The following is a 144,179-nucleotide window of genomic DNA, read 5'->3' as shown; positions in this document are numbered from 1 at the left end:
CTATCATTTTTAGTATATGTTTATAATCGTATATTTCTTATTTAAGTTTAAATTAGCTTTTGTATTACATGAATTGCTAATTTTTGAATTTAATTTTCATTCTAGTCTTCGACTAATTAAAATTATTCTAAATTATTATGCTCTGTAAATTATTTCTCTAGACTCATTTTGAGATGAATAATAAAATAAATAAAGTAAATAAAACTTGATTTCCTGAAATTATCATTTTTAATTTAGAAAATGAAACTTGGTTTGCATAGACTTAATGAATTTTTTATTCTGCTGTAAAAATTGCCGAATATGGTATGTAATTAATAAAAGATTTGGGATAAATTTTGCATCGTATATTACAAGACCCAAAAATTTTCCTTCATCAATATATTAAGTTGAAGGATTTTAAATTAAGATTGATGCTACCTAGTCTGGATATTTCAAAATTCTATTATATTGAACAACATGACCAAACATTGAACAATACTATTTGATTAAAAAACAAAGTGAATATTTACTTATACTTATTTAAGTGCAGATGACATTCCTTTAATCGTTTCACTGAAATAAGTTTTCTTCATATTCTTCATTTGAACTTCCATGAATGATTATGTCATCAATTTGATAATCGTGACAAAATTTGATCAATAACACGGTCAAATTGTAGTGGTATTAATTTTTTATATTGCACAATATTGTATGTTTTGGGCTGTGATCGTTTGTATTGTACCACATTGTAGTGTAACTCGTAAATGTAAGTAAATATGCTTTATACATATATGTTATACTCCTTTTCAACCTACAGCCTGTTGAAAAAAAAGGTACCGGACTCTTCATGAATAACATATATGTAAATAAATGCTTATAACTTCTGAACCATACAACGGAGAGCTATCATTAGAGCTTGTTTTACAGGCGGTTGATTGTTGTTTTCGAGATACAGCTTTTCAAAGTCAGAATTTTTGTTTTTTTTTTTACAAAACTAGAAATTTTTCGAAAATTTTTATTATTTTTTTTTTTTTTCATATAACATTTTCCTCTATCTCTCATAGTTTTGACAGTAATTCCCAACCTTTCGTAATTTATTCTTGATTTATCAATATACAATAATCAATATACATATGTACAATGATACGCTATAATATCAAAATATAACAATACTACATTTTGATATTATAACCTGTGTAGATATGACGCGCTGCTTAAGAAGTTAAGAAATTTTTGGATTTTCCTTTAGGTTTTAATCGGTATAAAATTGTTTTAATTTGATCTATTGTGTAGGAGAAATATGGGTATATTTTATGACAGCTTGTTAGGTGTTAAAACTAATTGCACATTATTCATCAATTGCAAATTTTCCTTGACCGGTGTTGAGTGTGGTTACTGCTAAGCCGCTGCTACCCAATATTTGCATATCTCCAAAACAGCTTCCAGTAACTCCAAAAGCAAAATTAAGGTCTTAACATGTACCCTTCGTCATAAAAACTTCGCTACAATGGTGCAGTTTTTTCTTATACCACTTCTTTTTATAATCTTATTTCTTATATTACAGTTTGCATGTAATGCAATGCTCCACAATGCTGTCTCTTTTTGTGTTCTTTTTTGAGAAGTAAAGCTTTTGTAGCAGTTGTAATTTGTTTCCCGTGCAGTACTACGATGTGCTTTAAGAATTTTTTTCGTTCTATTTAATTGTGTCATTTACATCCTAGTTTTAAATAACATGTAACAGCTATATTTGTTGCATCTGTTCCATTATTTCAGCTGCATTAAAATGTCATAATTCTTGTAAAGGATTTTGAATGTTTTCTGGTCAACATTCATAAACGTCTTCCTAGATTTTGGTGATATTGGCCTTTGACACCAGTTTTTTCGGCGTTGCAAAATTGGGTTGTAATTAGTTTTACACGGGACATAAATTAATTGAGGGCTGTATTGTAAAGTACAGCCCATTTTCCTTCTCTGAGGGTTACTGACTCCAAGTTTTGATAATAGATTATTAACAAGCATCTTCTGATCTGATCATAACAGATCCCTGTTGATTCTGTGCATAACTTGTTTCTAGTTCTGATTTTTGGATAGGGGAAAGGTATGCAAAGCTTGCGAAAAATCGATTGGTTCTTATATCCTTAACAAATTCCATAGCCGCCTCTTAGATCTCCGATAAATGTATTTATTTGGAAGTTGCTTTACAATCGTAAGACTTAAATGAAGCACCTGTCTGTAATTTTCTTGCGTGTTAGACGTAGATTCCATTATAACTCGAACAGTTAAAACAAGACATAAAGGATATCAGACAAGAAATGTGGACACCATATTCCAATGAATAATATGACCGTACATTCGAATATCCTGTCCAATTTTTTTTCCAGGAAAGAAAAATGCAGACAAATCTCCCAGGATCTTTACTTTGTTTGGGATTTTGTTTAGTTCTGATAAGTAATTTTACATTCCTCTAAAATTACCTGAATAGCTGGAAGCGAATAATTACGAATGCTGACTTTCAAAGGAATGATGCACGATTTATATTATTAAAGGTGTTAAGTTTGCGGAGCTTGATGTAATAGTACTCACTGATTCAGAGTTTACATTAATGATTTTTTTACTTGCCATTGTTATTTTAAATAATATGAAGGAAAACTATTTCTTTCATATTATTTAGATATTTACTAAATTTAGAGGAATGCAAAATCGTAACCTCCACGTGGTGCACTCTGGTAACGCCGGATTGCAAAAAGGTAAAGGACATGGGAGGCGGCGGGGCTTAGGTCTGTCTGTGACCATGTCTCTTGGGTCTGCTCGTTCCTGAGTGTTTCAGCTTGATGTTTGAAGCCGGCGAACGACAACTCAAATACGCCACTTTTAAGGTTAAATTAAAATTTCTTGTTTTTAAATATGAACAATGTAGAACATACGGATATACATGTGGGCGCTAAAAACTGACACACTCTGATTTTAATTCACTATACATTTTTTTCATTTTTTATTATGTTTATTGCATTTCATATTTTTTTTATTTTATTATTTTGATAACTTTCTTGTTCTATACAAACAATTAGACATTAAATTTGGAGTCTTTGTACATCATATTGAATTGGCTCTCAAATAATTTTGAAACAGTTAGAATATGTGTAGAAATTTTTATGAAGAAATTATTTAAAGAAGAAATGATTTAGCTTTTTCTTTCTGAACGTGGACGTAGAGCAAAACACGTCAATTTCAACTTTTATTGTCGTGAGCGAATCAATATTAACTTTAATTTTGTTTAATTCTTTTCATGAAGTTAAAGTAAAGAATAAATATTAGTATATGTAGCTAATAATAGCATTATAACCATAAATAATATTGGTTATAAAAATAAAATATATATTAAACATTGTACTGTTAAAGTAATTTTTTTTATTTTTGTAAAATCAAAAATTTCTAAATCCCACATACATATGTATATATAGAATGTTACATACATGTAAAAATGTATTGCATAAAAGTATAATAATAATAAATGTTTATCAATTTATTTGATAAAATCAAATTTGATTGATGCATCATTATGAACGGAAGCACAACGAAAGCCGCTGAAATTGTGGATAAGTAATTTCATCTTTTTGTAAAAAAACTATTTTCTTTGCTTTTTTTGTTTCTTTTATTTTAGGTGTTTTAGATTTTTAAAATAAAATTCTGAAAAATTCCGCGAATAAAATTGCTCAGCAACAATTACTTTTTCTCTAATTAAAATAAATTTGGTAAAAAATTTTAAGGTAAAAAAAATCTATTTGCCTCTGCTTTAACAGTTAACATATAACGTGCCAAAAAGAGTTTTTTGGTTTTTTTTAAATTTATTTTTAGTATTCTGGTTTTAGTATATAAAAAATAATTTCTTTCATTTCTTTTTATTAATTTGAATATAATTAATGAGAGCAAAAGGTTTTTAATTATTGATTTTTATAAGAATAACAAATGCAAATTTCTTCCTACAACGGCAGATGAATGACGTAATCAAAGGGATTTCACATTGCTTAATCATGTAGATTACAGTGTAAAGCCATATGAAGAACAAAGGTTAGAATACCAGACTCCTCGTTAAAAGAAACAATGGTTTAGTAACGTTTCATTAGATGTAAGTGGTGATTAAAAAAAAGAGAAAAATTGCACTTATATATCCCGAAAACTTAAAAAGCTTTTAACACCAGTGAGATTTAAGTTTGATTGAGATTTAAGTTTTTAAAAGTGAATCATGAGCATTAAAATGAGTACACTTAAGAGAAGGGAAATACATATATGACGTTTCCTGAGTTATCAGTAAAAATTAAATTTAATAAAAATAAAAATTCCCACATTTTCAGAAATTCAAACTGTGAGGTCTCCAAAAAAAATATACAAAATAAAATGGGAATCATAAAGATTACTCAAAAATTTCATATTTCGCATATTTCGAAAACATAAAACATTAACAATTATTGTTTTGTAATTTTTTTTCGAATCAAAATAATTTCAGCTTGGTGGCCTGATATATGTAACATTAGTTGAAATTATTCATATGATTTGATTTTCCACATTTTCCCAAAAGAACACAGTTTTTTTTTTATTACTAAAAATACTGACTGCGTTATTATGTACACATTTTGTCATAGTATGTGTCGACACTCACACGTTAAAATTTGTTTTTTATGAACAAAATAAATTTTTTACAAATCGAAGATATTTCTTATTAAAAGTAGATAATAAAATTAATAAACTTGTTTAAAACTTTAAATGGTTTGTAAAGTAGCAATTTTCCAAGTGAGAATACTGGTTTTAAAAAAGGAAGTGTTAGCACATTGCTCGAATTCAAGGTTTTCGAATTACGTCATTAATGGTTAGTTTTCATTCATAGAAATTTGAAATAGCTTGCAGCTTGGGAAATATGTGTCACCAAAATGAAATTACAAACTTAAAAAGGCAAAATCTTGCCTTTTTAAGTTTGCGAGGGGGTGAAGTTGGAAAAAAATTTTTGTTATCTAAAAGCTGGAAAAGCTTCAGACTTCTAAACAACCTATTTTACAGACGAAAGCTGATATCAAAAACTTGAAAAAGAACGGGCTTTAGGTAACGGTTAATTTCTGCAGAAATTTCTTTTTAATATTCAGTTATGCTTTGCCGCTGTAAGAAATGCCATCCGCAACTCTTTTCATTTAAATGTTTATGGTTTCTTTAAAATGACTCTTTAAGAGGTTATAAGTTTTGGAGGGAAGGGAGAGATAGCTAATAAAATAGAAATAAATGAAAGACTAAATTATCAACATCATTAACATGAAATTCATCATCACCATTTTTAAAACTTATTAAATCCTCAAAATATTGAAATTCCGATTTTTTTTATTTTTTTTTACGTTTAGTTTTTATGTTTATTTTGTGCCCAAAAGAAAAAATCCCTTTTAAATCTTTAGTTTTTGAAATATTTATTTCGGGGTACGTAGCGACATCTAGCCAAAATATTTTTTAATTCAGCGTCTCTTACCCAGCATTTATACGTACAAGTTACTTGCAAGAAAGTTGCAATACATACAAAAATTTCACTAACACATTGAAATATTTCTACTTGCTTGTTTACTTGCAGTTCAACTTGCAAGAAAATTTTGCTGCCAGTAATTTGAGCAAGTAATTTGACATATTGAGAAATTCACAAAAAAAAATTTGTTGTTTTGATTTTTTTTTTTTTTTAATTTAAAATTTTTGAATTTTGTTTTGAAAAAATTAAACTTAGCAAACTTATGGTTTCTAAAATTTATAAACAATTATATATATTGCTAGTTGTTTTCTTCTCAAAGACATTTTCAAAAATTAACTTGCTAAACGCCTACGTCATAATAGCAAGTAATTTGACATTTTGAAAAACTAATTGACAATTAATACTATACAAACTTGCATGCAAGTAACTTGTATGTGTAAATGCTGGGTTACTAATTTATGATTTAATACTTGCAATACACTAAGTCATCGAGATACGACATTATGAGTTGCGGCACGATATAAATTTGAACCATTTCTATTCGGCTTGCGACATTAATCCCTGATATGAAACTAAAAATTTTTCAATTTTATTTTTGACAGATTTGAATAAAAATCTATACCTAATTTAGTTATAAGGAAAGTGTAAAGCACATACTTTAATAATGAACTCTTTCCAATTAAAAATACTAGTCAGCAGTTAAAAATACGAATTGAATTGATCTATACATATATTAACTTAATCAGATTTTATTTTATTTATTATACCCTGCACTTCGTGAAGGGTATATTAACTTTGGTATGGAGTTTCTAACTACTTGAAGGAGTCATCTGCGGTATGGACATATATATATATTCTTGCTCAGCGTAAAATTCTGCGTTGATTTAGACACTTCCGTCCGTCCGAACGTCCGTCCGATCGCACGATAACTCAAAAACGAATAATGCAATCGACACCAAACTTTCACAAGTTGCTTCTTTTGTGCCTAGGACGAACCCTATTGTTATTGGACCGATTCGGACAACGGGTTCGGGTAGCTGCCATACAACTCAAAGAGTTTATTTTAATCATTTAAAAAACTAATAAAGGTACAAATATAAAATTTTGTATACATGTGTCCAATTACATTCTACATATGCTCTAAAAGTTTTAATGAGATAGCTGGACCGGTTCGGGTGGCTGCCATACAACTCTAAAAGCAAATTTTTTATATTCGGCAAAATAATAAAGTCAGATTCATGAAACTTGGCAGTCGTGTGTCCAATTATAGGTCAAAGATATTTCTGAAGTTTTGGTGGAATTGCTTGACTGGTCCGAGTGGCTCCCATACAAGTCCAAAAGCTTATTTTAAATATATGGAAAAATAATAAAGACAGATTCTTGAAACTTGGCAGTTGTGTGTCCAATTACAGGTCAAACATATTTCTGAAGTTTTGGTGGAATTGCTTGACAGGTTCGGGTACCTGCCATACAACTCCAAAAGCTAATTTTAAATATTTGGAAAAATAATAAAGTCAAATTCATGAAACTTGGCAGTTGTGTGTCCAATTATAGATCAGATATATTTCTGAAGTTTTGGTGGAATTGCTTGACAGGTTCGAGTGGCTCCCATACAAGTCCAAAAGCTTACTTTAAATATTTGAAAAAATTAAAAAGTTAGATTCATGAAACCTGGCAGTTGTGTGTCCAATTATAGATCAGATATACCTGCGAAGTTTTAGTGGAATTGCTTGGCAGGTTCGAATACCTGCCATACAACTCCAAAAGCTAATTTTAAATATATGGAAAAATAATAAAGACAGATTCATGAAACTTGGCAGTTGTGTGTCCAATTACAGGTCAAACATATTTCTGAAGTTTTGGTAGAATTGCTTGACAGGTTCGAGTAGCTCCCATACAAGTCCAAAAGCTTACTTTAAATATTTGAAAAAATTAAAAAGTTAGATTCATGAAACCTGGCAGTTGTGTGTCCAATTATAGATCAGGTATACCTGCGAAGTTTTAGTGGAATTGCTTGGCAGGTTCGAGTACCTGCCATACAACTCCAAAAGCTAATTTTAAATATTTGGAAAAATAATAAAGACAGATTCTTGAAACTTGGCAGTTGTGTGCCAATTACAGGTCAAACATATTTCTGAAGTTTTGGTGGAATTGCTTGACAGGTTCGAGTGACTCCCATACAAGTCCAAAAGCTTATTTTAAATATTTGGAAAAGTAATAAAGTTAGATTCATGAAACTTGGCAGTTGTGTGTTCAATTTAAGATCAGATATATTAGCGAAGGTTTAGTGGAATTGCTTGGCAGGTTCGGGTACCTGCCATACAACTCCAAAAGCTAACTTTAAATATTTGGAAAATAGTAAAGTCAGATTCACGAAACTTGGTAGTTGTGTGTTCAGTTATAGGTCAGACATATCCGTGAAGTTTCTATAGAACAGGTTTGAGTAATTGCTATACAACAATGAAAGGTGCAGGGTATAATTCAATCGGTTCATACCGACTGAAACGTTTTTACTTGTTTTTGTTTTAAATTTGAATTTTTTTGGCTTCGTTATTATTTTGTTGTTCTTTTTTTATAATTTTGTTAAATTTTTTTTAATTATTTTGTAAATTGAAATTCATTCAAAATTTTGTAAATGAATTCAAGTAGTATTCTGCACAAATAGCATAAAATTAGATAATTTTCACTTGGGGAAGAAATTTTTGCCAACAAAGATAAGAAAAGAGAAAACAAACTTTCATTTTGAAAAAATAAAATACACCAGATTTCAAGTTAATTTTCGCAATTTTATATTTTTGAAATTTTTTGACAGTTTTATGATTTTAAACCCAAATCGATTTCAAGTAATTTTATTTCAACCTCTGCAGTATATACACAGACTGAAGTCACAAGTCAAGTATTAGATTCACCATATAAGTCAAGGATTCAGTGACTTTAAAAAGCAGGAATCAGTTTCCGGGTTATAAAATTTACAACTCGAACCACTCTGGAAATATAGCGAAAGGCGGAACGGCGATAATAATAGAAGAAAATATAATGCATTGCGATCTGCACCAGATGCAAGCCGAGGGAATGCAAATGACGGCGGTTCAGATCACTTCGACTAAGCAAAAATTTGGAGTGGCTGCATTGTATTGTCACCCCAAATTTAAAATAACGACAGAAATGTTTCAGAACGTTCTGGGTGACCTAGGCGACAGAATTACATTGGGGGGGGGGGGGGATTTAACGCTAAGCACATTGATTGGGGTTTGATGCATACTTCAACTAGAGGAAGAAAACTGAGGACAGCAATTGGCGGCTCGGGGTGCGTTTTTCACTCTATTGCGAAGGCAACGTATTGGTCAACCGATGTTAATAAGTGTGCAGATTTAATAGATTTCTTCATAACAAAGCGGATTGCGAAAACTTCATTGAGATATGTGATAACTATGATCTAAATTCCGATCATTCGGTGCTTATTCTTAAACTTAACGAAAATATTGTAATGGAAAGAGCGAAACTCTGCTGGCAAATGGAACTACAGATTGGTCAAGATTTCGTTTAGATGTCGTTTAATCTCTATAATGAATATAAGGAGAAGCATAAGAACAACCCAATAATTAGATGAGGAGGCCGAAAATTTTACTAAAATTATACAAAGAGGATTCGGTTGCGAATTATGTTCAAAATTTGACTCTCGCTCCTATTAAAAACAAAGATGGAACGTGGTCAAAAACTGACAAAGACAAGGCAAATGCGTTTGTGGATCGTTTGGTCGATATATTTTGTCCATATGACAGCCAAGTTTTGCATGAAAATGAGGAATCTGATTTTGTTAGAGATAGGGTGACTATTCCAATTGTCAAGGAAAGAGATGTTATAGAGGAAATTAGGACTCTTAAATCTAAAAAGACCTAATAATGACCGATATTTTGAAAAAATTATCCAAAAGGGGTATAACGATGGTTACGCGCCTATTAAATGCGTGTATAAGGTTTAATTACTTGCCTGATATTTGGAAAGTTGCAGAGATAATTATGCTGCGCAAACCTGGCAAACCTGTAGACGAGGCGACTTTTTATAGACCAATCTCATTGCTGCAGATAATTTCAAAACTGCTACAGAAACTTTTATTGCGAAGGCTTCAGCCAATAATTGAAAGTGGAAAGTTAATCCCGAATCATCAATTTGGTTTTCGAAAAAATCACTCAACCTGTGATCAGATTTATAGAATAACTGACCTAATAGAAAATTCCCTGGAAGAAAAATCAATATGTGCTATCATATTTTTGGACGTAGCCCAGGCCTTTGATACGGTTTGGCGTTGAGGATTAATGAAAAAACTTAGACAATTACTACTAAGGCAGTATGTTAACGTGCTCGAATCAGGAAAAGGAGTACTCTTCGATAATAGAACACTTATATTTGCTGATAATAGAACACTTATCGCAATAGAACGAAATGAAAATGAATCTACACAAAAATTACAAAAGGCCAGTGATGAGATCTCAAAATAGATTAGAAAGTGGAATATAAAACTTAAAAAGGTGAAATCAATACACGTGAATTTCACTAATAGGAAAATTGACAATTCATTTACGGTTCGGATAAAATGCGTCTTAATTCCGTTCGCAAAAACGGCGCAGTATTTGGGAATGACATTGGACGCAAAGCTCAGGTGAAAGGAGTACATAAAGAAAAAGAGAGCTCAACTCGAGGAAGAATACAGAAAGTTTAAATGGCTTTTGGAAAGGCGTTCCTTGTTCTCAATATACAACAAAGTTTTGATATATAATCAAATATTTAAACCTGTCTGGGTTTATGGTATTCAATTATGGGGCTACGCAGACTCATATTCAATCTATTCAAAGACTTCAAAATGAGGTATTACGAGACATTGTAAACGTCCCCTGGCATGTCCGTAATGCCGATATACACAGGGATCTCACGATCCTAAGTGTCACAGACGAAATTAAAAAGCAAGCAGCCAATCATAAAATGCGTTTATCCAATCATGTCAATATCGCGGCGGCTCGGTTGGTTGACAATCAAAACTTTGTTAGGAGACTTAAACGTACGAGACCTCTCGAGTTAGTTTAAAGTTTTTTATCTGGAACAATGAGTACTTAGTACGCTATTGTGCCAGATCAAAAACTAGTAAATAATCAAAAAAGTTAGACCAAAATTAATGGTTAGTCGTTTACCACTAGTTTTATAATTTATTTTAAGCAGGCTGTTTCTTAGTGGATTAAAGTTCCACACTACTGCTTTTCGTCTGCCAGTATCTTTCGAGATCTTTCACCCTTCCTCCTGGTAAACAAAAAAAAAAATAAGTGAAGTAAATATCTTGTTGATTCTTTAATCGATTTATAATTGGTTTTTGAATTTAAATCGTACTAAAATCTACAGCGATATGTAGCTAATCAAAAGGGCTTAATAAATCTTAATAATGGTAAAAACGAAATGCTTTCTTATATAATATATATTTTTACTATTGTTTTAGGTTTAATAAATCTTTTTCATTAGCTACATATCGATGACGATTTCAGTACAATGTAAATTCAAAATCAATCATAAATCGATTCCACTTTAGAATAGAATATTATACATTATTTTCGTTTTACAAGGTTGTCTTTCGAGATCTTTCACCCTTCCTCCTGGTAAACAAAAAAAAAAATATAAGTGAAGTAAATATCTTGTTGATTCTTGAATCGATTTATAATTGGTTTTTAAATTTATATCGTACTAAAATCTACACCGATATGTAGCTAATCAAAAGGGCTTAATAGATCTTAATAATGGTAAAAACTAAATGCTTTCTTATATAATATATATTTTTACTATTGTTTTAGGTTTAATAAATCTTTTTCACTAGCTACATATCGATGACGATTTCAGTACAATGTAAATTCAAAATCAATCATAAATCGATTCCACTTTAGAATAGAATATTATACATTATTTTCGTTTTACAAGTTTGTCAATTTGTGCTATTAAGTTGGAAATTCTGTTTATTTTATAAGAATTTTCATGTCATTTAAGTTGAAAACGGAACAAGACCAATTTTCCGCGACGAAATGTCAGAATACGTAGGATTTAGAATACACATATTTAAATGGGATACCGCTGCAAATTTAGAGAGACATATCTAACGGTTTACGTTCTTATCGTAAATATTATGTGAAAACTTAAATTCAAAATTATTTCTTTCAGCTCTAGATGTATACAGATCTCGGATCACATACGCAAGCAAACTCTTTATATAAATATAGAGATTTACTTAATATACATACAGAGAATGCTTAACCTAAGCATTCTAAGTCCGGTATTACGTTTAATGCCGGCGGGAACCGGTTTGAACTCGTCAACTGTTATTGATCACGTTTGAACTGATCTTTTATGTTATGATTACGCAGTTTTTAAAAATCAAAATTCTATAAGTGATCATAATATTTTATTATTACAAGTTACAAATTTTAAAATACTGAAAAAAATAAACTTAAAACTATTATTAATAAAAAGTCTATATTTAATAAATATAGTTTTGGAATGTATAATTCAAATTACTCTAATTTTATTAGAGCTTTTCTTTTTTCTATTATAATTTGCGAGAAACTACTTTTCTTAAATGGTACAAATTTCTACGGTTATAGGATACATAAAGTCTGTAAAAACTAATATGATGAAATTTTTGACAATTGAAATTCTTATACGTGTGTCCGATGGGGCTCCATGCATGCCCGGGCCAACTCTTGAGTCCGTTTTGGACCTATCAGTGTGTCAAACAAAAGAACCAGTTTCAAAAACTGGGCCACCCTGTCCCCACCTGCGTCGATAAGGAAACACTACTCTGTATCCCCTATCGAAATTGTACCCCGAGAAAGAGACGTCTGAGATGACAACCTCGAGAATTGGGTCGCTTCAAGTGTGGCCTGTGTAGCCAGCCTTTGAAGCCTTCCCCACTTGAATCTACACAAACAACTGTTCCACGTTATGACACAATACCCCAGAGGCGTAATGATGATCGGCCTATCAAGAGCCTTACATAGCCACAGAGCTACCCTAAGGCTAATGCCCCGAGTCTTACCAAAAAAATTCCTACATGTTCATAAGGTCCCCGTTTCTCATTCGATCACCCTGTCTATATGAGTATTCCAGGAGAGACGATCATCCAAGGTTATACCCAAATACTTGGACTCCCTAAAGTACGCGATCATCAGGTCATCAGCTATAGCAAACTTGATAGTCCTATCGTGTGGTATACGCTCAATCCACCCACGCGTTGTCGAATCGACACCACATCGGCGCAGTGAGTCGTAGATGACATCATATGGGGTGTTGTTAAAGTCCCCCTCGATGTAAAAGTAACATCCAATTGCCGACTCCCTTGAATCCAGCGGATTCTTAATGGTCCCTACCAGACTCTGTAGAACGTATATAGTGGACTTTCCGGCTAATGCGCATATTGGGACTCATGCAAAGGGTTAACCCCCAGTTCATCATCTCGAATATGTCTGTCAACCACATTTTCCATCGTCTTCAATAGAAAAGAAGTAAGACCAATTGGACGAAAAGACCTGGGGTCCTTGCTTCGTGGCTTCCCTGCCTTCGGAATGTACTTAACTTTCGCTATCCTCCACAATAGTGGAAAGTAACCCCACGCATAGCTGGCATGAAAGATCTCCAATAATGCTTTAGCGATATGCTGAAAGCCATTCTGCAGCTGCGCGGCAAATACGTCGTCTTCACCTGGTGATTTGAAAGGCTTGAAAGAAAAGACGGCCTATACAATCCAGCCCAATGTGAAGACGGAACGAGAGCACTCCCAGTCATCTCTCTTAGGACAAGGAGCCCTTGGATCAATGATAAAATAAGTAAGGGCTTCCAGTTGTATACATCTAATGGGTGTCCAAATATTCACGCAAGATTTGAATTTTACGCTATTTGTACGTTAAATTATTGCTAACAAAAAAACTGACAGCTGACAGTTGAGGGTTATTAAAAATAAAGCGCTACACAAAAGAACAACGCATTTTTATTGTTGAGAAATATTTATAAAAATAATGAAAGTTTGGCAGCAACACTTCACACAAAATCATTTTAAGCGATGAGGTTCCTTTTCATCTTAATGGGTTTGTTCATCGACGAAATTTTAGCATACGGGGTTGAGAAAATCAAACAAACTTTGTTGAGAAACAAATGCATCCACAACGTATCGCTGTTTGGTGTGGATTTTGGATTGGAGGCATTAAGATGGCACTCCGACTATTTTTCTTTGAAAAAGCAACTAAAAATGTAAGATATGGATTTGGACGGCATGTGGTTTCAACAAGACGGTGCCACATGCAGTGCAGCCCGAGAAACAATTTAATTCCTGCATGAGTCATTTCGCTGTATAAAAAATGTGCGTATGTGCCAGCAAAGTCGTGGAGGCCATTTACACGATATGCTATTCTATATGTAACCCTATATTGTATACTATGTAAATCAATAAAAAATTTACAATTTTCAATTATAAATCTGTGTTTTATTTCAAAATTACATTTTACGTGAATTTTAGAAACGCGAAACTCAAATAACTAGCAGTTATCGAACTAAAATACATATCACACATATAGTAATGAAATGGTTTAAGTTTTGGTATTTCTTTGGTATTTCGGTAGAAATTTTTGTTACCAATTTAAATACAAATTAAAAAAAAAATATATCACAAAAAGATAATGCAAAGGTGTTTTCTAAAAACCTAACATGTTAAACTTTATAATATGATTTTGAGCCACTAGTAATCGTTGTATGCTATTAAAATACCCAACAAACGATGCCGTAACGAAATCGAATTTTAAAAATCGTGCAGAATCTGAAACTCCATATTAAATCAAATATGTAATTATATTATTATATTAGTTAATACTAATAAAACTTATTAGTATTAACACTCCATTAAATTTGAATATAAACAATGAAAAGCTGAAACAAGAATTTCTTAAAATAAAGAAAAAGGTATACTTAACTATAAGTAAATAGAGGCTTTTTCATCGTGTCTTTTTTCAGTGAAAAATCAAGTTTGTGTTTATGTTTGTTGCATAAACGCAGCATTCTGCTGAAAGGTTCATGTTTCCCATAATTGGTCTTATGAAAAAGAACCATGAAAAGATCAGGGGAACGAAAGCTAAAGTTAGAGTTAATCACAATTTTATTTAATACGTCGTGAGAGATTAAATCTTTCATAAGCTGAAAAATGAATAAGAAATCCACAACACCAAGTCTATTGCCCAGTGTGGGTACGTCAATTAATTTGAGTCTGTGCTCATAAGGTAGCAGAATTATGAGGTTTTCCCAAGGAAGAAAACGCAGTGCGAACCGGACAAGGGCGGACAAAGCATGTGTAGAGCGATTTCAAGACATAAGGATAATTAAACTCCTTTGACCAGCGTTTAATGAAACCTAACATCGAGCTTAATCTGCATATGATATGATTGTAATGGTTTATAAATAATAATTTCTTATCGAAACAAACACCCAGGTCCATTATTGAATCAACTCAACTAAGAGCTTGGCCATTCAGAGTATAGTTTGTAAAGAGTGGTTATTTATGCCTAGAGTAGCACATTTGTGCACATTTACTTACGTTGATTTTTAAGTTATTACTTGAAGACCATCCGTAGAAGCGGTTAAGATCTTTCTGAAGGTACATCGCATCATTTACAGAACTTACTTTTTTAAAAATTTTCATGTCATTAGCATATATTAATACCTCACTGTGTGTTAACATGGAAACGACATCATTAATTGAAATTATGAACAGCAGTGGGCGTAAGTGACTACCATGGGGTACACCAGAATTAGACGAAAGGGGCAAGGAAATTGCTGAACGAAAGAGGACTCTGGAAGTCCTACCAGAGTGATATGACTTTATCCAGGCTAAGAAGTTGTTAGGGAATCCTAAGAGTTTCAATTTTAAAATAATAACGTCATGTGGTAGGATGGCTTTGCTAAAGTCTGTGTAAATTACGTCCGTCTGATTCCCATTTTCCATATTGTTTGAGAAAACTGTCGTGGCGTCCACTAAGTTAGTCACCGTGGATTTCTTTTCAAGTAGCCATGCTGACGCCCACTAATGAATGGTATACAATGGAAATAAATGTTGTCATATATACCATCAACTCAAAAGCCTTAGGAATTGCCATCAGTTTAGCTACAGGACGGTAGTTAAGCACGCTATTTTTATTGTTTTCCTTGGATTATTATGGATTGGCCTAATGAAAGCTTCCTTTCACACGGAAGGAAAAATACCCGACGAATAAAACTTATTAAAAATTACGGTTAAGATGAGCGCCAGGGAAGAACAGTACCCAAGTAACAATTTCCAAAAATTTTAATGCCAGCAACTTTTTGATTTATAATCATGACAAAAAAATTATTTTAATTTCCCATATTTATAATTTTATGATATTAAGTTTTTGAATACAAATATTTATTGATTACATATCATATACCTAAACATATGTATATTTTGTTTCGTTTTTGTTAAAAAAATAATTATTAAAAGCGAAATAGATATATTTTCTATAAAGTTCGAAGTAAGACCGATATATTTATTCTATAATGTAGTGCTTTCTATTTCTAGTAACACTAATATAACTCTAAGTGTACCAAAACCAGTATGAGAGTTATATGCTTTAAAAACCTTTTTAATGGGAGCTTAACTCTCATAACAAGAATTAATAACTCTAGTAATTGCGCTCTTTTATTCTTATAAAGATCTCATTAGGGTCTTTTATTGTTCTACAAGACTGAAATTATAAGAGTAATATTCTTAAAGAATTCTTAATATAGCTCTACAAGAGTCTTATGAGATAAAAATTGTTACTTGGGATAGTTGTCAATGTGCCAAAAGTCGTCAACATCTAATTGAAAAGATGAAAAAGAGTAAGATTCGGCGAAAAAGTTACAAAAAAATTTGGAAATAGTTTGGGAATTATTACTTGTATTCCCGCCGAATTTCAAGAAGGTTGGATAACTATAACTTTTACTCTAATGGTTTATGAACTTCCAAAATACTCTTGGATTACGTTATCCGAAGTTTTATAGATATAGCAGTCGTAACGTTCTTTTTCAGCTAATTTAAATCGATCGTACGACAATTGGAAATTATCATAGTCCCTGTCGCCTTTAGCGCCACAGCTTATTCGTTTTGTTGCGATGTACCCTCAACTCTTATGAAAACCATGGAGGGCCAGAGCCAGTATTTTTAGTTTTCAACTTTGGAATAAAAAATTCAAATGCAGCAACACTGATTTCATAAAACTTACCCGTCATAGACTCAATATCAGTAAAGTTAAATACTGAAGAGAAGTCGTAAGTAGAAAAGAAATCACTTAGCAACGCGAAATTCCCTCTTTTAAAATCAAAACGATAGAAAAGGGGCTCGTCAATAGATGATTGATCGTCAATGCAATAAAAGAAAGATATCGAAGGATGATAGATATCAACGTTAACCAACGGATTCGGGACAGTTATAGGTAAACAGTCATACCAATTGGAAGTAAAGACTAGATCCAGTTGCTTCGATTGATTATTTGTTAATGAATTTGCTGCATATTACTTAGATGAAAGGTATCTATAAAAGAAAACTCCAACTCACTAGAAGAGTAAATTGAAATCAAAAATGGTTCCTCATCATGAGTCATCCACCTAAATTTGGGGAGATTAAAATCAACGAAAACAAAAACCTCACCCTCTGGGTTAGGAGAATTGCATACATAATCAATTGATTAAGAAATCAATTGATTTTGGAATTCACCTCAATTTTAACTGCAATGATTTCAAGATCATCGGAGTCTTAAATGTCAATAATACTAGCTGATAATGAGTTTTTAACGGCGATTGATAGTCCACATCTCTTTGCCGGTCCTTTCTAAAAACAGAAAATGGAGAGTTGAATAATTCAAGATTATTTATGGAGGGGGACAACCACGTTTCCGTTAGAGCATAAATATGACAGTCAAGAAGAGAAGAGTTCCATTGTCAATATTTTTGTTCTTGTTATTATTTTGTATTGTGGCTATGGTTAAGCTATGGTTAATTAAATTAAGCATTATTATTATTATTGCTATTGCTATCGAGATTTATGTCAGTATTACTATCATTATCATTATTATTATTACTATTATTATTACTATTATTATCATTATTGTTATTATTATTATTATTATTACTATTATTATTATTATTATCATGATTATTATTGTTACAATTGTTTTTATTTTCGTTGTTACTATTATTATAATTATAACCGTTATTTTCTTATTTTTATTGTTACAATAAGTATTAGTACTGTTATTATTATTCTTATTATCTTTATTTTTTTTTATTATTATTATTATTATTATTATTATTATCATTGTAACTGTTATTATCAATATTATTACTATTATTACTATTTTTTATCACTGTTACCGTGACTTCAATAATGCGCTTACGACGTAAATTTCACAAAGTATCAAATTCCAAAAAGTTTTGTAAAAGTTTGCTTTTGTACACTTTTCCTAAATGTGTTTTATACGTAATGGAGACGTAAAATAAAAGTAAATCGGGTATTGAAAAATTCGAGCCCGCTTTTCTTATACCTTGTCATATAAATGTTGCCAGAAATAACCGATAAAATAAACTAACATATATTTTCAGCAATAAAGTGCTAGTAATCAAGTTTCTTTCCTAAAATGCAGCATAAAAATGTTATGTTTTTAATGATGTGGTAACGTTTCAAAATTAACATTTTCACAGAACTTTAAATTGAAATTTTCAAACAAACGTCAAAGTTGTATTGATATGGTAAAAATTGTATCCAAAATGTACCAAAAGCTTTAGTAGTTTCTTTTACAATATAAAGGTATTGAAAGCTCTGAGACGGTGCTACAACCGTACTAATACCGTACTTAATGTCTTTATATCTAACAAGTCCCAATACTAAATTTTTTTTACGAAATATTACGAATTTTTGGCTTCGTTGCTGGTTTTTTCTTTAAATGCCACTGATCGTGTCATATTTTTTATTATTTTTTTTTTTTTTTTAAGTGAAAAAGAGTTTAATATTTTAAAAAATCTCAGGATATTATACACATTTTTTAAAAAGCTTCCCATTTAAATTCTATTGCACGAAAAAGAAAGAAAGGTAGAAGGGAAGAAAAAATTAAAAAAAATTTCAAATTCATATTTCAGTATGGTTTCAAATGTTAATGAGGAAGGATATATGATTTTCTATGCTTCCCATTTAAATTTGTAAATTGATTTTGTATTTCCCAATAAGGTAAGTTGAGTAGTTTCGGCTAACAAAAATGTTATTAAAAATAATATAGGTTGACACATTTCAACAATTTGAATTATCTCATTTCGGTTATTTATAAGTTACTTATAAAATTGTTTGAAATAATTTCAGTTAGTTTTTAAGTTATTAAAAATAAATATGTATGTACCTACTTCCAATAATTTTTTTTTTAAATAATTATTTTAAAACTATTTAAAACATGTTATATTGAGTGCTTAAAAAATTTTTCTGTTCTCTTTTTTCATATTTTATTAGCAGGTAAACAAGAGCAATCTATTTATGAAATGTCCCTGCATGTGTATGTATGACCTATTTTAATTCTAAACGGAAAGAATATTACATAAAGAACAAAAATTTTAAAATACCTGTTATTTTACAGTCGGAATTTTTGAGTAATTTGGTAAAATACCATTTATTTCAAAAATAAAAAAATATTCGAATCCGGTCATAAAAATATATGAATGTTTTTTCCAAACATTTTAAATATTTTTTTTCTTAGGTAATTGATATAAATGATAGTAAGTTTTTAATATTTTTTCAAATAAAAATAGAGGTAAAATTTAGAAGTGTATATAAAATTTGTATTTAACAAATAATATTTGATTGTAGTTTAGATATTATTTTCTAATTTTCTCTTCAAATTTTTTCTTTACTACGTATTTATATCAATATTTAATAATTATCTTTCATTAATTATATTTTCAACTTGACACCACAGTTATTCCCCATATCTTGAGTTAACTTACCCTATGAGAAAAAAAAAGCTGTTCACTTAAAAATAATGAAATGCTTTCAGTAACATATAAAACGTTGAAGGCGAAGGATGTGCTTGTTCTTTTTCCGCTTTTTTTATAATTTTAAAATAATTATCAATGAAAATATTAATACATTTTTTTGATTTTTCAAATATATTTTCTAAATTTTACCTGCTTTATAATAAGTGCAAATTTATTTTAATATTTCTTCTCAAAAAATAGCCACTTCGATTTAAAAAAACCCATATAAAATAAGGTCGTGCTTTCGAGTTTCTCTCTGAGCATTGGGCTTGTTAGATATAAAAACATTATTTTTTTCCTGTTTTTACTTAAAAAAGAGTTTAATATTTTAAAAAATTTCAGGATATTATACACATTTTTTAAAAAGCTTCCCATTTGAATTCTATTGCACGAAAAAGAAAGGTAGGAGGAAAGAAAAAATGAAAATAAATTTCAAATTCATATTTCAGTATGGTTTCAAATGTTAATGAGGAAGGATGTATGATTTTTCATGCACATTTTGTATTTCCCAATAAGGTAAGTTGAGTAGTGTCGGCTAACAAAAATGTTAATAAAAGTAATATAGGTTGACACATTTCAACAATTTGAATTATCTCATTTCGGTTATTTATACGTTACTTATAGAATTGTTTAAAAAAAATTCAGTAAGTTCTTAAGTTATTAAAAAAAAATATGATCAATTTTTTTTATATAATTATTTTAAAACTATTTCAAACATGTTATATTTAGTGCTTCAAAAATTTTGCTGTGCTCTTTTTTCATATTTTATTAGCAGGTAAACAAGAGCAATCTATTTATAAAATGTCCCTGCATGTGTATGTATGACCTATCTTAATTCTAAACGGAAAGAATATTACATAAAGAACAAAAATTTTAAAACACCTGTTATTTTACAGTCGGAAATTTTGAGTCATTTGGTAAAATACCATTTATTTTAAAAATAAAAAAATATTCAAATCCGGTCATAAAAATATATGATTTTTTTTCCAAACATTTTAAATATTTTTTTTTCTTAGGTAATTGATATAAATGATAGTAAGTTTTTAATATTTTTTCACATAAAAATAGAGGTAAAATTTAGAAATGTATATAAAATTTGTATTTAAAAAATAATATTTGATTGTACTTTAAATATTATTTTCTAATTCCCTCTTCAAATTTTTTCTTTACTACGTATTTATATCAATATTTAATAATTATCTTTCATTAATTATATTTTCAACTTGACACCACAGTTACTCTCCATATCTTGAGTTAACTTACCCCATGAGAAAAAAAAGCTGTTTACTTAAAAATAATACGGCAGGCTAGTCTACGGCAGGCTAGTCACCTACCTAGTTAAACTCTATGACGCTATGAAACTATTGCATGAGAAATCATGCACTAGCCCTATGCTCCTTCTAGGAGTGAACAAAGAAAAAAAAAAAAACTTAAAAATAATGAAATGCTTTCAGTAACATATAAAACGTTGAAAGCAAAGGTTGTGCTTGTTGTTTTTCCGCCGTTTCAAGAATTTTAAAATAATTATGAATGAAAATATTAATATATTTTTTTGATTTTTCAAATATATATTCTAAATTTTACCTGCTTCATAATAAGTGTGAATTTATTTTAATATTTCTTCTCAAAAAATAGCCACTTCGATTTAAAAAAACCCATATAAAATAAGGTCGTGCTTTCAAGTTTCTCTCTGAGCATTGGGACTTGTTAGATATAAAGACATTAATACTGCATTCTGCGTAGTAGATTATATGATTTTCGAAAATACTTTACAAATAGAACAAAAGACGTACCCCTAGACTTTTTACAATTCATAATTTTCAGTTTGTTTAAGTAATTTTTAAATTAGTGATGTAATATTAAGTTTTATTCAATTAATTAAATTTAAAATATATATAGTCATGTCACCCTCTTCTTCAGCATACATGTTGGACACACTTTCATAAATTTTAGCCATAAAATTTGTACTTTATTTCCCAAATTCCTTATTGTTTTTTTTTTAGAATTTTTATTTCATTGTCGCCAATGAAATAAAAATTCTAGTAATGCGTGATACAAGAATGCTACATTTGTTTTCTCTACTATTAAAAACGCAGAATAAGCGAAATAATCATTTCAAGTCTTATTTTTAGTATGCATAACTTTTATGTACCGTATATTGTGAAATACAAAAAGAAGCACACGTTAGAATATTTTCGACTTCCTTTTGAAAAAATCGTTCTCCAATCATATTTGGGAGGTCATAGAATAAAGGTTAAATTTGTGTTTTCATTAAAGCTTATAATCTTAATAAATAACCTTAATATTATAATCAAAAGTTGTTTAATAAATTGAAGATTAAATTTGTGTTTACATTGAAATTTTTCTTAACTTTAAGAAATTTATAAAAATTATTTGGGGTTTATATAAAAATCCAGTTGAAGGATATGCCCCTAAAATTCATTAATGATTTGGGTGCAGTGAAAAAGAAGGTGACCCAAAATTTCATAAAGAAGTAACGCCAATTATCATCAAAACCTTAACAAATACTTTACTTTGTAATATTAAAATATAAATTGACTCTATAGAATTTAACTCAAACAAAAAAATAGAAATTCTCGAAGTGGATTTCCATGACCGGTTTGATGGTATTGTTGGTAATAACATACTATTTCCCTTTCAAAATAAAATAAATTTAAAAAAAAATGTTAAAATTAATATGGGGAATGAAATTCGTATGTACTTTGGCGAAAAAGCTCCTGAATGCGGAGCATTTCCTCCTGAAAACTTCCATGAACTCGGGTTATGAACTCGGTGTTGGTGGATTATATCGGAAAAAAGTGCTACGTCTTTTTCGACAAGATAATAATTTTCAATACAAGCAAAGGAGAACATTTTGACACTTTAACCAATATATTATATTAAAAAAGTTAAGGGAGGCTTACATAAAAATACAACTTGACAAATGTGAATTCATAAAGCAGGAGACTGACTTTTTAGGTCATGTCATTACGATAGGTGGTATCTAGCCTGAACCAAAAAAAATAGAAACCGTAAATAGGTTTTCGATTCCAGAAACTGCGAAAAAAATAAAATCATTCTTAGGTCTTGTGGGATATTATGGCAAATTCATCAGGGACTTTGCAAAAATTGCTATGCCGATGATAAATTGCCTTGAAAAGGGGAAACTATTAACATTAATCATTTTGAGTATAAAGAATCTTTTAAAAAGTTGTTATGGACTAGGTCGTTTTTTCCAAACATTTTAAATATTTTTTTTTCTTAGGTAATTGATATAAATGATAGTAAGTTTTTAATATTTTTTCAAATAAAAATAGAGGTGAAATTTTGAAGTTTATATAAAATTTGTATTTAACAAATAATATTTGATTGTATTTTAGATATTATTTTCTAATTTTCATTTCAAATTTTTTCCTTACTTTGTATTTATATCAATATTTAAGAATTATCTTTCATTAATTATATTTTCAACTTGACACCACAGCTACTCCCCATATCTTGAGTTAACTTACCCTATGAGAAAAAAAAGCAGTTCACTTAAAAATAATGAAATGCTTTCAGTAACATATAAAACGTTGAAGGCGAAGGATGTGCTTGTTGTTTTTCCGCTTTTTTTTTAAATTTTAAAATAATTATCAATGAAAATATTAATATATTTTTTTGATTTTTCAAATATATTTTCTTAATTTTTCCTGCTTTATAATAAGTGTGAATTTATTTTAATATTTCTTCTCAAAAAATAGCCACTTCGATTTAAAGAAACCCATATCAAATAAAGTCGTGCTTTCAAGTTTCTCTCTGAGCATTGGGACTTGTTAGATATAAAGACATTAATACAACATATAATAGTGGTCAGATTCTTTACCTCTTTTTCTTGTACGAATTGTATTTTTTTATTTGTAATAAGTTATATTGGTACCACCTGAAAAAGAATAAAATTTAGAAGAGTAGAATAATAGGAAAAAAATAAGAGAAAAAAAAGAAAGCAAAAATATATGGTTTGAAAATAAATTACCTACTTACTTACATGTTATTGTAAATTTGATATGAAATTCTGATATATACATATATCCATGCAAAAGTTTGAATAGAAAATTACAAAAAAATAAGAAACAGAAAATAATTTGAAAAAATACATAATATTAAAATAGATTATAATTTAATTACATGTTTAAGATTGTGAAATATAAAAATATTGCAAGTACAAGAAAGAAAAGAAAAAGAGAAAAATTATTTTTTTGTAATGTAATTTATTTTCTTTTTGGTTTAAAAATTTCTTTATAATTGTTACAAGATGAATAATTGATATTTAGATTCATAATTCAAAAGTTTGCCCCGAATATATAACTAATTTCGAAATTTCTGATGATAAATTATTATATAATTAATTTTTTCTTGTAATTCTTTTCTTACCTTTTTTTTGCACATGTGCGTCAATAAAATGTTGATGGAATTCTAGTTCCATTCCCCCCTGTGGTGTCCAAAATTTAGGGGTTTTTCGAGCAAAGATTGGGAGTCTCAACACCACCAGAGACTCATAGAAGGATAGGGCTAGGGACAGTGTTGATTCGTCACCCTGTCAGCAAAGTGATATATCGTGTTTGATTATTCATAGAATATAAAAAAAATAAATTTAAAAATAACAAATAACAAGCTAAATATTCAAAAGATACTCCAGTTTCTGTTTTTCTAATATACAATTTGCAGTTTTTCACCCAAATATAGTTTACATTTATTATTTGCTTTTAAATTTTTGCCTCAGCCAGTAACATCCTATTATGCTTAGTTAAACACTCATTTATGTAAATATAATTATTACCATATCACCAAAATTATTGCCATTTAACTTTAATTTTTTACTTCGAACAGCATTTAAAATATTTTGTTTGATAGCAATAGAATAAAATGTAACTTTGACGATGTTTGTATTTACAGTTTTTTGAGTTTTAGTTTTAAACGCAACACATGATTTTATTTCAGAAATCTTAGATTATTTGAGGTGTTACTTAAGAAATTATCATCAAGTCATGTAGATGACATAACTATGTATGTAAATGATTTGAAATTCTATACATTTTTTATCATTATGAAAGTAGTCACAGTGCAGCAAAGTTGAAGATTTAAAATTTAATATTAACAAGTTTAGATTTCAATATACATACATATAAATTGAATTTGATTAAAAATCTTAAATAAACCAAATTGTTAATATTTGAGTGAATAAAAATGGTCTTCATGCCGTAAATTCATCAGAAGCCATATTGGTGAACCCTACTGATCACTATGTTAAAAGTTTTTATTAAAACTAAAATTTTTATATACATATATGTATACATGTTTTATTAGCCGTTCAAAAAGAGTTACAATAAAATTTTATAATTAAAATAATAGAATAATGTGATACATACGCAATACATTTTTGACAGTCTTTATATCTAACAAGTCCCAATACTCAATTTTTTTTACGAAATTTACGAATTTTTGGCTTCGTTCCTGTTTTTTTCTTTAAATGCCACTAATCGTGTCATATTTTTTATTATGTTTTTCTTTTTTTTTACGTAAAAAAGAGATTAATATTTTAAAAAATCTCAGGATATTATACACATTTTTTAAAAAGCTTCCCATTTAAATTCTATTGCACGAAAAAGAAAGAAAGGTAGGAGGGAAGAAAAAATTAAAAAAAATTTCAAATTCATATTTCAGTATAGTTTCAAATGTTAATGAGGAAGGATATATGATTTTCTATGCTTCCCATTTAAATTTGTAAATTGATTTTGTATTTCCCAATAAGGTAAGTTGAGTAGTTTCGGCTAACAAAAATGTTATTAAAAATAATATAGGTTGAGACATTTCAACAATTTGAATTATCTCATTTCGGTTATTTATAAGTTACTTATAAAATTGTTTGAAATAATTTCAGTTAGTTTTTAAGTTATTAAAAATAAATATGTATGTATCTACTTCCAATAAATTTTTTTTTAAATAATTATTTTAAAACTATTTTAAACATGTTATATTGAGTGCTTCAAAAATTTTGCTGTGCTCTTTTTTCATATTTTATTAGCAGGTAAACAAGAGCAACCTATTTATAAAATGTCCCTGCATGTGTATGTATGACCTATCTTAATTCTAAACGGAAAGAATATTACATAAAGAACAAAAATTTTAAAATACCTGTTATTTTACAGTCGGAATTTTTGAGTCATTTGGTAAAATACCATTTATTTCAAAAATAAAAAAATATTCGAATCCGGTCATAAAAATATATGAATGTTTTTTCCAAGCATTTTAAATATTTTTTTTCTTAGGTAATTGATATAAATGATAGTAAGTTTTTAATATTTTTTCAAATAAAAATAGAGGTAAAATTTAGAAGTGTATATAAAATTTGTATTTAAAAAATGATATTTGATTGTATTTTAGATATTATTTTCTAATTCCCTCTTCAAATTTTTTCTTTACTATGTATTTATATCAATATTTAAGAATTATCTTTCATTAATTATATTTTCAACTTGACACCACAGTTATTCCCCATATCTTGAGTTAACTTACCCTATGAGAAAAAAAAAGCTGTTCACTTAAAAATAATGAAATGCTTTCAGTAACATATAAAACGTTGAAGGCGAAGGATGTGCTTGTTCTTTTTCCGCTTTTTTTATAATTTTAAAATAATTATCAATGAAAATATTAATACATTTTTTTGATTTTTCAAATATATTTTCTAAATTTTACCTGCTTTATAATAAGTGTAAATTTATTTTAATATTTCTTCTCCAAAAATAGCTACTTCGATTTAAAAAAGCCCATATAAAATAAGGTCGTGCTTTCAAGTTTCTCTCTGAGCATTGGGACTTGTTAGATATAAAGACATTACCGTACTTACATACATCTTTTTTAAAGCATTATTGAAGTCACGGTTATTGTTCCCTTTAAATTCATTGTTATAAACATATGTATATTTTGTTTCGTTTTTGCTAAAAAATAATTATTAAAAGCGAAATAGATATATTTTCTATAAAGTTCGAAGTAAGACCGATATATTTATTCTATAATGTAGTGCTTTCTATTTCTAGTAACACTAATATAACTCTAAGTGTACCAAAACCAGTATGAGAGTTATATGCTTTAAAAACCTTTTTAATGGGAGCTTAACTCTCATAACAAGAATTAATAACTCTAGTAATTGCGCTCTTTTATTCTTATAAAGATCTCATTAGGGTCTTTTATTGTTCTACAAGACTGAAATTATAAGAGTAATATTCTTAAAGAATTCTTAATATAGCTCTACAAGAGTCTTATGAGATAAAAATTGTTACTTGGGATAGTTGTCAATGTGCCAAAAGTCGTCAACATCTAATTGAAAAGATGAAAAAGAGTAAGATTCGGCGAAAAAGTTACAAAAAAATTTGGAAATAGTTTGGGAATTATTACTTGTATTCCCGCCGAATTTCAAGAAGGTTGGATAACTATAACTTTTACTCTAATGGTTTATGAACTTCCAAAATACTCTTGGATTACGTTATCCGAAGTTTTATAGATATAGCAGTCGTAACGTTCTTTTTCAGCTAATTTAAATCGATCGTACGACAATTGGAAATTATCATAGTCCCTGTCGCCTTTAGCGCCACAGCTTATTCGTTTTGTTGCGATGTACCCTCAACTCATATGAAAACCATGGAGGGCCAGAGCCAGTATTTTTAGTTTTCAACTTTGGAATAAAAAATTCAAATGCAGCAACACTGATTTCATAAAACTTACCCGTCATAGACTCAATATCAGTAAAGTTAAATACTGAAGAGAAGTCGTAAGTAGAAAAGAAATCACTTAGCAACGCGAAATTCCCTCTTTTAAAATCAAAACGATAGAAAAGGGGCTCGTCAATAGATGATTGATCGTCAATGCAATAAAAGAAAGATATCGAAGGATGATAGATATCAACGTTAACCAACGGATTCGGGACAGTTATAGGTAAACAGTCATACCAATTGGAAGTAAAGACTAGATCCAGTTGCTTCGATTGATTATTTGTTAATGAATTTGCTGCATATTACTTAGATGAAAGGTATCTATAAAAGAAAACTCCAACTCACTAGAAGAGTAAATTGAAATCAAAAATGGTTCATCATCATGAGTCATCCACCTAAATTTGGGGAGATTAAAATCAACGAAAACAAAAACCTCACCCTCTGGGTTAGGAGAATTGCATACATAATCAATTGATTAAGAAATCAATTGATTTTGGAATTCACCTCAATTTTAACTGCAATGATTTCAAGATCATCGGAGTCTTAAATGTCAATAATACTAGCTGATAATGAGTTTTTAACGGCGATTGATAGTCCACATCTCTTTGCCGGTCCTTTCTAAAAACAGAAAATGGAGAGTTGAATAATTCAAGATTATTTATGGAGGGGGACAACCAAGTTTCCGTTAGAGCATAAATATGACAGTCAAGAAGAGAAGAGTTAAACAGAATGGTGTTAGTTTTAGTCCACGAACATTTTGATAGTACAAAGAAAGTTGTTGGTTATAGATATAGAAAATTGGGTGTTAGCTGTGAATGTTCTACCCTGAATAAAATTTGGGTATTTGGTTCCATTGTCAATATTTTTGTTCTTGTTATTATTTTGTATTGTGGCTATGGTTAAGCTATGGTTAATTAAATTAAGCATTATTATTATTATTATTGCTATTGCTATCGAGATTTATGTCAGTATTACTATCATTATCATTATTATTATTACTATTATTATTATTACTATTATTATTATTATTGTTATTATTATTATTATTATTATTATAATTGTTATTATTATTATTATTATTATTATTATTATTATTATTATTATCATTGTAACTGTTATTATCAATATTATTACTATTATTACTATTTTTTATCACTGTTACCGTGACTTCAATAATGCGCTTACGACGTAAATTTCACAAAGTATCAAATTCCAAAAAGTTTTGTAAAAGTTTGCTATTGTACACTTTTCCTAAATGTGTTTTATACGTAATGGAGACGTAAAATAAAAGTAAATCGGGTATTGAAAAATTCGAGCCCACTTTTCTTATACCTTGTCATATAAATGTTGCCAGAAATAACCGATAAAATAAACTAACATATATTTTCAGCAATAAAGTGCTAGTTATCAAGTTTCTTTCCTAAAATGCAGCATAAAAATGTTATGTTTTTAATGATGTGGTAACGTTTCAAAATTAACATTTTCATAGAACTTTAAATTGAAATTTTCAAACAAACGTCAAAGTTGTATTGATATGGTAAAAATGGTATCCAAAATGTACCAAAAGCTTTAGTAGTTTCTTTTACAATATAAAGGTATTGAAAGCTCTGAGACGGTGCTACAACCGTATTAATACCGTACTTAATGTCTTTATATCTAACAAGTCCCAATACTCAATTTTTTTTACGAAATATTACGAATTTTTGGCTTCGTTGCTGGTTTTTTCTTTAAATGCCACTGATCGTGTCATATTTTTTATTATTTTTTTCTTTTTTTTTAAGTGAAAAAGAGTTTAATATTTTAAAAAATCTCAGGATATTATACACATTTTTTAAAAAGCTTCCCATTTAAATTCTATTGCACGAAAAAGAAAGAAAGGTAGGAGGAAAGAAAAAATGAAAATAAATTTCAAATTCATATTTCAGTATGGTTTCAAATGTTAATGGGGAAGGATGTAATATTTTTTATGCACATTTTGTATTTCAACTTACCTTGAGTAGTGTCGGCTAACAAAAATGTTATTAAAAGTAATATAGGTTGACACATTTCGACAATTTGAATTATCTCATTTCGGTTATTTATACGTTACTTATAAAATTGTTTCAAATAATTTCAGTTAGTTTTTAAGTTATTAAAAATAAATATGTATGTACCTACTTCCAATAATTTTTTTTTTAAATAATTATTTTAAAACTATTTAAAACATGTTATATTGAGTGCTTAAAAAATTTTTCTGTTCTCTTTTTTCATATTTTATCAGCAGGTAAACAAGAACAATCTATTTATAAAATGTCCCTGCATGTGTATGTATGACCTATCTTAATTCTAAATGGAAAGAATATTACATAAAGAACAAAAATTTTAATACCTGTTATTTTACAGTCGGAATTTTTGAGTCATTTGGTAAAATACCATTTATTTAAAAAATAAAAAAATATTCAAATCCGGTGATAAAAATATATGAATGTTTTTTCCAAACATTTTAAATATTTTTTTTTCTTAGGTAATTGATATAAATGATAGTAAGTTTTTAATATTTTTTCAAATAAAAATAGAGGTAAAATTTAGAAGTGTATATAAAATTTGTATTTAAAAAATGATATTTGATTGTATTATAGATATTATTTTCTAATTTCCTCTTCAAATTTTTTCTTTACTATGTATTTATATCAATATTTAAGAATTATCTTTCGTTAATTATATTTTCAACTTGACACCACAGTTATTCCCCATATCTTGAGTTAACTTACCCTATGAGAAAAAAAAAGCTGTTCACTTAAAAATAATGAAATGCTTTCAGTAACATATAAAACGTTGAAGGCGAAGGATGTGCTTGTTCTTTTTCCGCTTTTTTTATAATTTTAAAATAATTATCAATGAAAATATTAATACATTTTTTTGATTTTTCAAATATATTTTCTAAATTTTACCTGCTTTATAATAAGTGTAAATTTATTTTAATATTTCTTCTCCAAAAATAGCTACTTCGATTTAAAAAAGCCCATATAAAATAAGGTCGTGCTTTCAAGTTTCCCTCTGAGCATTGGGACTTGTTAGATATAAAGACATTACCGTACTTACATATATCTTTTTTAAAGCATTATTGAAGTCACGGTTATTGTTCCCTTTAAATTCATTGTTACGGGAAAAACTTGTCTAGTATGCTTGCCTTTGCGAAAAGAATCAGTGCGTGGGGTGTTATCCATATTGTTAGTATTTTGGAAACGAACCTTTTCCCTGTTCCTCTTATTATTAAGTGAGTTAGTAAGTATGGATTTAAGTTTAGAGTGCATTAAAATTATGTCATATGACCAAAACTTATGACCAATTATTTCATCAGCTATGGAAGAAGGTACAGTAACTTTCAAATACTTATATTTTGGCTTGTATTTTAAGTTATTTGAAGTGGTATTAGCTATGGTTACTTTATCGCACTTGAATTTACTTATTAATAAAAACTTAAGGTTAGTATAATAATTAATAATTCTTTAATTATAAAAATTCCTGCGGTTGTCACTGGGAATCTTGAAAAAATAGATTCGAACATCGAGGCGAAGAGTTGAAGGTAGATCTAGTGGCTCTTTGCTTAAAAAGTCTGATGCAATTAGTGCAAGATTTTTTATTTGAGCAATTAGTCTCAGCAGCGACGGACATGTTGGAGCTTGCAGGAGGCTCAGAACAGGTCAATTCATCCAGCAAAGATGCATCTTTGCCAACTGTTGGCTTGAAAATAGCAGGCCACGGTGTAACTGTCATTATACTGAAAAGGTTCAACACGTTCAATTTGGCAGCAAGGTTTATCAGGAAGGAGGTTGATATTTAAAGGAGCAATCCACGAAATTAATAGGTGAAATCAACAGGTAAACACTGCGAAGATCTTAAAGCAGTGTTACTGCCAATTTGATAAAAAATAATCATGAAAACCGCTCACGTGAGTACCATAACCAATTTCACAACATTAACTTGACATTACGAAATTTCATATTACTTTTATTATTTTTTCTAAGGATTGAGCGGTTGCTAACAAATATTTTAAAAATTTTTCTGAAAAACTTTTGTATGGAATGATATGTGAAATTCTTTTTTGCTTTCAAATTTGCTTTGGTTTTTTTGGTCTCTAAACATCGAGAAACTGTTGAAATAAAATTTAACGTTTGTGTTTTACATATAAAATTTTAATATTCCCGTAAATTAGCACGCGTCGAACAATTATTTGCTCTATTAGGCATTCTAATGTTAATTGGAAATCAGATTCTATCATTCACCAGTTTTAAACAAACATAACATTGCATCACTTACGCATCGCAATAAAGTATTGCAGAGCAATCGTTGCTTATAATATTTTGATTATTAATCACTAAAGTGTACAATATATTACCGAAGTATACCATTAATTAATTGATTTTTAATTTTGAAACATTTTGTGGTGCGTTTTCGTATATTTCTAAAGCATTTTTGAAGACAGCTTATTATGCCTATTATTTATATTGTGGTTCGAGAAGCGAATGTTATTGTTCTCGAATTCGCCTAAATGATGTTATGATAGAAATGTGAAAACTAGGCAGATAAAATTTGTACGTGTGTGACTAGAAGTTATTTTCAAAACTTGGTTGTGATTTTCAATTGATAGTTTATATTATTTTAAGACTTAATGATGGACGTTATTATGAAGAAAACGTAAATCAATAGTAGTAAAATATATTTTAATTTTAAAATATCTATAATAAGGTAAATGTAATTAAAAACTTTAAACTTTAACAAATAATATCTATGTAACATTATTACATGTAATAAAAATATTTATTTTTTTAAGAACTAATGGAAGGTAATCCGAGGTAGCTAGCTCGTGATGGAGTAAATTCGGACCCAATAAAAGTATATTGAAGGAAGTGTGGGCGAACTTTCCTTCAATAAAATCAATTATACTCACTCAGTTTCTGTCAACTCCAATGGATTTGATTTTAGCATCTTACTGTTTTTTACTGCTGTATCACAAGAGAATAAATAGGCACTCGATTTAAGCATATTTTCATTTTTATAAAGTAAAAATGTTAAGATACCCTGGCTTCCATATTGTAAAAGAAACGTTTTCGCAGCAATGTTTCATGTTCTATATTGTATTTCAAAGCTTTCGACGATGTAGTAACTTAATTGTTTTTAAATCGTTTTCAATACACAGAAAAAAGGAGAGAAGACCTCGAAAAATTTCTCTTTTATAAATTTTGTTAAGTCTAATGCCACTGAATGTAAAATTTTTCTATTTGTTAAATAATTTAGCGCATTGTCCTAAATGTTAGTTTTATATACCGCATCAAATTGGATTGTTAGGTTAAATTTGAAGTAAAGCTGACAATACTGATTGGGTGTCAAATTGGTGTTAAAAGTTAGGTTTATAGATAAGAGCAGTTGTTAATGATAAAAAAAATGACAAATCGTGAATAAACAATACATACAATATCATAACGTAACAAATTACGTTCCGTATTGTTTTTTGAAACTATGCGTTATTTTGGCAATTTGGTAAATAAGCTTATATGCTCAAGTTTAAAGGCGGTTTAAAAAACGGTTTAAAAACTGTTTTTTTCCACAATGTGGAAGTCAACCATATTAATTAAATATAAATTTTGAAAAATGTTTTTATTTTTATACCTACATTGTTCATTTCGTTTACTTTTTTAATACCTTCAAATGTCATTTTTTCGAAATCTCGATAGCAACAATTTTTTCTATTGAATGTCTATTAAATCTATTGAATTTAACGGCTCTTGAACCACAATATCATTTCGGTGAATATTGGAGTAGGTAATGGGTTTGGTGAACCATGATAACTAGGGCTGTCATTTGATTTTTTGGATGGAGATTCAAAGAAGGGAGTTATTTTCAAAAAAATACGAATATATTTATTATAATTTATAATAAGTTCTATTATAGAACTAGAAACTTATTTCTTCCCCTTTGAAAGCTATAACCTCTTAAACGATTTAAAAATGCCATTTTTTAACTATTTACTACAGCGAAGCCATAAGCATTTTTCAAATTTCGCAAAGGCAGAAAAATAGTGACTTGCTTCGTCTACCGTATACCATGCTTGAACTTTGAAAAAAAAAATAGCTGTTAAAATTTACCATTACCTAAAATCCGTTCTTTCCAAATTTTTGATATAGTTTTTCTTCTATATTGTAAGTTTACGAATCTGAAATTTTGGCAGCTTTTAGGCACTAATAACATGTTCATTTCAATAGAAGAAAATTTTTTTTCACTTCCTCTCAAATTATCGAATTTCGGAATTTGTGGCACCTTATATTTCCGAAACTGTAAGCTTTTGCGAATTTTTATAAGCGCAGAAAGTTAACGGTAAATGCCACACCATTAAAAAAAATATAATTATTTTTCTTATCTCACGCAATTAACCAACCCTTAAATTCGAATATTATTTTGACGCCTTTTGCTGCTTCAAAATTTTTTTTGCGTTTATTGCAATGTATTCAACATTACTTATCCTAAAGGTAATTTTTGAAATACAAGTATGTCCGTATATGAAAGAAAGCAGTATTTTCACTTGTTCTAGGGAAAAGTGCTAAATTATAAACTATTTGTTTGACCCAATTTTATTTAAAGTTTGTAAAGGCTCTAGTTATGATGATCAAAAAATACCTTTTAATTACCTTTTCAGCTGCCGCACTGCAATGCGCTAAACGGGGGGGTCTTTGCATAAATTTTTCAAGTTTTCAAAAATGTACTCGATCGACTTGAATTAAAATGGCAAAATTGTAATATTATCGCCCAATGAAAAGGCTCTATAGAAACAGATTTCATCTGCAGAAGTCTACGAAATTGCTTTAGTTTAGTTATTTGACAATTAACTAATTGATTAACTTTACTACAAAAAGATAGACGGCGGCTCTTGAATCAGCAGAAAAAGGTATATGTGCATAATTTCTAAATAAAGTTTTTTTTTTATTTAGAAATTGAAAAATTTTTCCAAGAATAATTATCAATTTTTTTTTGGGGCTGACTGATGAAAAAGCGAAATCGGAACCAAAATGCAAAAAGAGTCGGGGACACAAATTTTGAAATCGGAGCCAAACGGCAGCCCTGATAATAATCCTATTACTGTGTTAGCTGTCCAAAAAATGGATAGAAAATAAGACAAGATTATATTTTTGTCATACGAAATTTTGTTTGATTTGTAAACGCTGCCGATCAGTTGGAAATGTGAGCAAAATCGATTCAGAGTATTTATTTTGAATATAAATACAGCGCAGTTTTCTTCACTGGTCTCCACAAATCGACAAGATTTTGCATTAAGTAAGCATTAATAACTAGAGCAATTAAAAAAACAGCAAATCATTTTAAAATAAACTAAAATTCCATTTTTTATACCACATGAATTCTATATTTATTTTGAATAAAGTAAAATTATAAATTCTTACTTTTAATGACTTTTTGCTGGATTTTGCATGTGAATATTTTCTTTCAAATTAATTATTTTAGAGATATAAGGTAAAATTAATTATTTTAGAACTAGGATATTATGCCATAATATATTGTAGAAGACTAGAATAAATTGTACATATTATATCGAAAATAGAAAAATAACTGGATAACTGGATTCTAACTTTGACTATGTGGCTATTTAATTAACATAAATAAACAAATTAACTTACAAATTTCGTACAAAAGGTAATCCAAATTCACTCATATTTCTTCATTTAAAAAATAATCTAAAACAAATCGAAAACCCGGAGAAAGTATATGTACATATATTGAAAAAAAAATGTTTTAAAAATAAATACACCAACTTTACTATCAATGAAGACTTTACAAACTTATAAAGTACATATGTGTATGTATATACGCTTTCATGAATAAAATTGTCACAATTGAATTATAAACTAAGAAAAATTTTTAACAAGCACAAAAAAAGTTTAAATACTTTTTTTTGAATAATTTGTTTTTTTGTAACATCTTATATATTGTAGTATTTTGGTTAATCTCTGTGGCTGTTCTCAAATGAATATTGCAATATCTTCAATCTACAGCCAACCACCCTTACGCCCAAAGAAAAGCGAACTGATTGATCCAACGAAAGATTGCGTTACAGACTGTTGCTGTGAAATTTCAAACTCATATGTGTCAACGGAATTAGCATTTGATTTATTTTGACTGATAGATGGCTTCTTGTTATATAAACAACTCTTTTCACATTCATCTTTCCCATTACATAATTCTACTTTTCCTAAATCAGAACGAATTCGTCCTCCTACTGTACCAAGATCTGGACGTTGACCATTTTTTAAATTTCGACGAGATTTTTGCCTCTGCATTTGTTTACATCGCGAATCTGAAGACACGTTTAAAAATATAACTGAGTTTTGTGTCGTTGATTGCATATTCATTTCGTTATTACAACTCTGTATTGCATTAGACGATGATGGTAGGGACACTAAAGAAGGCCGTTCTGTAGACAATACATATTGTGATTCATCTTCGCAAACAATATTTGATTTCTCAGGATTTAAGTTTTTACCGGTATTGTTGGGGCTATACGTTAAGCTTTTTAAACTTTCATTTGATAAACCTTTATGAAGTACTGCTCGAATTTGATTACGGTCAAATTGTAGATCATCAACCACTCCGTTACTTACAGTTTGAAGGTTTTTCAGACTTGTTAGTTGTGCCATTGGACTCGCTGATCGACTTGCAATGCCACATGCTAATTGACTCATTGCACTAGGTTGCGTGGCTATAATATTTTCTAAACCAATGCTTTCAACTTTTTCAAGAAGACGCAAAGAACGTAACGCGCGCTTCTCTAGTCGTGACAACATTATCGTTTGTTGCTTTGATTGAATATTATTCCTATGAAGTGGGTGTTGATTTGGACGATCGTAATCACCAATTAATTTGCGACGTATTAAATCCGCGCCAGAGGAAAGTAAACTGAGTAGTGGCTCCGGAGACGTAGATCGCGTTGGGGATCCCTCTGTAAAAAATTATATTACTTTTACTATATTTATTTTTATTTAAACTTTTCTCAATTGGTTTGTTTATTACCGGGACTATTGCACGGTGTAACAGTTGGTGAAAAATTAGGCCCAGCCGGTGTATTTAATGCACTTGGAGTCACAGCCTTGATACCCCTTTCATTTAACATTGAGGCTAGCCCCATATTTACGGAAAAGGTTGAACATGAATTCCTTCGTGATGCTCCAGTTTTTGGGGTTTGCGGGCAACTAAAATGAAATTTTATTTTATATTAAGGAAAGACAGAGATTTATTTAAATATAACAAAAGTTTTAATTTTTGATTAATTGGTTTCTATATAAACATAAACGAAAAAATTTGATGATCAAACGCATGTTTATTTTCGTACTTTCGATGACGTCTTGTGTATTTCCGAAATAGTATATATTGTAATACATCTGTTTCACAAGATTTTCTTCAAACACTGGATCCAAATTCTAAGAAAACTTATAACTTGCACTATATAGTGGTTTACTTTAAAACCTGAAAAATTTTTTTCATAAATTTCTTTTAAAGGTAGTGAAATCGGTCTCCAGAAAAAGTTTTGTGCCCGCATCATGAATGCACTGGAAAATTTATTATTTCATTGTTCTAATAACCGTGGTTAAAATATTCAATTTCATAGATGGGCAAAAATATAAATCGGTCTGTAATAAAGATCTAAAAATCACCATCTACGATGAAGCATCGTGGCGGCAACAATTTTTTTATGAAATTATTTAAAAAAAACAAAAAAAATTTTCGTTTCAACCCCCCGTAAAAAAAAAGAATCTTTTTCTGCACATTTGTTATATTATTTTTGGTTACACTCAATAACCTTTATAAATAGAGTACCTGAATAACTTTGTATAATCTTCCTATTTACCTTGGTTGTCTTGAGGTTGAAGTTGAAGCTATTCTTGAACTTAGCTGTGATCCAGATAAAAATGAAAGATCATTAACAAGCCCATCATCGGGATGTAGTACGTTACTGATAGTATATGTATAAGTATATCCCGAGTTTTGGAATTGCTTTCCTGGAGTAATTTCTTCAAAATCTTCTTCTACATCAGATAAGGAATAGAGTTGTAAACCCAAGTCATCAAGACCTCTTCCACATCTAATTGTCACTCCAGGTCTTTCATCTAAAAGACCACTAAACGTGGGCGTAGCTAACCTTGACCAATGTCCTAAAGTTTGTGAACCTTCTATGGGTTTAACAATTTGCAATTTTTCCGGAAGGCGCCAATGAGGACTACTTCGGTTTGTGCTGTGTTCGGTTATGTTCAAATCAGACATGTTCGATAAGCGTGAGGAACCTGTGGACATAATGCTATCTGGAGTTCTTAAGCCTAATGGCACATTGTCTAATTTGATAGATGGCTCATCGTAGTTATAAGTTCCAGCTGGAGCATGTGAAAGCATTGCTCGCCGAGCTAATACTTCAGCCGGTGTTAAACGTTTTAAGGCTGCCTCTAGATCTTTGGCTCCTGGTACACCCGGGACTCCACTTGGTTGTTGGGGGTAGCCATCATCAGATTGTGATGCTAGGCTTTCACATGAAATTGTTTTAACGCCACGTAATAAACTGTTATAACCCTGACAATTTGATGTTAAACATATCGACGAAGGTTTATCATAAGACCCTGCTGGATTGCTGTTGTATCTGCTGCAAAGAGAAGTCGACATTCGCGGTCCGTTACTAGAACAAAGCGACATTGTACTTAGATGTAACATGCTGCTTGAATAGTTTCCACCTTTTGATGCGCACTGAACTGTTTCAAAAACTTTTTTATATACTGGCATCAACATTCCACTTTCTGTGCAAGATGGTACATTTAAGTGGTTATTTATATCTAAATTTGCTAGCCTGCTGTCAACGCCAATTCCAGAGTCTAAGCTGTTTTCCGAATACATAGAGAATTCCATTAACTCAGACTGCAACGAATCTGGATGAGGAATTCCACTAAAAGGAGGTACCAGAGAGTTCCTTGCATTGGGCTGACACTTTTTATGATTTTTGCGCATATGTTCTTGAGCCTCCTGCAATAATGATAACACTTCTTGATAACGTTGTTTGAATTCAACTAGTTCCGCAGCTAATAAATTTTGATTTTCCTTGGTTATATTCAAAAGTGTTATTTGTTCATTATTTTCGATGGTAAGTTGATGCAGTCGCACTTCTGCTTCTGCTAACCGAGCAGTTAAGTGTGTTATCTGCTCATGTTGCAATCGATTTTCTTCTTTCTGACGTTCTAATTCTAGACTTATACCCTCATAGTTGGAATTAGCAGAATTTAATTGCAAAGTAATATCCTCCATTAGTTTTCTTTCTTGCTCTTCAACCTCATCAGTTTGTTTAACTAATTGTAGTGCTTCCAACTTCAGTATTTTATTTTCGTCTTGCAAAGACGTAATTTTCCTTTTTAATAAATCTAAAGTAACAGATTTTGTTACAGTTGCAGTTTCTGGAATATATATAAAAAAAAAATTACTAATTTTCTAATTACCAAATAGAAGCAGAACTTGTATTTAACGAGATGTCATATTTCTATTTAAATAAAAAAAAATAAAAGGGATGATGTTTAATTTGATTGAAACATATGGTGATTGACTTTCGTAGAAGTTTGAAGCAAGGGCGACTAATATTCTAGACGCTTAAAAAGAGGACTTACGCATGGACACTTTTTAGTACATATAGGCTTTTCTTATGCAATGGAGCTAAACAGTAAACTAATAACATGTATACAAACTTAACAACTTGTTATGCGACCAAACAACTACCTATGTGAGGTCTGTCGCATCGTTAATTTAATCCCTTTTTGGAAGTTGTTAAAAATACTATGCTTATGCAAGGAATCTCAACCTTATTATAAAAATCCTGAGCTGGTTCATAAGTTGACCAAGATATTCAGATCCAGCAATGCCACAATTGACCTAACTGGTCTAAGCGTACCTTATAAAAACTGCGTTAGTCTAATTTAACATAACTCATTCTATGGATGATGCAATGGACCTAACTGGTCTAAGCGTACCTTATAAAAGCTATAATTTAACATAACTCATTCTATCTCATTTAGAATCTTTTGAAAGTATTCAAATATAATGAATTAGCAAAATAAACAAAATAACTATAATACATATACGAGTATGTGCATACATATGTAGATGGATATAGCCTAAATTGCAATTTTAACAAAACGTATGAATAATTTTGATAAAATGCAATTTTAGTAGCGTAACACATTCAATTTTTTGTACGTATAGATTTCATGGTACAAATAGGAAGTGCTTAATGTTTCAAAATAATTTTGATGTATTACTAATTGAATGAAGTAAAACAAAAAAATTTAGTTATAATTGGATATATCAATATTGATATAATGAAAGGGTCGCAATTGAAAATAATTATATGCTTATCATCTTATGGTTTCAAATCCCTTATTGACTCTTCTACTTACTTGTCTTAATCATATTTTTTAATATCAACTCCCTACTCAAAACTGTAATTTAGATAAGGTATCATAATATAAATTGAAAAAACCTTTAGTTTTGAAATATATTCTGAACAAAATAATATATTCTTTTTATATTTATATTTTATTGAAGTCATGTTGACCTATCAAGCAATTCTCTTTCATCATCCGCTTAAGTGTGGGGGGAATCGCCCATTGATAGCAACCCCGAAGATCGCATCCTTACTCAACCCAAGTGCAGATCAGTAGGTCTTTTTCTCTTGAGTCGCTTGGGAGCTTCGTTGACCATTATTTGTCTCGTCTCAGTATTCTATTTACAAGCTCAGTATTCTATTTACATTGTACTCTATTTACATGCTTGATGGAGTATCTACTTATTTCTTCTTCGACCGTGTTAATGTTGAGATCTCTATGAATGGTGGAATGTCTTACGTACCAAGGTGCTTTTACTATATTTCGTAGTACTCTATTCTGGATGACTTGAATTGTTTGCTGATTCGTTCTCTTTGCACACCCCAAAGTTGTATACCGTATGTCCAAATTGGTTTAATAACCTGTTTGTATATTAATAATTTATTATGAACACTCACTTCTGAGTATCTGCTCAATAACCAATTCAATTTAGAGATTGTGATGTTTAACTCTTGCTTTTCTTTTTTACGTGTTCTTTCTAGCGTAATTTTGCATCTAACGTCATCCTTAGATATTTTGCGTCATTGGCATAGGGTACAATTTTATTATTTAATAGTAGTATTAGTAATGGTTGTTATTTATTCGCTTGTAAGTAAAGTTAACATGAACCGATTTGTCCTGATTAATTGTAATTCACCATTTTTTCATCAATAACATAATTTCATCTAATGATTTTTGTAGTTTTTCTCCGTGCTTTTTTAGATGGTGTTACCATGTGCTAAAATTGCGGTGTCATCTGCAAAAGTTGCAGATATAGCACAGGACGCAAAAAAGACCAGAGTATTCATCATACTTCTAAGACTAGAAGTATTCATCACCTTGTCCACTCTAAACTTACTACTGCCCAGATATGGCTCTAGCACTCCACATATTTTTGACGGAAAAACCTGTAGCTTGAAGATCAGGGCTTCATGCCACACCTTGTCAAACGCCTTGGCGATGTCTAGAAACACAGCTGAGCATATTTCCTTTTTGTCTAACTAGTTTTCAATTACGTTCGTGATTCTGTGGACTTGATCAATAGTTGAATGGTTACATCTAAATCCAAATTGATGATCTGGTATTAGATGCCTTCCTTCTATTATTGGAATCATTAGTTTTAACAGTAGCTTTTCCAAAATCTTAGATATAATTGGAAGAAGTGATATTGGTCTGTAGGATTTCATTTCATCTTGTGGTTTACCTGGTTTTGGAACCATTCGGACTATAGCAACCTTTATTTCAGGAAAATATTGCAGCCTTATTACAGCGCTATAAAGTTATTAGTCTCTTTATCTAATTGGTTTGGCGTTTTTAACGGTGTTTGCGAAATGATGCGATGTTGCAATTCATCATGGAATCCGGGCCAGTTAGTAGTTCTGTTAGATAGTTTCAATGAACATAACTTTTTAAGGATAATTGACTCGCTTACAGTTAAAATACCACCAATGTGATCGGAACATTTATATTAAAATTTTCGTTGACATGAGTACAACTAATAGCTAATCCCTTTATAATGAAGAAATTGATGAGATCTGGTGTTCGATTTGGATCCGCTGGCGAATGTGTACAGGGCTCCACCTTTGGGCGTATCAATTTTTGAGAAGTATTTTTGGCATTGAAGTCTCCCACAATTATGAAGTTATCACCTAGGCTCATAATTAATGTTTTATATTCATCAACTTTTAGGTTATGTTTAGGTGGACAGTAAATAGCCGACTTTGTTTATATATTATTATAGTGGAAATTTTATATTCTTTGTTATTCATTTTTATTTTAACAGATGAAACTTGCACAATATCCTTCTCAAGTTTTGGTTCCAGGTAGTGTTTTATATTGTTTTTGACTATTTTGAGTTTTGATTGATTGACGCATCCATCTTAAGCTTTGTTTTTAGGGTGTATGGAGTGATATTCCTGTGAGCACATGTAACCTCTTAAATTTGTAAAGCCGTCATTGGTAAAATGGGTTTCCGATATCAGCGCTATGTCAATTTTCTCATTGTACTTTTACACAATTTCAAAATTCTAATTTCAAAATGCGGCTTGATAGTCCATTTGCATTCAAATTTAAGATTCTAATCATGTTAAACATTTGTCCTACATCCATGGTTAGTTTGTTTTCAATACTGTCTTTTCTATCACAGATGAGATTTTAAGCTATTTTTTGCTCGCCAAGTTTTTTAATTATTAGATGTTAAGTTCTTTCTATACTATAGCACTATTCTATGAGACTAGGGTGATTGTCACGTACTGCTCGTGCATATGAGATTCCACTCGTTACTTTATTAGAGATTTGATTACTTTGTCTTACATTTACTAGGTTTGTAGTTCTAGATGGTATATTTGAGTTTCTTTTCGCTGACAGATACTGCATTCGCAAATCTCTTCTTTCCTGCAGCTCTCTAGCAATTTGACACCCGCGATAATTTGCCGGATGATTGTCACAGTTGGCGCACTTTGCAGTAGTGTTTCTCGAAATTGCGCAGCTTGTTGGAGGCGATTTCACCACACTTAACAGATTTCGGTGTCTTCTTACAGAACCCTTTGGTATGATTATAGTCTTGACATCTCTAGCACTATGGAATTACTTTTTAATACGAGGATTTGCTATTTGATAAGATATAAGATTTGATAAGATTTGCTCTGGTTGATCAATTTTGTCTTATGTTTTTTTTTATCGTACCCCCTATTCATCAGTAATTTGAAAAGCGAGGTTCTAGAGCTGCGGACTGAGAATGAGAAGCTAAAGAAAGAGAAACATGGGCAAATTACAAACAATAAGTCTAATTTTCTTTTTTTACTAGGTGAAAAAAATAGACGAAGAAGGACGGCGCTACCTGCCTGTTTCCTACAACAGTGGGGAAGCGCGAATATCTTACAAAATCACCTAAAGTAACGGATAAAACTGGTCCTACAGACCAACTACTACCTCCGCGCTTGGAGTGGTTTTTCCATACAGGAATTAAATAAGGAAATTGGTATTTTGTGTTAAATCGAAAGGTCTTGTTCGTTTAAGTCTTTCATATTTACATGCCCTATGCTTTGTAGCACAACTCCTAATTTCATCTACAACCAAAGGAACCCTAAGTCCCTGCGGATGTCACCCTTACGTTTATACCATGGCGCATTTACCATGCCCCGTAGAACTTTATTCTGGAAGGTTTGAATATTGTTTATATATTTTCTTGGCACATCCCCACAATTGAGTGCCATATAGCCATATTGGTTTAATGATTTGGTTATAAATCTATATTTCGTTCTCAATTGTCAAATTGGATTTACGACCTAGCAGCCAATAATTTTCTCTATATTTATTTTCTAATTCTATGTGTTTCTTCTTTATATGCTCTTTCCACCTTAGTTGGATATCTAAAGTCATTCCTAGGTATTTTGCTGAGTTTATGTGAACTGATTTTGCTTCATTCAACTTCATTCTCCAATCCTTAGTCCACTGGCTTTTTTTTGTTACTTGCCTTCTGTCATTTTTTTTTTGGATCGTCAATGTTCGATCCTCCTGCTAATGTTGCAGTATCGTCAGCAAAAGTGGCTACCGTAGCATTTTCTATTTGTGATAGATCACTCGTGTAAAGCAAGTACAATGTGGGGCCCAATATACTGCCTTGCGGCACACCTGCTCTTATTTCTCTTAGCGTGAAGTATTCAGTGTCTTGTTTAATTCTAAATAATCTTTTAGCTAAGTAAGATTCCAAAATTGCTACAAACGGGATGACATATATGTCCTAACTTATAAGGCCTTTGTGTCTTACCATGTCGAATGCCTGTGCTACGTCTAAAAATATAGAAGAGCAGATTTCTTTATTTTCCAAGCTTTTTTCTATAATATTCGTTTTTCTATGGACCTGGTTTATTGTATGGTTTCTTCTAAAATCAAATTGATGGTTTGGCAAGAGGCCCTTATTTTCTATTTTTGGCTTCAATCTGCTTAATAGCAGCTTTTCAAAAAGTTGGTAACAATGAAATGGGCCATTAAGACTTGGTTTCCTTCAAGAATTTCCCGGGTTTGACCACCATAATTACCTCCGCGACTTTCCAAGCACAAGGAACATACCCAAAATTCATAGCTGCGTTCATGATTTTCATCAAAAGTACCAACGCCTCGTCTGGTAGCTCTCTCAGTACTTCCGCAATTTCTACTTGATATCTCCTCCGCAATTTCTACTTGAGTAAGTGAAGCTATGCTGCATGATTCATTTTCCATAGATTCTACTAAACTCACGTCTGATGTTATTCCGTTTGGTGTGAATATGATTTCTAAGTGATCAGCAAATAATTCGGCTTTCTCTATATTCTCTATATTGTTCCTCGCCCAACTGCCATTTACTTTTATCAGTGGCGGAGCTGGCTTAATCTGTCTCGTTTTGTTCTTTTCCGCCTTCCATAAGGAATAATTCGTTTCCTTCGTTGATGGCAAACTCTTTATATAATTTTAATATGTTGCCGATTTAAATTCTTGGATTTTTCTTTTAAGCACCTGGGAAAGTCTGTTTAAAACAGTTTTATCATCAGGGTGACGTGAACGTTGCCATCTTCTTACTACGTCTGGCCCTTCTCTTTTTGCCTATTAAATCGATTATTCCTTAAGAATAGCTATTTCCTCTCAGTTTGTACTTTGACATTTTTGTATTGTTCCATGCTGCTTTCAATAAATTCTTCTTACTCAAGATCTTATTGTTTGCTTGGTTGTTTATTATTTCGTATTTAAAGTTTGCACAATCTGTAGCGATATAGCAGTCATAGCCTTTTATTTTAAGGCCCATATAATATGTCAAATGAGCCTTCGACAGCAAACAAATATCTAATTTCTCGTTTTGAGAAAAATCTCTAATTCTTGTTTCTTATTAAGAACACCATTAGTACTCCACGTACTATACGTATTTCATTTACGTACATCATTTTTTATTTTCTTTGGTTTCCCCGTATACACCTCAGTGTATCCATTTTCAATAATCTTTTAGAGAACTCGTCAATTCTAGTCAACATACTATACATCATTTGCATAATGTCTACGCCAGTTCTTTTCTTTTGTGAGGTTTTGTTCTCAGGTTCCTTATTATTCTTACATCCTGTATTGTTTTGAAGCGTCTGTGAATATGATACTCCCTATAAAACTTTGCCATCTAGCAAACAATCTCGACAGCCAGCATCGTGCGCCTCATTGCAGTTTCCACATTTAGGATGAAAATTATCCTTCTTGTTGCACTCTGCTGTCATATGGTTACCAGCACATTTTGGGCATCTAGCCTCTCTTTGGCAAAACTTTTGTGTGTGTCCAAATCTCTGGCATCTTTTGCATTGCGGATTGGACTTGCTGTTTTTAAGAGCTTCAATTTTTACTCTCATGTGCTGTAAGTATTCTATTTTATAGATTTTCCACTTTCTTTTTTCCTTCTGGTTTTATTTACAATATCTAGATATTTAAAGCCTTTGCTAATGAGCTCCTTTTTCATATCCTTGAAGGATGGAGATTTCTGGTCACAACTTTAACTGGCCTTGTTAGTTTATTCTCTTACGTGTGCCACTCCAGTCTAGCTTTGTTTGTAGCTTTTGTTAACAATCTATACTCATTCTCATTTTCCACGTTTATTTTTAATTGGTCATTATTCATCATATTGACCCTAACGTTTATCCTTTCTTCTTTTAATATCTTAACTATGTGGGAGTAGTTTTTAATGTTGCTCAATATAACCGGACGAGGCTTGTGCTTCTTTGGATTTTCAGCCTTCATTTTAGGGCTGATTTCGCTATTTTTTAACTGTCTTCTCTGAATTTATTTCAGGAGATTTTTACATTTTTCGCTTCTTTGCATTATTCTTTTTTAAGATGCAGTCAGTTTTTCTAGCCAGGTCCTTCCCGTCGGTTTCATATACAATAACTTTCGCATCTTTGTTCTTCTTTTCTGTTGATGCAGATTTTATTTGGTTTTTTAAATTTACATCCTCTGCCTGTAATTTGCAGATCTCTTTTTGTAGCACCTTACAAGGACTCCCTAACTCGGTTATTCTTGAGTCCTGAGTATCCAATTTACTCTCCTGTATAATATACCTTCTCACATTACCCTCTTGGGTTTTCATTTTTTTGTCTTCTGCAGACTTATTAGACTTTCTCTCAGAGTTATCATTTTCAGCTCTGTCATTTTTGTCGGCAATCATCAATGGGGGTGATCGCATAACCCCCGATCTCCTTCTAAATGGATCCATCAATGCCGATCTACTATGATCAATAAGTGGTCTCTCCAAGAATCCATGAGACCAGCCTCCGAAGAGTGTAGATTTTCCAGCATTACTGGATTACCACCTGGGGTATATGTTACAATACTTGTGTTTTGTTCATTGCATTTGTTTTGTTTTATTTCGGAGTTTTCTTCTCCTAGCCTTTGAGGATAATACCCTCGTGCAAGGCAGCACATATAATTTCTGCCGTCCCTCAGGAATCAGTCGCAGACCAGAAAGCGGCTCATTGTGAAGGCGTCGCGTCAGGGTTTCTATTGGATTTTAGTGGACTCTTACCACAAGCATACCTTAATGCAGATATTTTGTGGCCTAATCCGCCGGGAAGTCTAATGATTGTAGTCATAAAGAAAAAGGTACGTTACACCACAATCAAAGTAGGTGAGGTCAATCTTAGAGGCCTACTTAACAGATGAGGAAGAACTCGCCAGAGAAACAGATGGGATCCTAAAGCAAAAGAGGTTCAGTAAAAAAAAGAAAAGCGGAATCACCTCCGGAAGTGAAAACGAAGAGAAAGCGGATGTTCCTGGTTCTAAAAATCGAGGCCATGTCACGAAAAAATCTAGGCCGCCGCAAGTAGTCTTAAGTAATGTCAACATTAAAAAAATAAGGACATCAATTATAACGTTAAAATGATGAGTAGTCATAAGTAATGTCAACATTAAAAAATAAGGACATCAATTATAACGTTAAAATAATGAATAAAAATCAATTAAAACTCATTGTGAGTTCTGAAATGGATTACAGGAATCTTACCAGGGCCATGAATGAAGGGACTAGAATGGCATACATATGAAAACAAACAGGCCAGACCAATAAAAGTCATGGTAAGAAATCTTCACCTTAGTTGTAAACAAGAAGATATAAAAGAAGACTGAAGCCCTAGGGGTTCAGATCGTAGATTAACGTAGGGGTTCAGATCGAAGATCGTAGATTAACAAATAAAATAAAAAAAATGAAAGAAAATCGGGAAAACATTACGGTGCCTCTACCGCTGTAAAAAAATTTATGAAATCGATCAAATAAGCAGGATGAAAGTGAGGATAGAGGCACTTAAAAGTATAGGACTATTCCGCAGTGTAAAAGGTGTCAAAGGTTTGGACACACAAAAATTTTGCAGGGAAGAACCAAATGGTGTTGAATGTGCGTGCAGGCACTTAACCACAGATTGTAGTAAGCCAAGGAGTACTAGAGCAAAGTGCTGCGATTGTTTGGAGGCACACCTAGCAAACTTTATGGGATGACTTGTAGCTAAGGAACTGCGAAAACGTAGGAATAACAACAACAACAATTTGAAGAAGAATTGACTTCGAGAATAATGTCAAAAGATGCAACATACAAGGACGTTCTCCAAACGAAAACCGATAACAGTAATACGAGCAATAAAGCAAGGGCTAGTGACGTGAATATTTTGTATAAAATGCAAAATATGATGCAAAACATGCTAGATATGATGGACAAAATCTCTCAGAGGTTGAGCACTTTAGAGAGCGAGGGAAAAAAATCAAATACCAAAAAAGCTGGTAAATGATGACATGAGGTAATTTTAAAATAGCGGCATGGAATTGCAATGGTATTACAAATAAAAAGGGCATACTTGAAGTTTTTCTACATACACAGAATAGAGACGTGGGTCTCGTACCTGAAACACATATGACGTTAATAAGTAGGATTCAGTTTCGAGGTTATAGAATTTACAACTCTAACTATCCTGGAAATATAGCGAAGGGTGGAACGGTGATAACAATAAAAGTGAATTGTGAATAGCATTGTGAAATGAAAACGTTCTGGACGACCTAGGCGACAGATTTACATTGCGGGGTGACCTTAACACCAAGCAGACTGATTGGGGTTGAAGGCATATTTCAACCAGAGAAAGAAAACTTAGGACAGCGATTGGCGGCGCGGGGTGCCTTTTTCACTCTACTGCGAAGCTAACGTATTGGCAAACGAATGATTTCTTCAATTTGATTGCAGATTGAATAGATTTCTTCATAACAAAAGGATTCGAAAAACTTCATTGAAGTACTTCATTGAATCCGTGGTTATTCTTAAACATAAGGAAAATATTGTAATGAAAAGATCTAAGGAAAAGAATAAGAACGACCCAGCAGATAGATGAGGATGCATTAACTATCCCCCACATATACTAGCAAAAGTAAAACAGAGCAGGTGGGGGCGAGAAAAAAGTGGCAGCAAACGCGTGATCCAACTGATAAAGCTGGATATAATCGTAAATCGCAGCAACTAAGACGTTCAACATTATGATTTTATCATTATCAACTAGATCAATTCAATTATGTTCAAAATTTGACGACGTGTGAGAAAACCAATTACTCACTGCGATGGGCAACAAAGAAAATGAAGCAACCTATCAAACATCTCGCTCCTATTAAAAACAAAGATGAGATGTTATAGAGGAAATCTAAAAAAGCTCTGGAGTTTGACCAAATAGCGGCAGATATTTTGAAAAAATTATCAAAAATGGGTATAAAGATGCTTACGCGCCTAATATATGCCTGTAAAAGGTTTGCTTACGTGCCTGATATTTGGAAAATTGCAAAAAAATTATGCTGCACAAACCTGACAAACCTATAAACAAGGCGACTTCTTATATACCAATCTCATTGTTGCTGAAGATTTCAAAACAGCTAGAGTAACTTTCACTGATAAGGCTTCAGCTAATAATTGAAAGTAGAAAATTAGTCCCGAATCATCAATTTGGTTTTCGCCGAAACCATCCAACCATAGATCAGATTCATGGAATAACTGACCTAATAATTCACTGAAAGAAAAATCGTTATGTCCTATCATATTTTTGGACGTAGCCTAGACCTTCGATAAGGTTTGGCTACGTTTGTTGTATGTTAACCTGCTCGAATCTTACCTGACTAATGGGGTATTTCGAGTTAAACAAGAAGAGGAGTACTCTTCGCTTAAGGATATTAGGTCGGGGATACCATAAGGGAGTACATTAGTCCCGATATTCTTATACACGTGTGATATTCCTGAATCGGAAGGAGTGGTAATAGCTACATTTGCTAGTGATACAGCTGACTGAATAGTACCCTGCACTTTGACAATCTGAGTTTAAAAATTTGTTTTTGAAATATTTGAATAACTTTGATTGCTAAATGGCAATAACTTGAACTTTTCAAACCATTCAATAGAAACTTCACGCAATTATTCTTCAGTTGAAATATATTTCAACTGAAATTGGACATACGACTGTCGAGTTTCATGAATCTAGGTTTAATATTTTAATTGCTGCAAACACAAACGACTTAAGTTTATATTAGTGATTTCGAGATAAATGAAAACTTTAAAATAAATTTCGAAAAAAGTTATGAAATTTTTCGAATCAATTTTTTTTTAACGAAATCTAACTAAAAAAAGATGCTATTAAATCATAATCTGATGTAAAACAACTAATAGTAATCTTATAATTATGGAAAAAGTGAAATAGTCGGTTATACCAAATTTATAAAAAGCACTTTGAAAAGCATATCACGACTTAGGAGATTTGTGATAAATTACTTTTGCATTTTCGTCTAATTTGAGATGACTTAAGCTGTTGTTGCAAAACTGAAAATATGGTTTAAGGTGACTTAAGTTATATTGAAAAGGAAAAAAATATATATATTATTTCTTCGTTATTTGATTTTTCACTCTTTTTTCAAATCATTGTCATAAAAATCATTAAACACAAATTGAGGTAACATTTGAATACACTTCAAGTAAAAATTATTTCTAAAAATTTAAAAATAATGGTTTCATTAAATTCAGTATCTCTTATTCTCTCTCCCTCTTACCTTTTAAATCTCTAAAAGTAAGGTTTTAAAAACCTAACTCAACATAAGAAACCTGACGGAATATAACTGAATTTGCAATAATCGCCTAACTTGAGATAAGTTTAAATAACCAACAATTATTATTTTACACAAGTCGCTTATCTAAAGTTAGTATTTGAATAAACTCAAAATTCATTTTGCAACAAAACTCGATATAAGCCGTTATAAAAATTCATACAACATTTGCAACAATAGCCTATCTCGAAATAAGTGCTTTTTCAAAAACATAAAAAAGATGTTTTCTGCTCTTAACTCGATTAGTGCAAGTGCACATAGCTACCATTTCGAGTTAGGTCATGAGTGATTTGACAATAACTCCAGCTAATAAAGTTGTAGAACCACCAAATTTTGTGAACATATGAAACTCAAAACAAGAATTCGCTGGTAAACATATCTTATTATTGTATTAATTCGAGTTAGGCGGTTTGTGCTTGAGGCAACTGATTTTTCCAAGTACAGTTATCCCTTGATCTACGCTCCCTCGATATATATTTCGATTTACGCTCTTTTAATTTTTAATACCACTAATTTACATAACGTCGTTTCCCTCGTTTTAAACTTTTTTTTTCCCGAAATAAATTTCTACAAAAACCTTTTTTTTTATTTTGACAATTAAATTTTTTTCTGACCCCGAAAATCGATTTTTTCAATCCCATCTATTTTTTTATGTACCTCGGTAATTGTCAATATTTTTATGACATTTTTTCTTTTCTTAACATTCCAAATTCTAATATGCGACAAAAAATTGAAATAAACATAAGACATATGTACATAATGGTTGCTTATTATTTCATAGATAAAAAGGAATGTGTATGTAGGTGTTTAATATAAATTTTTTTATATGTACCTCGAATAGCGTCATTTCCATTGACGTCCTAAATTTTCAATCACAAAAACATCGTTAAGCAAGGGATACCTCTATTTAAAATTAGCTTTCGGAGTTGTTTTGCAGCTACCCGAACCTGTCAAGCCATTTCACCAAAACTTCAAAGTTATATCTGACCTGAAATTGGACACACATTTGCCGAGTTTCATGAATCTAACTTTTTTATTTTTCCAAATAATTAAAATTAACTTATGGAATTGTATGGCAGCTACCCAAACCAGTCCAGCCATTCCATTAAAATTTACAGAACATATGTGAAGCGTAATTGGACATATCTTGCAAAATTTGATATGAATACCTTTATTACTTTTTGAAATATTAAAATAAACCTCTTTGAGTGGCATGGCAGCTATCCGAACTCGTTTTTCATATTAGTCCAATTACAATAGCAACTGTCGTTTGCACACAAGAAAAAACTTGTGAAAGTTTGGTGTCGATTGCATTATTCGTTTTTGAGTTATCGTGCGATCGGTCGGACGGATCGGTCAACGCAGAATTTTACGTTGAGCAAGAATATGTTATATATATATATAGCTACTTCTCAGGTGTCAAAAAGTACGGGTACTTCTAGAAGAGCAAGACACATGGGACAAAAGGCATTAGATACGCTTTTGCCTCTAGGGTCCCAGAAAAATCTGACATTGGAACTGTTTAGCCCCGAAATAGTTCTACTTTAAGATTTTCTGAAAAAAATTTTTGTATAACACGTTCTTACACGTATAGCACGTTTTTCTTTTATACTTCCTATAATTAGAAACACAAACCAAGAAATAAATGATATGTTTTACGTTATTATTAGAAACACAAACCGAGAAATAAATAATATTTGAAAATATAATGATCTCACATATTTTTGGTTCGAAAAATCGAATTAATCTCAACGTACATAATTGTCAGCTTTTATCAAAAACATCAGATGTTTTGTGGCATCTGAATATTAATGCTTCATTTGTTATTGTTTTGAACATTATGTTTCGGCAGCAAGCTTTAAAAAAATGTACATACAGAATATATGTACGTATGCACTTAAAATTTTATTTCTATTGTTCCAAGGGAAAAACTGTAAAATGCTAAATTTTAATACATTCATATGTACATACATATATTTGAACACAATTATTATTTTGTTTTTGCCTAAACCATTTTTTTGTTTGAAAAATTTAGTTCTATATGTTTACCCGCAGTTTTAAAATAATACTCGTAGGTATACATTCATAATTATGTATGTTTGTGCTTAAAATTTTATTTCTAATTTTTTGAACGAAAAATTTTAAAAATGTTCAATTCTAATACATTCATGTAGATACATGTATTTGAATTAAAATATTATTTTATCTAGGCCTAAACCTTTTCTTTATTTGAAAAATTTATTTCTGTATGTTTCCCTTGTGATTTAATAATTATGTGTTTCTATATGCCAAACCACAGTTTTGAATATTATTCAATTTATATAGAAAGGTTAAAAAAAATTAGCTACGAAGCTTTAAAAAAAATTTACGTACATATTTATGTACTTAACTATTATAACAATAGTTTTTTGGAAATTTTCTTTAAACTTTTATAATAATATTTATCTGTTATAGGTATATTAAAAAGTAATAAAACAAAAAATTGAAACAAAATAAAAACAATAATTTTTTTTTTTTTATTTTTTTTTTTTTTTTTACCGGGAGGAAGGGGTGAAAAATCTCGAAAGACACTGCCAAACGAAAAGCAGTAGTGTGGAACTTTAATCCACTAAAAAACACCCTCCTCAAAATAAACTATAAAACTAGTCGGAACGACTAACCATTAATTTTGCCCTAACTTTTTTGATTATTTACAAGCTTTTGATCTGGCACAATAGTGTACTAAGTACTCATTGTTCCAGATAAAAAAACTTCAAACTAACTCGAGAGTTAGTACGTTTAAGTCTCCTAACAAAGTTTTGATTGTCAACCAATCGAGCCGCCTCGATGTTGACATGATTGGATAAACGCATTTTATGATCTTTGTATAGATTGGATATGAGTCTGCGCAGCGCAGCCCCACAACTGAATACCGTAAGCCCAGACAGGCTTAAATATTTGATTATATATCAAAACTTTGTTGTATATTGTCAATTTAGAACGCCTCCCCAAAAGCCATTCAAACTTTCTTTATTCCTCCTCTAGTTGAGATCTCTTTTTCTTTATGTGCTCCTTCCATCTGAGCTTCGCGTCCAACGTCATTCCCAAATACTTTGCCGTGTTTGCGGGCGGAATCAAGACGCCATTTATTTGAACCGAAAATGAATTGTCAATTTTCCTATTAGTGAAATTTACATGTACTGATTTCACCTCGTTAAGTTTTATATTCCACTTTCTAGTCCATTTTGAGATCTCATCACTGGCCCTTTGCAATTTTTACGTAGATTCATTTTCATTTCGTCCTATTGCGATAACTGCTGTATCGTCAGCAAATGTAGCTGTTGTCACTCCTTCCGATTCAGGAATATTACACGTGTATAGCAAGTATAGTATCGGGCCCAATATACTCCCCTGTGGTACCCCCGACTTGATATCCCTAAGCGAAGAGTACTCCTCTTCCTGTTTAACTCGAAATACCCTATTAGTCAGGTAAGATTAGAGCAGGTCAACATACTGCCTTGGTAGCAATTGCCTAAGTTTTTTTATTAATCCACAATGCCAAACCTTATCGAAGGCCTGGGCTACGTCCAAAAATATAATAGAACATATTGTTTTTTCTTCCAGTGAATTTTCTATTAGGTCAGTTATTCTATGAATCTGATCTATGGTTGAGTGGTTGCGGCGAAAACCAAATTGATGATTCGGGATTAACCTTTTACTTTCAATTATAGGCTGGAGTCTTCTCAATAAAAGTTTCTCTAGCAGTTTTGAAATCATAGGCAACAATGAGATTGGTCTATAAGAAGTCGCCTTGTCTATAGGTTTGCCAGGTTTGAGCAGCATGATTATCTCTGCAACTTTCCAAATTTCAGGCACGTAATTGAACCTTATCCTCTTTGTATTTTCTAATACAGCGTTTTAGTTGCTGCGATTCATGATTATATCTGGTTTTATCAGCAGGATCACGCGTTTGCTGCCACCGTTTTCTCGCCCGCCTGCTTCGTTTTACTTTTGCTAGTATATGTGGGGGATAGTTAATGCCCCCCTCCTAATAACGTTAATTTTGGAACTACTCCAAGCCGCATTTTGAATAATTTTAGTAAAGTTTTCGGCCTCCTCATCTATGTGCTGAGTCGTTCTTATTCTTTTCGTTAGATCTATTTGACGTTCAATCTCTAAGCGAAATCTTGACCAATCTGTAGTTCCATTTGTCAGTGCAGGTTTCGCCCTTTTCATAACTATATTTTCTTTAAGTACAAGAATAACCACCGAATGATCGGAGTCAAGATCGTAGTTATCATGAACCTCGATGAAATTTTTCGCAATCCGTTTCGTTATGAAGAAATCTATTAAATCTGGACACTTATTAACATCGGTTGGCCAATACGTTGGCTTCGCAGTAGAATGAAAAAGGCACCCCGCCAATTGCTTTCCTAAGTTCTCTTCCTCTAGTTGAGGTATGCCTTGAGCCCCAATCAGTGTGCTTGGCGTTAATGCACCCACTCCAAATTTTTGTTTAGTCGAAGTGATCTGAACCGCCGTCATTTGCATTCCCTCGGTTTGCATCTGGTGCAGATCGCAATGCACCACATTTTCTTTTATTATTATCGCCGTTCCGCCCTTCGCTATATTTCCAGGGTGGTCCGAGTTGTAAATTCTATAACCCGAAAACCGAATCCTGCTTCTTGAGGTCATATGTGTTTCAGTTACGAGGCACACGTCTATATTCTGTGTATGAAGAAAAACTTCAAGCATGTCCCTTTTATTTGCAATACCATTGCAATTCTATGTTGCTATTTTAATATTAGCTCGTGCCATGTCTTACCAAGCCTTTTGGTACTCGATTTTTTTCCTTCGCTCTCTAAAATGCTCAATCTCTTAGAGATTTTGTCCATCATATCTACCATGTTCTGCATCATATTTTGCATTTTATACAAAACATTCACGTCACTGGCCCTTGCTTTATTGCTCGTGCCACCGTCATCAGTTTTCGTTTGGAGAACGTCCCTGTATGTTACATCTTTTGAGACTATTCTCGAGGTGAATTTCCTCGGTGGCCGTTCAGAATTCTTCAGGTTGTTGTTGCTGTTTAAATTTCTACGCTTTTGCAGTTACTTAGCTACAAGGCATCCCCTATAGTTTGCTGGGTGGGCCTCCAAGCAGTTGAAACACTTTGCTGCAGTACTCTTTGGCTTACTGCAATCTGATGTTAAGTGCCTGCCTGCACATTTAACACAATTCGGTTCTCTTTGGCAAAATTTTTGTGTATGCCCATACCTTTGACACCTTTTACACTGCGGAATGGTCCTGTCCTTTCGAAGTGCCTCTATCCTAACTTTCATCCTGTTTATGTAATCGATTTCATAAATTTTTTTCATCTCTTCTTCATTTGAGAATGTTAACATAAACAGCGGTAGAGGCACCATAATGTTTTTCCCATTTTCTTTAATTTTTTTAATTTTATTGGTTACATCTAAGATCTTGTAACCCCTAGAGCTTAGGTCTTCCTTTATATCTTCCGGTTTACAACTGGGGTGAAGACCTCTTACCATGACTTTTATTGGTCTGGCCTGCTTGTTTTCATAGGTATGCCAATTTTTAAATAATCCAAAAAAAGAAAAAAACGCAACATCCAAGCAAGCATCGATCCAATAGTCTTCTGGCTATCAAACTACCACGTTTATATTTTATTATATTTTATATATTCATCCTATTTTACATTATATATATATATAGCTACTTCTAAAGTGTCAAAAAGTACGGGTACTTTCAGACGGGCTAGAGACATAGGACAAAAGGCATTATACGGGGTTTTGCCTCTAGGATCCCAGAAAAAGCAAGAATTCCACCCGCCCTCCCCCTTCACCCCGTCCCAAGATGTTTTGTAACCGTTTTTTACAAAATGGTACTACATCTTGTGGGGGTAATTTTTTATTTACATTTGGTGGTATAAATATTATATGTAAATTCATATTTGGAAGTGTGAGTTATAACTAAAAGTGATCACTTTCTTAAAAAAGTTGTAAAGTTTTAATAAAATCTACACTGTTTTGTAATAAGTATGTACGTACGTATTTAGTTTTGTATTCTTTTCCCGATCTGCTGCAAAATGTACTAGTAAGCAAAACATAAGTGTACATTAAACTTCTTAACAATATATTTTTAGGACAAAATTTTTAAGAAAATGTTATTCTATTGCATTAAACTTTTTACAAATAGGGTATTTTCAAAAAATATTTATAACGAAAACTCGCTGATATTGATTTGCAAGAGTGAAGCTTTTTTAATTAAATATTAAAAAAAAAATAAAATTATCAATAAAAAAAAGTTCACCTGGCAAATCGCATTTTTCAGTATTTGAACCTTGGACTTTTTGCATAGAAATCATATGCTATACGCATTACTCTATACACGTTAGTATTAGTGTCAACTCATTCTACTGTCACGCATTTTATTCGCATGTATTATAAACTCTAAATACATACATGCATGCATTTTAGTAGGAATTATTTCATGCGTATACAGTAATTTATCGCTTAAAGTACTTATTGTCAAAGGTATTTTACGATTTTATGTGCTTTTCTTATTTTAAAAAAAATATCTATATGTATATTACGGGTGTGTTTTTCAAGAAAAAAAAGTAAACTTAAAATATCTCACACAGAATGGAACACAATTTCAAAACTACAGACATAATACTTGCAAAGTTTGCAATGCAAGCACACACGACTAGTATATATATATATGTCCATACCGGAGACGACTCCTTCGAGTGGTTACAAACCTTATACCAATATGAATATATTCTTCACGAAGTGCAGTGTATAAAAAGAGACTTTTTTTCTTTTGGGCACAAAACAAACATAAAAAAAACGTAAAAAAAAATAAAAAAAATTGAAATTTTAGTATTTTGAGGATTTAAAAAAATGTTCAAATCATTTTAGAAATGATGTTGATGAATTTGATATTAATGATGTTTATTATTATCTTCCATTTATTTCTATTTCATTTTTTTAGGAATCTTCAAAAATTTTGAAAATAAATGCTTGGGGTTCCCCTTTGTCCGTTCATTCGTCCGTGGAACCGAAACACAATTAAATATATAAAGCTGAAATAATATGTTAATAGATCAGTATCGTATGATCATTGCACTGATACAGTTGCATTAGTATATCGATAATCCGGTTTTTATATATTTTTTTTATATTAAAAATTTTTTGTATAACTCTACATAATAATGAGTTTGAAAAGAATAAGAAATTGTTCTAGTGATGATGAACATAAAAATATTAATAATAATAAAATATTAGAAACAATGGCTAAAGCTAGTAATAATAAAAAGAAAAAAAAGCAACAAAATAATATAAAAAGCAACTGATAATAATTATTTTGCTCCATTAAGCCAAATACCAGCAAATGATGATATTGATGAATCAATCAATGTTAAAAAAAAGAACAAGTGCCACCTATCAATGTTATTGACAAAGATAATGTTTATATTAAAAATAAAATGTCTTAATTGGGCATAAAAGAGTATGCTATCAAAAATTCAAAAATTTGTATTAAGATTTTTTGTAATGCATTGAATGACTACAATACACTATATAAAAATCTAGAAAGCGAAAACTGCAAATTTGTTAGTAATGCGAACAGAAGCGAAGCTCCTACAAAAATGGCACTGAAGGGTCTTCATAAAATGGATGCCGAACAGTTAAAATCCATTCTAATTAATATGATTTATAATAATTTAGAATGTCTCACAGTAAAAAATTTAACGATTCGCCTTCCTAGATACTTAAACCAGGCTACATATCTAATTTACTTGATAAGAGGTTCCATTAAAATAAAAGAATTGTTGTTAAACTACAGAACTATTTTAAATACAATTGTTTCGTGGGAATATTATCAAAACATCAAGAAATATGGTGGAATCGTTCAATACCATCGCTGCCAAACATTTGGTCATGGGGCTGAACACTGTCACCATGAAAGACGCTGCAGAATATGTGCTCAAAACCACGACACAAAAATTTGTCCAGAAAAACAAAAACTCAATATTGAAGATCGTAATACGAAATGTACCAACTGTAAAGAAAACCACCAAGATAGTTCAAGCAAATGTAAAGTATGAGCTGATAATATTGAATTACAGGCTGCCCTAAAATGACGCAAAGTAAATAATAAAAACGTATCCGGAAAGTAAAAAATTTGAATATAATTCAAACAATTTGCCACATTTAAATAGGAAAATTAATATCGTTAGCAAATTTTCTAATAACAATTACAATAGCAATATTAAATAATAGTGATGTCAATAACAACATTAATTCTTAGTTTGGTAGAAACACTATGTAAATAATTATGTAAACAATCTTTTTACTGCTTTTGAAATAGTTGTTATAACTAGAGAAATATTATCAAAATTCAATTCCAAAGGGGACCAAATTACTTCTATTGCTGAAGTATAAAATTTATTTATAACAATGTGTAATAATTACAAAAAAATCTGATGTGGTCAGCACATAACCGACCGCATTGTGTATTGTCTAGTTAAATGAAAGTGTTACAGAATATTATAAAAATGTCTGTTAAATACTTCTTTCCAATTTTTAGGACATTAGTAAGCTTATAGTTAACATACTTAGAAAAATGTAAATTTGGCTTTTGAAAGAGTTTCGCTTTGTGCTACCCGAATTCCCAGAAACGCTCGCCAGTTAGTTTCGGTAACAACCAGAACTCAAATATCAAATTTCAAGAAATTTCATCAATTTGTTCTGTGGATATGATGAAAAATGTAAAATCGGCCCGCAAATCAGTTCTCGAGCCCTGATCTTTCCAAATAATTTATATGTTCATTGTTTTAATACGAGGAGTTCATTATTAAATTTCAATGAAATCGGTTGATTATTTCTCTTTATATACACAAAAATGTATATTTGGCCCGTAGTAAACGTCTAGTTGCCGATGCCTGATTTCTTCCAAAACATAGGAATTTTTGCGGACGGTCGAGCTGAGCTTATATATAAAATTTCAAGTAAATTGGTTGAATATTTTCTTCAAAATGTTCAAAAATGTTAAACAGGCCCGCTAAAAAGTGCAGTTCCCGAGGCCTGATATATACCAAAAGTTGATCGATCCGTGCCATGGTGGAAACAAACTTACATATAAAATTTCATCAAAATCAGTTCAGCCGAACTTGAGATACACGCGTGCACACACAGACCGACAGACGGACAGACCGACAGACGGACAGACCGACAGACCGACAGGTTGCTAAAAATAGTTTATTTACACTTCCCTACTATGGAGAAGTACGTTGCCACCGAAAACTCGATATGCAAAATTTGTTGCCTTCACATAACTTACCTATTGTTTACACAATACGGTCGGTAATAATGTATTGGAATGCTCAATTCTTGCCAATCTGCTGAATTATTCGATATTTTACTCGAAGAAAACATTGATATAGCGATTATAACTGAGACTTAGCTGAAGCCCGAAAAAAATTTATATAACTGTAACTATCATATATATCGAAAGCATAGAGAAAATGGAGACCACGGTGACGTAGGAATTTTTGTAAAACGTGGAATAAAGCACCATATATTTTCCAATCTTTATACTGAAATTTTGGAAACCATTGCTATGAAGATATTATCTAGTTCTGGTGATTATTACCAGGTAATCTTATTTCAAAGCAGCTTATTTCAAAGGAGGTAATTGTAATTCCGATTTAAACACTAAATTTAAAAGAGATTTGAGTCTTATTTCTAGCCATATAAATACTTATTGATTAGTGATCTGAACTGCAGACATACTTTTTGGAATTTTATAACTAATAACCATTGGGGGAAAATACTTCACGATGAGCTAACAATAAGAAATTTCCAAATATCTTTTCCACCTACACCAACACATTTTCCCAGAACTTCAAGAGGAAATTCTTCAACAATAAATATTATATTAAGCAATTGTACTAATTTAATTTTAATTATCATTAACAAATTAAATTCTAATCACCTTCCGGTTTTATTCGATTTAAATGGCCAACCACAAAAAAGTGAATGCGACTGTTTATTCAATTTTTCAATGGCAAACTGGAAAACATTTTCACGATATATTAATCACAATTTACCAAATATCACTATCGATACCAAGCAGGATATTGACGAATATTTATCCAGATTTATATCACTTTTAAATAATGCTGTAAAGTGCTCAGTTCCAATTTTGAAAATTAAATCCGCAAATAAAAATAAACTTCCTCCTAATATACGTGATATGATAAGTTTTCGTAATATGCTTCGTAGACAATGGCAAAGAAACAGGAACGTAAATACCAAAAAAAGCCTTCAGAAAATTAAGTAAAACAATACAACCGAAAATTCGAGAAATTAAAAATAAAAAATGGTCATCATTATTAAATAGTTTTGACACTGGTAGCAAGTCTTTTGGAAAGTTTCCTTGAAATTGAATATCAAATATAATCAAATTGAAATTGAAAATCAAATATAAATATTAACTCAAATTCTATACAAAAATTCACTTCTGTGAAAGTAAAAAACATTATTGAATCACAAAAAGACAATAAAAGTCGCGGTGAAGATGGAATTAATAATAAAATATTAAAAATGCTACCGAACCGAGCTACAAAATTTCTTACAACATTATTTAATGCTTGCCTTATCCATAATTACTTTCCTGATAGCTAGAAAAAAGCTTCATTTATTTGCATATTAAAGTCTAACAAACCTCGTACTCTAATATCAAGTTATCGGCTTATTAGCCTATTAAGCTCCTCAGGCAAAATATTTGAAAGGGGTATAAAAACCCGGTTGCATTTATTTATCGAAAAAAATAAATCTTACCACATAAACAACTCGGTTTTCGAAAAAAACATCAAACTTGTCACCAATTGCTGAGAATTAAAAATCTAATAAACTCTAAATTTTCGTCAAAAATTTCTACTGGTATGGTAGCTCTTGATATACAAAAAGCTTTTGATAGCGTGTGGCATGGTGGGTTACTTCATAAGCTATTTCCACTTCCCATATTATGTAATTAAAATAATCAATAGTTTTTTAGAAAATAGAAAATTCAAAGTCAAAATAAATAACACATACTCGGGTGAAAAAAAAATTTATATGGATTGCCACAAGGTTCTTGTATTAGTCCGTTGCTATACAATATATGTAAGTTAACACATGCATCTATAGTATTCAATAATATTTTATTTTCCAAATTTGATTAGGTTGCAATATTTTTGGAAATCAATTTAGCATACGATAAATTTGTTATTAAAATTAATTTTTTATGTTAAACGCACACGATATTTGAAATTGCTTAATATGCAATATTTTTATTATAAAAAGCTTGTAATTATTAAAGAAAAATCAGAATAAAGATAACATTAAACCTTAAACGTTCTTTCTTATTTAAACACTGTGAATCAAGCCATTATTATTTCTAAGGTGAGGCTGCCTTAGACACATTGCAATTTTAAATAAGAACAAGGAACTATTAACTTATACTAGCGACATTCCCACACCAGAAAACTGCAGTTTGGGGCTTTTCGCTGATGATACCGCCCTCATGAGTTCCTCTGAAAGCCCTAATAAAATTATTCAAAATTTAGAAAGAGGTTTTAATGTTTTAAAGGATTATTTCACAAAGTGGAAAATCAAAATTAACACAACAAAAACCCAATGTATCTACTTTACAAGAGGGTTATACGGTTTATCTACCAAATAGGTAGATAATTAATTTTAGATAATAATCCAGTCGACTGGGGCTCCAGTATCAAATACCTTGGTATTTTTTTGGATCCCAAATTAAAATTTAATATAAATACTACAAATAAAATTAAAAAAGCTAATGTACTAATTAAGACGTTGTATCCACTTATAAACAGAAATTCCTATTTAAAAAAAAAAACAAAATTTTAATATTCAAATCTATTTTCCAATCATACTTATTATATGCTTCACCAGTATGGCAAAGTATGATTAGATGCCACAAGCAGACTCTACAAGTTTGTCAAAATAAAATCCTTAAAATGTGCTTAAATTTACCTTGTTACTATTCGACAAAAAAATAGCATAATAAAGCAAAAGCAAAAAGTATTTTTGAAAAAGTAGAAACTTCATACGAACGTCTTTTGACTAATTGTAGATTTGTAAATAATCGATTGGTAAGAGCTTTGGCCTGATGAACAACAAGCTTCGTAATTTTTTTTTTTGTCTGTTTTTGTTTCTTAGTATAAATTTTTTACATAAAATTAAAAATTAATTGGTTTTGTAAATTTTTTCCAAAATAAAATTTGTACAATTTTCAGTTTGTTTATTCTACCAGAAGTAAAATGATTAACAATTTTAGTTGAAAAGTTACTATTATTAACTGATCTCTATTAATTAAATAACTACTTACATGATTATTTGTATTAAAAAAGTATTGTATTTTTCATATAAATAAATAAATAAATAAAAAAATAAATAAATAAATGTTAATAGATCTTTACTAGAAACTTACTTCCGTAGAAAAGTTTTAGCTATAAAGGAAATGGAAATAAATGAAAGACAAAATGATCAACATCATTAGCATCAAATTCATCGACATCATTTTCAAAATTATCTAAATATTTTTTCAAAACCCCCCAAATATTAAAATTTCTATTCTTTTTTTTTTTACGTTTCGTTTTTAATTTTCAGCTTCTAAAAAATTTGATTTCGGTGTACGTAGCGACATCTAACCAAAAAATGTTTTAGAAATGGTTGTAGAAGTTTGAAACTTTTCTAGCTTTTAGAATGAAACTTTTCTAGCTTTTAGATTGACACTTTTCTAGCTCACAGATACTAATAAAAAGCTTTTTTCCAACTTTACCCCCAACTTTACCGCAAGCTATCGTCTCTCGAAATTAGTAAAAGTCGCATTTTTGACAGCACATATATTCGAAACTACAATTTTTTTAACTTCTATGAATGAAAGCTAACAATAAATGACGTAATCAACCCTTGAATTCGAGCACTATATTATGTTAAAATTTCTACTTTACAAATCATTTAAAGTTTTAACCAACTTTATTATTAATTTGTTAGAAACTTTTAATAAGAAATCTTTTCGATTTATAAATAATTAATTTTATTCACAAAAAACAAATATGTATCTATAAGAGAGTGTCTGCACATACTATATTAAAATGTGTACATATTAATACAATCAGTAATGATAGCAATGAAAAATAGAAATTTTCTATAATTATGAAAATATAGTAAAAAATACAAAGTCAAATACAAATATTTTTGTTAGAAATACACATCACCATATAGGTACTTATAATAAAATATAACAAATTCAAAAATTTTCCAAAAATTTAAAAAGTTTGAAACTTTTGAAATCATAATTATTCAGTTCATATGATTTGATTTTGAAAAATTTTTTTTTAAAAGAACACAAAGAAAATATTTTTTTTTATTATTAGAAATACTGACTGCGTTATTATGTACACATTTTGTCATAGTATGTGTAGACACTCAAACATAGATATTTGTTTTTTATGAACAAAATAAATTGTTTACAAATCGAAAAGATTTTTTTTTAAAGTTGCTTACAAAATTAATAAAGTTGGTTCAAACTTTAAATGGTTTGCAAAGTAGCAATTTTCCAAGTGAGAATACTGCTTTTAAAAAATATAGAGGCGTTATCAAAATGCTCGAAATCAAGAGTTGATTGCGGCATTTATTATTAGCTTTCAATTATGTAAATTTGAAAAAACTTGTAGTTTCGGAAATATGCTGTAGTTTCGGAAATATGAAATGGGCTTTAGGTAACGGTTAATTCTAGCAGACATTTCTCTTTAATATTCAATTATGCTGTGCCGCTGTAAAAAAATGCCAGCCGCCACTTTTTTGCATTTCAATGTTTATGGTCTCATTAAAATGACTCTTTGAGGGGCTATGAAGGGTTAACTTTTAAAGGAAAAGGTAAGATATCTAAAACGGAAGTAAATTTCTAGTAAAGATTGATTTATATTTTATGAAATTTCAGCTTTCTTCAAGGGTGTAGAAGTTTTGCAAACGTGTACATAGACGGAAGGAAACTATAAGCACTTATTTTCAAAATTTTTCAAATGAAATGAAAATAAATGAAAGCTGAAATAATCAACATCATTAACACCAAAGTCCTCAACATCATTTTTAAAATTTTTTTAAATATTTTTTAAAATTCTCAAACTCCTAAATTTTTTACATTTTGTTTTTATTGTTTTCATGTTTATTTTGCGCCCAAAGAAGAAAAGACCCTTTTTAATTTTCCGTTTCTGAAAAATTTAATTTCGGTCTACGTAGCGACATCTAACCAAAAAATATTTCAATTCAGAATCTCTTACTTATTTCTGCTTTTAACTTCATGTTGTTATATCAAAATTTATTCGTTTAACTGTTTTTGTATTGTATGTGCTATTTTATGACTAGCGAACGGATCTTTAGGTTTTTACCTATCTTAAGTTGTGCTTGTTAAATGCCTTTCATAAAATTTCATTTGGCATCGATTTGGAAAAACTTTTTTTAACCTTTTTCAGGGTTTAACACCCTTTTACCATTTCTAATTTTATTTGCCTTTTTTGATCTATTTTGCCATTTTCTAGCTACGTTGCTAAATACAATTCAAAATTGAGTCAAAATAATGTCCAAATCTTTAATTTTTCTTCTACTTTTTTTTATTTCACTTAATCTCATAATATTCTTTTCTATTAAAAAATATAATTTTGTTAGTACTTCTTCCATCTATTGAATAATAGAACATAAATAAATTGAAAAATGATTTTGTATTTCTATTTGCAAATTTCAGTTTTTCTCAGCACTTCAATCATTCGCTTGGAAACGTCTAATAGGTTACCTCTATGCTGAAATAGAGGTTATTGAAGATGCTGTTGAAAAACTGAATAACGTAAATGGGTCACATACAGTTTCAGTTAAAGTTAAAATTGCCGATATTATTAAAAAAAAAAGGTAATTTTAATATTTAAAAAATAATACAAATATTATTTCTGGGAATACAGCTTCTCCTCAAAATTTATGCACAAATGCTGAAATCTAGGCATTTAAATTTGCGCCAGTGAATTCAACTGATGTTGAAAGATCGTTTTCAAGGTATAAAAATATTTTGGGATCTAATCGACAATATTTTACGTTTGAAAATTTGAGTATTTATCTAATTACAAACAGCAATTTTAAAAAATATCATAAAATATAAATTGATATTTAACCATATCATAAAATATAAATTGATATTTGTTATTTTTGAATTAAATTTTGTTACATTGTATCTTTTGTTATTTTATTTAGTTTTTTTCAGCAGGATTTAGTTAAATTTCGTTGTTTTATGTTCAGTTTTATAAATTTACTGAAATAAAAATAATACTTTGACAAAACATTAAAATTTTTATTGGTATAATTTTTAAAGTTTATTAGAATTGTTTTTAGGGACCTTGTTCCAGTTTAAGCGACCTATTTGGGTGCCTAAAAACAGTTTTTTAGCACCTAAAAATCCGTTCTATAGTTTTGATTAATACTTATTTCATATTTTAATATAGTGGTTTTACATTAGAAAATTAAAAATTGTGAACTGGAACTGTTTTTTTACATTTCAGTTAAATTCTCTTTGAAATAAATTCTTGAAAACATCAATTTATTAAAAAAATCTGAAGTGGTCAGCACATAACCGACCGCAATGTGTGTTGCCTAGTTAAGTGAAAGTGTTACAGAATATTATAAAAATGTCTGTAAATACTTCTTTCCAATTTTTAGGACATTAGTAAGCTTATAGTTAACATACCTAGAAAAATTTAAATTTGGCTCTTAGTAGAATTTCGCTTTGTGCTACCCGAATTGCTCGCCAGTTAGTTTCGGTAACAACCAGAACTCAAATATCAAATTTCAAGAAATTCCATCAATTCGTTTCGTAGATATGGTGAAAAATGTAAAATCGGCCCGCAGATCAGTTTTCGAGCCCTGATCTTTACAAAAAATTTTTATGTTCATTGTTTTAATACGAGGAATTTAAATATTAAATTTCAATGAAATCGGTTGAATATTTCTCTTTATATACGCAAAAATGTATTTTTGGCCCGTAGTAAACGCCCAGTTGGTGATACCTGATTTCTTCCAAAAGTTAGGAATTTTTGTGTACGGTCGAGTAAAGCTTATATATGAAATTTCAAGTAAATCGGTTGAATATTTTCTTCAAAATATTGAAAAATGTAAAATCGGCCCGCAAATCATTTTTCGAGCCCTGACCTTTCCAAAAAATTTGTATGTTCATTGTTTTAATACGAGGAATTTAAATATTAAATTTCAATGAAATCGGTTGATTATTTCTCTTTATATACACAAAAATGTATTTTTGGCCCGTAGTTAACGCCCAGTTGCTGATGCCTGATTTCTTCCAAAAGTTAGGAATTTTTGCGGACGGTCGAGCAAAGCTTATATATGAAATTTCAAGTAAATCGGTTGAATATTTTCTTCAAAATATTCAAAAATGTAAAACAGACCCGCTAAAAAGTGCAGTTCCCGAGACCTGATATATCCCAAAAGTTGATCAATCCGTGCCATGGTGGAAATAAACTTACATATAAAATTTCATCAAAATCGGTTCAGCAGAACTTGAGATACACGCGTGCACACACAGACCGACAGGTTGCTAAAAATAGTTTATTTACACTTCCCTACTATGGAGAAGTACGTTCCCACCGAAAACTCGATATGCAAAATTTGTTGCCATCACATAACCTTCCTATTGTGTACACAATACGGTCGGTAAAAATGAATGAAATATACTTTTTTGCAGCACAAATATTTACGCTAAGAAAATATTTAACTACGAAATGTATTTCTGTGTTTGACGAGCTTATTGTTTCGTCTCGCATGAAAGTTGTATTCAAAATTTGCTTTTTAAAAGTCATTGGTCGAAATAGACAGATCTGTGGTATTCTGTCATACTTCTTATAGAAGAAATCCAGGCTTGATAAAGTGCGTTGTTGTGCTAGAAATATAAGACATTATCACAAATAAGAGTCTTTTTCGAATTAAAGAAAATTTTTTCTTCATTCTTTTTAGAAGTTACAGATTTGAATTCGGATTTAGAGTTTCAATTCACCTTGTAAAAATTCTTTTTGTAGTGTAATTAATACATATTTTATTTACTTTTGTGATTCAACCTTGAACTAAACTCTCCACATGGCTTTCCGTTTTATTTGTAACCAACACATTCATGTGAAAGTGGTAACATTTTTGTTTTATTTACTTAATAGAAAATTCTCAATAACTTTAAACAGTTTGTTAAAATAAGTAACTAAACGTGCTTATTCACATTTATAATGTTTTTTAATATAAAATTGAACTTCTGAAACAGAAGACTTTTTAGATTTAAAAATAATAAAAATGATCTCATGTAATTGCGCAGCAATCACTTGTTAGATATTTTAATTTGCGAGTTGGTTTTAAAATAAGTAATAATAGCAGTAAAAAGCATGAAATGAAAAGTAACAACATACCAGCTTCACTTCCGTCATCTATATCATTTGTTAAAACTAAAATCAGCTCATTTTTTTGGTGTAAGTCATGCACTAGTTGAGCACGATCGTCATTGCAAGACTTTAGTTCATGTTCTAACTCAATAATTCGGCTTTCTAAGCGATTATTTTGCGTTAATAGCTCTTTACCGATTTGTACAGTTAGTTCTAAATCCTTTTCCTTTTCTTCAAGAAGGCGTGTTACTGCTTCAATATCATCATATGTGCGTGTCATTTGGCTTACCCGATTTCCACAAAGAACTGAAATCAATATAAAATTTACTGTTAAAAAATTTTTCTATACCTAAATGATTTACTTAATGCTTCTATACCAGAATGATTTAATGAACAAAGCTTAAAGCAAATAACATAGAACGTGTTTCACTGCGAATCGTTATTTTCATGAATAACTTTCTATTTTCAAGTTCATTAGTTTCTCGAAAAACGGAATTCCAATTCGAAAATTCAAATATTAAAGTTTTCAGTGCGAATATCGATTTATCTTCTATGTAAATAGGTCAGTATATGATTAATTTGCCGTCCAAGAAACAAACCAAGGAAAAGACCACCATGACACCAGAATTTCGAAATAAATTTAGGACTTGCTTCTTGAAGAAGAGTTTGATTGTGCCTCACATAGAGTGGAGACAGTGGGCAGATCGAAGATCCCGAGATGATCTTAAAATCAAAAGACTGGAGAATCCGTTCATTCCAACTGAAAGGTTCTCCTCATAAAGGAGGGGGAATCCTTATGGAAGGGGGATTATATTCGCCTCTTTATGTAGGAGGGGGACTCCAACATTTTGGAAAATATTTATCTTAGGCTGATGAAACTGAACCCAGGAATGACGATCAAAATAATCTACAGACAAACGGTATGGAAAAGACCTGGGGATTGATGTGTTCGGATATAAGATAATGCACACAAATTTCTAAAGTTCGATGAAAGATAAATGTAAACCAAATGCATTATCAAAATTTTTGAGGTGCAGCTTGGATCATGTGACATTGCTAGTTGTATGCTTTATTTGAAATGGGATACTGTATTATCGTTATAGCGTAAGTTATTCAACAGGTGGAGAAGTATGAAGGAAAGCAACAGAATAAACATCTCTGCTGGTTTTCTCATACATGCGATTGGGAGTCCTCCGCCGAAAGAGATTCAAGTGAATGGGGTCCATAATAAACCTGAACTGGTAGTCGATTGACTCTAACACTCATCTCACAATAAAAATCTAAAGAGATCTTTATTACAATTTATTGTTAATACCAACCATATTAAATAGGAAAAAGGGGCGAAATCTTCAAACACATTTGCTCCTTTAGTGAAAATGTTCTGGACAAAACGTTATACACGAGTACGAATACCTGTAGTCTCTTGAATTGGCACGTTTCATTGAATCAGTCAGTGCCTAACCGTAGGCATACTACATTTAATACAACGTATACTAAAACTACTAATCACCAAATTTTTCGGAACCCTGGGTCCACCAACTGGTGAAATAATGAAAAAAGTGTTACACATTTTAAAGATCATAGCCCTTACAATAAACTGTACAACCTTCTTGATGGAAAAAGAACAATACCCAAACGTATTAATAAAACGAGCCAAATGGGTTGAGTGTGTTATGTGGTAATCTGGCTGTCTGCCTTGAAGAAACACATTTGCTCCTTTAGTGAAAATGTTCTGGACAAAACGTTATACACGAGTACGAATACCTGTAGTCTCTTGAATTGGCACGTTTCATTGAATCAGTCAGTGCCTAACCGTAGGCATACTACATTTAATACAACGTATACTAAAACTACTAATCACCAAATTTTTCGGAACCCTGGGTCCACCAACTGGTGAAATAATGAAAAAAGTGTTACACATTTTAAAGATCATAGCCCTTACAATAAACTGTACAACCTTCTTGATGGAAAAAGAACAATACCCAAACGTATTAATAAAACGAGCCAAATGGGTTGAGTGTGTTATGTGGTAATCTGGCTGTCTGCCTTGAAGAAAAACAGTTATTCTTTTGTCCTGAGATGTTTTATTTATCCTAAGACGCCTGACATGCTTAGAACTAGTTTGTTTATCTCCGAGAGATATCTCTGTAAAGTGCGCCGGAACGAAGTGTGTGGTTCGCTTGAAAGAATCAAATATTTTTGCTACAAAACACTATGGACAGAATAGGGTCACAGTTATCTAATGAACTGACTACATTTTGCTGATACAGTGGCACTCGCAAGAAGGGAGGAATTGGTCCCACGGGCAGACTAAATTTCTATACAGACGGCTCAGACGGCTCAAGTATGGTCTCGGGTTGGGAGCCCGTATTTATTTTTTTGATTTATGGATTAGCTCGACTTAGACCCGGCCCTCTGAGTGCGTAGCTGGACATATATGTACATATAATATATGTACGAATTATTTTGTAGAAACGAATAGCATAAAAGGTATGCCAATACAAGTAATCTTTTTTGAATCGATTAGAATCTTACATAGTGCAAAAACTTTATAAATTATGAAAAAGATTTAAAGAACAAGCAAAAGTATAAAAACATCCTTTTGTACATGAAGTTAATTTTGGAAAAATTTCATATTATGTTCATATATTCAGTATTATGTATTAAGTTTAAAGACTAAAATAACAACATATTTATTAATTAGTCTGAGGTTATATGAGCAACGTAGTCAATATAAAGATTTCTGCACTTTTAACGAATTCTATTAACGAAATATTATTAGATTTTTATAAATATTGCATAATAATAACAGCAAAATCTAATACTGCAAAAAAACATAATTTGATGCACAATATAATTTTAACTATTCTGTAACGCATATTAAAGGGAAACATGGTTCATATGGTTTAACTGCCCTACGCAATAATTTCACTATATTGCTGATTATTTGGCAATATTTATTAAGAAACTAAATTAGCAACACTTTTTTAATTTTTTTGCCTTTCTTTTATTGAATCGACCATTTGTTTCGAAATGTAAACCAATTTTCGTTATTTCTAAGTTACACAACAAAATTTAATACATTTATTTCTTAAATTGCTTAAATGACTTTTCTGACAAAATACAGTGTCAGAAAATTTGTTCATATATTTGTAGAATAGTTTTGTACCAACTTTTTTTAGCTTTTGAAAGTAATTTACACTTTGCTTCAAATTCCGGAAGTCGAAGTTATATTTCTGTGTTTTGCCGTTATTCTTCCCAACGAAATGTAAAAAAGAAATAAAAACTACTTACAATATTAACTTAATGGAAATTTCTTCATACAACTGCAGAACGGATGGATGATGTAATCAAAGGAACGAGTTTATGGCAGAAAAATTAAAAAATTTTTCTCCTCGAACTGGACTCGAACCAATGACCTACCGCATTCTAGGCGAACGCTCTACCAATTGAGTTACAGAAGATTGAAGAAATTTCCGACGAAATGTTCTTTACATTGCTTTATAATGCAATCCACATGATTACCAATTATTGTTTACATTTGAGTTGCTACATGAAGAAATTTCCATTAAGTTAATATAATTAGTGTAATAGACACATTACTTGATAACTTAAAGTTAATATTAAAGTTGTATCATTTATGCGTACATTTGTATATATCAATCTGACAACATAATTATATAAATTTGAAGATTAAAAGTAATAATAGTTCGTTTTCGTAATTTCAAAAATTACAATTTTTCAATAGGCTTGACAAGAATATGCATTTTCGGAAGCGCTGCGTCTATTCGTAAATGTTGAATTTTTTTAGCAATTTTTTAATATGTTTAATGACTGTAGAACTTTAAATGAAAACTTAATTTTTTTTGTTATTATTTCCTTTCAAGCTTAACATGCAAGCTCAAAATTTAGTGCCCAAGAGGGCATCAAATTGGTTATATTGAATAGGTAAAGTATAATCGGAAAGTAATTCGTGCAGCACCGATGTGTAGTCATGTAAAAATCTTGTACGAAAATGCATACGGTAATACTATAAAGTTTGGTGTCTAAAAATGTCGAAAATAGGCATTAAATGTGCATCATATTAAATCAGCTGTGCATCAATTTTCTTTGTGATTTTGTATTGATTATGTAAATGGAATTTGAGATTTTGTGATTTTGTACATGGAAACTGAGAAGTAAATAATTTTTTATTTTTACTCAATAACTAATAAAGTTAATTGTTTTTTTATGCACAGTATTAATATTTTTAAATGTTTCATTATATTAAAATCTTCATAAATTAATTGAAGTTAAAAAAATTTTTCTAATAGATTTTCAGTTTTTTATAACTTTAGTACTTTTAAAATCATTAAACCTTTTCAAAATAAACGCCAAAAAAACGTATGATTTAGAGAGTGTCCAAAAATGTCAAAATAATATTGCATCTGCAAGATAAACGCAGCACATCAGTATAGCATCAACAACTTTTTTTGATTACTTGAAATATTTTTGATTACTTTTCGATTAGGTGAGATGTAAATTGATTAATTGTCTCAGTATATATTACTTTTAATTATATTTTTTTATATTAAAATTTCATTTACTTTTTCATTTAGTGTTTATATTTCACAGAAGCTTTATACGGACATTTGTATATGCATGTAGATCAACATTTACATATTTTATCGGATTGTATGGCTATTCGTATTTATGGTAAATTTTAAAGAAAAGAATGTGTAATGGTTTTGTAAATTAGTAGTAAGTTTTGAACAACAAAATGTCTGTACTAATATAAACCAAAAAGTTTAAAACATAGAGAAAAATTTAAAACTTACTTAAAAAACTGTTATAAGAAATTATAAGTAATTTCTTAAATTTGAAAGAATAAAAATTTTAAACCATTTGAGTTTAAATTTATTATTTTTTATAAGAAATTTATATAATAAAAATAGTTATAATTATCTTTATTTTTAATCCTCGAAAAAAACTGAAATCCTATTCTAAATTTTTTAAACTTTTGTTTAATTTACTTTAATATTTTATGTTAATCCCTAATGCGTTAGAATGTTAACTTATAATAATTAATTTTTTTTAGTTTTTTCTTTTATTTAAAATATTTAGGTAAAAAAAGCGATCACAATTATTGCCCTTTTTTAAATATATTATATAGCCCAGACATATGGTACTCGTAACCCAGTTAAATGCTTCCTTTTTTTATTTCATACAGGTAGCTTTCAATTTGAATCAATTAACCCAATCTTTCAATTTTCTTATTTAAGTAGATTTTTAATTTGGTCACTTACTGGTAATTGATGTACAAAGATAACAAAGATAACAAAGACAACAAAAACAACAAGGTTGTGGAAGGGAACACAATAATCGGTGCTTCAGGATCTTCTGATCCAGGGTCTATTTCGACTGACGTAGAGGAAGAGACTCGACTCGACTCGCAGAGGAATCGACTTATGACGCTGCTGCTTCTTCCCACGCTGGTGAAAGAAGCAGCAGCGACTGCGATGGAAACGGATAAAGAGACGGATCTAATGAGACCTCTTACCTAAGAAGTCGAGGAGGAACTGCGGAAGTTGAAGATCAGGGGAAAGAAACATCATTTTTCTTGTGCCTTCAAATGGTGTATGGCGTATTACGACATACGTCAGCGATGGCATGGCCCGAGAAGAAGCCCGCGAATACGAAAGCAAAAGGCTGAAAAGCTGAAGGCCTGCGAAACGGCTGAAAGAACCAACCATCCTCAGAAGAGGGAAACTTTTAGTCATGTGTCAAAGAGTAACTTTTAGTCATGTGTCATGTGAAACCCGAAATCTCAACAGGTTATAACAAATGTAGACATTTATAAGAAAGCCCACACTCTGTGAATTCTAAATTTTATTAAGTGGCCAAATTGACGTATATTCCGAAGAAAAGTAAGCGACCAAGCAACCACCCAAAGTTTTTTCGTCCTATTAGCCTTATTTCTTTTTTATTGAAAGCAATGAAAAGATGGCCTATAAATCAGGAAAGTCTACTACGCTCGCTGTGCTGGGTCCAGTGGGTGTTCGAGAACTCACTGAAGGTGCGAGGGGTCGCAGTTGGCTACTTCCTTGATACTGGGGGTTTTTTTGATAGCACGCCACATTACATTATCTGTGAGTCGTCGCGGAAACGTTGGATGGATGCGCCAACGGACAGATGAGTTTGCCGGATAGCATAGAATCATTAAGTCCATCATAGCTGACCATCATTAAAACAGTACCAATTATGCGTTCCCGAACAGCAGGGCGGCGTTATTGGTGTCGGTCTGCCCAGGTAACATCCAGTCTGGTCTGGAGCTGCCTTACTGCACTTGTGAAATTGGCATCGTTAAACAAAGTCACTCTTATTTGGGTGCCTGGCCACAGTGGAAATTCGGCGCCGAGAGGAGCTGGGGCTAAGTGTGATGTATCTTCTTCCGTCGTGTGAGCTAGGCTTTCCTGCTTACTCGCGGTGGAATGCGACTTTCACTAGCGGGACCAGAAGGGGTGGCTTCCATCATGTTCGAAAATTTAATCAATTGTTGGAAATGAACAGAAGCTGTGCTCATGCTATTGCGAGTTTCTTCACGGATCACCGCTCAGTGAACTATCACCTGCATAGACTGCCCCTGTGCAGATTTCGTAGAGGCGGTCATGAAATCCCTATGCACATCCTTTGCGACTCCGACATCGCAATCGCTTTGGACAGGGTCTCCCTAGCGTTTGGAAACTGCTGTCTCTTGAGGATATTTCCATCTTTATGCTTGGGACTAGAAGTTAGGAGCGTAGGGAGGCTACGATAGGTCGCGAATGGCTGTGGTGGAGAGAAATCACCACAAAAAAATGTGTCTCTTCTTTACTTCAAGTGTGGTCTGAAAAAAGAATTAGAAAAAGGTTCTAAATAAAATATACAAAATGTTTATTTCATTATTAATTAAAACACAATATAGAGTTTTATTTTGCTTCATATATCATTACGCTCAAGTAGTCGCATTTCAAATTTTCAGTATTTCTATTAAAATAATAGATTGTCAAAACCATTCAAGTTTAGAATTTATAAAAATTTTTTACGAGAAATACATAGTTAAATGGGAATCACATTAGAGAAAAATATAAATCAATTTTTGTTTCAGTTTTTAATATTTTATTTCGACTAGTTTCGAAATAAGTGACGTTTGAGTTCTTAAATGAGTCTAAGAACTCAAACTTTTTTTTCCTTACTCGACTTGGAAGCATGAGTTTTCCACTTGGCTTTAGAACTAATGTTTAGTTTCATAAGTCGTTGTGTAAACAAAGCGGATCATTAGCCTGTCGTAGTTTTTAGCACTTTTCCAAAAAATTTTTGCAAAAATGCTTATTAGTTTCATTCTGTCCTTCTGTCCGCCCGTCCGTCAATCGTCCGGCCGTTCGTGGACATGTTTAAAAAACTTCTACACCCTTGAAAATAGAAAGCTGAAATTTTACATGTACATAGATCTTTACTAAAAACCTATTTCCGTAGAAAATTTTTACCTATCTTCCAAAACCCTAAAAATCCAATTTTTTAACTATTTGTTGGAGTGATAAGTATTTTTAAAATTTTGCAAACGCAAAAAGGCAGTGGCTTGCTTCTCCTACCGCGGCATACTATAGCTAAAAAATCTGATGTGATCAGCACATAACCGATCGCAATGTGTATTGCCTAGTTAAGTGAAAGGATATAATCGGAAAGTAATCGATGCAGCATCGATGCGTAATCATTCAAAAATCATGTGCGAAAATGCATCAATAGGGTAACACTTTCAAAGTTTAGCGTCCAAAAATGTCAAAAATAGGCATCGTATGCGTCATTTATTAAATCAGCTGTGCATCAATTTTGTTTGTGATTTTGTGTTTATGCAGAGTTTTAAAAATGGATGTTGAGAAGTAAGTAATTTACTATTATAAATTAATAACTAACAAAGTTAATTTTTTTTTGATAATATTAACTTTTAGTAATGAATTAACAAAAAAAACGAAAATTGGACGGAAGCCCAAACAAAATTATTATATTAAAATATGAAAAAGCATTCGTAGCTGGCAAAAAGAAAAAAGGAATTTTATGGAGAAGAATTTTCAAAGAAATTAAAAAGAATGACCCAGATTTTCCTTTCAACGTGGAAGCGTTACATAGAAAATTCATATTAATGTTTTCAGATGTCTCATATATTAAAATTCCCAAAACTATCTTTAAAATTTTTTGTTTTAATTGATTTTCCATGGTTGATAATATTTTAGCACTTTTAAAGAAAATTTTTTCAAAATAAATGTCAAAACACATATGATTTAGAAAATGTCCAAAAATGTCAAAAAATTAGTGCATTAGTAAGGTAAACGCATCACATCGGTATAGTATCAGCAACTTTTTTTTGCATTGATGCTGTATCGATGCGCGTTTTTCCGATTTTTAGGACATTAGTAAGCTTATAGTTAACATACCTATAAAAATGTAAATTTGGCTCTTAGTACAGTTTCGCTTTGTGCTACCCGAATTCGCTGAAATGCTCGCCGGTTAGTTTCGGTAACAATCAGAACTCAAATATCAAATTTCAAGAAATTCCATCAATTCGTTCCGTAGATATGGTGAAAAATGTAAGGAGGTGGGGGTTTCACGGACGGTCGAGCCAAGCTTATATATGAAATTTCAAGTAAATCGGTTGAATACTTTCTTCAAAATGTTCAAAAATGGAAAACAGGACCGCCAAAAAGTGCAGCTCCCGAGGCCTGATATATCCCAAAAGTTGATCAATCCGTGCCATGGTGGAAATAAACTTACATATAAAACTTCATCAAAATCGGTTCAGCGGAACTTGAGATACATGCGTGCACACACAGACCGACAGACTGACAGGTTGCTAAGAATAGTTTATTTATACTTCCCTACTATGGAGAAGTTCCCACCAAAAACTCGATATGCAAAATTTGTAAAATCACATAATCTACCTATTGTTTAGACAATACGGACGGTAAAAACAAAATGGCCGCTAAAATTTACCGTTATCTAAAGTCTTTTTTTTCCAAATTTTTGATGTCGTTTTACTTCTAGATCACAGGTTGTGAGAGCCTAAAACTTTAACAGCTTTTAGACACTAACAAATAGTTCATTTCGTTAGAAAAAAATTTTTCCACCTCTACCCCCTCTCAAGTTATCGCCTCTTGAAATTTGCAAAATTTGAATTTTTGACACCTTGTATTTCCGAAACCGCAAGGTTTTCGACCGCTATGCCAACCCCTCTTCGAATTAATTTGCAGAAATAGTTCATCCTAAATATAGCAATCAAAGAAGTAGTTTCTTACATGAATGAAAATAATTTTAGTAGCGTGGTAGGTATACATAGACTGTATTTAAAAGCAGTACTTTCACTTGTTGAAGGGAAAAGTGCTACAATACAAACCATTGGTTTAACCCAGCTTTATTTCTTTTATTTAGGAATCACATAATATGAACATAATATGTATAGGTGATTAAATTGAATATGTATTAATTGCTTAGTTTATAATATTATACGAGTATAGAATGTTATATAATACTGAACATGCCTTAATAGTCAGAGCATTAGGGTTTGAATCCCAGTTTAAGGACCATAAATCTGCTCCTTTAGTTATATTATACAGGATTAGATTACAAGAATTAATATTATATCGAAAATACAATTTGAAGCAAAACGGGTAGATCGCGTCAATACCTGTACGAATGTTTTCTGAGAGCTAACTACCATACAGTTCTTGTTAACATTTTAGTAGACTATTGCTTTAGCACCTTTTGAAATATGAATCAATTATTATTGGAGTAACTCGAGAGCTTTCGTAAATACTTTACATTACAACCAAATTTTGTTAGAGTAAGTTCCATTGTGAGATACGTTTACACAAAATTCGAACAAACTGATAGTATGTTCATAACTGATAGTTTCCGATATATGTTTAAATTAACTATGAAATTGTGCAAGAAAAATTATCTAGGACATTGTGTGATCATGCCAGACAACTAGGCCACGAAAGCTGCGCTGAATTCGTATTCAGTCTTCATTAAAAGCACTTTTCAAATTTTGCAACGAAATTTTCTTAATCTTAAAACTGGTAAAGTTGGCAAATAAGTTTATGAAGCAAAAACCAGTACCTACAAATAGAGAAAGTACAGGTATTAGTTTACAAATAGAGATGATGTATTATTTATTAAAAAAAAAAAAAGGTGAATCAGCGTTAACAAGTTTGCAAATTTCGTAGACGATCATTATCTCAAGCAAAACTTTAACTTAGTTTTGGGTTTCATGTAAATTAATAATAAATTTTCTAGCTGATAGTTCATAACTCATGGATTTTCATGAAGTAGTTGTTAAAAGAGCTGATACTGCTTTCCAAGTTGTAACCTAGCAAAAATTATGTATTTACTGTCAGCTGCTAATTGTTTTGGGTCCTGGAGCGTTACAGAGAAAAATTTACAACCTATAACAAGGAGATTCACAGGGCTAAGAGCCAAAGTTTCAGAACTTTCTGTGAGGGTATAAGGAAATAACGGTTGTTGTTCCAGGTCTCCAACATATCTAAGGAAACCCAACGTAGTTACACAGATATGAAGCAACGCATTTGTTAACTTCTAATTTTTAAGGCTCTGGAATTTGGCTTCTGTGCATTTCTACGAAGATAACGAAACTGTAGTTAACACGAGCATGATAGACATTTGCACAACAATGGGATGTGGATAGAGTCGAGTTATCTCAAGCAATAATTTGGAGCCGCTCTACCACGGCTACTCGACGATCTTGGCTGTTAGAGGCTGTCACATTAGGAATTTTATGAACGCAATATAGCGTTGTATAGTCAAAAAATTCGCTATATTTAAATTCGTAAACAAATTTTGCAAATGAAGTGTGTTCAGAAACACTTCTGACTTACCAAAAAAATGTTTGAATTATCTGCTGCACTTTTTGTTTTAGATTTTTAATATGTTTGATTCAATTGAAAGTGAATTAAGAGTAAGAAAATTTATTTATTTAGAGAATTACTAAGTTGCGGAAATGGTAAAATACAAGAAAACAAAATATTTATTATTTTATTATTTAAAATATAAACAAAATAGTATTATTTTATTATTAAAAAAAAAAAATATGTATGCTTATTATTAAACTCACTTATTTGGTTACTTACTCACTTATTTAGTTTGTCAGTATTAAAAGAATGTTTGTTTACATGGCAAATGTAGTTTCTAAAATTGAACTACGCTTTAATAAATCGGCAATTTTGTGTTTAGCAAATGAATTTAAAGTATATACTCAATGTTTAGCATGAGAAGTAAAGTAAGACAACTAACAAAAATATTTAATTTGATACAAAATATTTAAAGATTTCGCAAGTAGATAGCAGGACTATTGAAAAAGTAAGTTTGCTGCACCTAAATTACGTGCAAAAAAACAATAATTTTTTTTTTAATAGGTAGGCTTTATTAAAATTTTTTTCAATAAACCTTTGGACGTAAATGTGAAGTTATTTTCTTATAACTTATAGCAGCTTTTCTTTCTCTCTTTCTCTTACAGCTTCAAATCTTTTTATATTTGCTTTGATATTGAGTTTGTAACCACTTGAAGGAGTCATCTGCCTGTAATGTGTACATACATTCTGGCTCAGCGTAAAATTCTGCATTGATTTAGACATGTCCGTCCGTCCGAACGTCCGTCAGTCCACCTGTCCGTCCATCTGTCTGTCCACCTATGTATCCATCCGTTCGCCCATCGAATCGCAGGATTACTCAAAAACGAATAATGGTGTCGATTACACAAATTTTGCACGAATTGTTTTTATTTGTACCATGGACGAACCCTAATGTAATTGGACAAATTCGGACAACGGGTTCGGGTAGTTTCCATACAACTCCAAAGAGTTTATTTTAAATATTTCAAAAACTAATAAAGGTATAAATGTGAAATTTTGTATACATATGTCCAATTACATTCTATATATGTTCTAAAAAATTTAATGCGATGTCTGCATTCGGTTGGCTGTCATACAACTCAAAAAACATATTTTATATATTCGGAAAAATAATCTTATAAATAAATTTGGCAGTCGGGTGACCAATTGTAGGTTAGATATATTCTTGAAGTTTTGGTTGAATTACTTGACATGTTCAAGTAGCTGCCATACAACTCCAAAAGCTAATTTTTAATATTCGAAAAAAATAATAAAGTCAGATTCATGAAACTTGGCAGTCATGTATCCAATTGCAGGTCACATATATTTCTGAAGTTTTGTTAGAATGACTTGACAGATTCGGGTAGCTCCATACAACCCCAAAAGCAAATTTTAATTATTTGGGAAAATAATGTAATTAGGTTCATGAAACTTGGCAGTCGTGTATCTAATTATAGGTTAGATATATTCTTGAAGTTGTGGTTGAAAAGCTTAACAGGTTCGGGTAGCTGCAATACAATTTTGGTCAGACATATCCGTGAAGTTTCTATGGAATGGTTTCACATGTTCGAATTATTGCTATACAACAATGAAAGGAGCAGAGTATAACTCAATCGGCTTATAACTCAAACCGACTAAAACGTTTTTAATTGTAAAATTTTTAGTTAGAAAATGTTAAAATTCAACCTTTTTTTCTTTTTTAGTTCTAACATTTTTATAGTTTTGTCTTATAACTACATTAAAATATTTGATTTCAAAAAATCTTCCAGGCTCTGTTCATTTTTTTAAGATTTCAATAAATGCTACACTATAAGCAAAATAAAAAATAATAAGGTGAGTGTATACGTATGTGTGTGTATACATATACACATAAATATACGTACATTTTTCAAAGGTTTATTATATATTATTCGTTTATATTTATAATTTTTTATTAAAAGTCGAGATAATTGTTTCAAGGAATGTGTACGAGTTTAGCAATGTACAGAAGATGTTTTCATACGAACAATTATAGAAACACAGATTTACGAATAAATTTAATATTGTTTATACATATATATTTCCGATGAATTGCTTAGGACAAGCACCAATTCTCATGTAACTTAATATTGCATTAAAGAGCCAAAACGTCATCATTTAGACGCACAAAATGCGACTATTAGATTGCCTAGCAAAATCGTCATCATTTAATGATTAAATTGATGATTATGTTAGTAAAGGTACAGTTTAATAGTATGAGAAAAACAAATAATTTTTGGACTAAGTTTTACGGAAAAACAAAAACAAAAAATGAGTTGAGCCATAATACCACTATTATATAACTTATGGTTAAACATAATTTAAACCCCTAAAAAGTAGACCTCAGCGCACCCTTACTAATACCAAGATAAAAATAACTACAGTTAGAATTAACATCACGTAACATCCTGCCAGCAGCTTTTACCATATACCTTATATATACTTATAATTTCTTATTCAAATAAGAAATTACAACTCTCAATATCAGATATACATGAAGCCAATTAATTGCATTTTTGGAATATCAAAATACACAGAAGATCAAAGGGTGAACATTACTTGGATTATAATTAGTTTGTTGCGAAAAAAACTTATTTTGGTTGTTTTTTTTAATTTGATCTTCAATTTCCCTCGTAGACACGATATTCCTGAAACTTTTGGAAGTATTGTGTAGAGAAATGAAGGAAATGTAAATGCCTTCAATTTTGAAAAAGAAAAAGTACATATTAATAATACATAATACTGCGTAATAAAGATTAAAAAAATTTGTTTTTGTTTAAAAAATACTTTGTTTTCTTTTGTTTTCTAAGGTTTTGACCTTAGTTTCGACACTTAATAGATTAGTGGTTAGTACTAATAGTACTAATCACACTTAGTTTCGCCTGATAGACATGTTGTTTCTAAAATTTTTCCCATATTGTTATATTAAAATGAAGGTCACAATATAGGGCTCTTCTTTGTCTTCTAGGGCTTTGACTTTGCACTTTAATCTCTCTAAAACTAAAAAAGTCTTTGCAACCACTGGTATACCGTTAGAAGGTGAATTTTATTAGCTTTAAAATGAGTACACAAAATTGGATTTACCTGTCATACTTCCCGAGTTATAAATAAAAATGAGAAAATCAGACGGTTTTTGCATGTTCCCACTTTGAGACTCCATAACTCGACAACAAAGGCCCAGAAAGAAAAATGTCACTAGGCGCTTTTTGTTCGTCTGCATGCATTTTATGACTCTGCTTCGGGAATACCATTGAGACCCGTACACCCTGTATGTTTATCAGGTATCCAATCTAGTATAAAATTTTTCGACAGAGAAGAAAAAATATGTGATTCCAATTTTTTCAACAATATCTATTCAGCTTAAATAAAATATGCATAACAATAAATCAATTGTTATTATACGATTAATTGTTCAAGAGGGAATGGAAAGTAAGATGAAAAAAATATAAATAAAAGAAATAAAAAAATAATTAAATTATCAAAACAATTTTTTTTTTAATCTGGTTCTTGTGCTATGATTGTTGTGAATTTCTACTACATCAGGTTTAAATAAATTTCGTATAAAAATTTATGTATTTTTTGCAAAAACGTCAACACTAGATAATATCAAATATCATACGTTATATGTATGCCAGAATGTCATTTTTATATAGAAATTGCATACAATCAATATACATAAATTGTCATTATCGTTCTGCTTGTTCGCAAATAAAAATCAAATACAGTCCACTAAAAATAGCTTATCTCAATTTAGTTTAATCAAATATCAGAATAAGTATATCTATTGCTATTTGCATTTCGTAAAATTCATTTCGCCTATAAAATACCAAACAATTAATTTTATACTAATTCATTAAGTGTCGAAATTAATTGGCACAAAAATTGTGCAAGTAATCGCTATTTATTTCATAAAACTGTGTATTTATAATTTAATTTATAAAATTTGAAACTAAGCTTGTAATCAACAAAGTAGTGAGCATATTTAAACATTACACAAATATTTTTGTATCTTCAAAAAAAAAAATTGTGTTTTCAGTGCTTAAATTACCTGAAAATTTAAAAATCAATATCTAAAAGTTAAAAATCATACATGATCATAAGATTTCATTTCGATTTGTGCATCAAATACAAAATTGAAAAAAATAAAACAAAACCTTGGTAAATTAACTTGCTTCCTAGTACAACAGCACTTGTGTGTATTGACAAAAAAAGAGACTATAGCATTTCTTTAGTCCACATACATATAAATTTCGTACGGGAAGGCTGTGTCGGTGAGTGGTAAAAAAATTTATTTGTTGTTTAAAATTTAATTTAAATTTATATTTGAAATAATTATATTCATTTTTGTGTTATTAAATATAATTAAGATTTATAACTTATATTAATTAAATTTTGTCTTTTGTTCATAATATTTAATATAAAACAAAGGTGAATTTGAATAAAGTTGGGTCAAACTAATGGTTTGTATTGTAGAACGTTCCCCTTCAACAAGTGGAAATACTGCTTTTAAATACAGTTCATGTATACCTACTACACTATGAAAATTATTTTCGGTAAATTTGAACGGCCATTTTGTCTTTTTAAAGTCTAACTATAGAATGCCACGATAGGAGAAGCAAGCCACTGCCTTTCTGCGTTTGAAAAATTGGAAAAATTCTTATAGTTTCACTGCAACAAATAGCTAAAAATGGCATTTTTAGCTATTTGGTTTTGTAAACATGTCGACGGACGGAAACTAATAAGCACCTTTTTTCAAAATTTTTTTGGAAAAGTGCTAAAAAAATAGTATGTACTAAAATATTATGAATTTACTAATACAACATGTAGTTGTTAAATTAATAAGTAATGTGTTTATTACATAGTAATCTTAACTTAATAGAAATTTCCTAATACAATTGCAGAACAGATGGATGACGTAGTCATCGTAGACGAACTGGACTCGAACCAGTGACCTACCGCTTTCTAGGCGGACGCTCTACCAACTGATCTACAGAGGTATGAAGAGGTAAAGTTTATTTTAAAAGAAAAAATTACTTAATAAATTAGTAAGATTCTGTGTACTTTTTAAAGTTGCGAAGTTGAATATAAATGATGTACATATTATTTGCATTTATTTTTCCAAAGAACGAGGTGATCAGGGATAAATGGATACAATACAGTGGTCGAAGTGGTATACTCAAAGTGGTGGGATGGTAAAAAAAAAAATAATAATAAAAAAAAAGTATTACTTTAGTTATTTTTTAAAAAAATAACTAAACAAAATTTACCAAACTTTGGAAGTAAACTAACGAGAATATTTATATTCAAAATTAAATCAACTAAAAATTGAATCAAAAACTGTGCAAATTGTTACCAAAGAAATGCATAGACTGCTATATAGTAACGAAAATTTCATTAATAGAAAAAAATTATACGTTACTATTTGAAATTGGTCTTATTTAAAATTACATACATCTAATTTTTTATTAAAAGAATTTTTAAAATTCATTAGAAAATTTAAAATTTCTTAAATTTTACATTTTTCTCTCCTATTAAGTAGTAGGATGGATTTCCAATTATTTAAAAGTACTGGGATGGCATCCCACTCCATCCCGCCTCACTTCGAGCACTGGATACAAGCATTAGAAAAAAGGTAATTTCGTTTTGTTATTATTTAAACAAATTAAATTAGTTTTTGTATACATTTTGTATTTAATCATCTTTAATTTTTCACAGATCCTAAATCACCATGAACATTTCTAATTTATTCGAAAATACCTAATATAGAATATATTTCTTAATATATTTTATGCCGGAATACACAATTTCTTAGAAAATTGTGTATTCCAGCATAAACTCCATATAGTGTATAAGACGTCCAGAGCTGCCATAAATTGAATTTCAAAATATGGTACAGGAAACCTAAAATAATGGTACCACAGACAAAAAAAAAATAATGTGATAAGCACATAACCGACCGTAATGTGTAATGTCTAGTTAAGTAAAAATGTTACAGAATATTATAAAAATGTGTTAAATATTTTTTTTCCAGTTTTTAGGACATTAATAAGCTTATAGTTAACATATATAGAAAAATGCAAATTTGGCTCTAAGTAGAGTTTCGCTTTGGGAAAAGCTCGCCAGTTAGTTTGGGTAACAACCAGAACTCAAATAACAAATTTCAAGAAATTCCATCAATTCGTTCCGCAGACATAGTAAAAAATGTAAAATCGGCCCGCAGATCAGTTTCCAAGCCCTGATCTTTCCAAAAAATTTATATGTTCATTGTTTTAGTACGAAGAATTAAACTATTAAATTTCAATTAAATCGGTTGATTATTTCTCTTTATATACGCAAAAATGTATATTTGGCCCGTAGTAAACGTCCAGTTGCTGATGCCTGCTTTCTTCCAAAAGTTAGGATGTTTCGCGTACGGTCGAATAAAGTTTTTATATAGCTTAAATTTCAAGTAAATCGGTTTAATATTTTCTTCAAAATGGTCAAAAATGTAAAACAGACCCGGTAAAAAGTGCAGTTCCCGAGGCATGATATATCCCAAAAGTTGATCAATCCGTGCCATTATCGAAATAAACTTACATATAAAATTTTATCAAAATCAGTTCAATCGAACTTGAGATACACGCGCCCACACACAAGCAGACAGACCGGCAGGTTGCTAAAAATAGTTTTTTTACACTTCCTTACCATGGAGAAGCGCGTTCCCACCGAAAAATTGATATGCAAAATTTGAATATTTGAATATTTAAACAAAATACACGTACTTATTCAACTAATAAACATTAGTTGAATAAGTATATTTTAATCTCTTCCACATTGAATCGAAAATACACATGTAACTTCAAAAACTTCTTCAGGGATACCCACGACTGCCAAGTTTCATCAGTATAATTTTATTATTTTCCCAAATAATTAATATTTACTTTTGGAGCTGTATGGTAGCTGTGCGATCCTACAACTCATTCAACCAAAACTTCAAGGAAATAACTGACCACACAATTGTCAAATTTCATGAATCTGACTTTATTATTTTTCAGAATATTTAAAATTAGCTTTTGGAGTTATATGACAGCTACCCAAACCTGTAAAACTATTCCACCAAAATATATCAAGAAGAATCAAGAAGATATATAACTTATAATTAGACAAACGAATGTCGTTGTTTATGTATATAGGTATGTTATGTAGTTTAAAAAAAAAGTGAATTCTAGTTTTTTTTTGGAAATAGAAATGCCCCGATGCAGAAGTAATAGTATACGAAAAAAGGAGAACGTAAATGCTTGCCCTTTCCCAGTATGTCAAAGATTTGACGATCATGTCAATCACGTCAATCGCTTGATTTAGAAAATGACAATCACCTGTAATTTGAGCAATTTTCAAACAAATCACTTATGCATTAGCCTTTAAAAACATGCGAAAAAAAAACTAAAATGACAATCAATTGCGTTAGCAACATATGTTGGACGTCATGTTGCCTTGGGATTCATGACTAACGTCAGTTGCATGCATTTGATATACTGGGAAAGGCCCGCTATACCTACATTTCCAAAGAGGCCATCAGTGACAAGTACACAAGCATTAGGAAAAAGGATTTGGACACCAACAATGTATTTTTAACTTATAAGAGCTTTAAATTTTATTTTGTTGTGTGTGGCAAATAAAATTTAATCAACTACTTACCTACAAATGCTGATTTTAACAATTTAAATAACTATGTAATTTAATCTTGACTAAAAGAAAATTAAAAATTTTTGCGTAATATAATTCAATACATGAGTGCATTTACGTGATAAAATTTATAGGTTTTCTCGTCAAATATTACTAGTTTTAAGATAAATGGATTAAAAATTTTATTTTTTTATGTAAATATGTTATGGAGTTAATTAAAAAATTGAATTCAAAAAGTTTTTTTCAAAAACTATTTTTTCATGTTTTTACTATTTTTGTTTTACCTGAAAAATGTTTTGTTACCTGTAATTTATTATCCTAGTTTGTAACGTAGAGCATAAAATTTCATTTTGTTATTATTAAACCGATATAAAATAATTTCTGTATGTACATATGTTAGGATGTCATAAAAAGTATATTTCAAATAAAGTTCGAACCGTGAATACGTAATATAAGAATATATTTCAAAAAAGTGCAATGATCAATCTTGAATTAAGCATTAAAGATGCCTGTGATTCCAGGTTTAATACATATAAAGATGTCTGTGGAACTACCATTTTATAATGATAAAATATTTTTCACAAAAAAAAAAAAAAAGAAAAAAAATATGTAAAATTGGATGTATGTATATGTATATATATACATACGTTCATGTATGTATATATATATATGTACGTGCATGTATGTATATACATAGGTACATATTTAAGGACATGTGAAAGAATTTATTTTTATTATGTAATACGGGCGGACGGGAATTCAAATTTTTTTTTGTTTTACTATTTATTAGAGAAATCTACGAAAACTCAATAAAATTTAAGCCCAATTTAATTACATATATCAAAACGCAGTTGACACACTTCATTTTAATGCTTTATTTATACATACTTACACCTATGCATGCACACATGAACATTTGCGAAACTATTTCTTTATTTTTATCCACTAACAAGAATACAAATTTGTTTTACTAGAATTCTTTAGATATTTTATTCTTTTTTTAATCAAACAAATTATTTAAAAAATTTTACTTCTTAATATTTACCAATAAAATTTAAATTTTTCAAGTTATCACTACTTTATTTCACCTACATAATGTACATATAGCGCACAATAAAACTTCATGTTTTGGCAAATTATAGAATTAATGGCGTGCGACAATGTGTACAAAACTATTTCTCTAAACATACTTTGGTTATGAAATACTGAAAATTTTAAAAGAACGCTTATTTCACATCATTAAATATTAAAAATATTAAAATTTTTCAAATTATTATGAAAGATGTATATATATTGTTATAATTCATAGAAATATACAGTTTTTTTCCCAATATCTATTTTCTACTATTGTGGAACAGCATACTATTTCGTACATATTATGTACAATGTAATATTAATGTAGAGATAGGGAATATTCGTCAATGTTTAATATATTCGGCATACGTATCAGGGATGCGACAAATTCTATGAGTATGTACTTCTAAAGTTTTTATTGAAATATTTAATAAAATATAACACTAATTATAGCTGTCAGAAAACATGAACACGAAAAATTTCGTTATAAAAAAATTTGTATTAAATGATATGAAATATTTAAAATTATTATTAGTTTACTTTATAATTTAATTTTTTACAATTACATTTTTTGAGCAAAATGTCAAGGATTTTTTTTCGATAAGTTGTAAATGATGATAAAATTCTCAAAATGAAAAAATTTTTCTACATAAAATTTGCTCTTTCATATGAACTTTTCCCGATGAAGCTGAAGAAAAAAATTTTTTTATGCTATCTGACCAGAAAATAGTTGCTATAACTAATTTTGTTTTCAAAAATAAAAACACAATGTGGACGTGAAAAACTTTTACAACTATAATCAATGGGAACATGACCACACAGGATTGTCAAAACATGAGGACTAGTCATTTAAATATAAAATTTGTTTTATAATGCTATCAAAATATTAATTTTTTACATTGCAGCATTTAAACATAAGGCGGTTTAAAACCTGATTGTAAGAAAAATCCAATAATATTTTATTTTATTTATTTAAAAATTTCTCTTAATGACAGATTAGCGATGGTCAATGTCCAATGACTCAATGTATCGAATACACGAATATTAAACATATTTCAGTACCGAATATATCGAATAATATTCGTTCTGTATTCAAAGTTTCTTTGTAATCGATAATGCACATATCGATTACAAAGAAACTTTACAGACATAATGGATACGTAGTAAAAATTTCATTAGGATAAAACAAGGCTGACAGCAATATAAGTCTGGACCCTCAGAGAGAGTGAGTGAGTCATTCTCCAGGTTTGGTGTTATTAAAACATTAAAGAATTGATTTAAAAAAATCTTCCAGGTTCTGTTGATTTTTTTAAAATTTCGATAAATGCTACATTACAAGAAAAAGAAAATAATGCAAATTTTTTTTTGAAGTATTAAGTTGATTTTTGTGTATTTTTTCAAATTTGAGAAAATGTATTTATCATATACATATGTAAACACACACCACAAATATGTGCATACATACATATGTATCATATAAATATTCAAGTCTTCTCTGTAGTTTGTGGGGTAAAGTACTACTTATACTATTAATATGTTATTTTTATAATTTTTTCTTCATTATTTGTAATCATAAAATTATCATAAATTACCATAAAGTTTTAGGTGTATATTAGGATAAAAATCAAATAAAAATTCTAAATATTTGAAATTGGAGCGTTTCTTCTATAAATTCAATACCATGCTGATTTCAAGTACTGTTTGTAGCAAAGTATATCAACTAATAAGTAGTTCGACTCTCCGTTTTCACTAATGTAATCACTCACCAATATTTGCATACAAAAAAGAGTAGCCTCTTTTTTTCATTTTTATACACATAAGAAATTTTGGGAGAGTACGTAACAGATGTCTACATGTTTTTTATAATGTATTTTTAAAAGCGGGAGTTATTTATTTTTTCGTATATAAAGTATAGGAAAAAATATTAAGAATTTTTAAAGCGGGAGTTAAATTTCTGTAACTTATTCCAGTACAAGGTGGCAGAAATGGTGTATTCATATTATAAAAGCGAAGCGATTTAAAAACAAAATTTGACTATTAAAATAAAAAATTATAATTTACATATTATATGTATATAATTTGAAAAAGACAAATAATATTATAAAAAAACTTAAAATTTGTAATTAGTAATTGTCATTACATTTATTGTAATATAAACTATGAATTTTTTATTTTTATTTCAATTTTGTTTAAAAAAATTTCTTATATATGCAAAGAAATAAATTCAAAAACAAAAATTTTACGAGATGCATACTATACTTCCGAATTAAATCGTCACGCCGGTAACTCTAAACAGGAATGGAAGGTAGTCAATGACATTTTAAACAAGCAAGTTCCTAATACAAATATTCATAAAATAATTTGTAACGATGAAACCGTCGTTGACAATAATCACATTGCAAATATGTTTAATGAATTTTTTGTTGAATCAGCAAAAAATATGGTTGAAAATAATTTGAAAAAATGTACTTGCTAACATAATACAGATATATTATTTTTTGACGTTATTCAATCTCATTCCTTTGGTTATTTGGAAATATAACCTTATAAAGTTTATGATTCTATACTGGCTTTGAATAATAAAAACTCATGTACTATTGACGCTATTAATAATAATGTTTTAAAAAAAATAGGCTCTTTTATTTGTGATATTTTTAGTTATATTTTTAACTTTTCTGTATTCAGTGGATAATTTCCACGTCCCTTAAAAAATTTTGAAGTTATGAAGAATGAAGGCATATCCAATTACAGACCGATTTCTATTTTACCTAGTATTGGAGAAGTTATTCAAGAAAAGAATGATTAATTATCTTAACAAAATAAATTTCTTTAATTATGAGCAGTTTGGTTTTCTTGCTGGCAGAAGTACAGAAGATGCTAGTTTAAAATTGAGCTCTGAGTTATATTCGAGTTTAAATATAAGTAATAGCATGGCTGCTCTATTTATACATATTACTAAAGCCTTCGATACCATTGATCATGAAATTTTTATTGTTAAGTTAGAGAGAGCTGGTTTTAGGGATTTCATGCTAGATTTTATTCGTTCTTACCTACAAAATAGAACCCAAAAGGTTAAGTTGAATAATATTTTTAGTGAGGGCAGATCAATAAGTATAGGAGTGCCACAGGGGTTAGTTTTGGGTCCGTTATTGTTTCTAATTTATATAAATTCATTATTTAATCAGTCCTTTAAAGGAAATATCACGGGGTTTGCGGATGATTGTGCATTTGCATATATTGGAAAAAAACCAAACGATCTCAAAGACAGTCTAGAATCAGATATTACTTTAACTAGATTATGGTTATAAATCATAAACTTAAAATTAGCAGTAAAACTGAAGTAATGGTTTTTAACTTAAATAAGGTAAATGCTTTTGATTTAGATTTAATTTTTCATTCATGTGGATGTAAAATAGCTTCTTGTACAAATAGTATAAATTGTTGTAGTAGTAACAAAAATCGAGTTGGTGAAAAATTTTAAATATTTAGGAATAATTATTGACAGCAATTTAAATTAGAAATCTCATGTGTCCAGTTTTCAAAATTACTTATTATATTTTTATTATTTAAGAAATTTTTGTTCGATGGGTCTGCTATTAAAAATTTACTATGCAATAGTTCACTTCAAGTTGCAATATGGTATAGCACAGGGACGGGCGGTTCATATATGCAAAGTATGCATTTGCAGTGGGCGACAGAAAAGCAGGGGCGCCATTAAAAATTTAAAAAAACCATAAATTTAAAAAAAAAATTTAATACAACTTTAATTCAATTTATGGCGAAATTTACTTGATAAAATGTACCTACATACAAACATAATATTTTATTCCTAATAATATAAACGAGAAAAAAAGTGGAGTTGACCTTGTCAACTCTGTAATACCCGTACGAATTTGTTATCCTATGTGCGAATAAAGATGCCATAACTAACTATGGGGCAGACTATGACTTTAAGTTGCCGTATTACCATATTAATTTATGCAAAATTTCAGTACTGTGTTTTTAAAAATACTGTGTATGCCAAACTACTATTGAAGTTGTATGGCAGCTATCGGAAAGAGCCAAGAAATTTTAACGAGTTTTATCAAGCACATCGGCCCTATTAATATATTCGCTTGTGTGCAATATCTATATTACAGCTTTTGTAGTTCCTGAGATATAGCCAAATAACTTTTGAAGTTGTATGGCAGTTATTCAATTCATATAGAAAGCTTAAAAAAATTAGTTAGGAAGCTTTAAAAAAATATATACATACATATTTATGTACTTAACTATTGCAACAATTTTTTTTTTGGAAATTTTCTTTAAATTTTTGTAATAATATTTATCTGTTATATATTAAAAAAAAATAAAACACAAAATTTAAACAAAATAAAAAAAAAATTTTTAAAATAATCCAAAAAAATAAAAACACGACAACATCCAGGCAAGCATTGATCCAGTAACCTTCTGGCTATGAGACTACCACGCTAACCACTAGGCTACGCAGTACCTTGAATTTCCCTTAATAATTCTATATTTTACTCATATTTTGTATAACTCATCAAAAACCATCATATTTTACATTATATGTATATAGCTACTTCTCAGGTGGTAAAAAGTACGTGTACTTCTAGAAGGGCTAGAGACATGGGACAGAAGGCATTAGGTAGAGTTTTGCCTCTAGGGTCCCAGAAAAATCTGACATTGGAACTTTTAAGCCCCGAAATAGCTCTATTTTAAGATTTTCTGAAAAAAATTTTGTATAACAAAAGCACGTTTTTCTTTTATACTTTTTATAATTAGAAACACAAACCAAGAGATAAATGATACGTTTTACGTTTTACGTTATTAACATATTAGAAACACAAACCGGCAAATAAATAATATTTGAAAATATAATGATCTCACATATTTTTGGTTCGCATAATCGAATTAATCTTAACGTAAATAAATGTTAGCTTTTATCAGACATCAGATGTTTTGTGGCATCTGAATATCAATATTTCATTTGTTGTTGTTTTGAACATTACATTTCGTCAGCAAGCTTTAAAAAAATATACATACAGAATATATTATGTACGTATGTAGTTAGAATTTTATTATTATTGGTCCAAAGGAAAAACTGTAAAATGCTAAATTTTAATACATTCATATGTACATACATATATTTGAATAAAATTATTATTTTATTTTTGCCTAAACCTTTTCTTTATTTGAAAAACTACATTCATATGTACATACATATATTTGAATACAATTATTATTTTATTTTAATCTAGACCTTTTCTTTATTTGAGAAACTTATATGTTCACCCGCAGTTTTAAAAAAATAGTTATACATTCATAATTATGTACGTTTTTGCTTAAAATTTTATTTCAAATTTTTTGAACAAAAAATTTTAAAATGCTCAATTCTAATACATTCATGTTCATACATATATTTGAATAAAAATATTATTTTATTTATGCCTAAACCTTTTCTTTATTTGAAAAATTTATTTCTTATGTTTCCCCCATGATTTAATAATTATGTGTTTCTATATGCGAAACCACAAATTTTAATATTATTCAATTTATATAGAAAGCTTAAAAAAATTAGTTAGGAAGATTTAAAAAAATATATACATACACTAGGGGCCCCTGTGGTTTGTTTATAAGCAGCATTATCTGTTGTAAAAACAGGATTGTGGCAATCAATTTTAAAATAAGTTTAGAAAAATTTGTACATATTATGGCATACATATGCAGGTATATATTTATTTATTTATTTATTTATTTATTTCAATCTACTGGGAAATAACCCTTACAGATTTTGGAATAAAAAATACATAATCAGCTTAAAATTAAGTAAAGAAAAAATTAAACAAATAAAACAAAATTCATTTATGTATATAATATATAATAAAATTAAAGCTTAAGTACTACTGAAAAATTTGGTGACATCTCTTCTAACTTTATCTCTATTAGAATCAAAATCAATTTCAGAGAAACAAATATTAAATAAATGTTGAGAAGCAACTATAGGCTCGCAAAAACCATAATTAGTTCTATGCGAATCAAGATATAGAAAACGACGATTTCTGACAGCATGTGCTGGGGCGTAAATATTATATAAATTCAAAATTTCTGAGCAATTTATTCTCGCAGATAAAACATCATAAGAAAACATTACAGAAGCAACATTACGTCTACATTCAAGAGTTTGAATATCAATGAGTTTACATTTGGCAATGTATCCAGTGGTATTCAACTCCCAATTAAATTTACGCAAGCAAAACCGAACCATATTCTTCTGGACAAATTCAATACGCTTTATATGATTTTCGTAGGATGGCATCCAAATAAGAGCAGCATATTCGAGGTGAGGAGGGACCAACGAGACAAATAAGCTTTTAAATGTGTAGGGATCAGAAAAATGTGCAGACTGCCTCTTGATAAAGCCCAGCATAGAAAAAGCCTTTGAAATTACATGGTCGATATGAGGATTAAAAGTAAGCCTGTTATCCAGAATTATCCCCAAATCCTTTATTTCATCGACACTATCTAATATAAAATTATTCACCCTATAGCTAAAATTAATGAAATTATTTGTTCTATAGAATCTCATGACCTTACATTTTTCTACATTTAACATGAAACCATTCGAAGAACACCAGTTATAAAATTTATGAATATTTAACTGGAGCCGATGACAATCCTCCACTGATCTAATAATAGAAAACAATTTTGTGTCATCAGCGAATGATAAAATAGAACAGTCAATGTGACAAGCACAATCATTTGTGAATAAAAGAAAGAGCAAAGGACCCAAATGCGTTCCTTGAGGAAATCCAGAGGTAGCTAGAAATGAATAAGATTCACAATTGGAGATTTTAACAGAAATTTTGCGCTCTAATAAATAAGAACGTATCCATTTCAAAGTTGTACCATGAAAACCTAGTGCTTGCAGCTTAGAAAGAAGTTTAAAATGATCTACTTTATCAAAAGCCCTAGATATATCAGTGAAAATAGCGTCCACCTGGAAAGCACGTTCCACTGCATTGTAGACTGAGTTCAAAAAAATTGATAAATTAGAACTGGTTGATCTACCTTTGACAAAACCATGTTGATTTGGTGAAATAATTTCCTTGGCTAAAAAATAAATTTTGTCAGTGACTATAGCCTCGAATATCTTTGGAATAGCGGATAACTTAGCTATAGGTCTGTAATTTCTAATATCTAATTTTGAACCGTTCTTAAAAATAGGAAAAATATTAGAAAATTTCCACTGATCAAGAAAAACACCTTCTTTCAAAGACCTATTAAAAATTATTAATAAAGGTTCAGATAAACTGGATATACAATTTTTTAGTACAGAATTTGGAATCCCATCTGGACCTGTACCTAAGTTATGATCACATTGGGAAATCTTATCATAAACGTCACCGTAAGTCAATTGCAAATATCCTAAATCTAGAACCTGGTGAACATTGTCATTATAATCCAGTGATTGAGAAATATTAGATTTTTCATAAACAGATTCAAAGTATTTAGCGAACAAATTACATGTTGATTGAATATCAGAAGCTATAGATTCATTATAAAAAATGCCAGTAGGAAAACCAGAAGATCTTTTATGCGCATTGATATATGTCCAAAAAAATCTAGGGTTAGACTTCATATTCGATTCACAAGCCAAAATATAATTTTTATATAAAAATTTACTTAAAAAATCGAATTCCCTTCGCAACCTCTGAAAGACTATTTTATCTGCTGAAAGCGAGCTGCGCTTAAATTTTCTATAAGCATTATTCTTCGCATTTTTCAAAGAAAGAAGCCTCTTATTATACCAAGGTGGATGCCGAGACTTGATTACACTTTTCTTTGGAATATAAAATTGAATTGTGGAATATTTACAATTTCAACAGGTAAATCATTAACAAATTTAAGCTTAATTAATAATGGTGGGTGATATAAATCTTTTTTTACAATAGGAATTTCAAATTCATTAATCATAAAACTAATATCATTAGAGATAAAAACTAAATCTAATAATTTATTTAAAATATTAAAAATATTATTGATTTGAGCTAGAAGTCAAGTCAAGTGAAAATAATGAATCTACAACATACGAATCACAATAATTAGCTTTAAATGGCATTAAAATTTTGTTTACATTATTATCAATATATTGCCACGATATTGAAGGTAGATTAAAATCACCCAATATACAAAAATAATTATTTATATCACAATTTAAATCAAAAATATGTTGAATATTTTGAATGTGTAATTTATAAAGTTCAAATTCACTATTTGGGGGAATATAACTTAAAATTACAAATAAATTCTTTGTATTAGAAATATTATTGCAAAAAATATTAGACTTATTAAAAGTAATTCTTACACATAATTGTTCGATTGAATTATCATGATTTAAAAGAGTAATAGGCTGACTGTAGTAAGATGAATTCACAGCTAGTAATACTCCACCACCAAGTCGCCGACCTGTAGCTAATGAATCTCTGTCTTTTCGATAAACACAATAAATAGACTCGTCGAATAATTCAGAAGAAAAAATTCCATTGTGTAGCCATGTTTCAGAACAAGCAATGACAGAAAAGAAATTATCATATGCAGTTCTGTAGAATTCATTAGTTTTAGTACGTAGGCCTCTCGTATTTTGATAATATAAATTAAAGTAATTGTCATCAGAGAAAGTAGAATTTGCCGTATTGAATGAGTTTTCAGATGAGAGAGATGAATTAACATTACCACTGGTATTATTGTGTGCGTGAGAATATAACGGTGATGATGAATTTGATGAGAGAGATGTAGTAAGCGACAAAGAATTGTATGCTACATTAGAAATTTTATTTAATGTGGCACATGTTAACTTATTTGTTTTTGCTGAACTGATGATGAGTTTTTTTGAAATATAAAATCTTTTGTTTCAATTCCTAATGGCCAAAATTCAGTAGTCTTGATAATATTGTAAAATTCCTCAGGTACACTTATTTTAAATGAAATAGCATTCAGCTGACTAATGTCAGCATCCTTTTTTACTAAATTAAAACACTTGATAACTGATTGGTCAATCTTGAGCTTAGAGGATACATAATTTATCACATTCTGAGATGTTGTATTTTTGTCGAGACGAGAAACATGTAGCCATTTTTGGCGCTGTACAACAACCAAATTACAGGCGTTGTCATCCACAGTAGCACTTTCTGACTCATGATCATTAAGTGAAGAAACAGCAATATGTTTGGGATTACACTGTTCACTTACATTATTAGCATTTATATCCGTAGAAACTGAACTTAGTTCCACTTTATCTAGAGAAATGCTGGATGGCATAGTGTTGATTAAAACAGGATCCTTGGAAACAGGCTTAGACAATTTCAAAATGGTATTTTTGATGGATGACAATTCATTAGATAAATTATCCAACTTAACCAAAATATCACGAAAAGAGATACTGAAGCAAGAGTCGCATCGCCAAGAAATATTGCAATTTTCTTTATTTATAAGTCTTAAAACGCCATTAGTAATATTAGAGCATTTTAAGCAATAAATCGATTCACAAAGTGAACTGCACTTTACATTTAAATTATGCATACTTGTATATGCATAAATATCATATTGGTTTGAATACTAATGATAAATAAAAGTAATGGAAATATTTTTAATTTAATAAATTTTAAGATGTAATATGTGTCACTGTTAATTACATAGATATGATTAAAATTCAATTTAAGAATTAGTTAACAATTAAGAACGAAAAATTTCCTTATAAACAACGTTATCTGTTAAAATATTTCCATCATCGATTTTTCCCTGACGAACCGTATCTTTGACTTGAATTTTTAAAGAATTGGAGTCTATGGCTCTTAAACATGCTGTGTATAATTGCCCATGCGAAAAGCACGGCTGGGGGAGATAGAGGCCAACCTTTTCAAAAGTTTGCCCTTGGGACTTATTTATAGTCATGGCATATGCAAGACGGATGGGGAACTGATGCCGAACAAAATTAAAAGGAAAGGAAATAGTACCTTTCACGCTAAACTTTAAAACCAAAGTGAATGTGAATTAATAAAAAATCAATGCCTTTTTTCTTTATACAGACCTGGCTTGGCTACTTACTCAATTGAAATTTCGCAAGCACACGAAGAATAATTGCCTTAGTACGTAACGTAACGTTATTCGTGTTCTTATATCTCTCACAATTTTTAGTTTTATTTTTTTTAATTCCATTCCATGTTAAATACAACAACAAAAAATTATTTTACTCTTACTTAACTCATTTAAAATATTTCGCTTCCTTTTGCTTTTTATTTTTGTTTATGGTAGTAAAGCAAAAAACACAAAAAAAATATTACTACTCTTTTTTTATTCTCTTTCGCTTTTCGCTTTTCATTTTTTGTTTTTGCTTTACAGTATGTATAATCAATTGAGTAATGTTTCTACCCAGTATTCTCTTTTGCTATTTTCATTTTTTTGTTTTTGTTATTTATTAGATTATATGTATACCTGTTCATGAACTGGAAAAATCTTGTAAAATATAATATAGATATTTATGTACTTAACTATTGTAACAATTTTTTTTTTGGAAATTTTCTTTAAATTTTTATAATAATATTCATCTGTAATATATTAAAAAAAAATAAAACACAAAATTTAAACAAAATAAAAAAAAAATTTTTAAAATAATCCAAAAAAATAAAAACACGACAACATCCAGGCAAGCATTGATCCAATAACCTTCTGGCTATGAGACTACCACGCTAACCACTAGGCTACGCAGTACCTTGAATTTCCCTTAATAATTCTATATTTTACTCATATTTTGTATAACTCATCAAAAACCATCATATTTTACATTATTTATATATATAGCTACTTCTCAGGTGGTAAAAAGTACGTGTACTTCTAGAAGGGCTAGAGACATGGGACAGAAGGCATTAGGTAGAGTTTTGCCTCTAGGGTCCCAGAAAAAGCAAGAACTCCACCCACCCTCCCCCTTCACCCATTCCCAAGATGCTTTGTAACCGTTTTTTACAAAATGGTACTACATCCTGTAGGGGTAATTTTTTACTTACTTTTGGTAGTATTAATATTGTATATGAATTCATTTTTGCAAGTGTGAGTTATAACAAAACGTGAACACTTTCTTAAGAAAATTGTAAAGTTTTAATTATCAATAAAAAAAAGTTCATCTGGCAAATCGCATTTTTCAGGGTTCGAAGCTGGGACTTTTTGCATAGAAATCGTATGCTATACGCATTACCCTATATACGTTAGTAGTGGTGGTAACTCATTTCACAAACACGCGTTTTATTCGCATGTATTAAAACTGCAAATACACACATGCATGCATTTTAATAGCGAATTTTATGCGTATATAGTAATTTATCTCTTAAAGTGCTTATTGTAAAAAGTATTTTAAGATTTTATGCGATATAACTCAAATCGAGGTTCTAAAATAAATTACTCAAAGGTATTAGATCTCAAAGGAACTAATTATTTGCTTAATTATGTATTTTTCGGTAATTATTTTTCAGAACTTTTCTTATTTTAGGTTTTATCTTATTATTTATTAGAAAAAAACATATCTATATGTATCTACATTACGGGTGTGTTTTTGAAGAAATAAAGTAAACTTAAAATATCTCAGCCACAGAATGGAACACAATTTCAAAACTACAGGCATAATACTTGCAAGGCTGGCAATGCAAGCACACACGACTAGTTTATTATACGAATACACAAAATATTTTTTTTAATGATATGAATCATCAGAATTGCAATTTTTAATTTTTGCTTTTACATACTAGAATAAATTCGTACATTATGCCTATGCACAGAAAATATTATTTCATACAGCTGTACACATTCAATCCTGCATATACATAAGTGAAATCGTCTCATATAATATACATAGAAGCAAGATACGCAAAAAATAAAAATATTCAAAAATATACATGCACACATAATTTATATTGTTTAATATGAATAAGATCAACATTCATGCGTACACATATAATTATCTCATAAAGCAAGATTTTAATTTTGCTGAGATTGCTCCCTATCAACACTCGCTCGTACACATATAATTATATCACAAAGCAAAATTTTTATTATGCTTAGTGATCGTCCTGGCTACACTCGTTCGTACACATTATATTTAAATTGTTTCATATATGCAAAATTTTATTTATGCTTAGTTGCATTCCACTCACCAAACAAACAAATACATTATTATAATGTATTACTTTTTCTGTATACTATTGCATTAGTAAACAACAAGAACAAAAAAAAAAAAAAAACAAAAATTAAGAACGAGAATAGAAAGAAATTAGAAAAAGAGAATGAGAGCAATATTCTTAAATAATGGAATGCATAGCTTGATATTGAGATTGTGTATAAGTATACCAATATTTTCTTTTTATTTAACAACAAAAAATTTTTAATGAATTTCAAAATTACATGATCGTTATGAATTTCTACTACTATGTTTTGCTTTCGTTTTTGAGAAAACTGTTATCAATAACAGAATTAAATATTAATTGGTAATGTCTACTACTTATATTGAATTGAAAAAATGTTGTTTAATAAAGAGCTTATTTTTTAAGTCACAAATTTTAGAACGAAACTTTGATTTTCCTTAAATTTTTGAATGCAAGTCGAAACTTTTTTTATACGCTGCTTCATTTCTCAGGCGATTTGTGAAATAAAAAGCCAAATTTTATTCGTAAATTTAAAATTACGAATAAAAATAAATTTTTACTTTTTTTCATATTCAAATAAGCTTTGAAAAAGTTCATTTGATATCATTTTCATAGAACCTTTTACAATAAGTTTCACTAACGCCAAAAAGTAAATTTTTTGGTTGTTAAAATCAAAAAATCAAGTTTAAATGATTGATATAAATCTCATAACTTCATAAAAAAACATACAGTTAAATAAATTACCTTGTTTTTGAATTTATAAAACAAAAAATTGAAAGTTTAGTTCCAGACTTTAATTCTATAATTAGTTCTGCATTCAGCGTAATAAGGTTACAAGCAAGTGCTTTATGATGCGCAATGTGTAATGCCTATTAAATTTTGTTCACAGTAATAAAATAGGTGAAACGGTTGAAGGGGGCGCACTTTTTAGGAACCGCTTAGGGCGACGAACACATCAGGAGATCATTCGTAGGTCCAATTTTTACGATCTCAGAGTCAACAACTTCAATTGGAGAGTAATAGGTAAAGAAATTTCTTTCTAAGCAATTACCTCTCAATCGTTATTGGAGCTATAACGATTCTGTTGAGAATGGTGTTGCACAAGTTTTTGCACATAATAATCTTTTTGTTTGCTACTTTTTTTTTTTTCTCTGTTTAGATTTGGAGCAATTCAGCAGGTCATCTGATAATAAGGACTGTTCAAATGAAATCATAGTTATATATAAAAAAAATTATGTTAAGCCAATGTTTGTTCATAACCAATCTGTCACTAAGCTAAGGCCTGATATAAACGAAAAGGATTTGCTTTATTTTTGCACCTCACTATATCGTCAGAAAACTTGCTGTGAATTACTTCAAATTATATCTAACACGGACTCTATGTCTCTATCTCTATTAAAGCCAATGCAAGTTCCAGTTGAAAGTTGCAATGTGAATTTGATAAAAATTTTAAAACAGTGCCTTTTGCTTATCGAAACCAATTAAATTAACCAATTAAATATAATATCTGATATAAATGATTTTAAATTGATCGTTTTTGATGAAATTTACGACAAAATAAATCTTTCTATGCTAAAGTATCCGAAATATATTATAGAAATGCACATCAAAAGAATTAACGAATTTGAAAATATATCAGATTTCAAAGAGCCCATTGCACGATTGTTTTTTAACTGTGACTATAAATCTGTTTATAAAAATATTATTTCAAAAGAAATTTTAAGATTTATTTGTTGTTCCACTTATCTATGTTGCACTTGTAAATTTAAAAACTAAAAAATTAAAATAAATATTAAAAAATATCTGAATAATTTGTGAATGTATGTAACGTAGTATCTTATGTAGGTTTTAGTATAATGTTTGGGTATGTTTAATAGGTACATATATAGGTATTTTTATAGGCATATATTGTATAAAAAAGAAAGAAGAAAAAAAATAGAACTGATTATTAAATAAGTTGATATTTTATGATAATTTTTGTATAATAATTATTTTTAAAATTTTTTATTGTGTAAAGCAATTAAGTATAATAATGAAATTTTAAATTTATAACTATAACTTTCATACGTTCGAATGTTTTTACCTAAGTTTTACGAAATGACAAATAAAATATAAAAAAAAAATTGTTATTAAAATAAAAATAACAAAATTTTTACCTAACTTAATTTAATTTTATTTCAGTTTAATGCTCTTATTGTAAAGATGTACTGCATGCAGAAATTTGTTTCACAATGAAATCGATTTTATGAGAAAAAATCTGATGTGGTCAGCCCATAACCAACCGCATTGTATATTGCCTAGTTAAATGAAAGTGTTACAGAATATTATAAAAATGTCTGTTAAATTCTTCTTTCCAATTTTTAGGACTTATAGTTAAGTTAAGACTTATTAGTAAGCTTATAGTTAACATACTAAGAAAAATGTAAATTTGGCTCTTAGTAGAGTTTCGCTTTGTGCTACCCGAATTCCCTGAAATGATCGCCAGTTAGCTTCGGTAACAACCAGAACTCAAATATCAAATTTCAAGAAATTCCATCAATTCGTTCCGTAGATATGGTAAAAAATGTAAAATCGGCCCGCAGATCAATTTTCGAGCCCTGATCTTTCCAAAAAATTTACATGTTCATTGTTTTATTACGAGGAATTCATATATTAAATTTCAATGAAATCGGTTGATTATTTCTCTTTATATACACAAAAATGTATATTTGGCCCGTAGTAAACGTATAGTTGCCGATGCCTCATTTCTTCCAAAAGTTAGGAGGTTTCGCGGTCGGTCTAGGGAAGCTTATATATAAAATTTCAAGTAAATCGGTTGAACATTTTCTTCAAAATGTTCAAAAATGTAAAACAAGCCCGCTAAAAAGTTCAGTTCCCGAAGCCTGATATATACCAAAAGTTGATCGATCCGTGCCATGGCGGAAATGAACTTACATATAAAATTTTATCAAAATCGGTTCAGCCGAACTTAAGATATACGCGTGCACACACAGACCGACAGGTTGCTAAAAATAGTTTGTTTACACTTCCCTACTATGGAGAAGTACGTTCCCACCGAAAACTCGATATGCAAAATTTGTTGCCATCACATAACCTACCTATTGTTTACACAATACGGTCGGTAAAAATAACTCTTCCTATAGATTTTAGCTCTCGCAGAAAATCATTTCATGATGGTATTGTGGCTGCTTAACCAATTTCTCCGGCGAATTCACATCAAGCAGATGATTGTATAAAATGATAATTCACTCAATTCTTTGTATAAATTAAATCTTGAAATGAAGCAAATGTTTTTTGATAATAACGCTTAAATAATTTCTTTAATGAAAGAAAAGGAAGTTCTTATAAATAAAGTTGCCAGTCTTGAATTAAAATTAAATAAGCTCGAACAAAATACCTGTAATCACTCTCGCAGAAAATCATTTCATGATGGTATTGTGGCTGCTCAATCAATTTCTCCGGCGAATTCACATCAAGCCGATGATTGTATAAAATGATAAATCACTTAATTCTTTGTATAAATTAAATCTTGAAATGAAGCAAATGTAAATAAGAAGAATAATATTAATTTACCGAGCAACAATACAAATATTATTTTTGTAAGGTTTTCTTGTCTAAATTTAAAACACAAAATTATGAAATTCAAATCATCGTCTGGTTGGTGAATTTGTTCGTAAAAACATCTTCGTAAATGATTCTTTGTCACCATACTATAGATCTCGGCTGAAAAAAGCGAGATAATTTAAGATTCAACATATTTGTAAATTTTTATGGGTCAGAAATTCATCTATTTATTTGCGGAAATTCGAAGGTGGCATTAAAGTACTTATAGATTAATTGCTTTCAGGATTTTAATAAAATTCAAGTTTGATTCTATTTTATTTGGTATTAATTTCATTTACTTTTGATTTTTTTGTTTTACTTTAACTTATTCTCAAAGCTTTTAATTTCCTCTTTCTAATTTGCTTATTATAATATTAGATAAAAATTATAGAGTAGATTACATGTTTCGAAACTTTAATTATGTCCTCTAAATTTTCACTGTTACATCAATAATATAACTAAGGAATATAAGGAATCTAAAGGAAAATTGTTTTTCATTGTTAACATATGTACGTGAATTCGCTGAATGATTTTCCTAATTTAATATTTGTGAGTGAAATCTGGATATGAACTGGTTTTTTTGAAAGTGGTATAAGTCCATTTCTTTACATATTCAGATATTTATGGGCTTGCGTTTGAATCAATTTAAATATTCTGGCCATAATAACATAATTTGTTAGTTTTATGTCTACATAGAACTCTGTTGAAATTTTGATTGTAAATAGTGGAGAGAAGTTGTCTAAAGGTCACTAAAATTACCATTAACTTAGCCTTTTTAACAAGTGGACTTATACCACTTTCAAAAAAACCAGTTCATATTTGATGACGAACAATATAGTTATATTACACCGGGCTAACGGTTTCCTCAGCTTGTAACTCTTAACTGATTTTAAGTGTACGTTGCTTAACACGTTCGCGGACGCTAAAAATTTCAGGTAGCTGAAATTATGAATTTTGAAATTCATAAATTACAAAAACATAAGTTTGTATAACATTAAATGAACAAAAATTGGCTTTAAAATTTGAATGTTATACCATTCTCGTCATTATGCGTTACTATGAAAATGAATGCTATAGCATTCGCGTCCGCGAACGTGTAAAATTTAATTTCTTTAGTTGCGAAATTATTAGAATTAGTTGTATTATAAATGGTTTTGAATACACAATTATTTGGGTTTATAGACTTCATAGAGCTAGTATTCGTGAATTTATTGGTGAGCTTAATAATTTTTTTTCTGAAGTGAATTTTAAAAATTTAATTCTGGTAGGTGATTTTAATATTAATTTACTTTCTTCTAATAGTGATGTTGATGAATATTTATTATTACTATCTTCTCTTGGTTTTTCTTCACTTATTTCTGAGATTACTCGTCCGTCGTCTGATTCATGCATCGACCATATTTTTCTAAGGTTGCATAGGAATAATAATGAATCTTTTTCCCTGAAGTTTTGGACTTGGTACTACTGATCACTGCATGTTATCTTTAAGTTCTGGCTTTAGCTGTTCCTCTGGCCGTATGGAAAATATTTATTATAATAATCTTTTTAATATTGATTTTAATAAGTTAAGATTTTAATAAGCAGCTGATGAACCTTCTGTTTGTTATTCGAAATTCTGCGATATTCTTAGATACCATATTAATAATTGCATGATGGACTCTATTTCACATCCAAGAGTTAAAAAATTAAAGCTTTGGATGACTTCTAGACTTGTTGTTATGTTTAATAACAGGAATCGTCTTAGATTAAAGGTTAAAATGTACGCTAACAATTTACGCTTGGTTGCATTTTACCATAAATTGTAAAAAGATATTAGAAATAAAATTAAAGTCGTAATTGAAAATTATTATCTTAAGGAATTCTATGTAAATAAAGGTAATTCTAAAGCTGAATGGCGTGTTATTAAGTTTATACTAAATAAGGACCTCAAGTATCCCGACATATATTTAGAAATTAATTCTGCAATTGTAACCAATCCCACTGTGGTTACCAAGCATTTTAATTACTTTTTTGCAAATGTTGTACAGGATAACTTATCTAGGAGTAACCGTATCAGTAGCAGGACTTCATCTAATTTTATTGAAACTTTTTGCATTGATATTTTTTTCCTCGAACAGTTCACCGCTTCTAAAATTCATAAAATTATAATGGGTCTTAAAAACTCTGCTTCGTGTACTTCTGATTCTTTTTCTAACAATTTATTAAAAGAAGTTTCATTTTCTTGTTTCATTTTTTTGTTTTATATATGTCAAAAGATCAAAGTTGACAACATCTAAGGGTGTTTTTTCGGATGGGCTTAAAATTGCTGAAATAATTCTGTTATTTAAAATGGGTAGTCCCTTAGATCTTAATAAATATCGTCCTATTTCGCTTCTCTCACCCATGTCAACATATTTAGACTTACTTTAGATTTACATATTTAGACTTTTATAGAAAATAAAAAACAATACAAAATATTACAGATATTCTACAATTACAATATATGTAAGTTAAGAAATTATAGTTCAATTTCTTGTAAAAAAATATTTTTCTGGACTAATGTCCGTTTTATTGAGTTAATGTATTTAATTATAATAACAAAACTTAACTGAACTTAATTACTATTTTTCAACATATTTATAGCAAATAATTGATTATTAAGCAAAATATTACAATTATAAAGTTAAGGCTAAATTATAAAGTTATTAAGAATATTGTTTAGCAACTTACCTTGTGAAAACTTTATTTTTATAATTCCCACAATAAATGCCTAACAAGAATTTTTAACTTTATAATTTAGCCTTAACTTTATAATTGTAATATTTTGCTTAATAATCAATTATTTGCTATAAATATGTTCAAAAATAGTAATTAAGTTCAGTTAAGTTTTGTTATTATAATTAAATACATTAACTCAATAAAACGGACATCAGTCCAGAAAAATATTTTTTTAAAAGAAATTGAACTATAATTTCTTAACTGGCGCCCGAGTAGCAGGGACCTGGAACTACAGAACGTTATCACCGTGGGAACATAACGAGTTAGTTGCAGATCACATAAAGAAAGTGATACCAAACGTACCGCAGTAGGCCTACCACAATTATCAATGCTCTAGGCTAAAAAGGATCACTACGACGTATCCAACGAAAACCAATGCGAAGCATTCTACTCTTAACGTCAGTACAACTAAACCTTAGAATAAAAATTCTTCATTAAATTTTTACGAGTGACAAATATTTTTCGAGCTAAAAAGTAGCGAAACATTATTTACAAAAAATAAAAAAATAATAATAATAAATATGGAGAAAAAAATCGAAGAAATACAAAATGCAATGAGAGAGATGACCGGGGCTCTCAACGCCCAACTCAACATGATCAAAGCATTGTAAATTAAAATAGAATCTTTAGTAAATACAAGAAAATCAACGCAACAACCCTCCTCGTCAGGACCAGTAGTCCCAAAGACAGAGCAGGACCTAAAAGACATTTGTAAATTGCCAGATGTGGCAAAGGAGCTGCAAGTGTTCGATGGAAATCCGATGCAGTAAGTATCATGGGTTCATAGCGTCGAAAGCATACTGGCAGATTACGCAATCGTAAAACACAAACCGATATATAGAGCGATACTACAGAACATTCGGTAGAAAATCTGAGGCAATGCGAATAGTGCTTTAATATCGCTCAATATTTTTGACAACAGCTTGGATGAAATAAAGGTATGTTTGTCCTTTCACTATGCTGATAAACGAGACGTCAGAACACTGGTACACCAACTATCTAATCTAACTCAGAAGAACCTCACAATTGACGAATTCTACGCCAACGTCAATCATCAGCTATCGCTGATAATCAATAAAATAAGAACCGAAAATTACACTATCGACACATTACAAGCGCTAAGCGAAACATATCGGAACACTGCCCTAGATGTGTTCATAAGACGGCTAAACGGAGATCTATTAAGAATGCTCATCATTCAGCGACCTCAATCCTTACCAGAAGCGTATTCTTCTTGCCTCGAAATTCAGAATGCCAGCGTACGTAGTATACCCATACACAGTAAGGGCTCAAGCAATAGACTGGTACCTCCAATCAATGCTCTTTCAAAGAAAAAACCATCATTCAACCAACCACAGCCAATAAGCCCTTATTACCAACAGCCATACAATGGCAATAGATACGCATTCAGGGGAACGAACGAAGAGGCACCAGCCAGACCAAGCCAACCGAAACCGCCTGTCCCGATGGAAGTGGATCACTCGATACAAACAAAACAGGTGAACTATTCAAACCGGCCCAGTCAAAATTTCAAACGATCAAACGACACAAGTTACATGAATCGTAAGCAGCCGAGATTTTATAACTTAGAAACTTCTGCAGATGCAGCTCAGTATGAAGAACAAGTAAGAGCCAATTACGAGCACGAATTAGAGGAATCGGCAATAGCAATCACATTCAACGAAGAGGAACTCAGAGCATTCAAAGGATTGAAACAGGCCTTATCATCAACAGAGTTATTAGCATTCCCCAATTTTGAACAACCTTTTACCCTTACGACCGACAGAAGAAGGAAAAACAAGACGCAACCAACGAGCGAGAACTATTAGCAATAGTCTGGGCTCTGGACAAGTTCAGGTGTTACCTCTATGGAGCAAAAAGGGTAAAGATTTTAACTGACCACCAACCTTTAACGTTTAGCCTAGGCAATAGGAACAACAACGCCAAGCTTAAGAGATGGAAATCACGAATAGAGGAATACAACTACGAGTTAATATACAAACCAAGGGTTACTAACAAGATTGCCGATGCACTTTCAAGGCTAAAACAAGAACACAGAAACTAGAGTAACAGTGCACAGCGCAGAAGAGGACAGCAGCGACTTAATACCACATTGCGAAGCTCCCCTTAACGTCTCCAAAAATCTGATCATCGTTCCACAAGGACCAATACCTTCTGCCTACGAAAATCCTCATCCAAATTACCACCGCCATTATATTGGTCTTCAGGTTATCACCAATATAAATCTATTAGAAGCATTAAAGAGAACACCATCACCATCAATTGTCAATGGCATTAAAATACCTGAAAATCGAATCCAAGGATATAAAATTCGTATACCACAACGAATCGTGCAGGATATCACCAATGAGAAGAATAAGTAGCAAATCATCAGCCACGAACATAAGCGAGCACACAGGAACAGGAAGGCAGTTAGCATAACATTCAATGCCATATTCTCCTTAATTATCATTGCCATTTTACTAGCAGCAACTATCTGCAAACACCAAAACCGGAAAAAATTTATCATCTCTTTAAAAACGTCAGAACTAGGAGAACTGGAATCAAAACTGCAACCAGTAAAATTGAGCTTCTGATCCACGTGGACGCAGATCTTAAAGGAGGGAAGAGTTAAGACACTATGATACACGCGTATAACATCAGACGCTGAGCCCAGCATAATTTTCATGAGAATATTGTTTAGCAATTTACCTCTGAAAACTTTATTTTTATAATTCCCACAATCAATGCCTAACAAGAATTTTTAACTTTATAATTTAGCCTTAACTTTATAATTGTAATATTTTGCGTAACAATCAATTATTTGCTATAAATATGTTCAAAAATAGTAATTAAGTTCAGTTAAGTTTTGTTATTATAATTAAATACACTCAATAAAACGGACATTAGTCCAGAAAAATATTTTTTTACAAGAAATTGAACTATAATTTCTTAACTTGTATTATTAATAATTAAGTTAGTTCATTATTATACAGCTCACGCTTTTACTTAAAATGAGTAAGTTAATCAATTTGAGCCTCATAAAGAGAAAGAAAAATAAGATCCTTCCAAGGAAGTCGACGAAGCGCAAATCGCAAAAAACTCTTCTGAACCGACTCAATCCTATTAATATGAATATTGTAAAACGGCGATCAAGTTTGTGAGGCATATCTAAGATGGGGACGAACCAGAGACCAATATCGGGACCTCCAAATATAGGGGTCATCAAACTCCATTTGATTTTATTTATTTAGATTTTATTTATTTACACCAAACAAGCTTACATGATTTATATTAATTTACAAAAAAATTTATTACATACAAAATACAAAAAAATTGCTTATACTTAATACAGGAAACAAGAAAAAAAACTGTGATGTAGTCAGCACATAACCGACCGCATTCTGTATTGTCTAGTTAAATGAAAGTGTTACAGAATATTATAAAAATGTCTGTTAAATACTTCTTTCCAATTTTTAGGACATTAGTAAGCTTATAGTTAACATACCTAGAAAAATGTAAATTTGGCTCTTAGTAGAGTTTCGCTTTGTGCTACCCGAATTCCCTGAAATGATCGCCAGTTAGCTTCGGTAACAACCAGAACTCAAATATCAAATTTCAAGAAATTCCATCAATTCCTTCCGAAGATATGGTGAAAAATGTTAAAATCGGCCCGCAAATCAGTTTTCGAGCCCTGATCTTTCCAAAAAATTTATATGTTCATTGCTTTAATATGAGGAATTCACATATTAAATTTCAATGAAATAGGTTGATTATTTCTCTTTATATACACAAAAATGTATATTTGGCCCGTAGTAAACGTCTAGTTGCCGATGCCTGATCTTTCCAAAAAATCAACATGTTCATTTTTTTAATACGAGTAATTCAAATATTAAATTTCAATAAAATCGGTTGATTATTTCTCTTTATATACACAAAAACGTATATTTGGCCCGTAGTAAACGTCCAGTTGCTGATGCCTGATTTGTTCCAAAAGCTAGGTATTTTCACGGACGGTCGAGCAAAGCTCATATATGAAATTTCAAGTAAATCGGTTGAATATTTTCTTCAAAATAGTGAAAAATGTAAAATCGGCCCGCAAATCAGTTTTCGAGCCCTGATCTTTCCAAAAAATTTATATGTTCATTGCTTTAATATGAGGAATTCATATATTAAATTTCAATAACATCGGTTGATTATTATTCTCTTTATATACACAAAAATGTATATTTGGCCCGTAGTAAACGTCTAGTTGCCGATGCCTGATTTCTTCCAAAACATAGGAATTTTTGCGGACGGTTGAGCTGAGCTTATATATAAAATTTCAAGTAAATCGGTGGAATATTTTCTTCAAAATTTTCAAAAATGCAAAACAGGCCCACTAAAAAGTGCAGTTCCTGAGGCCTGATATATACCAAAAGTTTATCAATCCGTGCCATGGTGGAAATAAACTTACATATAAAATTTCATCAAAATCTGTTCAGCCGAACTTGAGATACACGCGTGCACACACAGACCGACAGACCGACAGGTTGCTAAAAATAGTTTATTTACACTTCCCTACTACGGAGAAGTGCGTTCCCACCGAAAACTCGATATGCAAAATTTGTTGCCATCACATAACCTACCTATTGTTTACAGAATACGGTCGGTAAAAAGTATTACTAATATTTAACCTACAAACAATAAATACATAACTGCTGGTGCAGCGAAATTAGAAATTTTAAGTATAACGAAAAAAAGTGAATCAAAAGAAAAAACATAAATTATACAGAGTACAATATGGTGTAATATGATATTACAAAAAATTTATTAAAAAAAGTAGAAAATGTTTCTACTTATGACAATAAAAGAAACTATAGTTAGGTCAATGAAATACTTTAAAATTGTGGTAGCTTATGTTTAGTATAAAGTGTTAAGAATTTTTTTTTGAAAGTGTTCTTGGAATATGTAGGTGAAAAAAGATAGCTAAAACGATTGAATACAGTACAACATCTATTAATGGGCTCATTTTTACCATATTCAGTTCTATGTGTCTGTTTTTGTAGAAATTTAGTGTGTCTAGTGGGCTAATCATATTTAGGGACTGCAGCCTAACTTTGTAGGAAGGGATATTGTGAAAGTCATGTGGATCATAGATTTCTTAAAGCAAAAAGGAGAAATTGTTTTTGGACGGATTCAATTCTATCATATGTGTTAGAAAAGCGGGATCGCAAATAATACTGCCGTATTCTAAAATAGAGCGAACAATAAAGTGATTTTGTAACACAGACATTGTCAAATTCTCTGGCTCTACGCTTTATGAATCCCAGCATTTTGTTTGCTTTGGAAATCATATAATCATAATGTGCATTAAAATTTAATTTGCTATCTAGAATGATACCTATGTCAGTTATGTGGTCGACGCGTTTTAAGGTTGAGTTTTGAAGAGAATAATTTTGGCTTGTAAGTAGTTAGTATTGGATATATCATTTATAACGTCGTACATTTTTAGATCATCAGCGTAGGTTAGATGAGAAATACCCGATAGACAATGAGAGAGGTCAGAAATAAAGACATTGAAAAGAATAGGGCCTAGATGACTTCCTTGAGGAACACCGGAATGAACGCGAATAGGTTTAGATTTAATCCTCTGGAATTTAACGAATTGGGTTCTCTTCGAGAAATAAGATTTGAGCCATCCTAGTAGAGCGTATTTAAAACCAAAATTAACTAGTTTACGCTCCAAGGTATTGTGATCGATGCGGTCAAAAGCTTTACTGAAATCCGCATATATCGTATCAACTTGAAAACCTTTTTCCATTAATGAAAGAACGTCAGATGTGAAAACTGTAAGATTTGAGGTTGTCGAGTGACCAGTTCTAAAACCATGTTGCTCGTTATTTAATAATGGATTGATGACCGGCGCAAGTATATTAGTAACTAAATTTTCAAATAGTTTTGGGATAGCAGACTGAATAGCAATACCTCCGTAGTTTTCTATCGCTGTTTTGTCACCTTTTTTGTGAATTGGTATCAGATACAAATTTTTCCAAGCTGATGGAAGAATACCGGTGGATTATAGATCTGTTAAATATTGAGGTATGAGGGTTTGTCAGGATGTAGCGACAATTGTAAAGAAATATTGGTGGTAGAAGGTCAGGACCAATTGATTAGCGTTGATAATTGAAAATTTGATTAGCGTTGATAATTGAAAATTTGATTAGCGTTTAATAAATCTTAGACTAAACCCCTAAGCCCCTAATTGAATCAACCCTAATAATAACTTGATCACTTAAAGTATAATTTGATATTATTGGTTGTCTCTGCCTGGAATGACACATTATCGCGAGCTTGCTAACGTTCATTTTCAAGTTGTTACTAGTGCATCATCGCAAAAGTTATCCAGATCACTCTGTAGAGAAACTTCGTAATTTCGAACGAATTCACTTGAAAATTTTCATATCATCAGCATAAATTAACACTTCATTGCAATTCAAAATAGACGCTACATCATTAACAGCGATGATGAAGAGCAATGAACCCAGGTCACTGTCCTAGGGAACTCCAGAACTAGTCAGAAGCGGGGACAACACCGCTGAATGAAAAAGGACCCTGTATTTCCTTCCATACAACCTCAATTTCAAAAGAATTACGTCGTGGTAAAACGTAAAAGGCTTTGCTAAAATCAAGGTAAATCACATCCGTTTGACACCCATGCTCCTTATTATTTAAAAAAACCGAAGCAGCTTCCACCAAATTAGTCACGTTGATTTCTTTTTCAGAAAACCTTGCTGGCAACTACTAATAAATGGAATGCCATCAATATTATTACACCCACTGTAAATGCCATCAGTATCATTAGTTCAAAAACTTTTGGATAGGCCGAAAGCTTAGCAATAGGACTATATTTTACCTTTCTTATGAATCAGCCTAATGAAGGCTTCCTTCCAAACGGAGGGAAATATTCGTGAGGAGAAAGACTTATTGAAAACAAAAAATAACGGAGCCGCTAAGGAAGAACAGCACCTACTCAAAATTATTTCAGGAATACCATCAGACCCGGGAAAAGGGCTAGAACCTAAGTTTTGTAAACATTTTTTAACTGTAGTCGAGTTTGTGGCAAAATTAGAATAAGCGGTTTTTTGAAAGTTATTTATGTGTCGAAAATCATCCAAATTCACTGTAAATGGAAGAGTACGATTCGAAAAAGTCGCAAAAGAGTTCAGAAATCACCTTAGAATTATTACTTGAAGAACCGTTCAACTTCAAAAAAGTTGGATAGCTATCACATTTCCTCTTGTGATTAATAGATTTCCAAAAATTTCTAGGATTATACACAATGTTGTCAGAAATTTTTAAAATATACATATCATAATGTTATTTAGCTGCTAACTTGAATGTATTATACGCAAGTTGAAAGCACTTTTCGCCAAAATTTGTTTTATTTCTATTACGCAACCTTCTTAGTTGCTTAGAATACCATGGGAGACCCGAATCGGAATCCCTTATATCGACTCAATAATAAACAGTTAATTTTAATTTTTACAGTATTAATTTTTACCGTTTTACTGTTCACAATTTTTTATTAAAATATTGCCACAAAACTTTAATTTATACAATTTTAAGGTTTTATTTTGTAAAACATTGTAAAGCAAACTCATTGTAAAAAAAAAACTTAAAATAGTACAAATTAAAGTTTTGTGACAGTAAAAAAATTGTGACCAATAAAACTGTAAAAATAAAAAAAATTAGAAAAAAATTAATTAAACAGTTACCAGAAAATTAAACAAGGCAGTGAGTTAAAATTTTTTTTTACCAGAAATCTAAAATTTGTGGAAAAATTTACCAAAAATCTCTTAAAAGAGAAAAGACAAAACTAAATCTTGAAACTGTGCTTTAAATAAGGAGACCGATTTAAGTGAGTGAATACGTACCATTAGTAGGGTGTCTGCAATTTTCAACGCTGACACTTAAACGGGAAGAATACGATTCATTCGGCCGAAGACACGGGACAACGATACAGGTTCTCTAAGACTCATAGGAAATCAATCTTTATTTTTCCTCTGGGCATAATCAAGGCTACCCAATCAAAAGATGATAAAGGCCTCTACATTACTGTAAGTAAACTTTGATTTTATTAAACAAAATCTAAAAATCAAATAATTAAGAAATTAAGGACAAATATATTTAAATATAATCAACTATCAAACCTATTGAACAATTTAAAAATAAAGACAAAACTTCAAATTTACAAGAAAATATATTTTTAACTATCAAACATATTAAATATGTAAATAAAAAAAAATCAAGATTTAAAACTACAAAATTACAAATTTTTTAATATCATAAGCTAAATTAATTGGTGTAGAAAAAAAAAATAGTTAGAATAAAAAATAACAAAATGGTACAAATCGATGAGCTAGCTGAAGCTGTCACGCGACTAACCGGCGCGATAAACGCTAGACCTATTTAAAAGTGTTCAGAGAAGATTAGACAAATTAAAAGAATCAGCGAAAAAATCGCCAGTACCGAGCAGCTCAGAGCCAGTACACAGCAGCTCCCAAAAACGAAGATGATCTAAACAAAATCAGCAAACTACCGGATTCGGTAAAGAAACTGCAAATATTCAGCGGCGATCCATCGCAATACATCTCATGGATCCACAACGTAGAAACCATCTTAGAAGACTACAAAATCGTCTAATCAAAACCAATATATCGAGCAATACTACACAGTATCCGGCAGAAAATTAGAGGAGACGCCGATGCTGCCCTAGTATCTTACAACGTTTTCAACGACGATTGGCCGACAATGAAAAAAATATTATCACTACACTATGCAGATAAGCGTGATTTTCGAACGCTGGAATACCAACTAAGCAACTTGACCCAAAGAGAGATGACGATGGACGAATTTTATGCTGCAATAAACCATCAGGTTTCACTTATAATGAACAAGATCAAAACTGAAGACTACAGCGCCGAAACCATAAGAGTGCTAATAGAAACGTATAGAAACAAAGCTTTAGACGTATTTATTAGAGGAAAATACAGTGGAAAAAAGAGAAAATCGTTCCGACTTTCACCCTCGAAAACAGCAGAGAATGTTTCATATAGAGCAACAAAATGAAACGGAATTCGAAGAATTTATATACGGAAATTACGAAGATTTAGACCAGATGGAATCAGAAGACGAGCTAAATTTTATGACGGAAGCCTCTCTAGCGTACCATACCTAGACTATACAACGAAACAAGGAAAACTACTAAAGTTCCTCATCGACACCGGAGCGAACAAAAAATTTTATAAAACCCATATTAGCACAAAAATCAAAACCAATTAAAAAGCCGTTTTTCATAAAATCAACTGGAGGAAGTATAAACATAAACGAAAAAATAAGTGGAAAATTTTTTGCAAGTATCGGAAACGACACCTTATTAGATTTTTAACTACTTCCGGGACTAGAGTCATTCGACGGAATAATTGGAGATGATACCCTCAAAGAATTAGAAACGGTAACATACAGGAAAAACAACATCTTGAAAATCGCATCTAATATAAAAATTCCGTTAAAAGATAAAAAGTCATTCCAGGTAAACAAAATTGACTTTCGAGATAGTTATTTTTTACGAAAATATAAAAAAAATTTAACAGCACTAATAGGAAAATTCGGAAATTTGTTCGGCCCACTGAACAATAAAGATACAGTGAATACAACAGTTGGAGCCGAAATAAAAACAAGCACTGAAGATCCGGTATATACTAAATCGTATCCATACCCAGCAAACATGCGTTCAGAAGTCGAAAACCAAATAAAGAAGCTTTTAGAAGATTACATCATTAGGAAGTCGGAGAGCGCTTAAAATTCACCAGTGTGGATTGTGGAGAAAAAAATGGACGCATCAGGAGTAAAAAAATATCGCATGGTGATCGATTTCAAGATTTTAAATGAAATAACAACATCAGATACATACCCAATACCGGACATCTCAAACACAATAGCCAGCCTAAGTGGCTCAAAATATTTCGCTACTTTAGACTTGACGTCCGGATTCCACCAAATCAGAATGAAAGAAGCCGACATCCCCAAAACAGCGTTTTCAACTATTAACGGAAAATGAATTCAACAGGTTACCGTTTGGACTTAAAAACGCACCGACCATCTTTCAAGGAATGATTGACGACGTGCTTAAAGGATACATAGGCAAAATTTGCTATGTGTACATCGACGACATCATCATATATGGAGGAAGAACACCAGAAGAACACTTAAAAAATGTCGCAAAATTAGAGGAAGCCAAGTTAAAAGTTAATCTGGACAAAACCGAATTTTTAAAGGAAGAAACTGAGTTTTTAGGATACGTTATTACCAGCAATGGCATTAAGCCAGATCCTAAAAAAATCATCGCAATCAAAAACATTAAAGCACCCGAAAATCTGAAAGATCTGAAAGGATTCTTAGGCCTCGCTTCATATTATAGACGATTTGTAAGAGATTTTGCGAAAGTGGCGAAGCCTTTAACAAATCTTACAAGAGGTGAACAGGGCCAGATAAAAGCAAACCAGTCAAAGAAGGTTAAAATCTTCATCGGAAATACTAGCATTTCCAGATTTTGAAAAACCATTCATACTCACTACAGATGTATCGAACCAGGCTATAGGAGCTGTCCTATCACAAGGCGAAATAGGTAAAGATCGTCCAATTGCCTATATTTCCAGATCATTGAACAAAACTGAGGAAAACTATGGCACAAATGAAAAATAGATGTTGGCAATAATATGGGCACTGGATAACAAATCACCAGCCGCCAACCTTTAGTCTGAGCAACAGGAGCAATAATGCCAAATTGAAAAGGTGGAAGGCAAGAATAGAAGAATTCAACTACGAGCTCATTTATAAGCCAGGCTGCAACTGGAAGCCAACGTTTTAACGACATCATCAACAGATACGGCTCACAGCGCACAAGAAGACGGTATGGATTTGATACCACACTGCGAAGTACCGTTGAACGTATTTAAAAATCAGCTTGTTATAAAAAAAGGAAAAGAATTTTGCGCAACTGAGGAACCGTTTAAGTTATACAAAAAACACTTTATAACCTTGCCAGAAATAAATATAGAAGCGTTAACGAGAATTCTAAAACAAACTAAATCCAACAGCAACTAACGGTATAAAAATTTCTGAAAAATATATTCAAATGCTTAACGAAATATATAAAGACCACTTCAAAAATTACTAAATTCGCATTACACAAAGATTAGTAGAAGATATATTACAAAACTTGTGAAGTATGCAACACCAACAAATACGACAGGCACCCTTACAAGCCAGACCTGCAAAAAACACCAATTCCACCATATCCTACGGAAATATTGAAGTGACAAACTTCAATTCATCATCATGCGTGGACAAATTCTCTAAATTTGCAAAATTTTTCCATATAGAGAACAGATCAGTCCTAGTTTTTTTTTTCCTTTCAAACTCCTATTGAGGACCATAGGGCTTCGATTAAACCTCTCCATCTCTCTCTATTTTGGGCGATAGATCTTATTTGCGCCCAAGTCTTGCCTGCAGCTGTTATTTCTTTTTCTATTGTTCTTCTCCATGTATTCTTAGGCCTGCCGATGTTTCTCCTACCCTGGGGATTCCATTCCACGTTTTATTGGTAAAACTGTGAGAGATAGAGGAAAGTGTGAGACGGGTTAATTTCGGATCTCATTGTAGCGCATCGAAAAAGCAAAAAAAAAATTATAATGTGAATTTTCGAGAAATTTCGAGTTTCTTAATATATTAAAAAAAAAAAATTTGATTTAGACAAGCTTTATTTCGAAACCTATAGCTCAAATAAAATTGATTGCAAGACCGAAAATAAAGAAAAATCAATCGCCTGAAAAGCAATCCCTCGATGGTTTCTCTATGTCGCATGATTCCGAAGCTATAGGCATTTATTTATATGCACAAAAATTATAAGCATTTGTGTATAGGAAAATTCCGGTACTGTTTTGTTCAAAAGGCTAAAGCTTAAAAATGAGTATATCTGTACCCACCCCACCCATACTATTTTTTGTTGAAAATTGATCAACAACTCATCCCGGAAATTTTCCATCTTATTCGAAACATCCTGCATAATAATATCTCATTAATTAAAACAGTATCCTATAATTACCGACCGCATTGTGTACAAAATAGGTACGAAACGCACTTCCCCATGGTAAGGAAGTGTAAATAAACTATTTTTAGCAACTTGCCGATTTGTCGGTCTGTCTGCTTGTGTGTGCGCGCGTGTATCTCAAGTTCGGCTGAATCGATTTTGACGAAATTTTATTTCTAAGTTTATTTCGACTATGGGTTTCATCAACTTTTGGGATATATCAGACCTCGAAAACTGCAGTGTTTAGCGGCCCTAATTTATATTTTTGATCATTATGAAGAAAATATCGTTTAGTTTAATTCTTTATTTGGTATATGTATATTAACCATTATTTATAAACATGTTTTTATAATTCTATATAATTTAATTCTAAAAATGGTTTACATATTGTATTAATTTTCTTTTAAAATTTTTGAAATTAGTCTCTATTTAATTTCATGAGGTAGATTATTAAATAAATTTGAACCTTTATACATTAACATATTTTTTGTTTTCTCTTTTTTAAAAAAGTTCAATCGAAAATTAAAAAGGTTTCTTAAGTTATAATTGTGGATATCACCTGAATACATCAATCTGTTGCATAAATATGTTGGATACAGCTTATATTTCATTTTGAAAACTATTATTAATATATTTACAATTACATTTTGATAGACTGTCAAGCAAATTAACGTACTCAGCATGTAGTTTATTGAGGTGTATTTTTCAACTTTCACGATAATTCTCATGGCCTTATTTTGCAATTTTTGTAGTCTATCGAATTGTTCTTGCGAAAACATGAAAATAACAGACGAACAATACTCAAAATGTGGTTTAATAATTACATTGTATATTTTTATTGCATTTAAAAGTGATAATTTTTTTCTTATTTTTGATAGGAAGTATATTTTTTTGGAAATTTTTTTACATATATAGTTGTTATGGCTCTTAAAACTTAATTTATCGTCTAATATTATGCCCAAATACTTAAACTCATTTACTATTTCAATTTTACTGCTATCAATCAAAATGTCGACATTATAATTACTGTTGAACAGCATAAACTTAGTTTTATTGATATTTAATTTAAGTTTATTCATTTTGGACCAGCAACATAGATTATTTAAATCGTCGTTAACAATATTAACACACTCCTCAACAGCATCACAACACACATATAACAAAGCATCATCTGCAAATAATACCAGTTTAGATCGCTGAACTACCTTTGCCATATCATTAACATATATCAAAAACAAGAGAACGCCAAGAACACTGCCTTGTGGTACACCAATAGAAGCACCCAAAGAATCAGAAGTTGAATTATTAACTTTTGTTTTTTGAGTTCTGTTGCTCAAATATGACTCAAACCATTTAAGTTCCATGTTTCGTATTCCATATTTTTTCAGTTTTTCTAGTAAGATGTTTCTATTAACAGTTTCAAACGCTCTTTGTAAATCTAAAAACACAACTAATATAACCTTATTATCGTGTATTTTCATCTTCCAATTTGTAATTACTAGATTTAACAATGATTCACAACTATGGTCTGCTCTGAACCCAGATTGATTCTCGTATATTATGTTAAACTTCTCCAAATATTCGACCAGTTGTGCATTTATAATTTTTTCAATTCTGTAGAAATAGTATTGATTGGGCGAAATTCTTCGCACTTTTTTGTATTTTTCACTTTTTCTACTGGAACCACTATTGTCTCTTTCCAGATGTCTGGAAAAATACCGGTTTCTATCGATTTATTAATTATTGTAAGTGAATTTCCTCCAATCAAATCAAAAGAATCAAGAAGTAGTTTCACACTTACAAAATTATTATCTTTTTTATTGTTCATGCTCTTTAGCAAAAGTTCAAGATCCTCTAAATTAATTTGTTTAAATTTAAATTCTGAAGTACAATAATCAATCATATTTGAATAAGGTAAATCTTGTATTTTTTTACTAATTTCATTAATATTATTTATAAAATATTCGTTGAATTTGGTAGCAAGTAGATTATTATCTTTAACAATTTCATCATCAAAATTAATATCAGAAATTTCACTTATTTTTTTATTTAAAACATAAGATTTTATATTGGTCCACATTGATTTCTGATCTTGCGAATTTTCAACTTTGTCACGAATAAATTTATTTTTTGCTTGATTAACTTTGTTTTTATATAAATTTCTGAAATTTTTATATTTTCTCCACTCTTGACTAGTATTAAGCCAAACCGCTAAATTGTATTGCTGATTTCTTTGTAATTTCAAATTTTCCAGATAGCTTGTATACCAGGTGCAAGTAGAAGATTTTATATTTTTGAAAACGCAAAACTCACTTACTATCTCACGGAGGTTGATACTAAAGTTATTAGCTTTTATATTACAATTTGTATAATAAGTTGTCATAATATTGCTCCTAGTAATTTTTGATCTAAATTTAGTTTTATCATATTTTAAAATTTTAATACCTTTAGTTACAGTATTGCTAATTTGACTATTTTTGCTTTGCAAAATTATTTCTAATGATATTTGTAATATCCAAAATATTTATATGAAAACAGATTTGAGAAAATATTCAGCAGATTTCATATATGTATGTATAAGCTTCATTCGACCGTACGCGCAACCTGCTAACTTTTGGAAGAAATCTGGCGTCAGCACCTGGACGTTTACTAAAGGCCAAATATGCATTTTTGCGTATAGAAGTAGAAATAATCAACCGAAAAAATGAATCTATACATTTTTTGGAAAAATCAGACTTGGAAATTGACCTAGGGGCCGATTTTACATTTTTTACCATATCTACGGAACGAATTGATGAAATTTCTTGAAATTTGTTATTTGAATTCTGGCTGTTACCGAAACTAACTGACGAGCATTTCTGTGAATTCGGCTGGCACAAAGCGAAACTCTACCAAGAGCCAAGTTTACACATTTCTAGGTACGTTAATTGTAACCTTACTAATGCCCCAAAAATTGGAAAGAAGTATTTAACAGACATTTTTATAATTTGTTATTCTTTAACACTTTCATTGAACTAGACAATACACATTGCGGTCGGTTATGTGCTGACTACATAAGATTTTATATTTTACATATTTATATAAAAAGAAAATAAATTATTGGGAGGCATGAATTTGACGGTTTGATAATAAATTATGAACATTTTGTATTAATTTAGTGAGGTTTTTGATTATCTTTGTTTGAGATTATCTTTGTTTCTTTTTTTTGTTATGAGATCCATAACTGTGAAACTGAAACCCTTTTCTACAAGGTATGAAGAAGAGAAAGCTGGGAAAAAAATGAATTTTAGGTTTATAGATGAGATATTTTATAGAATTTAATATTTTCAGTTCGTAGACCGTCATTTTCATTTGATAGACCCGATTTTTTTTAGTATCTTCGTAGACCTTAGCAGGTCTTTATGGACCTTTGGGGGTCTTTATAGACCGCTTTTGAATCCCTGGCATAGTGAAATAAATGAAAGTGCTGATGATCTCGTAAGAACAGGGAAGGGTCAGACATCGACTTAATAAACTGCATCTGACAAGTCGGGAGAATAGAGAGAGGGTGAGGTGCTGTTGTGCATTCTTAATTCTCTAAGTAACTTTGTTTCTTTATACTAAGAGTATGTTAAGAATTTATTTTGCAAAAATCAATCAATGTTGGCTTTGACATTTTGGTAAACAAGGATCGAATCAACTCCACTTCCAACAAAATGTGCCAAAATTCAAAAAATTTAGGTGACTTAAATTTTTAATTTTGTAGACGCTCTTAGATATTTCTCACAATAGCCACTATTATTAAACAGTTTGCAACAAAATATTACAACGTTTTTTTTGAACAATAATATTCATGCACAAAAAATAATTTAAAAAATTTATACTTACGAAAATAATTAAGTGTTTCTCTAATTTGATCTTTCGTTAAATCTAGTCCTTCAGCGGGAATTAATAGCGCAGGAGCAGGAATAAACCAATCTTGATTAGTATAACCTGCAAACTCTGTAAGAAAATCTGATCTGACTTTGTATTTCGGAATTCTCTCTTCTAATAGCGATATAATTTCGACTTCTGGTAATTCTTCAGAACAACAAATCTCTAGAAAAAATTTAAAAAAACCTTTTAGAAAAACGACACTTTTATAATATACATAACTGAGATTTATGTTTGTGTTATGAAATTTAAAGTGAGTATATCCAAAATTGTGGATTAAATATTTTGTGTTTATGGTTTTTTATCTTCGTATATGTGATTTCATTATAACAATAAGTGCAACTTTTATTAATTTAGCAAAGATGAGAGTATAATTTACGGTAATTTATAAAAAATTATTGATATAATATTGCTTCCAAACAAGTTCGGTTAGTGTCGAAAATACCGAAATAATCAACCGATTTCCTTGAAATTTAATATTTAAATTTGGAGAGTAAAAACAATGAACATATGACAAACTATAAAACGGCTCGGAAGCCGAACTAGGGGCCGAATTTACATTTTTTATCATATCTACGAAACGAATTGATAGGATTTCTTGAAATTTGATATTTGAGTTCTGGTTTTTACCGAAAGTGAGCTTTTTAGAGAATTTGGATCGCACAAAGCGAAACTCTACTAAGAACCAAAATTACAATTTTGTAGGTATGTTAACTAAAAGTTTACTAACGCCCTAAAAATTGTGTTTAAAAGGCGTTTTTATAAATCTCTTTTAACACTCTCACTAAACTGTACAATACGCATTGCGATCGGTTATGTGTTGACCACAAGAGATTTCTTTTTCTTTCTCTTGGACGTATATTCAGAATTAATTATAAAATATAATAGAAATTAGTACATTTGATTGATACAAGGTTTGGTCTTTAAAAAGTTTTTTTTATTTCAAAATGTCTAAAGAGAATGATTTCAAATTCTCATGTTAAGACTATGTATAATGTGCAATGTAATAAACGTAGAAAAAAAAAACAAAATGTGTAAAGATAACATCAATATATATATTGTTCTAAGTTCTTTGTATATACATGCATGTATATACAAAGAACTTAGAAATTGTTCTTTTGAAACTTAGAAATATTGCAAGTCTGTATAACAAATTATTTCTTTTTTTTTTTATTTTTAAAAATAAAAAAATAAACTATATAGAAGAAATAGAAGACAATAAAAACAAAAAAAAAAAAAAATATATATATATATATATATATAAAAATAAAAAAAAATTAAATTAAAATTCGTGTTGAACAGTAACCCTTTAGTGCCTTGTTGAACAATTCTTTTTTAAGGTGAAAAGCATCCAATACTTTCAAATCATTTTCGAGATTATTGTACAGATTTAATGCACGATGAAATGAAGTTAAAGTACCAAACTTTTAGGTATTTTTTTTTGTTTATGTGTAATAAACCTTCGCTTCTAGTGTTCCTGTGATGTATTTCATTTCTTTTTGTCAGTACTGTTGTAGAATGAAAATTAAAGTTACACAAATCATGTATGTGAAGAGTTAATTTTATTTTGATAAAGTCTTCTATCAGCAGAACTTCATGTGTTTCACGAATATACTCCGTTCGAGCTCTTCAATTATGGTTGAATAGGTTTTTTAAAGCTCTATTTTGTATAGTTTGGAGCATGCTAATTGATTCTTGTGTAAATGAACCCCACAATTTGATTCCATAACTTACATGGCTATGAAATAGCGAATAATAAACTGATTTTTTAATAGCATTAGGAATCAGTGGTGCTATTCTTCTAAAGACGCTTGCCACCCCAGCAAGTTTTTTTTTGTAATTTTGATGTATGAACGTTCCATTTTAATTGAGAATCAATCCACAGTCCAACATATTTATATTCCGTTACAACTTCAAGAAGTTATTTAAATATATGTCTAAATTTGGAGATAGTGACCCAATGATCATGAATTTGGTTTTGTTGACATTGATCATAAGTTTCTGTGTACACATCCATTCATATATATTGTCAATTTTAACATTCATTTTACGTTCCAACTGATTGTAGTTTTCTGCTTCGAAAACGAGGCAAATATCATCAGCATATAGAAATATATCAACATTTTTTCTGAGAGATTGTAAACTGTCAACATATAAATTAAAAAGTAAATTCTCGACCTTTGATACCAAATCCTTGTAACTTTTATCGTGGTTAACCATATCAAATGCTTTAGATAAATCGATAAATACTAATGCCACAATTTTTTTTTTATCTTTTAAATTTTGAACCATATTATTAAATCAATAATTGCAGATTCCGTACATGATTTTTTTATGAATCCATATTGCCTATTTGATAGTAGTTTGTTTTTATTGAGATTCATAGCATAGTTGATTAAAGACTATTTTTTCTAATATCTTGGAAAATACAGAACAAATACAAAATGGTCTATAGTTATCAAATATATCTTTCATGCCGCTTTTGTAGACAGGAACAATTCTTCCAATCTTAATTTCATTTAGAACCTTCACTCAGAGATTTATTGATTATTGCAGCTAACGGTTCACATAAATACTCGGTACAAGATTTAAGTATGTTAGATGATATATTATGTAGGTTGAGTGCTTTTGATTTATTTAAACTATTAATTACATCAGTTATTTCGTAAGTATTTATTTTTTCAAATTTAAATAACTTATTTGTTTTAGGTACCTCGTAAAATATTTTATTTTCAATTTTAATCGATAAATTTTCGCCAATCGTAGAGAAATATTTATTTAGCTCATTAATTTTTGCATTCGCTTTTTTCTCATTTATACCATGTAGCAAATCTACTCCTTTCTCTTTTTTCATATTTATTCATTTTGTGTTTTTAGCACTTTTCCAAAAATTTTTTTGAAAAAAAGTGCTTATTAGTTTCACTCTGTCCGTCCGTCCGTGGACACTTGTTTTATTTACAAAACTTCTACACCCTTGAAGATAGAAAGCTGAAATTTAATAAGTACATAGACTTTTATTAGAAACTTATTTCCGTAGAACAATATTTTTACCAATCTCCTCCCCTCTAGAAGTTATACCTTCCCAAAACCCTAAGAATGGCCTTTTTTAACTATTTGTTGCAATGAAACCATAAGCATTTTGAAATTTTGCAAACGCATAAAGGCAGTGACTTGCTTCCCCTAGCGCGGTATACTATAGAAACTTTAGAAAAACAAAATGGCCGTTCAAATTTACCGTTATCTAAAGTCCTTTTTTTCCAAATTTTTGATGTCGTTTTTCTTCTAGACCCCAGCCTGTAGAAGCTTGAAATTTTAGCGGCTTTTAGACATTAACAAATTGTTCATTTCTTTTGAAGAAATTTTTTTTCCATCTCCACCCCCTCTCAAGTTATCGCCTCTTAAAATTTGTAAAATTTGAATTTTTGACACCTTATATTTCCGAAACCGCAAGCTTTTTCAAATTTCTATAAACGCAAAAAGCTAACGGTAAATTACATGACATTAAAAAATATAATTATTTTTCTTAACTCACACAATTAACCCTTAAAATCGAGCTTTATGTTAACCCCGTTTATATTATTTTTGCTTTATTTCAAAGACTGCAGAAATCATTCATCCTAAATATATGCAATCCTAGAAATAGTTTTGTATATGAATGAAAATAATTTTAATAGTGTGATAGGTATACATTACTGTATTTAAAAGCAGAATTTTCACTTGTTGAAGGGAAAAGTGCTACAATACAAACCATTAGTTTGACCCAACTTTATTTAGCAATTGTGTATTATATAAGTATACTCAATGTCTTTGCAAAAATCTTAATCGTTACGTTTCATCTAGAGCCTCTTTTTTACAAGGGGACGTTCCCATTAATTTCTTACTGTCTAAACTTCTTATGAAGAGGTTGAATAGCGATTCAAGTCTAAAAAAAGTCTAAAATTTTTAAGATACAATTTGCATCTTTTTTCTACTTGCAATAATGCGACTCATAATTGGCAGTAGTTTAGATTTGATTAAATTTGTTTAGTTCTCAACACCTCGGCTTATAGTAATATTTGAATGGTGCTTTAAACCATGGTACCAATAAAAAAACTTTTAAATAAACTATTGTTTCAAATTGAAACATCATAAAATCGCAAAAAGTAAATTAAACTAATAACAAAGTATCAATATTTAAATAGCATTAAAACAAAAAACAATAATTTAAAAAAAAAATTTTGAAAATTTTTAATCCAGTATAAAAACTTTTAATAAAGTTTAAATACCGTTTAAATGGAGTTTTAGAACAACGAACAGCTTTTGAAACGTTGCATTGTATGAAAAATGATGAAGCTTTGACGAAAAAAATACTGCACATACAAAATATGATCACTTGTACATACATAAGTTGTTTGTTTTTTTATAAATTGAGTTGTAATAAATCTTTGTTCCAAAAAATGTTATTTTTGTATAACAAAAATTTTTGAAATAAGTAACCATGTAATTAACAAAATAAATGTAAATAATTACAATAAAAAAATACTAAGGAATTTTTGTAAATGTAAAAACAACAAGTTTTCTATTTCATGTTCAATTACAGACTAACTAAACTAACTAATGTAAATATATTGACAAATAAAAGTCATAAATATGAAATTTTTGATATCCATATAGTATGTGACATTAAGGTGAATTTTGTTTTGCAGAAAAGTTGGAAAATAGATGTCAAATATAATTTATTTAAGTGTCGTTTACATTCAACAATATATTCCTGATAGCAAAAATTTTTATTTAATTCAAATATAGATTGGATTACTCTAATTCAATATCATAAAATTAACTTCAATTAAGTTGACTAAAAATATTTAATGTTGTATTTAACAATATATATGCAACATTAATTCAATTTAGCATTAATTTACATAAAGTAACTTCATATTTTACTTCAAGTCCTTTTAGGCATTCTTAAAAAATAATAGCGAGCATCAATATGCTTCGTACGATTGTTGATTGTTAAATTGTTTGGTATATTTTGTGCATTTTTATTGTTGTTATAGAGCAGGCATGTCAAACTAATTTATCATTACGGACCGTTTTACACAAAGGGTTTCCGCACAATAAAAAAAAACTTAAACTACTAAATTACCAAATTCACAAAATGAAGCAAAATAATATCATTTTTTTAAAGAAATTTAGCAACGTTTACTTTTTTGTTACTCAATCTTCGAAATTTTTAATATTTTTAACATTGATTTAACTAGTTGATCTGTTAATCTTGATCTTTCACCGTTTTATTATTTTTTAATATCAAAAACAATTGTTCACAAAAATATGCGCTACCGAACATTGTTAAAACACGCTTAATTGATTTTTATGTAAATAATTTTAAAATTTAGTAATTTCCACTTCTCTAAGTTTTTATTTTAATACAGAATCGCACAGCATTTCGATTTTAATTGTACATTTGCATCAAGTGTTTCAATATCAACAGAAAATGGAAAAGTCTATAGGTTACATTCATTTTGACATCTATTAAAATCTAAACATCTTCTTTCAAATTCGGTTTTTAATGATTTATTCTAATTAGAGTATTCGGTAAATTTTGAATTTACTTGACAGGTTTACTGTTTACAAATATAAATAAATAAAGTTGGGTCAAACCAATGGTTTGTATTGTAGCACTTTTCCCTTTAACAGGTGAAAATACTGCTTTTAAAAACAGTCTATGTATATCCACCACACTATTAAAATTATTTTCATTTATAAACGAAACTATTTCTAGGATTGCATATATTTAGGATGAACCATTTATGCAGTCTTTGAAATAAAGCAAAATTTAATATAAACAGGGGTTAACATAATCCTCGATTTTAAGGGTTAATTGTTTGAGTTAAGAAAAATAATTATATTTTTTAATGTCATAGAATTTACCGTTAACTTTTTGCGTTTATAGAAATTTGAAAAAACTTGCGGTTTCAGAAATATAAGGCGTCAAAAATGCAAATTTTACAAATTTCAAGAGGCCATAACTTGAGAGGGGGTGGAGATGGAAAAAAATTTTCTTCTAACGAAATGAACTACTTGTTAATGTCTAAAAGCCCCTAAAATTTCAGGCTTCTACAGGCTGGGGTCTAGAAGAAAAACGACATCAAAAATTTGGAAAAAAAGGACTTTAGATAACGGTAAATTTGAACGGCCATTTTGTTTTTCTAAAGTTTAACTATAATATACCGCGATAGGGGAAGCAAGCCACTGCCTTTCTGCGTTTGCAAAATTTCAAAAATGCTTGTGGTTTCATTGCAACAAATAGTTAAAATAGGCCATTTTTAGTGCTTTGGGGGGGTATAACTTCTAGAGGGGGGGAGATAAATAAAAATTTTGTTCTACGAAAATAAGTTTCTAGTAAAGATCTATGTACGTATTAAATTTCAGCTTTCTATCTTTAAGAATGTAGAAGTTTTGTAAACAGACACACGGACAGACGGACGGACGGACGGACGGACGGACGGACGGACGGACGGACGGACGGACGGACGGACGGACAGAGTGAAACTAATAAGCACTTTTTTTCAAAAAATTTTTGGAAAAGTGCTAAAAACTTAAAGTAGTTCAAATGTATAAGTATTTGATTTATAGAACAGTCGCTTTCTACTTCTCGACACAAACTAACGTGAAAATTCGGTTCAAACTCTTTTTGTATATGATCCCTTAATTACTTTTATACGACTTCGTACTTAAAATAATATCATTTTTTTAAAAGTTTTGATGTGATTTTAAGAAATCCAATGTTTGTAATACATTGATCAAATTTTTCGTACCATGTCTTTACACTATGTTTCAATCCCTAAAAAGCCATCGTGAGTTTACCAATTTAATATTCTAGAATTATATTTTTATTAGTTGTTCATAAAATTTTTAAGATACTGTGGTATACTATATATTCATTTAATATATGTTTTAATTTAAATCACCATTTAAATATGCAGTTTTTACATTACATTGGAACACTCGGAATTTAAACATTAAAATCAATTATATAATTGCTTTGAAAACTTTGTAAAAAGATTCGTTCTTTTCATCTGACGATTGAATATTTATATGATTATCATCTTTTGTGCTTTCTGATAATTTTTCATTTCAGCCTTCTTTAATACTCTCTTTATTAATTTTCATTCTTCTAAAACTTATATATTTCTTTTTTGACCTAAATAAAAAACTTTTTATTTATGTAGGTCAACTTCATTAAGATCAAATTTTCGGAGATCTATTTCGGTAATGTATCTTTTAAATTCATTTACCAACCTGGCTTCTTTACTGTCTTAACTGCTGTTACAATTGTTCTGTTACCATTTTTCATAAAAAATTAGCTTCAGATTCTTCGCTATGTTCAACTAAACAATAAGGATTAGATTTTCTTCCAAATTTACCTCTGCATGGTCCATTTTATAGAGCGTATAAGTTAACAACCTAAAATAAAAAGTTAACACATGCCGCCGAATCAGCAATTTTGTTGGGAACGAATTTTTGAACGAATTCCCATGCAACACAATATAATTAAAACAGATCGGACGGAATAAAAAAGAAGAAAATCTAATTTTGTGCGTTTTCATTTTTTGATTTAATTAATAAAAAATATTAAGTGAAAAGGTTGCGAGTTCTTTTTTATTTTTTTTTTATTTTTTTTAAATAAAGAAGCCCCAGGTAAATTAACTTATATAATATACAATTTTATAAGCGTATACAATTTTGCCAAACACTCTGAAGTACCTAACTTTAGGTGATCTCTTTTTCCACAATTGTAAGGTGTCTCATTATGCGGTTGGTCTATTTTTCACATAGGTGGCAGTGGACACGGGTTCTGCCTACGAATATTGAGGGAAGCCAGACTGCAATAACATGCAGCTTGCACTTTTAATCGGGGTTCGATTTTTCCGCTTAGAAACCCCATTTCACTGAGGGTATATTCATTGGTCAGCTCAAGATGGATTCCATTTTCAGTCAAAAAACTTTTAAATTTATTGCTTATGAATTCCTTTCTATTGTCTGTTTGAAAGAATTAGATTTTTCTGTCGTATAAATTTTCTACTATGACTTTATATTTTTTAAAAGATTCTAATGCTTCATTTCTGTGTTTTAAAAAATACACTTCGCACCAACGTGTGTAATCGTCTATTAAAGTCACAAAATAAAAGGTTCCTCCTATTGATTTTGTCCTCGTAGGACTACAGATACCACAATATATTAAATCCAATAGATTTTTAGCTTTTTCTTTACAATTTATTGAAAAAGTTTGCTTCCCTTGTATGCATATTTTATAAACTTAGTAAATTTTGTATATTTATGATTCTTACCGTTTGATTCAATATCTTCTCTTTTAAACTTCCATAATTCGTATGAGCATATCTTTGATGTCATAATGCTAAAAAATCGTTACGTGTCGTATAATTTCCTTCATATTTTGCTTCATGTTTGCACAGTTAAGTATTTCAAATATACTCTGTGACTACAACAAACTATTTTTATTTATAATACGTGCTTCGTTTTTTGAAAAGATTTCTTCACAATTTGTGTCAGTAATTTTACTGATTGATATCAAATTACTCGTAGCTCCTAAGCCTGGTACTATTTTGTGTTAATACCTGAACTGAGCATTTACCAATAATTTTTGTTATTACTTCGTTAATTATTTATTTATTTATTTTATTCAATATATAAACTCAAAAAGATCGTTAGCTTGCAAAGAGTGTTTACATTGTCCTACATTTATATAATGGTAAATAAGATAAAGAAATTTAGTTATGAAAATTAAAAGTAAAAAGCAAGTTAACTAACTAAAAACTAATTTTTTTTAAAAAGTATTAAAATATAGATGAATTTATAATATACATCTTATTTATTTAAAATTTAAACATTTTTTTTTATTTAAATTTAAAGTTGTGTTGTGACGCATGATTTTTAAAGTTTAAAATTAAAATTGAAATATTAGGTACTAATTTTTAAGAAATTTTTTAGTTTTTTTTTAAATGATTCAATATTCTGCTCTGACTTAACTCTGGATAGTATTTTATTATATTCTTTAACGCACTCGCTATATATATTGTTACCTCTTTTTGTTCTGAAATCACCCGCGTGCCTAGTATAGTAATTATGTACTTCAGTTCCTTGGTATAGAGTAGAATTACTTATTACATGTTTGTTGATTATTTTAAATATGTGAATAACTTGTAAAAGTTATTTGAATGATATTTAATATATTAAAATCTTTATATAAGTTACAAGTCGTCGTTCTAGCCTCTAAATTGTATAAGCTTTTAATTGCCTTGTTTTGCAAAGTTTGTATTTTATTAATATTTTGTTTGAATGATAATCCCCAGAAACCGTATGAAATATTGCTATTGAACATGCTAAAGTAAATAGACCGTTTCACTGGTCCTTCTATTAACATATATTTTGACTTTGCTGTCAAAGTAAGACTTGTATTGTCAGCCTATATTTTGTTATCATTTTTAAAACTATATCATTATCTACGTTAACATACTGTTCTATACTTTTATAATCATTACCAGAATACACAATTGCTAAATCATCAGCATACATAAATATTTCCCCCACATGTTTACTAATTCATTGACATAACATAAAAATAAAGTAGGTCCAAGCGAACTTCCTTGAACTACGCCGCAATCAATGTCCTGATGGCTACTTTTTAGAGATTCGAATTCAGCAAACTGACTTCTATCACTTAAATAACTTTCGAACCATTTATATGTCACACCTTTAACATCTATCGCATAAAGAACTTTCTTCAAAATATTTCTGTCTACAGAGTCAAAAGCCTTAGTAAGATCATAAAAAATGACTTCAACTTTTTGCCCTTGATTTAGATTTTGTTGAATTACGTTTATAAGATGAAACAAGGCCGCTTCGGTGTTAGATCTTTGGCGAAAACCTATTGCCTGTTGTTTATTATATTAAACTTATTAAGGTATTCAGTAAGTTGAGTGTTAACTATAGTTTCCAATATTTTGCTAAAAATCGAAGATATAGCGATTGGTCTGAAATTTCCAATATCTTCAACGTTTCCACTTTTGAATATTGGTATTATTTTACTCTGTTTTAGACTCTGTGGGAAAAAATAAGTTTCCAACTATGCATTTACCATAGAGGTAACGTATGGGACCAGCTCATTGTAGAATGTTTTTACTATTTCGGGTTTAATATTGTCAGAACCTGAAGAATTAGAATTGTTTAGGCACTTTATGTATTTTTTTATATCGAAATTGGACACTCGTTTAAAATGAAAAGTTTGATTGGTAATGAAGGGGTAAATGTAAATACTTCGATTTCTTTAGCTAATTTTTCTCCTACTCTACTATAATATTGATCAAATTTATTTATCAATTTTTTCGTCTATTACACTATTGAAATTTTCTCTCATAATATAATTTTTTTTTCAGTTTTTTATTTTAGTTAATTTGTTTAACCAGTACTTATATAAACCCTTGATTTGTACATTATTAAAATTTTTACAAATTTTCTATGCCAATAATTTTTGGTTTGGATTAATTCAATGACCTCATTAACAAATAGAATTAAATTTAAGACACAATTAATAGTCTTTTGAAATTTAAAATTATTATTTGAACTATTTTTGTTTATTATTTAGGGATTGGCACCATTATCTAACACAATTTGTTTTTATTATAGTTTCTTTTTAGGGATGTTAGCTGTACTGAAAACAACCCTTCAATGTGTGAAGTTTTTTATATTTTTCGAATTTTAGTTCGAAAATCCAGATTTTCGACATTTGAAACATATCAGTTTCTCTTTATTGTACTTGTAGTGGTTATTCATATTAGAATTATGGGCGCATTGATCATGATACCGTTTGTGTTGGTATTGATTTGAATACAAGGTTACTATTGATGATAAGGATGAAGGATTACCTCTAGAATTAAACTTTTAAATTGTTTTATTTTCAAACATGTTGATGATGGTAGCTCATCTCGGGACACGAGAGTTACTTTATAGTTAAATTTTTTCTCTTTTTTAAATATATAATTGCTTAATTTCTCTACTTAATTTTTGCTTCCTTTCTTTTTTTCATTGTTCCTCATTTCTTCATTAACCTTAAACTTAAGGTTAACAATGTAAGGTTAACAAAATGTAAACTTAATTTAAATTCTAACTATTAAATTTTAAATGTTAAATTAAAATAAAAAAAATTCCTTTTTTCATTTAATTTATACATGTAAGGCATATTTGCACTATATAATTTTTTTGTTTCCCTTTATGAAATATTTTTACTAAAAAATGTTAAAATTTGCGAAAATAACAAAAATAAAAGAAAAAAATTTTTTAATATAAAAATTTAGTTGCTATAATGCAATTCAAGATAGTTTATTAAAAATCGAAATGCATTTTGCAATATATAATGAAAAAATAAAGAAAAAAGCTTAGTTTAAATTGATTTTGGTCTAGGTTTTTTACTTTTTTATTTTTCTAAATTTATTAATGGAGGATTTTTTAAAAGAAAGACTTAACAAGCAAAAACGTTTCAATCGTTATAAACCGACCGAGTTTTACCCTGAACCTTGAGAATCTGAGTTTAAAATTTGTTTTTGAAATTGTTGTGTACCTTGTACTCTAACCTATCAAACCATTCTACAGACTGCACGGGTACATCTGACCTATAATTGGACAAACAACTGCCAAGTTTCGTGAAACAAACTTCATTATTTTTTCGAACATTTTAAATTAGCTTGTGGAGTTCCATGGCAGCTACTTAAACCTGTCTCCTACGATGGGATTCCACCTTGCCGTGGTGAAGGGGCTAAAGTAGGGTCAATGATCTTGAGAGCTAAGTCGGCGGATACCATGACTCTGTGCAGATGTAACCACGCCGACAAGGTCGAAAGTGAGGCCTGAAAACTAAGGCGTAAGCTTATCTGCAATAACTCCCCCCACCCAATCCAATGGTGTTATACGACCAGTGTGTAGTGGACTAGTAGGCAGTCGGGGGGTATACTGGTTACCGCGAACGGAGTCTCTCTGATACCGGGTCACCTCAGAGAGTACATTTGACCTTACTACGTCATGCGGGGCTTTGGCGTAGCGGACTACCCTTTCCCTAGCTACTCGTGGGACCAAAACATGAATAAGGCTCAAAAAACAAAATCAGGAAAACCGACACGACGGGAAAACACCGTCATGGTCCGGGAGCAACCGAACAAAGCAAAAAAGAAGGTTGCAAGGGAAATGGAGACTAACCTCCGTAATACCCCTTGCAATAACGAGAAAGGGAGGAATGGCATGGAGGAAAGTCAGAGGAAGTCCTCCGCATTCTCGCAATCTATCACTGTGGAGAGCAAGCCTTCCGCGATGCACCGTGAGGGCAGAAGAAAGAAGCCTTCCTATCTGCCATCATTGGGTCAACCTGGAGGCTTGGATGGTGTCGAGGAGGCGAGGACTCAGCGGTGCGGGTGTCAGATGGTACCTGCGCTTCCTGGAGCAGGGAAAATCACCTGATTAGGCGGGAACTGGCGGAAGAAAAGAAGAGGCCTATTGGAGACTTATCTCTACTGACTAGTTATGCCACGGCCGCCAAACTTGTGAAGGTGGCAGTTTTGTCCACGGAATACGTCTGTTGTCATCCAATTTATGTACCATCCAATTTGAAGGAATACACTTCAAACCCGGGATTGTGCAGATGAGGAGACAGCGGAATGGTTGATCAAGCGGGCGCCAGTTCTGGGCACATGGTGCGTACTGCAATTGATAGCAAGGAAAGGAGATGACATCCCTAAGCCTTGCGTAATCACCGTCTTCATCGCCAGGAGCGGGGGACAAGAGTGGGAAAAAACGCTGGCCATCTTCCAGGCCAAAAACGGGGAAATACACAGGCGAACGAAGGGGGTCTTTCTGAAGGATATATAACCCCGGTTGAGGGGCGTCTCTTTTCGTTAACGATGGAGGAGATGGTGGAAGACCTGGAGCTAACCCTCCTGAGTCTTAGGGAATCCTTCACAGAAAATGACGTCCGGATGGCAGGGGAAGATCACCCTGCCAGTCAACTCAACAAACGAGGGACGAAGGCACCAGGGTCGCCCAGGTGAATGTCCACCACCCCAGAGCAACTTCGGCTATTCTGTTAAGAATGTTCACCAAGGAACATCTGGACATAGCCATGATACAGGAGCTCTGGGTATACAAGGGGTAGATCAAAGAACTGTAAATTAGGGATGCACAGGTAGTATGGGATTATGGGCAGGACCGACCCAGGACCTGTATTCTAATTAGAAAAAATATTAACTTTATTCTACTTTCAGAGTACATTACAAGGGACCTCACACCTGTCAGGGCCCACATTAATGTTAGGGGCAAGGACTTGAAGATAGTGCTCGCATCAGTGTACTTTCCGGGGGATGGAGCATCCCCTCCACCATCGGAGGTACGCGACTGGAAGGTATCTGGGGAGGTTTCCATGTCAGATCATACAATCATCCGGTTTTGTCTGGCTGGGTTGATGGAGGAGAAATCTTCCTTCAGAAATTCGAGGCGGACAAACTGGGAGGGATACAGAAGGGACCTAGAGATAGAACTGTCGAGGGCCTCGGTTAGAACTGTGGCCAGACATCCACCGGTGTTGGAAAATGCAGGACACCACGTACTGAGGATTGGCAGAGGGCCGCACGCATAATTATGGAGGAAAGGGTAAGGTGGGCTGTTGGCACTTTCCAGCCCTTCAAGGCGTCGGGAGTAGATGGGATTCACCAGCACTTTTGCAACGGGGGCTGGACCGAATTATGCCTTTTTTAATAAAAATATTTAGGAGTAACTTGGCTCTCGGATACATTTCCGAGTCTTGGCGGTGGCTAGGCTTGTCTTTATTCCCAAAGTGGGAAGAAGGGACAAGTCATTCGTTAGCTTCACATCGTTCTTATTGAAGACGATGGAGAAAATAGTTGATAATTATGTCCGGGCGGGGGTGCTGGCGAGGAGGCCGCTGAGCGATTGTCAGCATGCGTATCGGGCAGTAAGGTCGGAAGAGACCGCTCTGTTCCGCCTTGCTAGTACCCTTCCTTCGACAACACTTCTCATGAAGCGATTGCGAGCGCCCTGAGGCATCGGGACGTAGATGTAGCCCCTCTTTATGGATGTCCAATATGTTAGCAACGAGAGTGGCAGAGACTGCTGGGATGCTTATGGAGTGGGGTTCTGTCTCCGCTAATGTGGAGTTTGGCGGTGGATGGGCTTCTGATGAGCTGCTTGGTCAGAGAATTGGTGTCCAGGCTTATGCCGATGATGTTGTCATCATCGCTAGAGGTAAGTTTGAGGAAACTCTTTGTGATATAGTCAAAAGGGGATTACGGGTGGCCCGGGTGCCTTTCACTAGGAGAAGGAAGCTGAAGCATCTGGGCACAATCTACGCGTGCGGAGCGGCTGTAGAGAGAAAATCGGAGGTCAAATACCTACGAGTGGTATTTAATTCCAAGCTTCTATGGCGAAATCACGAGGAAGCTGTGTGTACACGCCAGTTATATATATAAATACATATAGTTATATATATATAAATACAGGCAAACAAAGCAATAAAACTATGCATATTGACACTTTACCTGCTAACGATCAGAACTCAACATGTTTAAAAGATTAAGAACAGTTATTTAGGTTCATAGTTGAAAATTGCTTTGAAAATAATAATAATATCCTGTTGTTGCAAAACTGCTGCCAATTTCACTTCTATTAAAATAAAATTTATAATAAATATTCTTAAATAAAAATAAATGTGTTTTTTTATAATATGAGTAATAATAAATTATAAAATTGGCGCAGTCGGTAGGGTAATTCTAAACGGGAATTATCTAGTGATCGAACTTATACAAAAAAAATCAGTAAATAACATTATAAACAGAAAACTTAAAAACAATAAACTCTGTTAATTAATATATAAAATAATATTAATAAAAGTGTTAACACTGAAAATAAAGTAAAAATTGTATAAAAAGAAGTGTTAAAATAAAAGTGGATAACGAAGAACTAAATAAAAGCTCGAAGAAACAAGCTTATACTCTTGAATAATATATAAAACAAATATATATCTACTATATAAATTAGTGACATTATAAAGTGATCAACGTAGAATAAAATTAATTCTAGATACAAGCTTATAAAGGTGACACTAACAATTTAATTAAAAGAAAAAAAAAATTTATTTTTTAATTAACGGACACATTTAATGAATATAAACAAATTTGATATAAACCGAAGTGATATAATAGCAGAGCAATTACAACAATAAGTGTTAAAACAAAATCAACGAATAGAAGAACTAACCACAGCCATGCAAGAACTCCATGCCCAAAATATACAAAATAATAATAGGCATATGGACTTTGCAGCTGGGCAAATAAATTATATGTCAATATTTACTGGACAGAATGCAGTCGGCATGAAGTCATTTGTATCCAGTGTACCACACAGGTTCCAGGTATAAAAAAAGCAATGACTAGGATGATTTACCACAAGAAAATACAGGGATAAGCGAAGGAGATAATAATAAACATCCCTGATCCAGAAAATTGGAACAACATAAAAACAGTACTAAAAACAAGGTACCGTCCTGATATAGAGCCAACACAACTATACAATAGGATTAATAACATGAAGGCCAACTCGGTAAGTGAGTTAGTAGAATTAATTCAAGACATTAAATATAAAAGTGATGAAATTAAAATATATTACAAGGATAATAAAAATATAGATTTAAGCTATGTAGACCAAATGATAGTTAATATAATAAAAGAAGTGACTCAAGAGGTCCTGTTAGACAAAATTTATGACAAAGCTGATGTAGGAAAAATAATTAGTACAATGGGGAGTAGATTTTTTGAGGATTCATGTATTAGACATGAATTTAGAAAAACGTTTAATAGGAGCAACAGTTTTAAGCACAATAATAATAATAAAATCAAAGAATATAATACCGTACAAAGAAGTCATAGTTTTAAACAGAATAAAAATAGTAATGAGTATAGGAATGATAATAATTTTCCTAGTGGTGATTAGGGCCAAAATCGCCATAGTCACCAATGGAATTTCCCTAGGAATAATTATGACAGAAATTATTTTAATAGAGGTAATCAATACAATAATAATACAGATCCTAATTCGGGACAAATAAGAAACTACAATAATAATCAAGTAGGTAATAATAATAACTACGGGTTTACGCGTAATTCGGGCCAATATCGCCAAACACAGCAACAGAATTATGATAGACCAACACAAAATGAACCTATGGAAGTAGATAACATAGAAAGAGACAAGACTGAACAAGTAAATAATGGAGAGTTTTTTATGAACTAGCCTCGGACAGTTTACCCATAATTAATATTACAATAGAAACAAGAACATTTTTAGCTTCAATAGATACGGGATCAACAATGAGTATTACAGTGATAGCATTGTAGGTTTTAAAGAAAAAGATATAGAACCAATTTATTTCTCAATAATTATTGATAGGGATTCAATTAATCAGGAAATACACACAATTGAACCTGTAGAATTTGATGCACCTTTAGGAGCTAAAGTTAGATGGAAGAAAAAGAAGTTGCCAAATAAGAAATATAAATTCATAATAGGAAATGATCTATTGAAAAATTTACAAACAATTATAGATTTAGAAAAAGGTGTAATAACATTTAACAATAAAGAAAATAGGTTCGTGAATACACCATATCTAAAGAATGATATTTGCATGTTAGAGACAGTAGAAAGAAACATCATAAAATTATTAAAGTTAGATCATTTAAATTTAGAAGAATATAGGAAGATAGAAAAAATTATGAAAAGATTTAATGGTATATTCTTTAAAGAGGAGATATACTAACTAGTACTCCAGTAGTAGAGCTGAAATAATCACAACGACAGAGCAACAAATAAACAAATTGTATAGGTATCGACCTCAACACGAAGAGGAAGTTAGAAAACAAATTAGGGAAATGAAGGAAGGGAATCATAAGAAAAAGCATTTCAAAGTATTCCAGTCCATTAATAGTGGTTCCCAAGAAATCAGATAACTCTGGAAAAAAGAAATTTAGAATAGTGATAGATTATAGGAGACTTAGTGAAATAACAATCAATGATAAGTACCCATTACCAAATATTGACTCAATTTTAGATAAATTAGGAAGAGCGCAATATTTCACTACGCTAGATTTAGCTAAGGGTTACCATCAAATATTAATTAGGGAAGAGGATAAAAAGAAAACGGCATTCGTTACACCCCACGGGTTGTACGAGTACAATGGGATGCATTTGGGTAGAAAAATGCCCCAGCAACTTTTCAAAGATTAATAAACGAAATTTTAAGGGATTACATAAATAAAACCTGCGTAGTTTATTTAGACGACATTTTAATATTTAGCACTTCTTTAAGGGAACACATTAAAGCAATTATAAATATATTTAGGGTTTTAGAAAATAACGGTTTAAATGTACAAATACATAAGTGTAATTTTTTAAAAAGAGAAACAGAATTTTTAGGTCATATTTTAACGGCAGAAGGAATGAAAACTAATCCAGAAAAAATTAGGGTGATAGAAAGTTTAGAAATACCTAGGACATAAAGTAAATAAAAAGTTTTTTAGGCTTGACCGGATATTATAGGAAATTTGTGAGGGATTATGCTAAAGTAGCACAGCCGATAACGAAATATTTAAGAAAAGATATAAAAGTGAATTGTAAGGACCCAAACAACATAGAGGCCTTTGAAAAATTAAAGAGTCTTATTATTAGTCACCCAGTGCTAAGATATCCTAATTTCGAAAAAACATTTACGCTAACGACTGACGCTTCAAATTATGCAATAGGTGCTGTGGTGTCTCAAGAGGGACATCCTATATGTTATGCGTCAAGAACTTTAAACCAACATGAAATAAATTATTCAGCGGGATAAGGAATTTTTGGCAATTATGTGGGCGGTTAGGCCATATTTATATGGGAGAAAATTTAAAATATTCACTTATCATCAACCTATAAAATTTTTACAAGCAAAATATAAAGGAAAGGATTTGTCACCAAGACACCAGAGGTGGTTATTGAGGTTAGGTGAACATAGATTTGAAATAGAATATTTAAAAGGTAAGGAAAATAAGGTGGCTGATTTTTTGAGCCGTATAGAAAATAGTACAGCGGAAAAAGAAAATAAAAGTAATTGTAGTAGGCAGGAATCTATTGAGGAAAACGATTCAGAATTAGGATTATTATTTAACATAGAAGATGAGGTAGACGATGTTACTATGGCTACTGTGCATTCGGCAGAAGAAGAGCTGCTGGATCACATTCCAATAAAAGAAGAAATTGTCAATAAATATAGGACGCAGATTATAATAACAAACAACAAAATAAATGAAAGTGAAAAGATATTAGACAGACAAATAATATACATTGCAGATTACGATTTTAATGACTTGGGAGACATATTTCGCCGACATATAAAAAAATCTGATGTGGTCAGCACATAACCGACCGCAATGTGTATTGTCTAATTAAGTGAAAGTGTTACAGAATATTATAAAAATGTCTGTTAAATACTTCTTTCCAATTTTTAGGACATTAGTAAGCTTATTACCCGAGTAGTACCCGAATTCCCTGAAATGCTCGCCAGTTAGTTTCGATAACAACCAGAACTCAAATATCAAAATTCAAGAAACTCCATCAATTCGTTCCGTAGATATGGTGAAAAATGTAAAATCGGCCCGCAGATCAGTTTTCGAGCCCTGATCTTTCCAAAAAATTTACATGTTCATTGTTTTAATACAAGGAACTCAAATATTAAATTTCAATGAAATCGGTTGATTATTTCTCTTTATATACACAAAAGTGTATGTTTGGCCCGTAGTAAACGTCTACTTGCCGATGCCTGATTTGTTCCAAAAGCTAGGAATTTTCACGGACGGTCAAACAAAGCTCATATATGAAATTTCAAGTAAATCGGTTGAACATTTTCTTCAAAACGGTGAAAAATGTAAAATCGGCCCGCAAATCAGTTTTTGAGCCCTGATCTTTCCAAAAAATTTATATGTTCATAGTTTTCATACGAGGAATTTATATATTAAATTTCAATGAAATCGGTTGATTATTTCTCTTTATACACACAAAAATGTATATTTGGCCCGTAGTAAACGTCCAGTTGCTGACGCCTGATTTCTTCCAAAAGTTAGGAGGTTTCATCGCCGGTAGAGCAAAACTTATATATGAAATTTCAAGTAAATCGGTTGAATATGTTCTTCAATATGCTCAAAAATGTAAAACAGGCCCGCTAAAAAGTGCAGTTCCCGAGGCCTGATATATACCAAAAGTTGATCGATCCGTGCCATGGTGGAAATAAACTTACATATAAAATTTCATCAAAATCGGTTCAGCCGAACTTGAGATACACGCGTGCACACACAGACCGACAGACGGACAGACCGACAGACCGACAGACCGACAGGTTGCTAAAAATAGTTTATTTACACTTCCCTACTATGGAGAAGTACGTTCCCACCGAAAACTCGATATGCAAAATTTGTTGCCATCACATAACCTACCTATTGTTTACACAATACGGTCGGTAAAAAGGAAAAATTAGAGAAATGTATTCAGGTATTAGCCAGATAAAATTTATAAAATGTTCATTTAGAGCCCAAGAAATAGAGACAGAGGTAGAAGCAATTAAGCAAATTTCTTTTTATTATGTTAGAGAAAGCATATACTCAGGTATTCAGGAGACATATAACCAAATAAAATTCAAAATTTATTATCCAAAATTACTAGACATGATTCAGGTAATTATTAACCAGTGTGACCTTTATAAGGAAGTAAAATATGATAGGAGACCAATTAAATGCAGATTCTGTGGGGAGTATCGAGAGACCTCGATGCACCTCCTGGAGGAGTGGGATACTCTTGCTCATAGGAGGAGGGAGGTGCTGAGGTGTTTTGCTCTAACGGTGGCGGAAATACGGTCTTCTGGCTCTCACAAGTTGCTTGAGTTCATCAGGAGGGTGGGTCTCGAGCGTGTGTTGTAGGACATGCCACGCACTCGGGGGCGCACAATAGATCCTTATACGTGGTCGCGGTGCACTGTTGTCCCCGTTGTACAAATCTACAAATCTACTTAAACCTGTCAAATCATTCCATCAAAACTTCAGGGATATATGTGACCTGAGATTGGACACGACTTCCAAGCTTCATATATCTAACTTTATTATTTTCCCAAATGATTAAAATTTACTTTTGGCAGCTACCCGAACCAGTGCAATCATTTCCTTGAAGTTTTCAGAACATACGTAAGGTTTAATTGGATACATCTTTGGCGAATTTCATATTAATAACTTTATTAGTTCTTGGAATATTTAAAAAAAACCTGTTTGACTTGTATGGCAACTACCCGAACCCGTTTCCCGGATTGGTGCAGTTGCAATAGCAGCCATCCCTAGCAGAAAAGGAACAATTTCTGAAAGTTTGATGTTGATTGCTTTATTCGTTTTTGAGTTATTGTAGAGATAGCTAAATCAACGCAGAACTTTGCTCTAACCAAGAATATGTATACATGTCCATACCGGAGACGACTCCTTCAAGTAATTACCAACTCCATACCAAAGTGAATATACCCTTCGCGAAGGTGCAGGGTATAAAAAAAGAAATTATTACTTTTAATATTAATCGGTGTTATGGTTTGTAAATGTAATTTAAAAAAAATAATTTTTTAATTCAAAATTTTGGAAAATTAATATAATAATAAAAAGTAATCATAGTACTTTTTCTTCTTACTTATGCAATCGTTCACGCGTTAAGCCTCCTGAGTCCATAACTTGACATTATAAACATCACCGCCTGGACATTTATTTTTTTGCGAATATATTCGTTAAAATTACATATGTATGTATTTTTGGCGAAATGACATCTCTGAAGAATAATTTTTTTTGGTGTTTTTGTTTTTGAGAAAATGATGATTTTTCTAAAAAATTTTCATTTCGAGTTTTCTATACGAAAAGTTGACTAAAACATAAAAATTTTTATAAAGAAATGAAATTCGCAATTTTCTGTGCTACATATAAAAAATTCAAATTCAACTTGAAATTTTATTATAAATTTGATTAAATATATTTTCCAGTTTTGTCCGCATTTTCTTGTAGTCAGGCAACATATTTGGAAGATTTGAGAGTAAAACATGAAAAAAAAATTTGGTGCTTTATTTTTTAGTCTGGAATGAACGACTTAAAACAAAGGTAATAAAAATTTTATTAGATATTAACGTAATTTAGAATTTAAATTTGTAATTATTTTTTTTTGATTTTAAGTTTTACAATTATGATAGTGCTTTTATAATTTTACAAACATTATAAAAAAATGCGTCGTTTCAAGTTATCGTCTTTATAAAAACAGACGTAATAAAAATATATGTAACTTAGGTATATCTGTGAATTAGACTTATTAAAATGTGAAAATATTTCTTAATATGTGAAAAGATATATTTGTGATGATATAAGAAGAATGCGTTGTGGGAGACATATCATACATAGTTAGCAAACTTGTTAATATCAAATGTACATTAACTCAAATTTAAAGAAATCAACTTAATACTCCCAGAAAAAAAGAATGTACACAATTTGTTTTCTTGTAGTGTAGCATATATTAAAATCTTATCACGTAACAAGGGAGGTTAGTCGGTAAAAAAGGTAAAAATAAAACAATAAGTTCTCTATTTCATGTTCGATTACAGACAAACCAAACTAACTAATGTAAATATTGACAAATAAAAGTCATGAGTATGAAATATTGCTTAGATTGTAGAATTTTAGATAGTAGAATTTTTGATTGCGTATAGTATGTCACATTAAGGTGAATTTGCATTACAGAAATGTTAGAAAATAGATGTTAATTATAATTTCCTTAAATGTTGTACAATTTTCTAAACCATTTGGTAATTCAATTTTAATAATGTGTTGTTAGAAATATTTTAAAATTTATTGAATTATTTTCTGAAATGATATCGCAAATGAATATTTCAAAGAATATGATAATAAATACCACAATCGATTTAAATTTTGATAGTTAGGAAAACATATTAAAAATAATAAAAAGTGCATTAAGTAAAAAAAAATATGTATGTGCTCAAAAGTAGTCTCAATTTTTTCACTACAAGCTTTGCTTTTATTTTACTTTCCAACTGCATATTCGATACATTTTAGAATAGAGCACAATGTCAAGAGCTTTTAATTAAAATTTTAGAATATGATACAGACAGATTTGAAGTGATCTTGAGTTTTACATCATATTTTTCAGTAAAACCTGCTTAAA

At 30.5% G+C, this 144,179-nt stretch overlaps 2 protein-coding genes across 8 annotated transcripts; both read right to left on the bottom strand.

The window, feature by feature from the left end:
* Positions 1–35,089: 35,089 nt before the first annotated feature.
* LOC129619375 (trafficking kinesin-binding protein milt) lies at positions 35,090–122,011 on the bottom strand. Of its 7 annotated transcripts, XM_055534621.1 has the most exons (6): positions 87,073–87,201; positions 86,484–86,730; positions 67,606–67,884; positions 37,202–38,783; positions 36,367–36,545; positions 35,090–36,295 (listed from the first exon to the last, which is right to left on the bottom strand). In XM_055534621.1, exons 3-6 carry the CDS (start codon positions 67,856–67,858, stop codon positions 35,346–35,348), a joined length of 2,964 nt encoding a protein of 987 aa, XP_055390596.1. In that variant the 5' UTR covers positions 67,859–67,884; positions 86,484–86,730; positions 87,073–87,201; the 3' UTR covers positions 35,090–35,345. The 7 variants fall into 7 exon arrangements, with proteins under 7 accessions (XP_055390596.1, XP_055390598.1, XP_055390595.1 ...); XM_055534623.1 differs by lacking the exons at positions 86,484–86,730; positions 87,073–87,201 and adding an exon at positions 121,806–122,011; XM_055534620.1 differs by lacking the exons at positions 86,484–86,730; positions 87,073–87,201 and adding an exon at positions 87,226–87,510.
* Positions 116,353–119,419, bottom strand: LOC129619367 (uncharacterized). The gene is made up of 2 exons (XM_055534609.1): positions 118,919–119,419; positions 116,353–116,493 (listed from the first exon to the last, which is right to left on the bottom strand). Exons 1-2 carry the CDS (start codon positions 119,417–119,419, stop codon positions 116,353–116,355), a joined length of 642 nt encoding a protein of 213 aa, XP_055390584.1.
* Positions 122,012–144,179: the final 22,168 nt, after the last annotated feature.

The sequence above is a fragment of the Condylostylus longicornis genome, unplaced genomic scaffold, assembly GCF_029603195.1.
Source record: "Condylostylus longicornis isolate FDR11 unplaced genomic scaffold, ASM2960319v2 ptg000012l, whole genome shotgun sequence".
Taxonomy (NCBI): Eukaryota; Metazoa; Arthropoda; class Insecta; order Diptera; family Dolichopodidae; genus Condylostylus; species Condylostylus longicornis.
Note: the sequence above shows the minus strand (reverse complement) of the source record. Positions and strands in the feature narration are given on the sequence as shown.

Bases quoted from the DNA above. Each gene is read 5' to 3' on its own strand.
- LOC129619375 (XM_055534619.1), bottom strand. The intron at 38,784-67,605 runs GTATGTTGTTAC...TATATATTCCAG, and splicing joins AGATGACGGAAGTGAAGCTG to AAACTGCAACTGTAACAAAA. The intron at 36,546-37,201 runs GTAAATAGGAAG...ATTTCATTTTAG, and splicing joins TCAACCTCAAGACAACCAAG to TTGCCCGCAAACCCCAAAAA.
- LOC129619367 (XM_055534609.1), bottom strand. From the start codon at position 119,419: ATGAAAATACACGATAATAAGGTTATATTAGTTGTGTTTTTAGATTTA. The intron at 116,494-118,918 runs GTAAATGAGTTT...CTGGAAATATAG, and splicing joins ATAGCAGTAAAATTGAAATA to GCAATTGGACGATCTTTACC.